The 144,179-nt window shown below is 43.2% G+C and overlaps 2 protein-coding genes across 4 annotated transcripts; both read right to left on the minus strand.

Moving 5' to 3' along the window:
* Positions 1-2,349: 2,349 nt before the first annotated feature.
* On the minus strand, positions 2,350-49,095 carry XPO1 (exportin 1). 3 transcript variants are annotated; one of them, XM_058667858.1, is made up of 25 exons: positions 48,334-49,095; positions 44,264-44,395; positions 40,316-40,417; positions 36,880-36,952; positions 26,897-26,958; positions 26,661-26,705; positions 25,830-26,011; positions 24,266-24,314; positions 23,771-23,890; positions 21,510-21,638; positions 20,854-21,012; positions 19,715-19,912; positions 19,148-19,286; positions 18,876-19,057; positions 18,638-18,794; positions 18,392-18,555; positions 17,727-17,861; positions 16,473-16,656; positions 16,149-16,255; positions 12,505-12,699; positions 11,697-11,865; positions 4,505-4,639; positions 4,250-4,409; positions 4,058-4,154; positions 2,350-3,408 (listed from the first exon to the last, which is right to left on the minus strand). In XM_058667858.1, the coding sequence occupies exons 2-25, from the start codon at positions 44,387-44,389 to the stop codon at positions 3,262-3,264; spliced, it is 3,216 nt and encodes a 1,071-aa protein (XP_058523841.1). In that variant the 5' UTR covers positions 44,390-44,395; positions 48,334-49,095; the 3' UTR covers positions 2,350-3,261. The 3 variants fall into 3 exon arrangements, with proteins under 3 accessions (XP_058523841.1, XP_058523843.1, XP_058523842.1); XM_058667860.1 differs by lacking the exons at positions 44,264-44,395; positions 48,334-49,095 and adding an exon at positions 39,161-39,224; XM_058667859.1 differs by lacking the exons at positions 44,264-44,395; positions 48,334-49,095 and adding an exon at positions 39,383-39,450.
* Positions 49,096-49,540: 445 nt separating this feature from the next.
* LOC131481063 (uncharacterized) lies at positions 49,541-64,294 on the minus strand. Its single transcript, XM_058668342.1, is given in 4 exon segments — positions 49,541-49,752; positions 58,019-58,214; positions 58,725-58,858; positions 59,080-64,294. Coding segments are annotated over 4 exon segments (5,757 nt in total).
* Positions 64,295-144,179: the final 79,885 nt, after the last annotated feature.

Consider the following 144,179-nt stretch of genomic DNA (forward strand, 5'->3'; position numbering starts at 1 on the left):
TCAACTGCTGCCATCCAGGTGCACTGGCAGCTGAGTCTTCAAAGGGGCAATCCTGCTGTGCAGTTGTCCAAAGTAGCTAAACAAATGTCCAGCCATCTAATGAATATTTCAAACTTGAGGGGTCCAAATTTGATTATTTTTTCCAAAACCTGCCTCTTCTCCATTCTATCCATTTTCACTAAGACAACGTTAGTGAGGCATGGTATCTCTCACCGCATCAACAATGCAACTCATACTGACTGGGCCAGCTTTCCAAATTCTCTCCAAACGTTGGCTACTGCCTTCCTTTAAAAATCAAATACTTCCTGCCTGGATTAGTAAATTGAACAATTGTATTCCTCAGACCAAATTCTCCAGTGGTCTTGATAAGAGTGACAAGAAGTAAATATAAAAGGAATCTTCCACCTACTGATTCACTTTCAACATATTAACAATAGCCATGAGTCAGGATACCCTATTATTCCATCTGCAGCTGCTTCTAAGACAAGCAGCACACCGTATGCAGTTGTAGACTTAACACCTACCATCCCTGAATCTTCCTAAACTTTCTCTGCAACAATTATATTCAAGATTCATATTGTGATCCTGATTCACTTTTAAAATTTTTATTGGAAAGGTAAGGGAAATCAGCTTTTCAGAGTAAAGGACACAGAGCTTTCATCTGCTGGTTCTCTCTCCAAATTGACACAACAGCTGGAGCTTCCTTCTACTGCTCTGCCAGACCATAGGCAGAGCACTGGATGGAAAGTGGAGCACTCACAACACCAACCAGCGCCCATATGCAACCCTGATGACTGCATGGTGAAGAATCAGCCACTGAGCCTGCACATGAGGCCGTGACAGGCTTTCCACATTCAAAGCACAGGACTGTTAACCGACTGGGTTGGAATTAACAGCAACAGTCTGCCTTTTGAAAGGGAAGTTTTGAAAATAATCCTATACTATAAACGGGAATTGTGCATGGGCATTGTTAAACATTCAACCGATTAGAAAGATTTCCAATGAATGGAAATAACAAAGGGGACACATGTGATTGAACAGCATGTTCAATTGTTGCTTGAGACGCCTGTATCACAAGAGTGTGGATCTGAGTATTGGTTGTCCATTATCCCTCCCCCTCTCCCCCGCCCTGCCCCATCCATTCTCTACTGAGGACAGGAACAAGCTTCAGTCTTCAATATGAAAGACTGAAGCATCATCCAAGAAATAAGGGAAGGTCAATACACGGTGACAAGTGCAATGTCCACTGAAGTCTAAAAGACAGGATGACGACTAACCTTTTGTGGAGACAGAATGATACAGGAAATGAATGACAGCTCATGTCAAAGAGGTAGGTGAGGAAGAGGGACCTAAAAGAGCACCCTTAATTGGAGGTGAACCAGCGGACACAAGATATTTCTGTTACTCTTCCTTTTGAAAGTTGAAAACAGGTATTTGGGGCAGATACAGTGGCTCAACCAACTCATCTTCCACCTGCAAGCTCCAGCATGACATAGGGGGTCAGTTTGTATCCCTGTTGCTCCATTTCTGAGACAGTTCTCTGCTGATGGCCTGGGAAAGCAGTAGAGCATGGCCCTGGCCCAAAGCACTGGGATCCTCTACTCCATTACAACACAGGGAAGACTCTCCTGGCCCTAATTCAGCTCCTTTCTCTCTGTAAATCTGCCTTTCCAATAAAAATTTGTAAATTTTGGGCCTGGGTGACGGCTCAGCGCCTGCATCTTTGTTTTGCATCTGCTGTGCTTCTAATCAGCCCAGTTCATGTGCCAGATGCTCCACATCCCAACCAGCTCCCGTTTGTCTCCTAGGAGGGAGGTGGGGAATGGCCTGGGGGATAGGGACCCTGCACCCCACTGGGAGAATTGAGGAAGCTCCTGCTTTGGACAGGCTTGGCTCTGACCATTGTAGTCACTTGCGGAATGAGCCAGTTGTGTGTATCCTATCAACGTAAAGGCATAATCAGAGTACCATGTTGAGAATCAGTTATCTAGCTAATCTAATTTTGGCAAATAGCAAGTGATAAACTAAAAAGCTCACTTATCTGCAATCAGTTTTTTATACTCATGCTCACATTTTAAAGGTAGTTTTACTGTTACATGTAGACCTTAATGAGAGTCAGACAAGCCCTAATCCCAAATAAAGGTAAAGTGAGTCAAAGCGTCAGAGTAGGGATCAGGTTTCTAGGGAACAGAAACTATCAGAAGTAATCATTTACAAACCCACAGTCCCTTACCTTAGTACTCACACTTTAGGTCAGATATCAAGGATAATTTTAAAATGTTACTTGGATGCTTAAACACAACCATTTTGATTAATACAGGAATAATCTTTGAGCCAATAAAGGAAAAATAAATGTAAACCAAGTTTATTTCACGTTTTAAGTAGTGTTCTGAAAGCACTACAGCCTGGTAAACAATGTAAATTAGTATAAGTCATCTCAAAAGCCAGAATTTTGTTTTGTTTGTTTTTTAATGAGTTGTTAAAAAGATGCAGGCTATTCTAACAGGATAAATATTTTTAACCATTTCACTTCGAGTTAATGAAGGCTCACAAATGAGCAACACTCCTCATTGAGGAAAACAAAAAGCTGTTGTCGACAAGCGACAGCACACACACACAAAAACAAAAGAACTGTGTAAAAATAACTAACTGTGTTCCCATACTTTTAAGTCGCTTTACAATGGGATGATATGCACATGATCTTGCTGCAGACTTGCCATACAGACTTGTAGTACACGTAGTCTAGACAAACGATTCAGTCCAAGAGGTGCTAGCTTCAGACAATGCAGCACTATAATCCTTTAACAACGCAATTTGTTTACTCACTTTTCTTCTAGGCTGAAATACAGGCTAGAAAGAAAATGTTCCCTAATTAAAAATTGGTATTGTTTACAGGAAAAATTGTATAATTTTGCATCAGAATTTACAAGTGTATCCTCAAACTGAATTTGCCTAAATTTGCCTCCTCCCCCCAACCCAGCCACAAAATGGGCATGAAGTAAAATCTTTAAAAATGCCTTAATTTGGAACTTCATGCAAACTAAAGATGACCAAAACAAAAGCTTGAACAATGGAAGGATATTTCACAGAAAATTTCTTATACAAAAAACACATAAGAAAAAGGGCCACTAGGTGACATTTTAATTTACAAATTAGCATCATTTTGGTCAACAAATATCCAGATGCTGTTTTATACTGCCAACAAGAGTTGCAGCAGAAGGGGAAAAAAAAAGATAAAGAAAAACAGCACGATTTCAGATTTTAATCACACATTTCTTCTGGAATTTCGTGTGGATTAAGGATGCCAGGGACAGACATCTGAAGTTTATGTTTCTCTTCCTGAGCCTGTCGTAGGGCTGTTTCTCTTTCTTCCAAAAACAGATCAGATGTGTCTTCACCGGCAAACTCCTGTGGATAGATAGTCAAAATGTCAACTAAATAAACTTTAACCTGCCTTTAGAAAAAGGAAATTCTTAGGGCTGACATTGTAGCATAATTGCCTAAGCCACCACCTAGGTGGCTTTCAGCCCAAGCTGCTGGACATCTGCTCTAGTTTTTTGTGCCTAGAAAAGCAAAACTTGGTCTGAGTACCTGTGCCCAGGCACCCATATGGGAGATGCACACAAACCTCCTGCCAAACTCAATCTGAGGAATGTACCAGGAAATAAAAGATATCAATCCTCTTTCATATAAAGGAATTATCTTGTTTTTAAAAAATAATTCCAGGGAGGACACAGTAACTTAGAGTTTAGATGGCTTCTCATCAGCATCACATTCTTAATTTTGCACCTCACTTTTAAGATCGTTGGGGCCTGAATTATGTTACTACAAACTAAAATACCATCTGTGACCATCTGGGATGCCGGCATCGCAGATGGTAGTGGCCCAATGTATGAATCTTTTGATTCTGTAAAGAATCTGAGTTCATCTATAAGAATGTACAGTATTTTAATTATCTATTCACTTTGTATTACAAATTAGGTGACTCATTCTCTCATGTGACAATTCGTTAATGTTATCTAGCTGAACATTTGTGTAACAGAAAATAAATACATACCTTTATCTGTACTAGAAAATCCCTTAGATGTTCCTTGAAAGCAGGGATATCCTGATTTAAACTGAAAAGTCCAGTCACAAACAATTTCACTTGAGCACTAGAAGCAAAAACACAATGATTAAACAATCACCTCTGTTTACTTTGAAAAGATAATTTTAACAATTTAAAATAGTATATGAAAAACTTGTTTACTCTTGTAAATGAGGGAATGCAGATTTAAGAAGATTAGCCACATATTCCTGAATAAACATCTGGTTGTTAACTGGGTTTCCAGGATTTAGTGGTGTACTTATTTTTCCTTCTTCAACCAAATTAAACATATATGCAAGAATTGATGCATGCATTGTTAAACCTGTTGATAAGAAAGCAATTATTAATATTTCTTATGGTTGATAATGCTTATATCACAACAGGAACAGTAATATTTCAATTTCTTGAAACTCTTACCAGCAGTATGAGAGGTGTCCGTCACAACAGAGAAGATATGTTGAAGTATGTCACAAAAGTAAGTTTGATAGAAACTCTGAGCCGCCGCTTCCTCTTGTGCAACATTTTGTAAAAGTGTAAAAAGGATTTGTAACCCTGAAAGATATAGACGACCAATATGTATTAAATACAGGCCATGAAATATTTCTAGCGGCTTAAAAACCTCTTTTCCTGTTTCTTATGACTGGTAACTACTCATTTAACTTACCTTGAATCAGTAGAGAAGTAAAACTACAATCAATACTGGTTTGCTTATACCTATGGTTTAATGCTGTTTCTAAAAAGCTTAACTAAAATTCACATCCATTCAACAAAGAAATTTATCTTACACAGACAAATTGTTACTTAAACATAAATGCCTGTTACCACAATATTCATTCTCATCAGATTACTTGCAGAGATACAGAGGAAAAACAACCAGGTAAGTAAAAGGAATAATCTTTTTTGTGAGCATGAGTAATTATGATATCCCCCCCTTTAAACTTAAGACACTCTTGCCATAGGTTCAACTCTGCTGACATGGTTCAAGAAAACTTACTTAAACTGCTTTTAGGACACAGAATGTGTATTATGAAAACTGTACAATAATTTCAGAGTTTCGTTGCAAAACAAACAAACAAACAAAAAAACATGACAACCTATTACAACATGTCTTAGCAGGATCTAATGTGGTTAAGATATTCATTTGAGGGGCCAGTGCAGTAGTCTAGCAGCAAAAGTCCTCGCCTTATGCGCGCCAGTTCTAATTCAGACAGCTCTGCTTCCCTTCCAGCTTCCTGGTTGTGGCCTGGGAAAGCAGCTGGGGATGACCCAAAGCCTTGGAACCCTGCGCCGCATGAGACCCAGAAGAGGCTCCAAGCTCCTGCCTCCTGGCTTCAGATCAACTCAGCTTTGGCTGATGTGGCCACTTAGAGAGTAAATCAGCAGATGGAGAACTTCCTCAGTCTCTCCTCTCTTGTATTTTCTGAATTTTAATAAAAACAAGTAAATCATTTTATTGTTTTTTTTTTTAAGATTTATTTATTTTCATTACAAAGTCAGATATACAGAGAGGAGGAGAGATAGAGAGGATCTTCCATCCGATCATTCATTTCCCAGGTGACTGCAACGGCCAGTGCTGCGCCGACCTGAAGCCAGGAGCTTCCTCCAAGTCTCCTACATGGGTGCAGGGTCCCAAAGTCTTGGGCCGTCCTCAACTGCATTCCCAGGCCACAAGCAGGGAGCTGCATGGGAAGTAGGGCCGCCAGGATTAGAAACAGTGCCCATATGGGATCCTGGCACCTTCAAGGTGAGGTCCTTAAACACTACGCTATCGCACCTGGCCCAAAGCAAGTAAATCGTAAAACAAGAGACACTCATTTGAAAGTGTTCCAACAGAACAAGGGGGATTCTGTTAAAATTGAAGAGAAACAAATACCACATTTCTTGACAACCCAATGCAAATACAATGAGATAAGATTCTGCAAGAATTGTCCCTAAGAAACCAGCTTGCAAACCAATAACTCAATCTTTGCCTGCATTAACTTTTTCTGGGGAGAAAACTTAAGATTTCATCTAACGCAAGTATTGTGGAAGTTGAGTGTGACTTGTAATGCTGTTTTCCCATACCTTACTGCCAAAATTCCCAGTTCTCCCTTTGAAATGATGACCTAAGTTTCTGAAGAACCCAAGAACAACTGACTTGCTGACCAGGACACAGCGCCTAGCTCCAGTGGTCATTTGCGAACTTCACCAGTAGATGGAAAACCCATTCCCACTCTCCTGACAATCTATTTTGCTCTTCCAAATAAATCTGGGATGGAAATTTTACATTACTTTGCTTCCAAAGAAAATACCAGAAAATACATTCCAACTATCTACCATGCGAAAAGCTTTTAAAAACTAACAGGGGCCAACACAATAGCCTAGTGGCTAAATGCTCGCCTTATATGTGCCAGGAATCCATATATCCCAGCTGCTCCACTTCCCATCCAGTTTCTTCCTTATGGCCTAGGACCCTGCACCCATGTTGGAGACCCGGAGGAAGCTCCTGATTGGCTTAGCTCAGGCTGTTGTGGCTGCTGAGAGAGCGAACCAGCACACAGGAGATCTTTCTCTGCTTCTCCTTCTCTCTATAAAAAAGTTAAGAAAAAAAAAACAAAACTGGCTGAAAGGGGCCATTGCAGTGGCACTGCAAGCTAACCTTCTGCATACAAACACTGGCATGACATAAGGACACTGCTTCTTGTCCTGGCGGCTATGTCATATGCAGCTGTTTATTGCCAAACAGTGGGGGATGCTTCACGTCCCTGAGCTGCCGACGCCAGACTGGCTCAGCTTTAGCCATTGTGGACATCTGTATTGTAGACCACCCTGCTTTCTAAGGATGTATCAAATGGCTGTCATCTTTGCTTATGAAAGCCACGCAGAACTTGATAGATGCTCAGGGTTGTAGATAAATTTCTGCCTAATAAAAACAAATGTATCATTGAGAAAAAAAGACTAGCTAACGGGGGACAAGAGATGCAGAAGTACATATCTGTAGCTCCAACAGTTGGCTAATGTGCAAACTGGTAATGGAACAGGATGTACTGGGAAGGACTGAGCAAACCTTAGCCTACAAGCTAAACTAGAAGCCAGGATGGAGCACAGGTCATGCCGAGCTTGGCTCTTGTACCTATTGCTCTACGCCAGTCAAGGACACTAAGCCACGGTGTCTAAGGCAGAGGCCAGGACAAGTGAGGGACTGAACCAAGTTGAGTCAGAACAACCACTGGCATGCGTGTGATCTATGGCTGGGAACAGGCCCAGTTGGGGAGCTAAGGGGACACCCTAACTGGGTTGAGGTTCCCACCAAGGGGACACCCTAACTGGGTTGAGGTTCCCACCAAGGGGTGCTGGAATGGGGGCTGCGTTCCACTAGGAAACAGTTGTGGGACAGACTAGGCTAGGTCTCAGCCCCTACTGAGCCATATGTGGTGTATGTGGGTATGGACGAGCTGTGGCTGGGCTGAAACATCCAACAACAAGAACCAGAATGGGTTGAAATCCAGCCAAGAAAAGCCACTGTTCCTGCTAGGACAGGAGGTAAACTGAGTAGGGCTGGCTCATAGACCCCCTGGTATGCGCAAAATCTGGCACTGGGAGGGGTTATGATGGAGGAGCCTAGGCAACTCCTTTGGCAGGACATAGTCCCTGCAGGTAAGCACAAGAAGCATGATAGGAAACAGCCCAGAATAGGCCATGGAAAGTTTCTCACTGGCATACATTTGGCATGGGTCGGGGGCAGACCAGGCTGAATCAGTTCATGCCATCCACTGGCAAATCTGAACACCAGAACAGAGTGTGAGTTGAGCCAGGTTTGGTTGCAACAAAAACCAGTGCACAATATGGAATGCCAGGGTGAGGTTGCCTGTACTGGATGTGACTGCAGCACCCAACCAGCACACGTGAGAACCAGGAAGAGAGGGGGCAGAGCCGGCAGTGGGATTAAGGGGGTGGTCCACTTGCCAGACAGCTACTCCCACTGGAGAGCGTGGGCTGGGATGAGGACAGACCAACACCTGTGTGCCGCATGTGGACTAGATCAGGGAAAAGTCAGGCTGGGCTGATTATTCCTGCTGGTGCAAGCATAAATTAGAGTGGGTAAGGGTTGTTTGGGCTTAGCCACAGCATCAGCTGGCAGAAGCTGGCACTGGGGGCTAATTTTGTCAAGTCAAACCACAGAACCACCTGAAGAGTGCATAAACCGGGATTCAGAGAGACCCGGGAGGGATATAGTGGGCTTCTCCCCTCTTGGGTTACCAATCCCACGGGACGGCATGAAAACTAGGACGGGGGTGGGGTGGCTAGACAGAGAAGCACTCAACAACATCCGTGAGGGCTGGAGAGTTGAACTGATTAGATGGAACTAAGCGTCAATACCCATTGACATGTACCAGAGCCAAATGGGATATGGGACAGACTGGACTAGTCTGCTGCACATGCTGGCAAACCAGGGTAGGGGGTAGGCCTGGTGGGGGTTGGGTTATTGTGGGTCACTCCAACTAGGATGCAGCTTCCAATGGTTGCTGTGAGGGCTGAGTGTGTGCTGGGCAGAACCGGGCTGGACTGCAACACCCACTGGTTCCACTGGAAGAAGACAGGCCTGGAAACAGAACCGACCCAGCAATTGCAACCACCAGCTGATCGTGCCGATGGACTGTGCCGGGCCCTGTACTTGCTAGTACATACAAGAATCTGGTTTGGGAATAACTCAAAGTTTTTTGGGGGATCTCCCCAATCGAAATGCTGGACTCAGAACCCTAACCAAGAAAAGACAGAGGACAGAACAAGTCAATCAGCCACCTCAGCTGTATGCTGGCAGCAAAATACTGGGCAAATGGACTATGTCAATCAGTGGATTCTTCAACGCCTCAATCGTGCTTGGAGTGGCGAGACTAGCAGTGATTCATAACTGGTGAACTATTAAAGCCACTTGAGCAAGTATCTCAGAGCATGCCCCACATCCGGTTGGGGTGGGTGGAAAACAGGGTGGGGCTTCTCCCTCAATGTCCCCCTTTACCTCAGATACAAGAAGGAAACAATATGGAAATAATAGTCTTACCCACCTCCCTATAGCACCTGAACCTTTTTACCTTAATTCACTATGTAAAGATAGTCAACAATATAATTAAAAAAAGGAGAAGTACATATCTGTATCTTTGACTTTCATATACTTTTTCTTAAAAGTAAACTTGTAGCTAATTTTGCCTACCGTTAGCTAACATTTTCATTGCATATGCAGGTTTTTACAGAAGATGAGGCTGAGATTGGAGCTACTGTACCTATTATTTTTCTTAAAATGTATTTGTTTATTTGAAAGTTGTGGGGTTCAGGTGGTTGGATAAGATTTATTCCATCTGCTGGTTCTCCTGAAACGTTCCTCTGGCCAAATGGCCAGGGTAGAGCGAGGCCAATGCCATGAGCCTCATCCTAGCCACTCACGTAGGTTAACAGGGACCACGTACATCGGTCACTCCTTTTTGCTTTTCCTAACCCATTAGAGTAAAAAGAAAAGTGAAACAGTTGGGGCAAAACTGGAATCCAGCCTGGAACCTGGTGTCAAAAATCAGTGGCTTTAAAAAAAAAAAAAGATTTAATATTAGGGAGGGAGGTCAGATATAGAGAGGCGCAGAGACAGCGAAAAAGACCTTCCATCCACTTATTCACTCTCCAAGTGAACGTTGGCAATGGCCGGTGCTGTGGCGATCCGAAGCAAGGAGCCAGGAGCTTCTTCTGGGTCTCCCACACGGGTGCAGGGTCCCAAAGCCTCAGGTCATCCTCAACTGCTTTCCCAGGCCACAAGCATGGAGTGGGATGGGAAGCAGGGCCTCCAGGATTAGAACCGGCACCCAAATTGAACCACGGCACATGCAAGGCGAAGATGTTAGCCACTAGGCTACCGCATTGGGCCCAAAACAGTGGTTTTAACAGGTATCCTAACCAAAAATACTAATTTATTGCTCATCTAGGTCACCTTCATTTCTGTAAAGCTAATATGAAAATTTACCTTCAAGATAATTCTATACTGAATTATGATTTTCCCATTAGCACACACTTATTTTATTTGAACTTCTGCTATGTACACTTAAGGAAATACTGACAACAATTTACAAATTTCCTACCTAGCAGCTATAGAATTGAATTTCTTCAAGTAATATACTTTACATTCATTCATTAAAGCAGGTGGACATAATATCTTCCCTAACCTCAATTTCTGACATCTTATATGAGTAACATTAAATTCAAATCATTTGATCCTAGACTAAAATCCCTTTTATTCCACTCATTCTAACTAATTATTCAATATAGAAACCACTGTCATAACTGTCTTACGTCATAATATTCCTTCTTCGGGGTCCGGCATGATAGCATAGTGCTTAAAGTCCTCGCCTTGAAAGCGCCAGGATCCCATATGGGCGCTGGTTCTAATCCCGGCAGCTCCACTTCCCATCCAGCTCCCTGTTTGTGGCCTGGGAAAGCAGTGGAGGATGGCTCAGACTTTGGGACCCTGCACCCGCATGGGAGACGTGTAAGAGCTCCTAGCTCCTGGCTTCGGATCGGTACAGCTCCAGCCGTTTCTGCCGCTTGGGGAGTGAATCATCGGATGAAAGATCTTCCTCTCTGTCTCTCCTCCTCTCTGTATATCTGACTTTGTAATAAAAAGAAATAAACCTTTAAAAAAAAATCTCTGCCTAATAAAAAAATTCATTAAGAAAAAGAAACAAAAAAAAAAGGGAGTAGCTAAAGCGGGCCAACACAGTGTTGTGGCAGGTAAAGTCATCACTGGTAGTGCCAACATCGAATATGGTTGCAACGCTTCTGATTCAGTTCTTTGGCAATATGCCTGGCAAAGCAGAGTAAGGTGCAAGAGCTTAGGTCCCTGTAGCTATCTGACATACCCAGCTTTCAGCTCTAGCCACCGTGACCACTGGGGAAATGAATGAGTAGATGGAAGACCTTATATCTCATCTGAACCCTTTAATTCTGCTTTCCAAATAAATAAAGAAATCGAGAAAAACAATAGCTAACAAAGCTGGAATCCAACTCAATCCTCTAAATGAGAATTTCCAAGGATCCTAGCGGCTGATACAAATAATACCAAAACCCTGTAGTTACCACCATTAAGACTGCTATACTTTGTAGCCATTATTAAATAAATGGTTCAATAAACAGGATGAATGCAATGATCCAAGAACAGAACTATCAAGCGATAAATGGGTTGGTAGTTCATGTAGTCTGGAGATGTTCGAATAAAAGAGATCTTCTGTTTATTGAATAGGATGGTAATTATTTTAAGACTTAGTGTGCCAATGTAAACCCTTTATTTCTGGAAAAAATCAGGTGAATCACATTACAGTATTTATCGACTACAATTAATTAAACAACAGCAAAATAAAAATGGCAAGGAATGAAACATAGTGGCATGGTGAGTTAAGCTAGCCTCTCGTCTGATGGCTAGCTCAAGCAATTCTGATACAGCATCCTGCAAAGAGTCTAGAAGAAGTAAAAGCTCAAAAGCCTAGAACCCTGTTACCCAGATTGAAACCTGGACGCTCCTAGCTGGCCGTTGCAGCCATATAAAACAGTAGCAAGTAGATGAATAATAGGAAAATATTTGCTATTTATTTACCTGTATCTGCGACATTCCTCATAGTATGTTTGAAAGCCCAAATAATGGAATCCAAAACAAGCTTAAACTGTGCAGGTGGAATAGCCAGGAATGCTGGGAAACAATGAGAATTGACAGCCTGAAGTAGTAAGAAAAAGTTTGTTCTATGTTCAGGATATTCCTCAAAGTCCTAAAAATAAACAATGGGAACAAAACATCTCATTACCTTAGCTATGTGAAATGGGAAGAAATAAACAAACCTTAAAAGAAGAATCCATTATGTTTACAGTTGTTCTCTTACATTATACTGAATCTCATAAAGTAACCACCCGTTACACCCTTTAGTTATCAAGTTCAAAGTCACCTCACTAATAAAAGCATCAGAAATCGCATAAATAGCACCAAAAGAGACTCTTCTTTAACTTTGTGATCACTACAAAAAATTAAGCAAATATGTAAACTGGTACACATATCATCACCATGTTATTTTCAATTTCTTATCAATTTCTTATATTTGTTTTAGAACTGGAAAACGAAATACTTTCTTTGAATTTATTTAAATCTATCACAAAATTAAATCCTTAAAAAAAGAGAAAGACTACAATGTTCCAGTTTAACACATGCTAGGTATGGTTGTTAATCTCTTCTATATTCATCGCTTCAAAAAGTTTGTGTAGCAAATGGTTAAAATATAATGAAATCCTTTCCTGATCTAGAAGCTTAAATACTCTAGGGAATTAAGATTATAAATCTCAGATAAAAATGAACCTTTACAATTAAGAATATCCAGTAGCACTTTTCACTATAAAATTAAGTTAATATTACATACCTTATTTATCATATTCAATGTGCATTCAAAAACAGCATCAAATATTTGAGGTATTTCAGCTGTTATATGTCCCCCTAACTTGTTGACAATAATAGCCATTGTACTAAGTACTTCTGGTTCTCTAGCAGCTGGGACATTCCTTTGATAATCAATCAGAACTGCATCCAACAAAGGAGGGACAAAATTTTCAGCTACCTATTGGGGAAGAAAAAGGTTTAATCTGGTTACTTGACTATCACCAAGTTATTCTTAGAGTTCTAACTATCTATAAAAATTGGCAATAGGGGCTGAATGGTGTAGTCATAATGCTGGCAACCTTATAGGCAGCTTCTCAACTTCTCATCCAACTCCTGCTCATGTAGCTGGGAAGGCAACAGAGGATGGCCGAAGTCCTTGGGCCCTGACCCATGTGAAAGGCCCTAAGTTTTAAGACAGCTCAGGATCAGCCACTGCAGCCATTTGTGGAGTGTTAGCAGACACCTGACCTCTCAGTTTCCCGATACTTTCCCCTTCTTTCCCTCTCTGTAATAACCATCAATGGGTCACTGTTCTGGCACATAAGGTCAAGCCATTGCCTGCAATGACAATATATCATATCTGAGCACCATCCTGGCTGCTTGGTTTCTGATCTAGCCACCACCATCTACAGCTGCAAAAGCAGGAGACAACCCAAGCACTTGGGCTCACATAGGAGACCGGCATGAAGCTCCTGCTTTGGCTATTCTGAGAACCAAATGACCAAGTATCAGATCACTCCTTAACTCGAGTTTCAAATACATGAATAGTTTAACAAACAAAACACTTTGTTTTATAAAGATATATGAAGAATATAATCCCCATCTTGCTAAAGGAGTGATCAACAGTAACACTAGCCACTTGGTGTCCGGAAAACTAGAACCAACTCTCATTTCAACTAGTAACACTGACACTCCCTACAAAACACACTGGTTTTTTAACATAAATCTTTGAATCCAGTCACTAAAACATCAACAGACTTACCTGCTTCCTTATGTTTTCCTTAATATTTGGGCAACCCACCATGGATTCAAAAAACTTGAAAATTCCTTCAAATCATCCCATCTTGATTTTCGATTTATTTTAGTTTTTTTTTAAAATTTTATTTATTTTTATTACAAAGTCAGATATACAGAGAGGAGAGACAGAGAGGAAGATCTTCTGTCCGATGATTCTCTCCTCAAGTGAGCCACAACGGCTGGTGCTGCACCGATCCGAAGCTGGGAACCCGGAACCTCTTCCGGGTCTCCGCGCAGGTACAGGATGCCAAAGCTTTGGGCCGTCCTTGACTGCTTTCCCAGGTCACAAGCAGGGAGCTGGATGGGAATTGGAACTGCCAGGATTAGAACCGGCGCCCATATGGGATCCCTGCTTGTTCAAAGCGAGGACTTTAGCGGTTAGGCCATGGCGCCGGGCCCTATTTTAGTTTAATTGGAAAGTCAGATAGATATACAGAGAAGAGAGACAGAGAGGAAGATCTTCTGTCCACTGATTCACTTCCCAAGCAGCCACAATAGCCCGAGCTAAACTGATCCAAAGCCAAGAGCCTCCTCCAGGTCTCCCACACGGGTGCAGGGTGCCAAGGCTTTGGGCCGTCCTTGACTTTCGCAGGCCACAAGCAAGGAGCTGGATGAGAAGTGGGGCTGCCAGGACTAGAACTAGCACCTACATGGGATCCTGGCACATGCAAGGTAAGGATTTTAGGTGCTATGCCATAGTATTGGGCCCCCTAAAAAACATTTCCTAATCAAGAAGCACTATGAAAAGTTTAGGGTATGTATTCGGTCTGAGAATTAAGACCCAACTTGGGAAGCTGAAATGCCACAAGGTATTCAGGTATCTAATTCAAATTTACCTAAAGCATAAGATAACAGAAATAATTGTATCCCTGCTAACAATGAGTTTCACACCCTCTGTTTCCACATTCCAAACAGTTTGGCAGTGAACCAGTGAATTAAAGGTCTTTCTATTTCAATATAAATTAAAAAAATGTTAAAGATTTACTTATTTTGGGGACTAGTCAAAGGATTAAACAGCTAATGCCCCACGAGCAAGCACCAGCATCCCACACGCATGTTGATTTATGTCCCACAACTACATCTCCCATAAAGTTCTGTGCTTATGGTCTAGGAAAGCCATTTTGGGAGAGAACCAGCAGGTGAAAGACCTCTTTCTCTATGTAAATCTGCCTTTCCAAAAAAAAAAAAAAGAAAAAAAAATGAAGTCTTAAAGAAACAAGCAAAGCTATTTAATTTTATTGGAAAGGCAGATTATACAGAGAAGAGAGAAAAGATCTTTCATGACCTACTTCACTATCCAAATGGCTGCAACGGCAGAGCTGGGTCACTCCAAACCAAGGAGCTCCTAGATCTCAACTGGGTACAGAGTCCCGTGGATTTCAGCCATACTCCAAAGTTTTCTCAGGTTATAAAAGGGAGCTGCATCAGGACACAAACCAGCACCAATATGGGATTCCAGCAACCCAGGCAGAGGATTAGTCCTCAATATCAACACAGAAGCCCCAATATGGATGAAAAGTTCAGAAGGTCAGTAATGTAGCTTCAAGAACCCCATCCCGGGCCCGGCGCTATGGCCTAGAGGCTAAAGTCCTCGCCTTGAACGTGCCAGGATCCCATATGGGCGCCAGGTCTAATCCTGGCAGCTCCACTTCCCATCCAGCTCCATGTTTGTGACCTGGGAAAGCAGTCAAGGACAGCCCAAGTCTTTGGGCCCCTGCACCAGTGTGGAAGACCCGGAAGAGGTTCCGGGCTCCTGGCTCCTGGCTTTGGATCGGCGCAGCACCAGCCTTTGCGGCTCATTTGGGGAGTGAATCATCGGACGGAGGATCTTCCTCTCTGTCTCTCCTCCTCTCTGTATATCTGACTTTCCAATAAAAATAAATAATTCTTAAAAAAAAAAAGAACCCACATCCTTATTGAAATGCCTGGTTCAAGATACTAAAGCTTCACATTTGTTAGTTTCCTTTAGTGCTCATCCAGAGACAGACTACCAGGTCAACTTGGCACAGTCACAAATGCTTTGTGGACTTACAAGCTTTGAAAAAAAAAAAAAAAAATCAGAAAACCACTACCTCTGTTATTCTACTTATCAAATAAACATTAAAAATAAAAATATACAAAATTTTACTTTTAAGATTAGCTAATGTATTCAGGCCTGGCGTGGTAGCCTAGTGGTCTAAGTCCTTGCCTTGCATCCTCCAGGACCCCATATGCTCGCCTGTTCATGTCCTAGCAGCCCTGCTTCCCATCAAGCTCCCTGTCCTGCCTGTGCCTGGTAAAGCAGTTGAGGACATCCCAAAGCCTTGGCACCCTGTACCCATGTGGGAGACACAAACTCCAGGTTATGGATTGGCTCTACTCCAGCCATTATACCCACTTTGGAAGTGAATCAATGCACAGACCTTTCTCTCTGTGTATCTTATGTTCCAATTAAAATAAATAAATCTTAAAAAGATCTAAAGAAATATTAAAGAGCTGTTTTTGTTCTTAGCTTAGTAGCTATAAAAGTAATTATGGAACAGTTACTTACATTGCCTTCAAATTAGACTAAATGCACAACTACAACACATTATGGAGAATGAGGTGCTATATTAAAAACAAAAAACTTACCATTTGTGGATCATTGGACCGGCTTACCCAACCAGATATCAACTTCAAAGTTTCTCTTTTTACTGTTCGCATACTTCTAATCAATGGTTGCTTTGTAACCATTTCACCTGAAACATAATCAAGAAAATAAACTCTAACCAGCCTAATAAAATCCCCAGCGACACTTAAACCATTTACTACCATAAATTTAAAGCCAAGGATATAAAATGTTTAAAGGATGGCTATGGCTATTTTAAAACCAAAAAGTCATCTAGTACGTGAGAAAACTGAAAGTAAGTAAGTTTGTACATTTACAGCACCTTGTAAAAATTCAAAATAACCTACCATTAGCCTGAATTGCTGCAGAAATATTTTCACTGAGGCACTTGTATACATTAAGCATATCTAAGTAAATTCTCCCAAGCTGTATTACAAAAGGGTGTCCAACAGCTTTACAAGCTCTCACATTTGTTTTCAATATGCTACCAAGCTGTTTGACTGTTTCAGGGTCTTTCAATATATCCACATTCTGCAAAGACAAAAACAAACAGCATCACATTACAATGATGGGTGTGAGTCCTCAACTGAAACCCAACAAATAGCATTCTGACTCAAAACCTTACAGTCCTACAAGCAAAAACTTGCAGATTTATTACCACATCAAACCAAAGAACGGAGTAAAACACCCTGTTTATTTTTTAAGATTTATTTTTATAAGAAATGCTAATTTAGAGAAAAGGAAAGAGTACAGGGTCCCAAGGACTTGAGCTATAACCTGCTGCAGAAGTGTAGCAGCCACAACATGAACTGATGCCCATATGGCATTCTGCTGCTCAAAGGCAGAGGACTGGTCTGGTCAACCACAGTGCCATCCGCTTGCCATTTTCATATAAAAAGTTAAAAATACTTAGAAGGAATGTTGAGCATTACACTCTGCTATGGGTTGCATGCATCTTGTATCAGAATAACAGGCTTGAGTCCTGGCTCATTCATTCCGATTCCCCTGTTTGCTAACACACACAAATAGGCACCAGGAGTTACGCACTGCATTGCCTGCCACAGGAGGAAGACTGAGGTCCTGTTTCTACTGTACCTGGTCAACCAAGCCTTCGATGCTGCAGAGTGAGTCACACATGGAATTTTTCTGCCTGTATGCCTGTCTCTGCTTTCTAGTAAGCATCAATTAAAAAATTATGGGGCCAGTACACTCTAATCCTCCACTCTCTGGTGGCAGCACCCTATATGGGATGTCCAGCTACTATTACTTCTGGTCTATTTATCTGCTTATGGCCTCAAAAACTAGCAGAAGACTGCCAACGTTGTTAGGGCTCCGCACCCACATGAGATCCAGATGATGCTAATGTCTCCTGGTTTCAGATCATCTCAGCTCTGGACAGTCCAGCCATCTAGGAACTGAATGGAAGACCTGTCTGTCTCTCTGCTGTGTAAAGCCTACTTCTCAGATAAAAAGAAATCTTTTCTAAAACTGGTTATATACCAGGGATATGAATATACAGTGCATTTCAAAAGCCTGAACATCATTATTGCAAATAGTCTTAACTCTATTAGAACTCAAATAACTAACAATGTCAAACTTACTTTGGTTGCTTGTTGGATTATACTATCCCACACTTGATTAGGAAGTAGCATATATTTTTCAATCAGATGTTCTTGAACTGTTTGGTCTGTTTGTGCACCAATCATATAGCCCACAGCTTCATAAAACGTATGAACCTATTTAAAAGTTGAAAGCCCTTAGTTTACATATCTTATAAAGAAAATTTAAAAATGCATTGAATCTAGTTATACTACACCATTTGGCCATCTAATAAACCAACTACAAAATTTGTTTCCTACGAAAGTCAATTATTTGAAATCAATGTAAATGTTAAGATTTTATTTCTATTATGATCGTATGGGCTCCGCACAATAACCTAGTAGCTAAAATTCTAGCTCGCCAGATCCTCTATGGGCACTGGTTTGTATCCCGTTTGTTCCATTACGCATCCAGCTCCCTGCTTGTGGCCAGGGAAGGCAGCAGAGAATAGCTGAAAGCCATGGGAACGTGCACCCATGTGGAAAACCCACAAGAGGCTCCTGGCTTTGGATCGGCTCAGTTCTGGCCACTGTGGCCACTTGGGAGTGAATGAGCAGGCAGATCTTTCTCTCTGAAAAGATGCCTTTCCGGAAAAACAAATTTTACAAAATAAATATTTTATTGAAGCTACGGTCACTTTCTACAAAATCCCTACTATTTTTCATACCTGTTGAGGTTGAAGATCACAAATTATAGTATTAATGTTATTCAAAATTTCATCAATAAATGGCATTACTTCTCCAACCTGGACCTGAACGAAATGCCTGCGGCATTTTTGAGCTATTTTAATGAAAGTATCACAAGCCATGTCTTGAACTCCATCATGGGTCTCTAACAAGATAAAAAGATGCATTTATATTACTAAATTAAAAATAACAATAAAAAAAAATGATTTGAGCATATTGAGACTTACCATGCATGAACTCAAACAGTTTGTTAACGACAGTCTTCAAAAATTTCCAGTGAGCTCTCAAAAACCTTGGATATTGACCTACTATGTACATGATATTTGATGCAATAATAGCTTTATTGTCTTTCCCTCTTTTCTGTTCACATAATCCTAATAGGTCCTGTAAAATGGTAAAATGTGACAGGTTTAAGTAATTTATCTAAAAGTTACCTAATGATTCCAGTACATATTCCTTGCTTACCTTTATAACAGTAACAAGAAATCGTTTTTCATCCTCTTCATGCATTGCTCCACTAATAGAGCCTATTGCCCAACACAATGTATTTAAATTTTTCCATGACCATTCTGTCCCGTTCACTTGATTGTGAAGCTTTTCAGTCATTATTCTTTCTGTATCTACATAATCCAGATGAGTAAGATAAACTGCAAGGAAAAAAATCTTGTATGTCTCAATTACAAAGCACAATGAGCAGACTTTTTACATCCACCTAATAAACAGGCTCACTAACTTACCTAATGTTTCTCTCATATTCTTATACAAATTTATGGAATCTGTATCCTTCATGAATTCTCTCACAACTTCTCCCTGATCATTTTCTACAACCAATACTTCCTCTGGTTTTGCCATACGACTGACCATCAATAAACGAACCTACGCAATAAGAAATCAATCAAGAAAGATGTTAGCTGCATGCTGTTAGCATAGTAAAAGTACAAATACAGTGTGGAAACAAGACTGGTACACACGAAACTAACACATCGCTGCATGAGTTACAAAACACCTAATGGTATTGTTCGAACACATTTTAATGTCAAACAGAACAAGAAAAATGGCAACAGTTTCTCTCCGAGATTTGGATTCAGCAAAACAGTAAAAGGTCAATGAATGTGCATGTCTAACAAAAATGCTGATGCTGGGAAAAACTATTTTGAGGTTTTACTTTTCATCCTTCATGCACACGTTTTTGGAACCTTTTGCATAATTACTAATTTAGACAAATTAGCCAAGGATTGCATTAAGTATCTGCATTTAGCTCTTAAAACTAGAAAACTAGGGTAAGCATCAAGAAGAGCACTTACCTTGGATAATACAGGCAGATACAATTGTCTCCTTGGAGGAACATCAAAATGTTGACTTCCTGATAGCAATGGAGAAGCAGATGTAGAGAACGGGCTCTCTCGATAGAGTTCAGCCGCCAAGTGATTCCAATATTCAAGACAAATCTTAAAGATTTCTGTTTCTTCTACTTCTGATACCAACAACATGTAATGAAGGGCCTATACATTAAGATCAAAATGTTAACACAAGTCTTATTAGCCAGTCTTAAAACTACCTATCACTTGTGACTTTCACTGGAAACTCATGGTTCACATCATTTTATCACTGATTTCATAACACATTACCCAGTTCACTGAACTCTAAATGAATGACACCTCTTCTGCCATGTGCCATACTTCACAAACCTCTTAAAAACACATACTGTTTATAAAATGCCTTTGGTGATAGTAAAGTATAAAACAATGGAAATGTCCACAAAGATACAGAATGTTATGCTCATATGAACTCTAATAAGCTAAGAATCATCTAATGATTCTAATAATCATCTAATGAACTCTAGTCATCTAAGACTAAGAGATTTTGAAAACACTGTACTGACAGTAGTCATACACAAAGGTCACTAATTTATTCAAAATACTGAATAAACAGAACAGGCAGTCCACTAGCAAAAAACCAAGTGAATGGTTTACAGTGACTAAGAGAAACAAGGGAGGTTATGACTGGCTTCATGTGTTCATAGCCTCCTTTATTATCTTTTTTCAAAGCCTCCTTTAAAGGTGGATGAAAATGTTTTGAAATAGAAATTAATACCTGAAGAAAATGATACAACTACATACTTCTAAGTGGATACATTTAAGCTATGTGATTATCTCCATTATTTACAAAATATTTTTGGACATTTTACCTTGGAAGTTACATGTGGAATTATTGTTTAGGAATTTAATTTTTCGTTAAACTTTTAGCCACAGCTTTGTAGATAACAAAAACTAGACTCAGATTGTCAACCATATTTGAGAACTGACATTATGCATTCATAACGCACAGAAAAACAAGAAATCATTAAAGATAAAAAAAGTGCAAGTTAAATAAAAAAGCACACACTTTGAACTGTTTTTGAACTGAAAACATTTTCAGGAGACAAATATTCCAAAAGGCCTACCTCCATGAGTGTTTCCCTGAGATTTAATCTTTTTTCTATAAGTTGACCATGTTCCTTAAGAAAGGTGCAGAGAAACAAACTGAGGTTTTGAATAAAATTCTGTTCATCATCTTTTCCATTTGAGTATGCTAATCGAATATTGGTATTTAAAGGAAGCATCTGTAAGTTTAAAAATGGAATGTTAGTTTGCATTTAATATAATAACCAACAAACTCTATTATATGCCTATTTCCCTGTGACCTAGGTTTCATTTTTCTCCAAACAAAAATGTTGCAAATAAACTACCTATCAGACTTTTCCCTCCTTAGTGACAGTGAAAATGAAAATATGCAATTCCTTCACTCAGATCACAAACACTGAGTAAACTAGGATTTATGATTAACATTCTAGATCACTTCAAAGATACCTAATTAAGCCAGTTAGAAAAATATTCTTTTGACATGCATGATTTTCACAGTAAATTCAAGCTTACAAATTCTATAGGAATACATTGTTATGACTGTCCTAAAACCTTTAGTTCCCACAAAAAAAAAGCCTAGCTTACCACTGATTTTCATAAAACAAATATAGTATTCTCAATACAATCTATCTCAAACACAGAGATATAAGAAAATGAATCCAACACTTTCTAAGGCACTAAAACTGCACATCATTACCTGTTTTAGCTGCATCATTGTCAGTGTAAATAGTGTTACAAATTGTTCCTCATACTGGCTTACACTCACACCAGCAATCTCAGTGAGGCACTTCAGAGAGACATTTCGAAACATTGGAACATTAAGGAACTATTTTTTTAAAAAGAAAAAAAATAAATAGAACAAAGCACATGTTACTGAAGATTAACATTTCAAGCATTTAACAATCAGATAGTCATGTGTCATGTGTCAAACAGGTAAGTAAAAAATGCTTATTTTGCAAATCTATATTGGCTCTCTCTTAATAGTTAGCATTAAAATGAACGCACGGAAAGCATCTTTATTCTCCTGCTGAGAAGGCACACAAGTGGCATAGGCAGCAATCAGAGAATGGCAGTTTGGTAATTACTAAAAGCCTTAACACATTACGTTCCACTTTCATGTATACGGGACATGAAACTGACTGAAATCCAGAGGCCACTTTTATAGCATAATGGACTGAGTCATCACGAGGGTCTTATATGGCAGTCCTGGTTATTGACTTGAGATCCATCTCTCTGTTGATGTGCTTGGAAGGGTATAAGTGAACGGGTTGGGATCTTACACCCAAAGACTTTAACTGGAAGAAGTCCCCAGCTGCAGGGTGCCCTCCCATGACTATTGTGCTGATCTGGGGAGTAAACCCATTGATTAAAGATTTCTCTTTCTCCCTTGATTTCTACCTCTGCTTTTTTTTTTTAAAGATTTATTTATTTTATTACAAAGTCAGATACACAGAGAGGAGGAGAGACAGAGAGGAAGATCTTCCATCCGATGATTCACTCCCCAAGTGAGCCACAACGGGCCGGTGCTGTGCCGATCCGAAGCTGGGAACCAGGAACCTCTTCTCCAGGTCTCCCACGTGGGTGCAGTGGCCCAATGCATCGGGCCGTCCTCAACTGCTTTCCCAGGCCACAAGCAGGGAGCTGGATGGGAAGTGGAGCTGCCGGGATTAAAACCGGTGCCCATATGGGATCCCGGGGCGTTCAAGGCGAGGACTTTAGCTGCTAGGCCATAGCGCCGGGCCCTCTACCTCTGCTTTTAAATATAGTTTTTAACTTAAGAAAAAACACTTAAATTGAGCAGTAACACCACCACTTAAAAAAAATTTAAAGTATTGTCTTGGAAGGATTTGCAGAATTAACACAAAAAGGATAGATTCAGGCAACAAATATCTGCTAAAACTTCTTGTGTTTATAATCCTAACTCTTTGCTTTTGCACACAATAAAACAATTAAAAGTGGTCACAGTATTGGTGGTGGGGGGGGGGGCCTTGTCACCATGTTAAAGACCAGGATGGAGTTCTAAGTTGCTGGCTTTGCCCTGGCCCAGTCCTTGCCTGTTAGTCATTTATGGAATGATCCAACGGATAGAAGAAATCTCTGTCCTTTTATATAAATACTAAAAGAAAAAGAAAAAATGTACTTGTTGATGTGATAATTCTCCTTGTGCAGATTTATAGAAAGCAAATAACTGTGGCATGTTAAACATCCCATATTCTCAAGAATGTTACTGAGAGTGAACAGATGATTGGCCAAATGACTGAGAAGTTACAATGTACACATTCCTTATTAGGTGTCACGATTTTATCACTTCCTTAGATTCCAGCTTCACTAGGAAGTGGTAAATTCCTGGAATTGGGTTCCAATTACCACATGGAAAGCTTTTATATTCTGGGCCCTTATGGGAATTTGAGGAATGAACCACCAGAGGGAAGATGATCTCTCCTTCCACCCCAACTTCTCAACTGAAAAACAAAACAGGTGACCAAACATAACCAAACCTGTTCATTAAGCTGCATTCATGAGGCTGGCACCATGACATAGCAGGTTAGCTTCCTGCTAAGGCCCCATTCTGATCCAGCTGCCCAATACTATGCTTCAGAAGCCACAGGAATGGGCCCTGAGTGCTTAAGTCAGGCCCACCTCCAGCCAAAGTGGCCACTGGGGAACGAACGGGCAGGTGGAAGTGTATCTCTATCTCGACAGGGTTATCTATCTCTACAACTCTCTGCCATTTCAAAACAAAAGTTTAAAAAATTTAATAAACTAAATTCATGAAATTACAGAAGTGCAGTAATAAAATCACAACATTTTGAAAAATTACAAGCAAAAATCATAGTAAGATCTTATTGTACATCCTTACCTCAGAAACTACATTGAATATGGAGAAAGAACTCTATATCTAAAAAGAATATACACAATTAAGCATTGATAAATATAACTTACATGTATTCACTTTACCTTATAAATTAATGTGCTAATCAACTTGGTCTCAAAAATATATCCCAGTGGAATCCAGTTTAGAAACCTGAGCAATGTTTCTAAGGTTGCATGTACAAGTGGAGCATTTTGAGAATTCTCCTGTAACAGAAACATACCTGTAAGTAATTTTTTTCTGTGATTCATTTTTCAAAATTAAATTAAGGGCAGGCGTTTGGCCTAGCAGACTCTTGTAACCCACAGTGAAATGCATGGGTTTAATTCGTAACTTCAGCCACATACACCACCTTCGTAAATAAGGCAGATCCTGTTAGGCAGCAGTAGAGGCTAAAAATTGGATTCCTGACAACAAAATAAAAGGTCCAGATAGAATTTGGAATTCCTGGTTTCGGCCTTGGCCAAACCTCAGCTGCTGAAAGCCTAAAGGGAGTGATCCAGCAGCTAGTAACCTTTACCTGCCTCTTGGCTCTAGGGTCTCAAATATAAACAAAAAAGTAAATAAATAAAAGCACTTACCATCACAAACTGACATAGTTGAAATATCTGTGAGAACTCATTGCACATGCTTAAAAAAAAAAAAGAATTTAATTTATACAACATATAAAAATACCAATTATTTATCTGCTAATGATTAAAGACAATCAATCTGGTTATTGAAAGACTGGATTGGCTTCTATTTAAATATATTTAAGGTATTAATCAAAAACAAGCTGCCAAAACTATAAGCACTGCAGACAATGTTCTGGCACAGTGAGTTAAAAACACCACCTACAGTATTAGCATCCCATTCATGTCCTGGCTGCTCCCTTCTAACGCACCTGGAAAAGCAGAGAAACATGCCACAAGCGCTTGGGCCCCTGGGATGTATATCGAAGATCTAGGAGAAACTAGAAGCTCCTAGCACTAGACTATCCCAGCCTGGAGCACTCGAGCAACTACGGGAGTAAATAGATCAAGTATAATTTTCTGGAATTCTTTCAAATAATTTTTAAAAAGCCAAACAAAAACAAAACCCCCGAAACCAATCTATATGCACCAGAGACAGGATTGTGGCACGGTGGCCCCAGCCTGCAATACTGGCATTCCAAATAGCACTGGTTGAGTACTGGTTGCGCAAATTCCAATCCAGCTCCCTACTACTGCACTTAGGAGGGCATCCGAACATGGGTAAGTGCTAGTGTCCCCAGCATCCAGGAGGGGAAACCAGATGGAGTTATAGGCTCCTGCCTTTGGCTTGGCCATTGAGTCAATTTGAGGACTGAAAAAGTAGTTAGATGAAACATCACTATGTCTCTACCTCTCTTGCTGTGACTCTGCCTTTCAAAGAAATGAATCCTAAAACTACAACAAAACAATCAAAAAATCTCAGGCCCAGCACAATGGCTTCATGGCTAAATTCTCGCGTTGCAGGAGCCAGGATATCATGAGGGCACTAGTTCGCAACCTGGCTGCTCCACTTCCCATTATGTCTGTGAAAACAGAATAGGGTGGCACAAAACACTGGGACCCTGCATCCATGTAGAAGATTCAGGGAAAGTTCCTGGCTCCTGATTGGATTGGCTATTGCAGAACTGACAAAACAAAACACAGACAAATGAAGAGTTCTGTTGGAGCCAGTGTTGCAGAGTAGTTGATCAATTTCCAGCTTCCAATACTGGCATCCCATAGCTTCTCGGCCTTTTGGCTAAGATCAAGTGCAATACTGGCATCCTATATGGTGCTCTACCTCAATCCAGCTTCTTAATGGCCTGGGAAATGCAGCAAAAGATGCCCCCAAATATCTGGGCCCCTAGCACCATGTGGAAGACCCAAAAGAAGCGCCTGGCTTCAGCCTGGCCCATCAAACATCTCTCTCCAACTATATAAATCTAAAACAGAAATTTCAGATGATACATGGTTGTAAGTGACTTCTTTAAAAGCTGTGACTATAAAGTCACCACGTAAATCAATACTGAATAACTTAGCAGTTGTCAAAAAAACACAATTAAAAAAATCATCCAAAGTTCTATAAAGATTTACCATTTATTTTAAAATGCTTAAAATAGCGTAATTATTTAAACCACTGAACAAAATTACTTGCCTGTCTTTTAAATGCTTAGCTTTCACTTGAGTTATCTGTCCGCTAGAGAAATCAAATACTTCTTCACTCAGGAGCTTAAGAATCACCATATTATTTTGACAAAGACTTTCACTGGTCCTACTTGCTCCAACAATGTCACTGATAAAAGTTGGCCAATGCTTGGGCCACTCTTGTTTCAGTATCTAAAATACAGACATTAAGTGTTAATTTCAATCAACTTCTCAGAGGCAAGTAAAGCAACCCTCAAATAAACATATAAAACTATAAAATCTGTAGTAAATACCAACACTTCATTTTCTCCTATTAAGACAGGGAATGTGGCAACTTCTATAACAAATGTGGTTGTCTGCCAAATACACCAAATAGCTTTGCTCAGTTATTCTAAATGGTATTACTTGGCTTTACTAAGTGTGTGTGTATACATATAACGCAAATCATTATTTAGCTGACAGGTGTTAAAATACATAAATGATGAGACATTCAAATCACAAAGTAAGGGGAACTGCAAATAGGGATTTTCTTTAACAAAAGCTATTGCAAGTCAGGACTGTGTAAGTTGTATGCTAAGGATCTTTCGGGTATTTCCAAATAAGACATTTTAACATATAATCAGTAGTTATCTTGGTGAACAAAAAATTCTATATAAAAATTATAAAAAATGGTTGAAGTTTCAATGGAGTTTCATTCACATTATTGTCTGATGATTCCTATCATGGTTGAATGTACATGATATTCATCTCCTTTATTTATGTAAACTTTAACATTTGTTTCAAACAGTAAGCATAAACAAAGTATTTACTTATTCTATAAACACAATAAATTAAAGCTCACCTGAACAAGAATCATATTCAATTTTCCAATGTACACCTTTTCCTTCTGAGAAAAAAAAAAAGTCAGATGAAATAAGAGACTACTGTAATTTGTAACAGCATAAACACAACAGTTCCTTTTGGAACACAAGATTATATTCAGTAGTATAAATATACACATTTCTATATCTATTTAAAAAAGGAGTTAACCTTCAGGTGGTGCAGCACACCCACAACAAAGTTACCAAAGAAACTTACCTCTACACAAGTTGGATCAGAGGATGTCTTGATAATGAGGCCGACAACATATTTTTTTATTCCTATTTATAAACAAGGAATAGGAGGAAGAACAATGTGGATTAAAAAGAGATCTAATGATTTCCTAAGACACTACAATTCTCAGAATGTGGTGGGAAGTGCAGACAAATCAGGTAACAGATAACTTGCATTTTAAAAAAAAAAACCCTCCAACTTTTAGAAATTCATCGGTGAATTTACTCTGGCTGTTACTCCTATTTTAGAAGTCTTGTTTCTTCACTAACTTTCAAAAGATGCCACAGGAGCTGGTATTGTGGCATAGCAAGTTTAGCCATGAACTGCAGATTGTCCTAGCTGCAATACTCCAGAGCTCCCTATGTGCCTGGGAAAGCCGAAGTTGGCTTGGGCCACTGATCCTATGGGGCTCATGGGCTTTTGCCTGGCTCAAACCCACCAGGTTTCTGACCCACATAGCCACACACATGCAGTTCTGGCTTTAGCCTAAATCATTCTCAATGTTGGCAAAATGAATTCTGGGGAATAAAGTTGCAGAGAAAAGATTCTGTCTGCATTTTGAATTAAAACAGCTTTTAAAAAATTTTTTTTAAATTATAGAAGCATTTTCTCAAACTGTGAAAGGAAAATAATAGTACAGTAACCTGTCACAAAAGTTAATGACAGGGGCCCGGCGGCGTGGCCTAGTGGCTAAAGTCCTCGCCTTGAAAGCCCCGGGATCCCATAGGGGCGCCGGTTCTAATCCCGGCAGCTCCACTTCCCATCCAGCTCCCTGCTCCTTGCTTGTGGCCTGGGAAAGCAGTTGAGGACGGCCCAATGCATTGGGACACTGCACCCGCGTGGGAAACCTGGAAGAGGTTCCAGGTTCCTGGCTTCGGACCGGCGCATCTGCCTGCTGCGGCTCACTTGGGGAGTGAATCATTGGATGGAAGATCTTCCTCTCTGTCTCTCCTCTCTGTATATCTGCCTTTGTAATAAAATGAATAAATCTTAAAAAAAAAAAAAAAAAAAGATAATGACAGGGGCCGGGCACCGTGGCCTAGCAGCTAAAGGGTATTAACACTAATGTAAACACTAATGTAAAAAGATATTTGGGCGTGGCCTAAAGGCTTAAGTCCTTGCCTTGAATGCGCCACGATCCCATATGGTCACTGATTCTATTCCTGGCAGCCCCTCTTCCCATCCAGCTCCCTGTTTGTGGCCTATAAAAGCAATCGAGGTCGGCCAAAAGCCTTGGGACTCTGCACCCACAAGGGAGACCTGGAAGAAGTTCCTGGATCCTGGCTTCGGATTGGCATAGCATTGGCCGTTGCGGCTCACTTTGGGAGTGAATCATGGACGGAGGATCTTCCTCTCTCTCTCTCCTCCTCTATGTATATCTGACTTTCCAATAAAAAAAAAATTGCAATGGGTCCCATTATTGGCTAAATCCTTGTACTGCATCCACCATGATCCCATGAGTGTTGGTCTGTGTCCTAGCCGTTCCACTTTCCATCTAGATCCTGGGAAAGCACTGAAGTACAGCCCAAAGCCTTGGGACCCTGCACCCAAGTGGGAGATCCAGAAGAAGCTCCTGGCTCCTGGCTTCGGATTGGCTCAGCTCCAGACACTGCGGCCGCTTGGGGAGCGAACCATTGGATCTTCCTCTCTGTCCCCCTCTCTGCATATCTTCTAATAAAAATAAATCTAAATATATATACATTCCTAAAAAAATACAGTGACAAATACACATTGCTATGTATGAGACTTGTTAAGGCCATTAATACTTTAGTAGTATTTTTGCTTAAGAAAAAAAAGTAGTTGTACCATAAAATTAAAAAAAAATTAAAAAGACAAAAAAAGAAAAAAGTAGAAATTCAGTAAATTGTAAAAAAAATGCAGAGAACCGAAAACAGAACTCAAAAGAACAAGAACAAATAGAACACTCCTTAGAGCATTCTGTTTGATGGAAACCCCCAATGCACTATCTTTGCAGCTTCTAGCTAAAAAGCACATCTAGGGAGGCAAGTACGGGGAGCTCACGTCCGTGGATCATTGCCAATCACGAGATCTATACTGAGTTGTAGACTCCCAGCTTCAGACCTGAGCTACCTGCAGCTAGAAGCATTAAGTGCATTACACAATCAAAGATCTCTCTCTGCCTTTCACAAAAGTGAGAATAAATTTTTAAAAATTTTAAGGTCATGGAAAATACATAAAACAGAACTTAGCAAAACAAGCTGTTTGTTAAATCGGAGGAATATAAAACAGCCCAGAGTAAAAGACTGAGACATGGGCCTGGCGCCGTGGCCTAGCAGCTAAAGTCTTCGCCTTGAATGCCCCGGGATCCCATATGGGCGCCAGTTCTAATCCCGGCAGCTCCACTTCCCATCCAGCTCCCTGCTTGTGGCCTGGGAAAGCAGTTGAGGACGGCCCAATGCATTGGGACCCTGCACCCGCGTGGGAGACCTGGAGCAGGTTCAAGGTTCTGGGCTTCGAATCGGCGCAGCACCGACTGTTGCGGCTCACTTGGGGAGTGAGACATCGGATGGAAGATATTCCTCTCTGTCTCTCCTCCTCCTCTCTGTATATTCGACTTTGTAATAAAAATAAATAAATCTTAAAAAATACTGAGACACGATAATTAAATATAGTGGAGAAAATAAAAAGAACATTAGAAAAATCGTGAAATTAAAGATCTGCAATTAATTTTAGAGCAATGTTAGTACTCTGCTTTAACAACTGCACCACAGTTAACTCCTGGGGCCAATGTGATGGAATTGTCAATGAGTCCCCACCTGGTACAACAAGCATCCCATATGGACACAGATTTCAGCCTTAGTTGCTCCCCTTAAAATAAAATTTTCACTTAAGGGTCTTGGCGCCAGGGCCTAGTGGCTAAAGCATTGCCCTGAATGCACCAGGATCCCATATGGCCGCTGGTTCTAATCCTGGCAGCTCCACTCCCATCCAGCTCCCTGCTTGTGGCCTGGAAAAGCAGTCAAGGACAGCCCAAAGTCTTGGGATCCTGCACCTGCATGGGAGACCTGGGGGAGGTTGCTGGATCCTGGCATCGGATCAGCACAGTACCAGCCGTTGTGCTCACATGGGGAGAGAAACATTAAACAGAAGATTTTCCTCTCTGTCTCTCCTCCTCTCTGTATATCTGACTTTCCAATAAAAATAAATAAATCTTTTAAAAAAAACTTTGAAAAAAATTTTGTTTGAGCTATAAGCAAAGACAGATATCTTCCATCCACTGGTACTCCTCACATGGCCAAAGTTGAGCTGATGTGAAACCAGGAGCTTCTTCCAGATATCCCACCTGGGTGCAGGGGCTCAAGAACTGGGCTTGTACAGTCTTCTGTTTTCCAAGACTACAAGCAGGGAGCTGGACTTTAGGTGGAGCAGCTGAAACTTGAATTGGCACTCATGTTAAGACACCAGCACTGCAGGTGGAGGATTAGATTGCAAGGCATTGTACCAGCCACAGCTGCTACACTTTTGCTCCAGCTCTATACTAATGCAACTGTGAAAGCAGTGGACAATGATCCCCAGCCCCCACATGCAGAGCCAGAGGAAGCTCCTACTACACCACACATCAAGATACAAGCTATTGCCTAGTGGCTAAATCCTGGCCTTGTACACGCTGGGATCCCATCTGAGTAGAAGCAATTGAAGTCCTACCTGCTCCACTTCCCATCCAGCTTCCTGCTTATGCCCTGGGTAAACTACTGTGGATGAGTCAAAACGTTGGGACCCTGCACCCATGTGGGAGACCTGGAATAAGCTCCTCACTCCTGGCTTCTGATGGGCTCAGCTCCAGCCATTGCGGCCGCTTGGGAAGTGAACCAGTGGACATAATGTGCATCTATCTGTCTTTCCAATAAAAATAAATAAATCTTTAAAACAAAATCTAAACTGGGCCTGGAGCAACAGCTTAATGGCTAAATCCTCACTTTGCACTGCCATTTAGGGAGTGAACCACAAATGAAAGTTCTATCGCGTCACAACTCCACAAATTTTATTTCCAATAAAAATAAATCGTGGGGCTCGGCAGCGTGGCCTGGTGGCTGAGGTCCTCGCCTTGATCCCATATGGCCGCTGGGTCTAATCCCGGCGGCTCCACTTCCTCTCTATCTCTCCTCCTCTCAGTACATCTGACTTTGTAATAAAAATAAATCTTTAGAAATTAATTAATTAATTGTGGGCCCGGCGGCGTGGCCTAGCAGCTAAAGTCCTCGCCTTGAACGCCCCGGGATCCCATATGGGCGCTGGTTCTAATCCCAGCAGCTCCACTTCCCATCCAGCTCCCTGCTTGTGGCCTGGGAAAGCAGTCGAGGATGGCCCGATGCATTGGGACCCTGCACCCGTGGGAGACCTGGAAGAGGTTCCAGGTTCCTGGCTTCGGATCGGCGCAGCACCGGCCCGTTGCAGCTCACTTGGGGAGTGAATCATCGGATGGAAGATCTTCCTCTCTGTCTCTCCTCTCTGTATGTCTGACTTTGTAATTAACTGAATAAATCTTTAAAAAAAAAAAAAAAATCAAAAAAAAAAAAAAAAAAAAAGATACCAAACCCAAGCTTTGTAGGCATTTGAAATATAAACCAGCATGGAAGATCTTACTCTGTCTTCTTCTCTAACTCTACTTTTCAAAAAAAAGAGGGGGGACCAGTGCAGTGGCCTAGTGGCTCAAAGTCCCCCCTTGAATACACCGGGATCACCTATGGGCAGCCCTGCTTCCCATCCAGCTCCCTGCTTGTGGCCTATAAAAGCAGTCGAGGACGGCCCAAAGCTTTGGGAGACCTGGAAGAGTTTCCTGTCTCCTGGCTTTGGATTGGCATAGCTCCGGCCGCTGCGCTCACTTGGGGAGTAAATCATGTCTCTCTTCCTCTATGTATATCTGACTTTGTAATTAAAAAAAAAAAAAAGGCATGTCAAAGGGAATATAGATTTGTTCCTGTACTTCATTTATTGTGAGAGCAAAGAGCAAAACAGACCAACCTATAGCAAAAGTTCTTGGTCCAGGACTCCCACAGATGGGCTAAAAGTTACCATTGTTACCTGCATAGTTGGTAAATAACAGGAATGGATCTGTGAAGCTTTCATTCTTTGAGAAGTAATTGTACAGTCGCCCGGTGCTATGGCCTACTGGCTAAAGTCCTCGCCTTGAATGACCCCAGATCCCATATGATTGCCGGTTCTAATCCTAGCAGCCCCACTTTCCATCCAGCTCCCTGCTTGTGGTCTGGGAAAGCAGTTGAGGACAGCCCAAAGCCTTGGGACTCTGCACCCGTGTGGGAGACCTGGAGGAAGTTCCTGGCGCCCGGCTTCAGATCGGTACAGTACAGGCCGTTGTGGCTCACTTGGGGAGTGGATCATCAGACAGAAGATCTTCCTTTCTGTCTCTCCTCCTCTCTGTACATCTGTCTTTCCAATAAAAATAAAATAAATTAAAAAAAAAAAAAAAGAAATAATTGTGCAGTGTAGCTTTGAATCTGGGCTACTCCACTTATAATGCAGTTCTCTGCTAATAAGCTGGAGAAGATGGCTTGAGTGCTTGGGTCTGTATCCCTGTTGGAGACCTGGATGATGTTTTTGCTTGGAATAGTCTGGACTATTGCAACTATTTAAGGAGTAAACCAGTGGATACAAGATCTGCCTTTCAATGATTGGATGCTTACAAAATAATTAAAAACACTAATCTGCTGTGTAATTCCCCAAATACTCCAATATAAAATGCCCAGGATTAGACTGCCAAAGCGGGGAGCCAGGACTGGCTGAACCAACCACTTCAGTCATCTGCTGTCTCTTGGGGTATGCCATGGCCAGGTAGCCAGAGTCAAGAGGCAAAAAATAAGCCCACGCACTAAAATGTGATGTAAGTACTTTGTACCTCCAACAAACAGTATGATATTATGCAGTATTTTAGAAATAATGTAGCTCTGATACATGTTATAACATACATGAACTTGGAAACCATAGTAGGCAAAATTATCCAGACATTATTATATGGCATCACTCAAATGAGATATGAAGAGCAGAGTTATTGAGAAAACATGGATTATTCATGCCTCATGAGCAATATTGCTATCAGTATGCACAGTTCCGATCTGAGCTTATAAAAAAAAATCCTGCGCCTGGCACTGCGACACTACAGTACTGGCATCCCATATCCACTTCTAATTCAACTCCCTGCTAATGCGCCTAGAAAGACAGTGGAGGATATCCCAAGTACTTAGGTCCCTGCATCCAAATTGGAGTCCCTGAATTAACTCTTGGCTCCATATCAACCCAGCTTGATTCTTTGCGGTCACCTAGGGAGTGAACCAGTAGATAGAACATCTCTGTCCCCTTTCCTCTGTAATTCTTTCAAATAAACAAATGAATCTTTAAATGCCTGCAAACAAACATTGGTAATGGTTACACAATACTATGAATGTGAAAGTATTTGACACATTAAATCATACACTCCTATTAAGCCCAGCTGTTCAGATGCTAGTCGAGAGTTCCACATCCCCTACCACAGTCTGATGCCAGCCTTTTCTCCTACAGCTTGTTTCCTGCATACAGAACCTAGCTGACAGTGATGACTTAAAGTAATTGGCTTCATCTCACTCACAGGCGATGCCTTCATGGGATTTCCAGCTCCTGGCTATTATGCAATAGTCAAAGAAGAGCTTGCTCTTTCTATTCAGGAAATAATGAAACAATGCATAGTTCTACATACTATCAACAAATAATCAGAAAACTGAGTAACAAAAACCAAATCTTTCTCCTAAATTGTTACATACTGCAAGAAAACTATAAGGAAAAGGCCCTCTAATATTCAAAGTGTTCTTGGATTGAATAGTTTTGTCAGGATGACAAGTCCAATGTCATAAACTGAAACTTTTATGAAATTTGTTATAATTTGTCAATTTAATCTAAAATCCTTATGCTTAGGTAAGCAACTAATAGCCCAAGTTTTGAAAGACAAGCCAGAAAACAGTGATTTCAAGACTTAATTCTGAAAGCAAAACAATAAATTGGCTTCAGAAAAAAAAGATTCAATTAAAAGAAAGCGACAAAGGAAGAGAAACAGATACAAGAGACCTACAAAAAAAAATCTGTAAAGCATATCATGGAAAAAACTACCTATGAATTTCTAGTTTTCACATAAAAATAAATTCTGTTTTCTGACAATTTTTAAAGTATGGTAGAGTCAACTATTTCACTAATGGGGAGAAAAATCGACAAGTGATGCCAATTACCACATGTAAAAATCAACCTAGAATCTTAACATCACATATAGAAATTAAATAAAACAGATTACACCTTAACGCAAAAGCCGAAACAAGAAAAAAAAAATCTTAATAACTTTAACAAATATCAACAAGAGGGGGAAAAAATTAAGTCAAGGTTTTTCTTCTTCAAAAGGCTCCATTTAAAAAACATAGGACAGGCCCGGCATGATAGCATAGTGGTTGGGGTCCTCGCCTTGAACACGCCAGGATCCCATATGGTCGCCGGTTCTAATCCTGGTGGCCCCGCTTCCCGTCTGGCTCTCTGCTTGTGGCCTGGGACAGCAGTTGGGGATGGCCCAGATCCTTGGGACCCTGCACCCATGTGGGAGACACAGAGGAGCTCCTGGCTTCAGATTGGCTCAGCTGTGGCCGTTGCGCTCACTTGGGGGGGTGAACCATCGGACAGAGGATCTTCCTCTATGTCTCTTCTCCTCTCTGTATATCTGCCTTTCCAATAAAAATTAAATCTTTAAAAAAAAAAAAGGACAGGAATTGCAGAGCATCAGGTTAAGCCATGCTGGCAGTGTTGGTTAGGGTTCAGACTATTGCTTCTGAAAGGCAGCATACAGGCCAGGTTTCTGCCACCTACATGGCAGACCCTGATGGAGTTCCTGGCTCTTGGTGTCCGACTGTCCTCAACTCAGCTGAACTAGTGAATGGAAGCTCTTCCTCTGTCTCAGTCTCTGTGGCAGTTTTCAAATAAATAATGGTTAAAAAAAAAAAAAAAAATCAAACCAGACAAAAATACTTCCAAACACATATACTGGAAAAATATCTGTTACAAATAACATTATGAATTCAACCAACAAGAAACCAGTCCAACAAAAAAAGGCACACTATCTGAACAGACATTTCACCAAAGAAGTACAACAAACAGCATTGCTCATCAGGGAAATTAAAGTTAAAACTACAAGGAGGTGCCATTATAATGGTAGTTTAAAGGCTAGAATTCAAAAACATGGCACATAGCAGTGTCAGGGAGCAATGTGAAACACATTCATATACTTCTAGTAAGAATGACCATTTTCAAAAACCTTGTCAATTAAACCTACACCAACCATATTAGCCATTTCACTTTATTTTTCCTTTTTAAGGAGAGGCAGAGAGATCTTCCGCCTGCTGGTTCACTCCTCAATTGGCCACAGGGATGGAAATGAGCCATTGCAAAATCAGAAGCTACTTCCAGGTCTTAAGCGGGTGCCAGGGCCCCAGCATTTGGGCCATCCGTTACTGCTTCTCTTGGGTACAAGCAGGGAGCCAGATTGGAAGTGGAGCACCTAGAAGATGAACTGGTACTTACATGGGATGCCAGCAGCTGCACCAGCCCCTTCTTTCTTAGTTTATAAGGTGAATGAGCAAAGGGATGGTGAATCAGAAGGCAATCACAGAAGCAAACCTTGATTATACTGGGTTTTTTTGAGTATATGCAGAAGACAAAACTCATGAAACTATAAATCTACACATGAGATTTTTCCTGCATGTCAACTGCACCTCATGAAGGCAAAAAAAATTTTTAAAGGCAGTAGTAATTAAAGGTGAACATAAAAAATTATTTGACCTTCTAAACAACAGGTATTAAGCCAGCATAAATAGATTAGTTCAGCATCTCAAAAGTATCACATAGGCGTTGTTGACGCCACCCTGGGCCAGAAGGCTGGGTTGAAATCCTGGCTCTGCCCTAGATCCTATCTTTCTGTTAAAAAAGGAGGCAGCAGGTGATGAAAGTTCAAGTGGCTGTAAGTTCCACCACCGACATGGGAAGCTAGGAGACAAACTGACGGTTGAGTTTGTGGCTCTCAAGTCAAACCAAGTTAAGCCCCATCTACTTGAATGAAGGAGCAGATCTGGGGAAGGTAAACAATTGCATTCCTAATTTACAACTTGTGGTGTATTAAAGGTATAGCCACTAAAATTCTTGTCTCACACCTCTCAATGTGCTAAAAAATGCCCAGGTTTTAAGTCAAACTGCCTGAGTAAAAATTCAGAACACTAATATACCATAAAAACAACATGAGAAAGGTGTTAAGGGACAACACTTTAAACAAATATAAAGGGCAGCATAAGACAATTCAAGGTATGTGCTAGAATTCCGAGAGGTTTAACACTACCCTCAAAGATTTATTTGAAGGCCAAAGTGAGACAGTGATCTTCCATATGTGAATTTATTCCCAAATGCACCTAACGGCCAAGGCTGAGCCAGGAATTCCATCCAAGTCCATCAGGTGGATGGCAGTGAGCCAAGCACTCATGCTATTATCTTCTGCCTCCCTGGCACATTAGCAGGAAGCTAGAATCAAAGTGGAGGTGGACATTGCAAATACGACATGAACAGCTCAAGCAGTGTCTTAATCCCTTGTGCTGTAACACCTGCCAGCTCACAATGCTCACTCCTCAGGCTTCTTATACTGGAACTATTTTCCAGGGACTAGTATTAGAAGTTGAGGTTTTCCTAATTTTAGCAATCAAACTAATAACACAGTCAAGGAAATAGAAAAAGTAAAAAGTCTTTTTCTATTTGGTTTCTACCATGCCATGCTGAATTTATATGTTATTAGCTATCAATTAAATAGTATGCAACCTTGCCACATTATGAAAACAGTAATCTCCATTAGGTAACAAAATAAACTACTGAAGATACATTTTCATCACCCACACACAGAATAGTAACATTCAGAGTTTTTAGCTCCTTAAATATTTTCCTACCTTCACACTGGTTTCTTGGAAGAATCTTCCACCTTGTTTTTATCACGTTTTCCAAAATTTGCAGACCATAATACTGAAAATTGGACAATAGAAGCATGTGAATATATTGCTATAGGACTGGAAACTCTCAGGATTCACAAATGGACAGACATTTACACATTCACATCTAAAGTTTCAAAAACATTACGCTACCAAGTTTAATTACAAATATTAAACAAGGATCTATTCACCCATATACTGAGTTTTCATGCATTTTCCTCATTTTACTGTTTACTACTCTATGTAAGGTCCTGCTGTATATACATGCTCACACCAGGAGAAAAAAACAAAAACAAAACAAAACAAAAAACCAAATAGAAAGCCCCTTAGCAGCCAAATGGGCTTATCTGTAGGAAAAAAAACAAAACAGCAGCCAGATATGAGTTCACAGCACAGATGACTGCTCATGAGCTCACGTACTTTTTAACACGACCAGGCTCCTAAAATTTAGCAGCTTGGATGCTATCAAGCTTCCTACCATCTTCAAGGAGTTGTAAGCTTTGGTCAAATATTCAAGTACTGTCACAGATACTTTCTATACAAAGTGTTTATAAGCATCACTGGTGTGTTATTTAAGGAGCAGCAAGACAACCCATGGATTTATTTTAATTTCGTTCCCACCCTTAAATAGTTGCTATTTCTACTTATTTAAAGATAAACTTTTGTGCACAGTCAAAATAATACATAAATCCATGTTGCAATCTGTTATCTACCTTTCAGGTATTCCTTCTTAAAAACAGAAGTTGTAACTAGAAGAGCAGGAAAGTTAAAAAATTAGATATACCACTTGCAAGCCATTTTGTCCCTCCTGCTGATTACTCACTCTAAAGAGTCAATAATGTTTACCAGGATTTGTAATACTATAGGTATCAGTACTTAAAAGTATTGCTATGACCAATTAGTGTGGATAGGCAGAAGGAAGAAAAGGGAAAAAAAACGTGGTAAACTTCTACTGTGACAAATAGGAAAGAATCGACTATAATACCTGAAAGGTAAACACTTTGATATATAGACATATAACCTCAGATTGCAAGTTTTGGCTGAGAATAAGAGTTCATCTTTAAAATGGTTAGTCATTACACAATAAAATAGGAGCATTAGTATTTCAACCAAAGGGATCATGTGAATGCTCATTTTATCCAAAGCACAATATAGACTGTCCCAAACTACATTGTGCTCAAACAGTGAATGTTTTTGCTGTTTTCTTTCATTTTAACATTTCATACTTTTCAGGAAAATTTTGCCATTTTAACTAAAATCCTACATTTGCAGAACATTCCTTAAGACTTCCCAAATAAAAATAAGGCCAAAGAAAAATTCTGAAATCACAAATTTGATGCCATTAAAAAGTCTCATAATCAGCAGTAAATAGAGAAGCTTTCTAGCTATAAATCTAAATTTAAAAAATCAAAACGCCAGTTTCTGTATCACTAAAATTATTTGATAGGCACAAAATCAGACTGTCAAAAGATTTAATGTCAAGCACTAAAAGATTACATTTTAATCTTTTCTCTCCCTAATATATAATCAAAGTAAAAAGACCCTGAAAATATTAACAGTTAGAAATTACAATCTAAGATAACTTCACAAACATTTGTTTACCTTTTAATCTGAATTCCTTCCTTCCTTTACTGTTAACTGTGGCATTTCTTTATTTCCTATTTACTAATTGATGGTTATTACAATTTCTAGGCTCTAGTCCTTTCTCCCAACTATAAAAAAGGATCATGAACTTGCTGAAGATACAAATCATTTCATCTTTCTGTCAAGGGGGTTGAGCAAGGGAACCCAGTAAAGCTCCACACAAATTAGATCAAAGAAATATCAACATCATAATACCCTAACACTCAACCTCTTGGACAAAAAGACTGCACACAAAACCAAGACATAAAAAAAAAGTATTTAGTTTCAAAAATCTGAAGTGACAGCCAAATCGGAATGTCAGTGATAAATGACTACTTTGGAAACATTCATAAATAGCCCAAAATACTCTAAAGGATCACACTTTTGTTTTACATCTAGGAACTTGAGAATCCACTGCTGAGTTATGAAGATGAGGGACAGATAACAGCAAAGACTAAATGAAAAATAAATGCATGAAATGATCCCTATGGTAGAAATTTCTACTGAGCCCTTAAAAATACTTATTTTATGCATTGAATTCCCCTTTCCCCTCCCACCACCCATGAAACAAAAACAATTGATGAACAGAATTCAGTTAAAGGGAATCAAAAGGGTAGACCTTGTGGAGGCCTGCCGTCAAAGCCTAGCTGTGTCAGTTGCACAGGAAGACACCCCTTTTCTTCCTATTACAAGCAATCAACATAATGGAACATTATGATTAATATCAGGTAGTGTTAACATCTTTAAAGAAAAAAAAATGATTGCATAAAAGCCAAATGTCATAGTGCATAAATTTAGCACCAAATCATTTGTAATTTATGTAAATTGAAGAATTCTTTACCTGTTGCTTTCTTTCTGTTCCTCTAATCATCTCATTTTTCACAAGACAAATTTGAGTTTTTAAAAATACTGTTGATAAATCAACTTAAACATTAGTAATGTCTGTCAGTATAAAAAGCAAAATTTACCAGGCAAGCAAACAGGCAAACACTGTTATGTTACTTAAGGTTAGCACTTTGAGGAAGTTCTGGACTGTATTTTTGCCCTAAAATTTACAAGATGTCAAAACTAATTAATATTTTTAAAACTGTTACTGAACACAGTCTGATTTCACAAACAGATGGGAACATGGCTATGTTCTGTTTTAACACAATGTATATCAAGTGGAAACCTTTTGTGTATTAAACAGAATGCCATGGTTATTTCCATTTTATTACTTCAAGGCAGTTTAAAGAGAAGCGTGAATCATCAAGCCTAAAACAGTCAAAACACATTTTGATCAACCCTTCTGTTCAAACTTAAGAAAAAAGGACCCAAATCATAACATTTTCAATTGCAAATAAAAACTGAGTGCCGTCCCATTAAAAACACTGGTACCATGGAGTAGTTTTAAGTTGTCCACACAACTTGATGTTGGAGGTGCCTAGCCTGTATTATATTGATTACTTGCCCAAAATAATTCCTCTGATATTATGTTTCATCTCTGAGTTACATTCAGAATTTATGCTAAGACTTGCAGACATACTATAAAAAGGAAAAAAATATATATAACCAACAACAAAAAGCCAACTTGCATACTAGTCCCAATCATAAAACTTCATTCATAATTCTTAGGACTATTTGCAAGAATTAATTCTATGTTTAAGATAAAATTTTGAAGTTAACAATACAAAATTATTTGAGATAACAAATTCTCATACTAAAAATGAGATACCTTCCTCAAAGTTTATGACTGGAAAAAAAATAATCGATTTTAAAACCACCACTTGCTTACTTTCGTGTTCATATTCTGTGAAAATTCCAAAATTGTGTCGACTCTTGTCCACGCATCTGGATGCTCCTTTAAATGTGTCAGTACTTCTTGAGCCATTCTTTGCTAAAATATTACACAAAAAGACTTTTTAAGCTAACCTGTTCTTTTGAGTGAAAGATATTAAGAAACAAGTCGTAATATAACATGATTCCACCAACTTTTGGAAGCAGTCAACAAATAATGGACCTTTGAAACAATAAAACTTTTTTCCAAATATAATAGTCTTTATGGATAAATCTGGTTTATTTAGTATTCTCAAATACAAATTCAAGTTCAACCAAAGCTAATGAAGTACTCTGAAGTAAACAAGGTCTCAGTGCTTGACAACCAAGCAAAGCAGTAAACTAGAATCCACAACTACTTGAGGTATACTCTAGTTTTACAAAAGACATCACCAATATGACTTCATCTTCAAAACTATCTCACAGAAAGACATGAAACCAAACCTAAATCCCAAAAATCTACAGAAATGTAAAGATCAACTTTCAAAAATACTCTATCAGACTTACTGCAACCATATTTTCCCATTCTGAAATTACATTAATTTTATAGTATTTCCTATTAGTGGTTTTCTAAGTAAGTTCCTTTTCCGCTCTCATATTTTTGAATGAAAATTTAGAAATAATATTAAGCCTGGGGTCAGTGCTGTGGCACAGTGTGTTAAGCTGGTATTCCATACTGTCAGGGCCAGTTGGGGCCCCTGGTGGGTCCCTGGTTGCTCCCCTTCTGATCTAGCTCTCTGTCAACCCATGTGGGAAGGAAGCAAAAGATGGCCACAAGTGCCTGGGCGCCTGCCACCTAAGCTGGATGGAGTTCCAAGCTCTGACCTTGGTATGGGCCAACACTAACATTTAAGCCATTTAGTAAGTGACTTAGTACTGATTTGGAAGATTCTTGTCTCTGTCTTCCAAATGATAAAAGAAAATTAAACTTAAGCACTTGCCATCTAAAATCAAATGCTAACATTTTTTTAAAAGTTACTTTTTTGGGGCCCGGCACGGTGGCCTAGTGGCTACAGGCCTCGCCTTGAACGCCCCGGGGATCCTATATGGGCGCCGGTTCTAAGGTTCTAATCCTGGCAGCTCCGTTTCCCATCCAGCTCTCTGCTTGTGGCCTGGGAAGGCAGTCAAGGATAGCCCAATGCTTTCGGATCTTGCACCTATGTCGGAGACCTGAAGGAGGTTCTTGGCTCCTGGCTCTGGGATCAGCACAGCACCCCCTGTTGCGGCTCACTTGGGGAGTGAATCATCAGACAGAAGATCCTCCTCTCTATCTCTCCTCCTCTGTGTATATCTGACTTTGTTCGGACTAGCATAGCACCGGCCGTTGCACTCACTTGAGGAGTGAGCCATCGGACGGAAGAACTTCCTGTCTCTTTCTCTCCACCTCTCTATATATCTGACTTTGTAAAATAAATAAATAAATCTTTTTTTTTTAAGGTCACTTTCTTGTGCCCGGCATGATAGCACAGTGGTTAAAGTCCTCGCCTTGCACGCGCCAGGATCCCATATGGTTGCCTGTTCTAATCCCGGCAGCCCTGCTTCCCATCCAGCTTCCTGCTTGTGGCCTGGGAAAGCAGTCGAGGACGGGCCAGATCCTTGGGACCCTGCACCTGCGTGGGAGACCTGGAGGAGCCCCTGGCTCCTGGCTTCGGATTGGCTCAGCTGTGGCCGTTGCAGTCACTTGGGGGAGTGAATCATCAGACGGAAGATCTTCCTCTCTGTCTCTCCTCCTCCCTGTATATCTGCCTTTCCAATTAAAAATAATAAATCTTTTTTAAAAAGTTACTTTTTAAATGTTTACATCCAAATGTCTTATTTTGGTCTAATCCAACCAAGCTTATATAACATTCTATTACTAAATTAAAAGTCCAGTGGCATCTAAAACAGATAACTAAACAGGTAGGAAAAAAACATCTCCTGAAAGATGGAAGTACTTCAGTTGCTAAGCAATAAGAATCTAAGACACCTTAGTAGAACACAATATTGAAGAAAACATCCAACTCTTCCCCTCTTTTTTCTGGCTGTCTACTTAACTAAAAATAGTGAAGCTTGGAACAGAAGAAGGTAGTCATCCCAAGGGTGCCAAATATCCCACTACACTACTCATGCTGGCAAAAATTCTGTATATAAATTAAAAGCTACCCTTTTAGTTCTTTTCCTTAAGGAAAAGTTTCCTACAGGTGACTTCAAAAGTTCAGTTAACATAATAAATTTCAGCTGTCCTTACCATATTAGATTAGCAACAATACAAATTTAAGAAATTATACCATGTATTAAAACTTATGCTTCTAAATGCTTTCCTTACACAGAATGTTTCCCCATGCATCAACCTCACTACTGCTCAGTCTATTGCAGGAAACATTTGCACACAAGATTCTAGAGCGATGACTGAAGAACGTTCCTACAATTAAACTTCCAACACTCATTTTGGTTCCCTTTTCCTCTGAAGTAAGATCTTCCTACCTACCTAACTTGATATAATCTGTGTAACGTGGTATAATCTGTTTCTTCAATTGACTGATTACTTTTATGCAACCGAATTGTCACATGATATATAATTAGACCCAAATCCCTTCAGGAAAACTGACCTATTGTTCTTAAAACAAACAAACAAACAAACAAACAAACAAAACCCTACATTTCGCTAAATCTACTTTTAAACAACCCATTAAGCTTCTTGATACTGTGAAACATTAAAAACTCACTATCTAGATTTCTGATGATAAATACATTCAAATCCAAACCCAACCTTCATGCTTTTCAACCTTATTTTTACACTTTCCTCCAGAAACAGCTGCTTTCCACGCATCCATGTGGGAAGAAATGAAGTTCAAAGTTCCATGCTGAACATACAACATAAGGGAACAACTACATGACACAAATACTCAAAGAATAGCTTACTCAGGAGCACTTGGAGAGAATAAACCTCAAGAGTATAAACCTGGCCTGAAAACCAGAACCACTACAGAATAACTCTTAAATACTTCTGCATCTCAAAGGGAGGAAAACAGACACCTCAACATTTATACATCATACATTTAGAATTATCTATACAAAAAGGTACTATATATACCTTTGAGGTTTCTAAAAGTTAAGATGTTGAATATGCACATAAATATCACGACAATGTAAATAACTTCCTATCTACTAGCTGTGTGTCATCTAACCAGTTCAAATGTTTTGCTCTAATTATTTCACCTTAAAAACAGATTTGATCCTACTGCAGAAACTTTTACTCAGAACTGAGTTTAGCTCATTAAAGAGTCAAGATTGCTCATTTCTTACAACTAAATCTTTAAAAACTGACACAGAAACCCAAAAGTCCTTGATCAAAACCTGGAATATGTATACTTCTCTACCTTAACAGTTATCACTTTTACAATGGCACAATATTCAAACATAAAAATACTTTCCATTACTGGATTTTTGAAAAACATTATCAAATATTTTTGTCATTCAGAAATGAAAGAATCACATAAAATCCAAACATCACATATATACACAGGTACATAATACAACCTACAATCACCCTGCAAAGCACTAGAAATTGGTTCTTTACGGCTAGCCAGAGTCAAAGTTTCTGAAATACAGAACACGATATGCCAAAAAGCATCCAACTCTAACTGCAGTTTTCTTCTTCAGACAAATCCTATTTAATTTTGAGAGGGATCTTCAAAAAGTCCAGGGGAAACAAATACTAGGAAAAACTAATGGATTTCAACTTTTTGCACCTCAACAAAATTTGTAATCCTCCCTTTCCACCAATGTTTGAGGTATCTCTGTATATTTCAAGTTCATGTAAAACAGAAGCTCTTTTTAAAAAGTGATAGCTTTAGATCTTATTCTAAACATGATACCTTTATCCCAGACTGTAGTGGTGTTAGTAAGTTTGGTTCAGCTACCTTACCTGGGCTCCTTCTCCATGGTATAAACAATTCACCACATTGTCTAAAAGGTTGATATCCAGTTTTTGGCTGAAATCGAGCAGCTGACGAGCTGCATGGTCTGCTAACATTGTCATAATTGCTGGCATAGATTACTGAAAATAAAGGAAAAAAAATAAGGCTGTCTATGAGGTTTTGTCAGTTACCTACACATTATTTCATGTCAATCATGTTTTTACAATGAAGATTACCTGCTTAATAACATTCTAAGAGCAAATAACAGAAACTACTTATCTACTCAACATTACTTTCCTAGTTTTTTTTAACATTTACCCCCACCAGTCCCTCCAAAGAATTATAAGAATCATATTTATAAACTACAACTATAGTTTAAGTGGATCCGTAATTAAGAATTTAGATCCAGTGCGATAATGTAGTGGTTAAAGTCCTCGCCTTGCATGCACTGGGTTCCCATATGGTCACCGGTTCCCATCTAGCTCCCTGCTTGTGGTCTGGGAGGGCAGTCGAGAACGGCCCAAAGCCTTGGGACCCTGCACCCGTGTGTGAGACCTAAAAGAGGCTCCTGGCTTCAGATTGGCTCAGCTCCAGCTATTGTGGCCACTTAGGGAGTTGGCCAGAGGATGGAAGATCTTCTTTGTCTCCCCTCCTCTCTGTATATCTGACTTTGCAATAAAAATAAATAAATCTTAAAAAAAAAATTTAGGGTTCTAAAACCTGACAGAGCTCAAAATCCTGACTGCAAACTCTTAAAAATAGTTTTAACACATGAATGTGGACTTTTTCCTTCTCCTTTAAGGTCATTTGGATGGTTCAGTAAATGTTTTCTATATTACCTTAATTTTTAATATAAGTTGGAAAGAAAACCAAGATATTAAATATGGGGTCAGTGTTAGGCAGGGGCCTAACCTTAATTAGGGCATCACTAAGGGCATTGGTTTAAGTCCTAGCTGCTCCACTGTCAATTCAGCTCTTTGCTACCTTGCCTTGGAACATGGGTAAGGCAGGCCTCAACTGGGCCCTGTACCAACAGGGGATACTAAGATAAGAGTTCCAGGTTCCTAGCCCATTCTAAGTTGTTGCAGCCACTTTGGGAGTGAACCAGCAGATGGAAACTCGCTAGCGCCCTCTCTCAGTCAAATCAATCTTTAAAAAGGTGGGGAAGGGGAAACATTTCCTACAATGTAATAGTACATATACTTGTCTTGAATAAATTCCCTAGAAAAATCGCTCAAATTGAAAATGTACTTATGGTAGCAATGTCAATCAAGATTCTTAAAAATTTCCAAATATCTGGTAAGGTAAATGCTTTGAAACGCTACTCATTCCCAAATAAAAACAAATACTGTTAAGTAAGCTTCTTTGAGAGATACTAAAATCTACTATTCGTATGCAGTGTTAGCCTAATGAGGATACCAGCATACTTCAGATCTTCAGTATTACAAAAACATTATCTCTGCTTTTTCTTCAAAGTTAAGGCCACTTACGTCTGAGGCCAAAATGTCTTAGAACAGAGAACATGAGAACTCTAGCCAAAGTTTAAAAACTCAGAATTTTGGGCCCAGCAGCGTGGCCTAGCGGCTAAAGTCCTGTCTTGAATGCCCCGGGAACCCACATGGTTCTAATCCCGGCAGCTCCACTTCCCATCCAGCTCACTGCTTGTGGCCTGGGAAAGCAGTCGAGGATGACCCAATGCATTGGGACACTGCACCCGCGTGGGAGACCCGGAAGAGGTTCCTGGTTCCTGGCATCGGATTGGCGCGCACCGGCCCGTTGCGGCTCACTTGCGGAGTGCATCAGCCAGAAGATCTTCCTCTCTGTTTCTCCTCCTCTCTGTATATCTGACTTTGTAATAAAATAAATAAATCTTTTTAAAAAAAACTCAGAATTTTGGGCACAATTAACGAGAATTCAAGAAAAACCTGAAAATCATTCATAAAACTCATGGGTTGATAAACAGTGAAGGTCACTGCCACTTCACCCCTTTTTGAGAAGCCTTCCAAGATCAGAAAAATGGTTGGACAAACTAGTTTAATGGAGAAAAAAAAAGGCATTATTTCATGGCCACTGCTTACAGCAGTTTAAAAAATGGTCTTAATACTGGAGCTAAACCCATGACAAACAATTTATCTTCAACACAATTTCAGCCACAACAAATTAAAGGTCCAAAAGATTGAGTCACTTAGGTTAAGTATAACTAAAAATTAAGGAAACTCCCGAGTATGAGGATTTAAAAAATTCCGCTTAAGTCTTTTGGTTGACTATTGGCAACTGAAAGTTTTCAAGATTTCAAGCAGTTAAGCTGCAGATATTGGACAAATATGTATTAAAATAGGATACTACATATAAACCAATCTGGGTTCAAATAAGTGCTTAAAAGAAGTGAAGCCTGCAATGTCAAGAAAACAGCACTATTTATACTTCAAAATTTGGGGGGAAGTTTGTTAAAAAACTTTTCTTCGATTCACTCCTAAAATGTTAAAGTCTAAACAGAGAACTAAAGTGTCTCTAAAAAGTTTATCTTTCAAGTACAGTTTCCTTATAGTTTAAAAAACATCAGGTTTAACACAGAAACAGTTAAGGGACAATATTTTGTCATCCTTAGAACTGCCGGCTACCTTCGAAATGACCTACCTATTCTTGAACTGTTCGTAATACAGAAATGGCGGCTTTTTGGTCAAACCCAAGCACATTCAGACGTTGTTCCCCCCCCCCCCCCAAATAAACAGCTTCCAAAGCATTCTTTCCACTAACAGCAGTGTAGTACACATTTAAGATACACAAGTCAGGCAGAGAGCAACCAATCATGGCGGGAGACGTAATCACAAATGCTGTTTCTACTTTGGGCGCCCCTGGATCCCAAAACTCATTCACTGGATAGCATACTAAAAATTACCAGCAATACTGTGACTTCAAGTAACTAACAAAATGTTTTCGCTGCCACCACAAACTGAACATACACAGATACCTACACAAGGCTAGCTCCCAAATCAAATCAAAACGGGGGGGAGGGGGATCACACTGGGTGCAAACAAAACAAAACAAAACAAAAAACCACAAGCCGCCCCAAGGCGAAAGACTGCTGCTGGGGTGTGTGTGCCACAGGCTGCTCCATTCAGTAGAAACACACCTCACTTGGGCCCGCCCTCCCCGGCCTCCCACCCGTGGCGACATGCAGCACTTCTAACTATAGCGCAGGGGAGCACGCACTCACCCCGCCCAGACCCGGAGGAGGCATTTAGGCCGGGCGCCTGAAGTTCACCGCCCCTTTCTCTCTGCAGCATGGCCTCTGCGTGATCTGAGGCGGGCTGGGCAGGGCAAGCACTGAATGCTTCCTCCACTATAACCACTTTCTCCAGGACCCCAAACTCAAGAAACGGTAGATTCAAGGAGAATCAGGGCACCATCCACAGCACGTTGCCAACAGTGAATGATTCCAGCAACTTAACATTCTCAAGCCACCGGAAAGAAACTACAACACCGAGAGCCTCACTTGCAGAGGCCTAACAAATTAATCTCATCTACTTCTTATCCTACCCTGGGAGGGTGGAGGTGGGGGGTGGGACCACACGGATTGCTTGCAGAGGAGGAGCGGGGACTCGGCAGCCCCTCCCTCCCCCATCCCAAGCTCTCCACCGCGGGGGCCACGTGATGCAGGCGGACGTTTCAATGCTGCTGCACTAAATATTTCTGGAAACTTCCACTCCTAATAATTTACGGAGCCGTTCCTGAAATCACCCCAACTTCTCCCTCAGCCCAACGGGCAGGGGAAGCCCTTCCACACCCGCGTGAGGGCCCGCTCCACCACCACGCTTGCTCGCCTTCCTCCACCGCCAGCCGCACACACCAATGACCCAGCAAGCGCTCCCCTCCCGCGGCCGCCTCCATCCACCCCCCTCGGGCGGCACAAGCGCCTCCATTCAATCTCGGGCTCCACCGTGGGCTCGCCGCGCCCCCGGCCCGCCAGCCACCGCCTCCCGGGCTCGCCTCCCGCCGCCGCCGCACCCCACGCCGGCCTCCTCCCGCCCGGCCGCGCCGCCGCCCGCCCCTGGCCCCGAAGACACAGTCGACTTACCCAGAAATTGAACCAACTGCTTCTTCCTTCCTTGTCGGGGATTAGGACGAGGGAATGTGGGGAGGGGGAAGAGGGGAGGAAATGAAGGTGGGTTTCAGTTTTCCCACCTTAAAAAAAAAATTGAAATTAAAAAAAGCGAGGAGGAACAGGGCAAAAAAAAAAAAGCTCAATAATATTTACTATTTCAGGGACAGCTCTCCCCTACAATTACACACACATACACACACACCTGCCCACCCCCTCCAGAAAAAGGGGAAATTGAATCTGTAGAATAAATGCCCCCGGCCCGAATGGGGAGAGGAAAGGGGGAGGGGAACGGGGTGAAGTCCCAAAGATTCAGCCCCAAGGGGACCCCCCCAGCCACAGGCGGAAGCAGGAGCGGCAGGAGTAAGGGGCGTAGAGTCCACACGGTCGGGGTACGCTCTGCTGCCAGCTGCAGTCCGACTTCCCCCTACCAAAACACGGCTCCCTCTCTCACGCGGCTCCGGCGCCGGCCCCCCCCCAACCCAGGCTCGCCTAAACTTTCCCCCTTCTCTTGCTCCTCAGCGACTGGTGGCTCCCCCCTCCCCCTCGGGGTGGTTGCACGGACTGCAGCAGCTAAGACTGGAACAGGCACCGCCGCCCGGGCTGTAGCTACAGTTGCTCTTGCGGATGCTGTAGCTCCCGCTGCTCCTGCCGCGGCCGCTGCAGCCGCTTCTCCCCCTCCTCCTAGTGCCTCAAACTCGGAACCGGTTGAAACCGGTTCAGACTGGGAGATTCCATCTCGGTTGAGTTTTCAGCCCATGGCGCCGCGGAGCGTTTGGAACCTGGGCCTCCGCCCCCAGGCCGCTCGCCGATTGGCCGACTCCGGCCACAGCCGCGCCGTCAGCCTATCTCTGATTGGCTCGGGCCCCCGTCCATTCCAGCTCAAGCGCCACCGGAGCCAGCCGCCTCGGCCCCCGCCCCTTTCCAGCCGCGATTTGCCCGCAGAGTGGGGGAGGGGAGGGGAGGCGGGCCGAAAAGCAGCGCGGAGGGTGGGGTGCAGGAGGAGGAGGTGGGACGAAGAGCAGAGCGGAGCTGAGCGGAGAACGAAGAGAAGCCGCACGCTGGATTGGCTCCTACCGGCTGTCAATCCAACGCAGCCCGCCCACGACTTCCCGTCCTCCTCCCGCCGCTCCCCCTCCCATGGCTTAGCTCGCAGGCCCGGCCTTCCCGGCCCGCTCATTGGCTAGGCGCCTTTGGTGACGCAGAGGGTGGGGCGCAGCGCGTGAGCTGGTGGCGGCGCGAGTTTGAGCGCGCCGCCCGGCCGCCTGTGTTCGCACTTCTTCCCCGGACTCGCGCTGGCCCGGTCCCGCTGGCTCCCGCCGCCTGAAGGGGCCTGTGCAGGCCCCACCCCGCGAAAGGGAGCTGCCCCCAGGGGGAGGGAGGGCTTCCTCCCGGCTGTTTAAATCGAGGAAGACTGGGAAAGACTGGCGAATGGAACGCGCGGGAGGCCCCAAGCGCCTCTGATCCATGTTGGAGACCTAGGTCTAGGGCCAGGGAGTTGAGGATGAGACTAGCCAGGAAAGAGGTTGGTGCAAAATGCGGGGCGTTCGCTTTTGGCGCCTCTGCTCCTGAATAGTGCTTCGGCAAGTCTCCCTCACATTTTGACGGTCTGGAAGAAGCTGAAATTTGGCTGCTGCTCCTAAAACCTAGACTAATCCCTGCAGTTGACTTAACAACACATATTATTCGTGGATAAACTTGTGTACCAAGTGTGTCCCACTTCGTGCCCTTCGTCTGCCACGCTCGTTTCCCTGCACATATTTCATCATCACCAAATTGCATTTTCTTATGAAAGCAGCACGCACATGGCTTTTCACCTCAGTATGTCTATTGTCCCTAAGCATCTCTAAATCAGGTGTACCGACTCTTCTTGCCCAAGAAATAGCAGATAATGGCTGGCACTGTGGCTCAGAAGCTGAAGCTCCCACCTGTGTCCCTGGCATCCCACGTGGGCATCTGTTGGAATCCCTGTGGCTTCACTCCCCCTCCAGCTCCCTACTAATACAATGTGACTGGAAAAGCACCTGAATCTAGCCCAGATGTTTTAGCCCCTGCAGCCCACGTGGGAGGCATACAAGAAGCCCCAGAATAGTTGCCCACCAACATTTACAAGGTGCATTATTGCTACTAAAGTTGGAGAAGTTGTTTATTACGACAATATGATTCTCTTGAGCAGATCTTCATTCACAATGCTAAGGCATAACTTTCTCCCACGCCTCCAATACAGAAAAATTCAATAACAGCACTGGTGACTCAAATATCTGGGGTTCTGCCACCTTCCTTTTAACTTTGGCCTAGGCCCACTCCAGCTGTTGTAGGGATTGGGGGAGATGTCCACCAGGTAACTAAGAATATATTAAATGTTTATTGAGCTCGTATGGGATCCCGGCACATAAAGTGAGGACTTTAGCCACTAGACTACCGCCTCAGGCCCTATAAACTTGTTTTGTTTATATATTCTTCCTCTCCTCTTTCTTCTCAGTCTGGGAAAATAATAAGAGAAAAGCAAAGCTCTTCAAATTAAAAAGTCTATAAGAATTCCCAATACTTTCTTTTTTTTTAATTTTTTAAAGATTTATTCACTTTATTACAGTCAGATATACAGAGAGGAGGAGAGACAGAGAGGAAGATCTTCCGTCCGATGATTCACTCCCCAAGTGAGCCACAACGGGCTGATGCGCGCCAATCCGAAGCCGGGAACCAGGAACCTCTTCCGGGTCTCCCACGGGTGCAGGGTCCCAATGCATTGGGCTGTCCTCGACTGCTTTCCCAGGTCACAAGCAGTGAGCTGGATGGGAAGTGGAGCTGCAGGGATTAGAACCAGCGCCCATATGGGATCCCGGGCAGTTCAAGGCGAGGACTTCAGCCGCTAGGCCACGCCGCCGGGGCCCTCAATACTTTCTAAAAAAAATTTGAAAAACGGTACTTCTTCAGAAAGTTTGGACATTTATGCTTTTTTTTCCCCTGGATGTACAAAGTAGTATTTTGAAAATCATGTATTAGTTGATTGTAAGAAAAGTCCCTAAGGAGGATGGTAACTAGGACCTGAACCAGGGTATACATGGGATGCCAGCATCACAGGCAGCAGCTTTATATACTGTGCCACAGCGGCAGTCTCACAAAACTTTTCTACCTGCCAATATCTATTCTAATGGACATTTAAAAAATATTTTAATGTTTTAATCTATTCTGAGACTCAATACGCTGAAACACTTGGAAATATGTCCAAAGTCCTATTTTGGCCAATTATATCAAAGGATGCACTAAAAACAGTTTGCCTAATAATTCAAGCACAGGTTTTCTATAGAACTCCAATATTATTTCTGTGTGCGTCACAAATGCACTGCACAACCTTTTGTTTCCAGGTAGTGTTTACACCATGACAAGCAACGCTTCTTTCACTTTACTGCATGGCAATAGAATTCTCCAATGAGGGTTTTGCAATGATTTGGGGGAGAGGAGGTGAGTAGAAGATGAGCAAACGGAATGAGCCCAGGGCTGAGGTTCAAGCACAGGGGCAAGTAACACAAGCAGCTAGGTTCCCATGGCTGATGAGGATCCCCATGGCTGATGGGGATGTGCAACCCCAGACTGAAAGGCCAGTATTTACTGGGACCATATGCTGTCCAGCAGGCTGAGTCAAAACAAACCTTCAGATGTGGCGGACTGGGGAAACAGAAAACAGTACCAGGTTGGCCCTCAGAGGAAGAGAAGTAGGAAACAAAGAAGATTGCAGACACTGTTACACATTATGTGACATCTGGATTCTACCAGGCAATGCATCATCTTTGTGATAGACCTACAGGCTCCTTGTACAGAAGTTAAAGAGAAGAAAAAGGCAGTGCTTTTGAGTGATGCTAATGTACACAGTTCCACTGTTTCCAGCTCACCAGGTTCAAAACTCCTGATCACGGGCCCGGTGCAATAGTGTAGCGGCTAAAGTCCTCACCTTGAATGCGCTGTGATCCCATATGGGCGCCGGTTTTAATTCCGGCAGTCCCGCTCCCCATCCAGCTCCCTGCTTGTGGCTTGGGAAAGCAGTTGAGGACAGCCCAAAGCCTTGGGACCCTGCACCCCCGTGGGAGACCTGGAGGAAGAGGCTCCTGACGTTGGATTGGATCAGCTCCAGCCATTGCTTGGGAGTGAACCACTGGATGGAAGACCTTCCTCTCTGTCTCTTCTCCTCTCTTGTATATCTGCCTTTTCATTAAAAATAAATAAATCTTATTTAAAAAAAACTGATCGGGCCTGGCGCCATGGCCTAGCAGCTAAAAGTTCTTGCCTTGAACACTCTGGGATACCATATGGGTGCCGGTTCTAGTCCCGGCAGCTCCACTTCCCATCCAGCTCACTGCTTGTGGCCTGGGAAAGCAGTCGAGGACGGCCCGAAGATTTGGGACCCTGCACCCGCGTGGGAGACCCAGAAGAGGTTCCAGGTTCCCGGCTTCGGATCAGCGCAGCACCGGCTGTTGCGGCTCACTTGGGGAGTGAATCATTGAATGGAAGATCTTCCTCTCTGTCTCTCCTTCTCTCTGTATATCTGACTTTGTAATAAAAATAAATAAATCTTTAAAAAAAATTTTAAAAAACTGATCACAAAACTCTGCTCTGCAGTAGAAGAGTGGTGGGTCAGGAGACCAATGTTAGATTCGCCACTGGCCAAATGCTAGATTCGCCGACCACCAGGGAAAGAATAAAAACCAAATATATGAAAAGAATTTAGATGGCCTTTATTTCAGGGAACCATGGTCATGGGCTTCCCTCCCCAAGGCAGCAGAAAGGACAGACGTGAAGGAGTGTGCTGCAGAGGAAGAACAGCATAGAAGAGACGGGGAAGGGGCCATTTAAACTCTCCTTGACATGGAAGCCGAAATGGGGGTCACCTCGGCCCTTATTGGTGGGGGGGATATGGGTCTGTGCCCCTCATTGGTGCAACGTTGGTCTCACTGCCTGAGGTGCCCGTCAGAATTCCGCCATCCGTTTAGGGTTTGGTTGGAGGCAAACTCCACCCTTCTCTGGCCATCGTGGTAGCCATCAACCACGAAACCTGTTCTACATGCAGCTTAGTCCAGGAGTGTAGAGCGGTCCCAGAGTACGGCACCTGTACCAGCCTTTTCCAAATCCACAGTGGTCCAGGACTGCCTCAGTTCTCTGAGGAGCATCCACATCGATTTTCTTGGCCAGAGAAGACTGGAGGCAAGTTGATGGAGCTCTGCACTCAGTCACAGCACAAGCATGTGTCCAGTCCCGTGGCTCCAGCTCTGGTGTGGGAGATAGATTCCTAGATAGAAATCCTGACCTTGAGGTCAGTAAGTCTTTGGTAGACCTCCAAGTGGCAGGTGGAAATTTACATACCTTCCCCTGGTCCTCATCAGAAGAGTTAACCTGGCTTCCTATACCTCACTGAGGATGTAGAATGGGCCTGTCTGGGTTTCAACCTCCAATGCCTGAGAAGTGAGTGTTCCTCCATACACTGGAACTGTAGTTCTCCCCAGAGGGCACCCAAAGGATGGGAGTCAGCACTAGGGCCATTGAGGGTGGCTCTCAGATCAATTAGCTTTGGGCCTATGCCCTCAGGGAGGCATGACTGAGATAAGGCAGGAGTTATTATTCCCCTCTGGTTCTTCTAGGAGACAAAGAATGCTTTTAGGCTTGTAACTTCGGTGGAAGTGACAGGTTTACAAACACACTTCTAGGGAGGTGAGGGTAGGAATTGGGAGGAAGGGTAGCTAAGAGAGAAGACCACTAAGGTGAGACTTAAGCAGATACAAAGAGGTCCCCAGAGGGGCGCCAGCTGCAGACAAGTTCTGCCTATCCTGGGATCTGGAGGGAAGAGGCAAGATCACATACAGGTCGTGGAAGGAAGCTGATAGAATGTCTGTCCCACTGAAGTTCTTGCTAAGTGGGCATTTAGAGAACCAGTTTTTCTTGGCCCCAGAAACACATGATCCCTGAGGTCTTGTGCAGAACATACAGGCCTTTGCTCCTTAATCGACACAACTCGCAAACACACAACTCACGCCATGAAAATAAATGGCGTACACGCAACACACAAGATTTGCTCAGGGGACAAGAACACCTTCGTTCATGAATTCCACAACTGCATTCCAAATTCTGCTCCCAGAGGAGATACATGATCCTCTCGTAACTCCACAGGTTCCACAAATATTCTCTTCATATATGCTATCACATTTTTAAAAATTAGAGTTGCAAAACAGAACAAGGAAAAAATGTTTGGAGTCAACTCTGGATTCTCCCTCCAGTTCTGTCTTTAATAGCTGGAGCTCTTTGCCATCTGTGGAGTAATCGCACTCCTGAGAGGCTGCCTTCTTGCCTGGTGACACTTCTCAGCTCGTGCACATTCCTTGCTCTTTGAAGATTAAAGCACAGTCAGAGAAAAGCTGACTTTTTTTTTTTTTCTCACTAGGAATTTTGTAACTATGTAGCTTAAGGAAGAATTCTCTATTTACTGAACTAATATATTGCGCTGTGTGCTATATGGAAATTGAAGATAGAGTGAGAAAAAACGTTTTACTATTATAAGCAGAAAAGAATCCAATGACAAAAATGTTTTCTTCAGACTTTTATCTATAATATATTTTCTTAATGGACTCAATTTTGTTTGTTGGTTGGTTTGTATCATAAAGGCAGGGAGAGAGACAGAAGTAGCTTCCATCCAAACAGCTACAAGAGTCAGGAACCCTGTGGCCTGCCGTGTGGGCATCAGTGGGTCAAGCACTTGGATCATCATTCAGTGCCTCTCAGGATGTGCATAAGCAGGGAGCTGGATAGAAAGCAGAGTAGCTGGGACTTAAACCAGGTGCTCCTCTGTAGGATGGACAAGTGGCAGTGTAACTTTTTTTTTAGAATTAGTTATTATTGGGGCCCCGGCGGCGTGGCCTAGCGGCTTAAGTCCTCGCCTTGAACGCCCTGGGATCCCATATGGGCACCGGTTCTAATCCCAGCAGCTCCACTTCCCACCCAGCTCCCTGCTTGTGGCCTGGGAAAGCAGTTGAGGACGGTCCAATGCATTGGGACACTGCACCCGTGGGAGACCCGGAAGAGGTTCCTGGTTCCCGGCTTCGGATTGGCGCGCACCGGCCGTTGTGGCTCACTTGGGGAGTGAATGATCGGACGGAAGATCTTCCTCTCTGTCTCTCCTCCTCTCTGTATATCTGACTGTAATAAAATGAATAAATCTTTAAAAAAAAAAAAAAGAAGCTACTGGCTCGTGGCTTCAGATCGACTCAGCTCTGGCCATTGTGATCACTTAGGGAGTAAGTCAGCGTACGGAAGATCTTCCTCTCTGTCTCTGCTCTCTATATATCTGACTTTCCAATAATAACTAATTCTTTTTTTTTAAAGATTTATTTATTTTTATTACAAAGTCAGATATACAGAGAGGAGGAGAGACAGAGAGGAAGATCTTCCATTCAGTGATTCACTCCGCAAGTGAGCCGCAACAGGCCGATGCGCGCTGATCCGAAGCCGGGAACCTGGAACCTCTTCTGGGTCTCCCACGCGGATGCAGGGTCCCAATGCATTGGGCATTGGGCCGTCCCCAACTGCTTTCCCAGGCCACAAGCAGGGAGCTGGATGGGAAGTGGAGCTGCCGGGATTAGAACCGGGGCCCATATGGAATCCCGGGGCTTTCAAGGTGAGGACTTTAGCCGCTAGGCCACGCCGCCAGGCCCGAGCCAGTAGCTTCTTCCAGGTCTTCCACGTGGGTACAGGGTCCCAAGGCTTTGTCTCTCCTCTCTGTCCCTCTTCCTCTCTGTGTATCTTACTTTCCAATAAAAATAAATAAATCTTGAAAAAAAAAAAAAAAAAGCCAAGCGCGAGAAGGTCTCCCGTATAGGTGCAGGATTCCCAGGATCCGAAGGCTTCAAGCCATCCTCTACTGCTTTCCCAGGTCAAAAGCAGGGAGCTTCATGGGAAATGGAGTAGCTGGGACACAAACTTGGATCTTGGAGCATGCAAGGTGAGGATTTGTCCCCTAGGCTATTGCACTGGGCCCTCAAGTTCTTTTTCTTTTTCATGCTTTTTAAAAAAGATGCACTATTTTTATTGGAGAGGCAGATCAGATTCATGAAGAGAAACAGAGACAGATAAAGATCTTCTGAAAGACCCCCGATATGGGTGTCCCTCCTTTGGAGAGGCCCCTCCCAAGGAACAACGAGACCACTTGTGCGGATGCAAACAGCAAGAGGTTTATTCAGATACACAGGTACCTGGGGCAACAAAGTCTCTTGGAAGACTTGCGCGCCCTAGGTTGGGGTCTGGGGGTTTTTATGGGGTTCAGGAGCAGAAGCGCAATTACAGAAGCAAGAAGCATAGTTACAGGACTCTGATTGGTGGACTCCTATAAGGCCAGGGTCATGATGATGGCAATTTTATTTTAGTACCGGGGATTTTTAATAATGACTAGTTTAGCCTTGAGTTGGTTCCCTATCCCTGATAACAGCTGAGTTGGCGCTGAGTTAGCTCTCTTTCCTAATATTTCTGCCTTATTTGGGGGCCAGATGTTTGGCCACGGATATGAGGCAAGCTTGCCCTGTCCTTGTCCGCTTCCTTTCCAGAGATCCTGTCATTCTTAGTTTTAAGCCTTGCAAAATGGCGTTGCTGCTGCTAAAGCTCATGCTTTTTGGTGAGGGTCTTTCATTCCCCCCTTTTTCTTCTAACTCCGAATGAAATCTTTCATTCGGCTAGATGGTAGTGGTTTCTATTTCTAGGATATCTGGATCATCTTGTTGGATTGTACGGTACCGGGATCGGGCGATCTGGTATGGTGCAGAATGTAAGGTTACTACTAAAGTCTGAATAAGTGCGAATCTGTTATTAACAAATGCAACTAATTTCTTGTAAATACAGGGTCCAAAAAACAAAATTAGGAGAAAAATAATTAGGGGTCCCATTATTGAGGTTACTAGGGTAGTGAACCAAGGTGACCGGTTGAACCAATTCTCGAACCAACCCCGTTCTGACTCTAGTAGGTGTTGTCTTTGTTTGAGCCTTTCTCTGAGTTTAGCCATGTTATCTCGCACTAATCCCGTATGATCTGCATAAAAGCAGCATTCTTCTTGGAGTGCCACACATAGTCCTCCCTGTTGTAAGAATAGAATATCTAATCCTCTTCTATTTTGCAGTACTACTTCTGAGAGAGAGGTTAAAGACTTTTCAAGGGCACTAACTGATTCTTCTAATGTTTTTATATCATTGTGCATAGCATTTTGGAGCTGTTTAAATTGACCAGTTTGTATGAGAGCGGTGGTTCCTGTCCCTATTCCTGTCGCAATCCCTCCTACAGTTATGCCTCCGAGTAACAAAGCCAGAGTGAGGGACACTGGTTCTCTCTTGGCTCGAAATCTATTCTCAAAATGGTCAAAAATATATTCGGAACCATGATAAATAATCTTAGGCCATAATTCTATTAAAACACAATAATCAGAAGTCAAATTAAGTATCACAGAAGAGATGCATGGAGTCAATCCAGTATTGCATGCCCAATAGGTTCCATTGGGAGCCATTAAATTATAATTTCCTTTAGTTAATGTTTTGATTTGACTGCATAATGCCTGATGTGTCGTGGGAATAGTTCCTATACAAAGACCTTGTCCGGATACTTCAGACAGAGTTAATTTATGTTGGGGAACAGTAGTACAATTGATGGGTGTAGAGGTGTGATTAGTATAATTTCCTATAATGGCGGTTTCTTCATAATAGGGAGGTCTAGAGATCAAACATAGCCAACAGTCTTGAGTCCGATCTGGGTCTGTGAGATTAAGGGTTGAATAGGCTCCTTGCAATAAATCGAATAATCTGTCCCCTGTTGTGGTTGTCACAACGCGGTTACTGATCTGCGGAGATAATGTGGTAACATTTTGGAACATATTACGAACTTGTGGGACTTGGGGTGCCAATAAAGAGGGTTTTCTCTGTCTAGGAAGGACAGGGTTGGGACCAATAGGTTTTGAGGGGCCCTGGTCCAGACGTAATCTGAGAGTGAAAATGAATCCTTGATCTGTTCCTGACATATAAAATCTCAGACCCCATGTCCTTCCCTTAATCCATTCTGGCAGATCACTTATTTTTCTTCCTTCAGGGGTAAAGGAAATGTTAAGTGGATTACAAGAGAAATCTTCACAATCTCCACCTTTCCACCATTTTTTTCCAGGGTTAAAGAAACAAGTACCGGGTCCTGAGCTGGTCGGAGTATGCTTACTCCGGCTGACTTGTATCCAATCCTTTTTGTTGGGTTTCCAATAGACTGTCCCAGATGTCTCACAACCCCATGCAGCACAAAAATAGGCATCTAGCCCCCCACAAGTGTGTATCTGCGTTTTATCTCTTCCAGTTCCTGGACATACATAAAATGGAAGTTTTTGCAGCTCTACTCGAAAGCGGGGATGGGAGCATCCTGGTATCTTATAAGGTGCCCGATGGCATGGACATAAGCCATACTTGGTCTTAGGGACACATTTAGGTCTTTCTTTTGCAGGATCTATTGAGGGGATGTCCCAATTATTAAGACCGGCAACTAAATCACACACATCAGGGGTTAAATCAGGCCACCAGGTCCCAGGGGGGGCTATTTGGGAGGTTGACCACACAACATCTCCAGTTTGAGAGAGAACTTCCCAAGCCATTGATCGGGAGATATGGGGACTGCTGTGAACTAAGCTAGAATTTAACATCACTCCTATAATAATCAGGGAGTCCCACGGGTTAATCTTATCTTTAGAGGATTTTGAGTGCGTTGGACTTTCCATGTTGTCGTGGCGTTGCTTTCTTCTTCTGAAGAGTGGGCAGCCTTGACGTGGGAGGCGTGGATCCAAGATGAGATGCCGTCTACTTTGAGTGCTGTTGGTGTGGTCAAAAGGACGGTGTAAGGACCCTTCCACCGAGGTTCCAGGTTCTTAGTCTGGTGTCTGCGGACCCACACAGAGTCTCCTATCTGGAAAGGGTGGGGTACCACTGGTTGATCCGTCTGGTCCTTGTAGGCAGCTGCAAGTGGTTTCCAGATTTCCCGCTGTACAAGTTGTAAGGCCTGTAAATGAGCTTTTAAAGAAGGATTATTGGCAAAATAAGGGATTAAATTTGAACTAGAAAGACTAACGGGGGACGGAGGTGCGCCGTACAAGATTTCAAAAGGAGTGAGACCATGTAGTCCTGGAGTATTTCTAATTCGGTAAAGGGCTACCGGAAGGAGGAGCACCCAGTCTCTAGAGCCAGTTGCAAGCGTGAATTTGGTCAAAGTCTCCTTGATGGTTCTATTCATTCGTTCTACCTGTCCTGAACTCTGGGGTCGGTAAGCACAATGTAATTTCCAATCAATCCCCAGTAACTTGGACACTGATTGACTTATCTGAGAAACAAAAGCAGGCCCATTATCTGTTCCTAATACCTGAGGCATACCATACCTTGGGAAGATTTCTTCTAACAGTTTCTTGGTCACAACGTTTGCAGTCTCGTGTTTAGTGGGGAAAGCCTCTACCCATCCTGAAAAGTTATCTACAAATACTAGAAGATATTTATAACCATATTGTCCAGGCTTTACCTCGGTGAAATCAATTTCCCAGTGAGTCCCAGGGCGGTGTCCTCGCACTCGAGTTCCTTGTCCTACTTTGGTTTTTCCCGCATTAACTTGTGCACACGCCGTACATTCATCCACTACAGTTTGTAAGATTTTATTTTTCCCTAGTAGGAAATAAGGACTCTCTTCTCTATTCAGAAGGATTTTCATTTTTCTACTGCTGAGATGGGTTAATTTATGTAAGCAGGTAATTAATTCACGAGTTTGCTTTTGGGGCATTACAGGTTTACCATGAAATACCCAATGTCCTTTTTCAGCATCATGTTGTGCCCCTAATTCTTGTAAGATTCTTATATCTCCAAAGCCATATTCAAAAGAGGTATCCAGGGTGGACCGCACTTCCTGGGTAGTTAGAGAAAGAGCTCGAGGCGGAGCTTTGTTCTCTAGAGCCACTTCCCGGGCAGCAGTGTCTGCCAGTCGATTGCCCCGAGCTTCTGGGCTCTGTCCTTTTTGGTGTCCTAAGCAATGGATGATACTCAATTTTCGAGGCAAAAACAGGGCCTTAAGTAAAGCCAAGATCTCAGACTTATTTTTAATGTCTTTGCCCTCTGAAGTCAGTAACCCTCGCCTTCGGTATATTTCTCCATGAATATGTGCCGTGGCGAAAGCATAACGGCTATCAGTATAAACGTTAAGCCTCTTACCTTTTGCCATTTGGAGCGCCTGGGTCAAGGCGATGAGTTCAGCCTTCTGGGCTGAAGTCCCGGATGGAAGGGCCTTAGCCCAGACTACCTCGGTCTCTGTGGTTACTGCTGCTCCGGCTTTTCGTTCTCCATTATCTATGAAGCTGCTCCCGTCCGTATACCAGGTGAAGTCCGCGTCCTGGAGGGGCTGATCCGTTAGGTCTGGTCGTGTCCCGTGTACTTCTGCGAGGATCTGTAGGCAGTCATGCTGTTCTATATCCTCCGGTTGGGGAAGCAGAGTTGCTGGGTTTAAGGCAACAACCGGTCCAAAGTGTATCCGGTCCGTGTCTAGGAGCATAGCTTGATAATGGGTCATACGGGCATTGGAGAGCCAGCGGTCTGGTGGTTGTTTGATTAGGGCCTCAACTGCATGAGGCGCCAAGATAGTCAATGATTGTCCCAAAGTTAATTTGCCAGCATCCTTAGTTAAAACGGCTATAGCTGCCACCATCCGCAAACAAGGTGGCCAGCCAGAGGCAACAGTATCCAGTTTCTTAGAGAGGTAGGCTACAGGTCGCCTCCAGGGCCCCAATCTTTGGGTCAGGACTCCCTTTGCGTAGCCCTGCTTTTCATCCACAAACAATTCAAAGGGCTTCGTGACATCGGGAAGGCCCAAAGCGGGAGAAGTCAGAAGAGCCTGCTTGATATCATCAAAGGCCTGTTGCTGCTCAGACCCCCAGTTAAACGTTGCTCCCTGCTTTGTAAGGGGGTAAAGAGGGGCTGCCATTTCAGCAAACCCAGGAATCCATAGGCGGCAGAAACCCGCGGTCCCCAGGAATTCTCGTAGTTGACGAGAATTCCTTGGGGCGGGAATGTTGGTCACCGCCTGCTTGCGGGCGGCAGTCAGCCACCTCTGTCCATCTTTTAACTGATATCCTAGATATGTGACCTGGGTTTGGCAGAGCTGTGCTTTCTTTGCAGAGGCTCTGTAGCCTAATTGTCCCAAAGTTTGTAACAGGGACTCAGTGCCCTGTCGACAATCTGTTTCGGTGGTTGCTGCCAATAGGAGGTCATCCACATACTGTAAAAGTATTAGAGTCGGATTCTGGACTCTGAAATCTGCGAGGTCCCGATGGAGAGCCTCATCAAACAATGTGGGACTATTTTTGAAGCCTTGAGGTAACCTGGTCCAGGTCAGTTGACCTGAGAGTCCCAAGTCCGGGTCCTTCCATTCAAAAGCAAACAAAGATTGGCTTTGGGGACTAAGTCTGAGACAAAAGAAGGCATCCTTCAAATCTAAAACTGTATACCAAATATGTGTAGGCGGAAGTGTGCTAAGTAAGTTATAGGGATTAGGCACAGTGGGATGAATATCTTCCACTCTCTTATTAACTTCCCTTAAATCTTGCACAGGTCTATAGTCCTCTGTTCCCGGCTTCTTTACTGGAAGAAGCGGGGTATTCCAAGGTGATCGGCAAGGAACTAAAATGCCTTGATCCAGAAGTCTCTTGATATGTGGTCTGATACCCTGATAAGCCTCTTGGGACATTGGGTACTGCTTTATAGAGACCGGAGTCGCAGTGGCTTTCAGTTCAATGATCAGAGGCGGCTGCCGGAGTGCAAGGCCTATCCCTCCGGTTTCCGCCCAAACCATAGGAAGTCTCTTTATCCAAGAATCTAAGTTTAAATTTTTTATCTCTGTATTATTTGGCCCCAGAATCTCATATAACCTGTATTCATCTTCTAATTGGAGGGTGAGGACCTGGAGAGGCGCTCCCTTTGGATCAGTTATTCGAATCCTATTACTCTCAAAATGTATATGCGCCCTTAATTTGGTAAGCAAATCCCGTCCCAATAATGGATAGGGGCAATCAGGAACATGTAGAAAAGAATGAGTCACTTTACCAGTCGCCAGCTGCACTCTTCGGTCAGTCGTCCAATGGTATCTTTTTCCTCCGGTCGCTCCTTGGACCCAAGCCGATCTGTCGCTCAAAGGTCCCGGCGCATGGGTCAACACCGAGTGCTGTGCCCCGGTATCCACCAGGAAGGTGACAGGTTGCCCCCCAACGTTAAGAGTTATCCTGGGCTCAGGGGGGGGCTCCTGGCCCTGACCTCTCTAATCTTCTAGAGTCAGTATGGAAGCCGGGTGCCCTGGTCTTTTAAATCTCTTTAGGTTCTTAGGGCAATCTCTGGCCCAATGTCCTCTTTCCTTGCAATAGGCACATTGATCTTTATCTACTTGGGGGCTCCTCCGATCCCCTCCTCGTCTCTCCTGAGTTTGTCCTGTCACTATGGTGGCTAATAGCCTACTTATTTCCTTGTTTCTTTTGCGATCTCTGACATTCTCTCTCTCTTCAGCTTCACGTCTCAACCTTTCATCACGTTCTTCTGCTTCCTTTTTAAGTCTCTCATCTCTTTCTTCCTGAGTTTCACGCTTATTAAAGATACGTTCTGCCTCTTTAAGTAAATCCTGAATAGAGCTTTCTCTGAGATTATCAAGTCTCTCAAGTTTCTTTCTAATGTCTGGAGCTGATTGCCAGATGAAGGACATGGCCACATTGGTGGCTTGCCCTGGATCTTCTGGGTTATATGGGGTGTATATACGGTAGGCCTCTTTTAGCCGCTCAAGAAATGCCGAGGGAGTTTCCTCGGACCCCTGTACTACCTGCTTGATCTGAGCCAGATTGGTGGGGCGCCGTGCCGCCCCATGGAGACCCGCTATGAGCAACTGGCGATAGAGACGCAGGTGGTTCCTACCTTCATCCGTAGTAAAATCCCAATTGGGCCGCTCCAAAGGAAAGGCTGCATCAATCTCATTGGGTAATTGGGTGGGGCGGCCATTGTCTCCTAGAACATTTTTCCTGGCCTCCAGGAAAACCCGTTGTTTTTCCTCGGTCGTCAATAATGTCTGTAGTAACTGTTGACAATCATCCCAAGTGGGTTGGTGTGTCACTAAAATAGACTCAATCAAAGAGGTTAGCATAGAGGGATCCTTGCTAAAGGGGGGATTGTTATGTTTCCAATTGTATAAATCAGAGGCAGAAAACGGCCAGTACTGGAGCCGATCATTGGGACCGGCCCGCAGAGGGAGGGCACGGGAAGTGGAGTCAGGAGGTTGTTCCCGACGCCCTCGTAGCCGCCCTGCCATCGGGGAAGGTGCAGGAGCGGCGGCTGGGGTCTCTTCCGGTTCAGCTTCTGCCGCTTGTTGATCTCGATATGGTGGGGGTTCCTCAGCCAGCAGGTCCATTACTAGATCTTCTCCTGGGGGTAAGACCTTAACTTTGGGTGATTTTTCCTTTGCATTTTGAATCTGTGTGGGTTTGACAAGGGTTGGGTAGAGTGAAGACTGAGAGGGGCGCCCAAGGGTTGGAAGGGGAGGAGGAGCAGAGGGGATGGGGGTAGAGGGTGGTTTAAGAGTAATAAAAGGCCTGACCCACAGAGGTGGAGCATGAATGAGGGCCTCCCAGGTAATTATATAGGCCACTTGGTCTGGATGACCATGGGGACCAGGATTCATCACTTTGTGTTTGACCTGTGAAATAATGTTAGGATTAAAGGTTCCATCTCTTGGCCAGCCAACGTTGAAGGTTGGCCACTCTGAGGAGCAAAGGGTAATCCATTTTTTCTTGCGGACATCTACTGACTGATTGTTAGCCATGTCCTGGACATCTCGCCAATGCTGTAAAGTAAGACTAAGTGGGGTGGTAATAGATTGTCCCATTATCTCGACAGACAAAACACTGAACACAAAAACCACAAACAATAGGCCGGCACTGAAACAAAACAACTTCGCAGCGCGGCTTCGGTGCCAAACCGAAAGCAAAAACTCAAATGGAGATCGTGATGAGAGTCCGGATCTCTCGTCTCCCAAACGAACCGTGTACCCTTCAGACAGTGGGGGAGCCCCAAAGAGTCCTATTCGGGTCAGGTTCACAAAATTCAAATGAGCCAGAAACCTGACTCCAAATGTCCCCGGAACGTCTTCCAGGGTTGCGGTCGGGAGTCCGAGCCCGTCGGCTCCTCCACGGGTCCGCCAAGTACAAAGCGACACGGCCGGGTCGTACAAACGCAAGCGCGAAATTTCAACACAAACACAAAGACAAGGACATGAACAAATTTCAAGCGCTGGCCAGCTTACCTCCCGGAGGTGGGTCGGTGGTCCTTGGGCAGGGGTCTCTGATCCCGGACGAGCCCCCAAATGAAAGACCCCCGAAATGGGTGTCCCTCCTTTGGAGAGGCCCCTCCCAAGGAACAACGAGACCACTTGTGCGGATGCAAACAGCAAGAGGTTTATTCAGATACACAGGTACCTGGGGCAACAAAGTCTCTTGGAAGACTTGCGCGCCCTAGGTTGGGGTCTGGGGGTTTTTATGGGGTTCAGGAGCAGAAGCGCAATTACAGAAGCAAGAAGCATAGTTACAGGACTCTGATTGGTGGACTCCTATAAGGCCAGGGTCATGATGATGGCAATTTTATTTTAGTACCGGGGATTTTTAATAATGACTAGTTTAGCCTTGAGTTGGTTCCCTATCCCTGATAACAGCTGAGTTGGCGCTGAGTTAGCTCTCTTTCCTAATATTTCTGCCTTATTTGGGGGCCAGATGTTTGGCCACGGATATGAGGCAAGCTTGCCCTGTCCTTGTCCGCTTCCTTTCCAGAGATCCTGTCATTCTTAGTTTTAAGCCTTGCAAAATGGCGTTGCTGCTGCTAAAGCTCATGCTTTTTGGTGAGGGTCTTTCACTTCCATCTGCTGATTCATTCCCCCAAGTAACTGCAATGGCTGGAGACAAGCTAATCCGATGCCAGAAGTCAGAAGTAGCTCTCCCACCTGGGTTCAGGGTCCCAAGGCTTTGGGCTGTCCCCTCCTGCTTTCCCAGGCTATAGGCAGAGACTTGGATGGGAAGTGGAGCAACTGTGACACGAACGAGCACCCATACGGGATCCTGGCACATGCAAGGTTAGGATTTAGCCATTGAGCCATTGCACCAGGCCCAATTTTCAAATTCTTCACAGGATGTAAAACTGAATGAAAGTAATTACAGGGTCTTCACTACTGTATCATAACTGTTACAGCTATTTTAGTAAGACAAACAAAATCTGTTGCAATATCATCTCAATTCTATTAAATTTGGCTAAGTATGCTGAGCAGCTATTGTTGGAATGGAGACTTCCTAGTGATATTACAATAGCACCACTTTAACAGCTGTTGCTTGAATTGATTTCTAGATGGTTAAGGCAGCCAAACAGAAATCACACTAATTACAATAAAAATAGGCTGCACTTTGATATATAGCTTCCATATTTACTTTTGCTCTTCTGCCAGAACTACAACTTGTTTGTTTTGTGATAGCTAAGCAAGGAGTGAGGGGGAAAGTGGGGAGGAACAGCTGAACTGGAGTGGAAAGAAGCATGTGTACCTGGGGCTGGCACTGTGGTATGGAGGGGAACAAGTGCCTGTTAGAATCCTGGCTGTTCCGCTTCCAGATCAGCTCCCTGCTAATGCACCTGGGAAAGCAGCGGAACATGGCCCAAACGACTGGACCTCTGCTACTCACATGGGAGGCCCCTGGATGCTTTGGCCTGGCTGTTGTGACCATTCAGAAAGTGAAACATGAGATTAAAGTACTTCTTGCAGATAAATAAATACATTTTTAAAAGATTTATTTTTCTTGGGAATTCAGATTTACAGAGAGAAGGAGAGACAAAGATCTTCCATATTCTGGTTCACTCCCCAAGTAGTTGCAATGCCAGAAGCCGAGCCAATAAAAAGCCAGGAACCAAGAGGTTTCTCTGGGTCTCCTTCATGGGTGCAGGGTCCCAAGGCTTTGGGCTATCTTCTACTGCTTTCCCAGGCCACAAGGAGAGAGCTGGATGGGAAGTGGAGCAGCCAGGACATGAACTAGTGCCTATAAGGGGTTGTGGGCACTGGCAAAGCAAGAAGCTGATATTCCTCTAGAGAAACATTCTATCAACAGCTAGTAGGACGTCACCATAGAGGCAATCTCCTTAACAAATGTTTAGGGCAGCTCCATGGTTATAAGAAATTCTTACATTCTTTCTTCTGCCTCTGATGGGTCATTCTCACACCCCAAACATTTCTACAGAAACCCACCCACTGTTTGTACCAAGCCCACCCTTGTTGATGTTTCATCACATCTGCAGATCCTCAGGGCCCTGGGTGTTCCCCGCCCAGGGGCTACTCAGAGAAACAAAAGCCTTTTCTTACGGGGCAGTTTATAGTCTTGACTAAAGTAACTTGAATGATCTTCAGTTCTCACTTGAAAAACCACTTCAGTGGAGAGGCGGACTTGGACTCCCTGTAGGGTTTCTCTGTACTTTCTGTACCATTTTTTCTTTTCCCTCACCTTCTTGTCATCAATACCTGTTTAATGTCTGTCTCTTCTGCTAAATTACCAACATGGGTCACAGGCCTGGTCTGAGCAGTAGGTAGAGCACTTGGCTGCATAGTAGGTGCTCAAAAGACCCTTTTAAAAAAAAAATTCATTTATTTTTATTGCAAAGTCAGATATACAGAGAGAGGAGGAGAGACAGAGAGGAAGATCTTACATCTGTTGATTTACTCCCCAAGTGACCACAACAGCCGGTGCTGAGCCGATCCGAAGCCAGGAGCCAGGAACTTCTTCCACGTCTCCCACACAGGTGCACGGTCCCAAGGCTTTGGGCTGTCCTCGACTGCTTTCCCAGGCCACAAGCAGGGAGCTGGATGGGAGGTGGGGCCGCCAGGCTCAGAATCAGCACTCATATGGGATCCCAGTGCGTTCAAGGTGAGGACTTTAGCCACTAGGCCACTGCACCAGGCCTCTCAACAGACCTTTGTGGAGTGACTGAACACCATAGCCTCCTCATGCCAGGCGAAGGTGCTGGGCACGGAGGAAACAGAAGATCAAGGAATGGTGTTTGCCTTCACAGGCTTCAGACTTTTAAGCAAACTAGGTTCACAGTACACAGGGGTTCAAAAATCAGATGGCCACCTGGTGCCTGGGAGAAGGGCGGAGCAAGGGCCAAATGTCAGTAGACATGAAAACAAGCATTCCCACTTAACCCTGAGCCAGGTACTGAACTAAAATCTAGGTGACATTATCTTCTAGATGCAGTGACAACTCCTTGTGATTGGTATTCTTTTAGGAGTGGTGACAGTTAAGCTTATCCAGGCCACAATCAGCTTACCCAGGTCTGGTGGCTCCAAGCAGACACAGTGAGTTAGTTTTGAGGAATTTGTGCACAGCCATTTTCCTGTGCCTGTCAACAGAAGGAGCACATAATTGGCAATGTAACCACTTTTACCACCACCCCCCAATTAAAAAAAATAGACAATACATTCTCATGGTTGAAACATTAAAAAAAATTAAGATGCAGTTACTTATTTCCCACTCAAGCCTCCATGGTCTCAGACTGAGATTCCCAAAGGTAAATCCTTGTTATATGTTCCTGATGCATTATTTTGGATTTTTCTGTGAATATACAAAAAAAACCCCATTTTTTAATTTACCGCATTTTCACCCACAAAAGGTTGCATACCATACATATTCTTAAGCTGCTGCTTTAAAGAATGATTTACTCATTTGAAAGGCAGAGTTGCAGAGGGAAAGAAAGAGAGGCAGAGCGAAAATGAGAGGGAGAAGAAGAGGGAAACAGAGAAAGGTATCTTCTATCCATTGGTACATTTGCCAAATAGCCCTAGTAGCTGAGACTTGACCAGGCTAACCAGCAATTCAAACAGAATCTCCGATGTGGATGGCAGGGACCCAGTGCCTGGGTCTTCCACTACCTTCCCAGGTATGTTAGCAGGGAACTAGATTAGAGGTGAAGCAGCTGTGATTTTTTTTTTTTTACAATCTTTACATAGTGGATTAGGGTAAAAAGGTTCAAGGGGCTACAGAAAAGTGGGTAAGACTATTATTTCCATATTATTTCCTTCATATATCTGAGGTAAAGGGGGATATTGAGGGAGAAACCCCACCCAGTCTCCCACCCACCCCAGGTCCCGGATGTGGGGCATGCTCCGAGGGTCTTGACCAAGTGGTTTTGATAGTTCACCAGTTATGAATCGCTGCCAATCTTGCCACTCCAAGCACGATGAGGCCGTTGAAGAATCCACTGATTGACATAGTCCATCTTAGAGTCTCCATTTGCTCAGTTTTTCACTGCCAGCATATAGCTGAGGTGGTTGATTGACTTGGTTAGGGTTCTGAGTCCAGCATTTCGATTGGGGAGATCACCAAAGAAACTTTGTCTGTGGTGTTCCCAGACCAGATTCTTGTATGTACTAGCAAGTACAGGGCCTGGCACAGTCCATTGCCCCAATCACCTGGTGGTTGCAATTGCTGGGTTGGTTCTGTTTCCAGCCCCGACTTCCACTGGAACCAATGGGTGTTGCAGTGCAGCCTGGTTCTGCCCAGCACATACTCAGCCCTCACATAAACCAGTGGGAGCTGCAGCCCAGTCGGAGCAACCCACAATGACCCCCACGAGGTCCGCCCCCTACCCTGGTTTGCTAGTGTGTGCATCAGACTAGTCCAGTCTGTCCCACATCCCATTTGGCTCTGGTACATGTCGATGGGTATTGAAGCTTAGTTCCGTCTAATCAGCTCAACTCTCCAGCCCTCACGGATGTTGTTGAGTGCTTCTCTGTCTAGCCACCCCAGCCCCTGTCCTGGTTTTCTTGCCCTCCCGTGGAAGTGGTAACCCAAGAAGGAGGAGCCCACTATTTCCCTCCCAGGCCTCTCCCACTCCTGGATTATGTACTCTCCAGGTAGTTCCGTGGTTTGACATGACAGAATTAACCCTCAGTGCCAGCTTCTGCCTGCTGATGGAACAGTTGTGATTTGAATCAGTGCTCATATGGCATGCTGGCATTACAGGTAAAAGCTTAACCAGCTAAGCCACAGTATTAGCCTCTATTGTTATTTTTGCTTAGTGATCTATATTTTTAAAAAGAATTATTGAATTTTTTTTATTGGAAAGGCAGGTATACAGAGAGGACAAGAGACAGAGAGAAAGATCTTCCTTCTGTTCATTCACTCCCCAAGTGGTCACAACGGCTGGAACTGAGCCAATCCAAAGCGAGGAGCCAGGAACTTCTTCTGGGTCTCCAATGCAGGTACAGGGTCCCAAGGCTTTGGGCCGTCCTCGACTGCTTTCCTAGGATACAAGCAGGGAGCTGGTTGGGAAGTAGGGCCTTCGGGATTAGAACCAGTGCCCATATGGGATCCTGGCACGTGCAAGGTGAGGAGTTTAGCCACTAGGCTACAGCGTTGGACCCTCAGTGATCTGTCTTGAAGCTCTTTCTTTTCCAGCACTTCATACCTTCTTCATGGCCTGGTGTTCCATCTAGTGGATATAGTGTAATTTATTTAGCTACTTCCCTATTAATGAACATCTGTACTGTTTCCAATTTTTTATTCTATTACAAATAATGCTGCAATAAATAACCTTGTCCATAGATCACAATTAGCATGTGCAAATATAGCTGCAGGACAAATTCCTAGGAGTGGCATTGCCAGGTCAAAGGGCATATGCATTTGTAATTTTGACAGCTATTGCCAAACTGCACTCTGTGGGGATTAGATCAATTTACATTCCCACCAGCGGGGGCATGGGAGCACCTGTTTTCCCACAGTCTCTCTGCAGAGCATTAACACACTTTTGGTGATTCGCCAATCTGATGGGTGAAAAATGGCAACACAGCATGTTTCTCATTGTAAATGTGGTTGAGCATTTTTTCCCTTACGTTTAAGAACTCAGATTTTCTTCCCTCTGAATTTTTTGGGTTTTTTTGTTTTGTTTTGTTTTTGGTTTTTCTCTTGGTTTAGTAGCAACTTTTTTCATATACGGGACATTTTGATCAATGCCTTAACATGTTATGTAAAGATATTCAAAAGGAGACAGTAATCTAGCATTACTTGAACATAGTTAATAATTGAATAGCTTTGAAAATGGATCCAGAGGGCAGCTGGCAGTGTGCTGTAAGTTAAGTAGTTGTCCATGATGCCTACATCCTGTATGAGCACCGTTCAAGTCCTGGTTACTCTGCTTCTAATCGGTTTCCTGCTAGTGGGCCTATGAAGGTAAGGAAAGATTATCCAAGTATTTGAGGCCGGGCCACTCACATGGGAGATCTGAAGGGAGTTTCTGGTTTTGGTGCAAACCAGTCCCAGCTGTGTGGTTATTTGGGGAATGAACCAGTAAATGTAACATGGGAATACCTATTTTTCTCTCTGTGTCTTTTCCTCTCTACCTCCCTTTAAAAGAACTATTTGTTTGAAAGACAGAGTTACTGAGAGAGAGAGAGAGCGAGGGAGAGAGAGAGAGATCTTTCATCCATTGGATCTTTCACTCCCCAAGTGACGGCAACAGCATCGCTGCATTAAGTCAAAGCCAGGAGCCAGGAGCATCTTCTGGGTCTTCCATGTGGGTGGAAGGGCCCAGGAACTTGAGTCTTCTTTCACTGATTTCCCTGGTGCACTAACAAGGAACTGGATCAGTAGTGGAGCAGAGCCAGGGCTCAAACTGGCACCCAGATGGGATGACAGTACTACAGGGCGCATATATACTACTGGCCCAGTGTTTCTTCCTATTTTTCTAATTCTGCTTTTCAAATACATGAAAATAAATCTTTTTTAAAAAGGGAAAAATGGACTCATTAATAAAATTCACTGAATTCTTCCAAATAAAGAAAATGAAAAATAGTGCAGGGACTACGGAAACAGCATGGAACTGGTCTTGTGACAGCAGCTGAAGACACAGCCTGTAATATGGGTATCCCCAGTGGGTGCTGGCTTATGTTCCAGCTGCTTCATTTCTGACCCAGCTCCATGCTAATGGCCTGGAAAAGCAGCAGAAGATGGCCCAAGTGTTTGTTCCTGCTACTCATATGGCAGACCCACAAGAAGCATCGGTTTCCTGGCTAAAATCTGGCCCAATTGTGGCCATGGTGGCCATCTGTAAACCAGCAGATAGGAAGATCTCTCTCCCTCTCTCTTCCCATTTCTCCTGCAATTCTTTCAAGTAAATAAAAGATACATATTTAAAAAAAACAATAGAATAAAATATATACTTTGAGATTATTTCTATGTATGAGGGTAGTGCAAAAGAATTAAAAGGTAACGTGTTTTAGTGCAAAAAAGTTTGAAACTCATGCACAGTTCTTTCATAATGCACATTTCGATTAATTGTGATGATCCATTACATGTATGGATTTCATTCAATGAAATTTGTTGAGTATCCACTACTGGTCAAGAGCATAATGAAAAAAAAATTGTTACGTTTAGGGTTGTAGGAAGCTGCCTAACCTGCACTGTAGCTAAGCAGGTGTTATATTGCTGGGAGAAAAGCAGCCAATAGCTGGCAGGCATTCTGGGCCTGGTTAAGGCCAAATTTGTACTATACCAGTGTGTCAGTATAGCTGCCTATATTTTTGTAAATATGTGTGTGAAAAAAATAGATACGTGTAAAGAGGCTGGCAGACTCTGCTAGAAGATGACCCCAGGACAAGTGCCATCAGGGCATTGATTTTGCACTGGTTGGCACACACAAGAGTCAAGTCTGAGGTTACTCTAGGTGAGGTTTCCTGGGGGATTCCCTAGAATTAAACCTCAGTCACAGGGAAAATTATAATGCATACGGTCCAACCTTGGAGTGCCTGTATCAGGACTAGGCCTCCTCAGCTGGGGATGTCTGTGTGCCCAGATGTACACAGGGAACATGACAACCAGTTCTTTTAGGACAATAGAGGATGTCGAGCGCCTCATCAGAGGATGAAAAGCAGAACAGGTTGGACCACTCTTCTGGCCAAGCTTTGCAACATGGGTCTGGGCCTATGGTTGCACTGAGGTGAACTTGGTCAGCCAAAAGATCTTGGAGAGATTTTCCTAACCCTGGTGCAATGAAGCCCACGACATCTCAGAACAATAAAAACCATTCAAGTAACACCCTTGGAACACTTTTCTGCACATCAGGGTATCTAAAGCATCATCAAAAGATTGTCCCCCATCTCCAAGCGCTGATGTAGTTTGACAGGAAGGAGAAAACCCCTCCCCTTGCCCTCAGAAGACACAGGTAAACAAAATTGAAACATTTATCTTACCTACCCTCTCTACCCTTATTGGAGACCCATATGGGCATGCATCCCTCTTAACTATGTAAGCAATATTACAAATACAATTTTAAAAAAGAACTGAAAAGATAAATCTAAAGCAGCTTCAATGATGTCTAACTTATAGTAAGAGTTGATTGTTAATTATTATTAATTAATCAAATGCATAATGCCTTTATATAAAATTTATTTTAAAAACAAATTTATTTTTATTGGAAAGTTAGAGTTACATAGAGAGAGAAGAAACAGAGAGGAATATCTTCCATCCACTGGTTCACTCCCCAAATGACTGCAACAACTGGAGCTGGACTCATCCAAAGCCATGAGCCGGGAGCTTCTTCCAGTTCTCCACTTGGGTGCAGGGGCACAAGCACTTAAGCCATCTTCTGCTGCTTTCCCACGTCTTTAGCAATGAGCTGGATCAAAAATGAAGCAGCCAGGACACAAACAGGTGCCCATGTGGGATGCTGGCACCACAGGCGGAAACTATCCTGATAAGTCATGACACTGTCCCCTATGAAAAAGTTTTTAATCTAGATATATGCATGTGTTATACACACACGTATGTATATATGTGTATAGGAGCAGAAAGTAAATGTATCAAACTACAGCAGTTACTGACTGAGTTATCTGGTTGTAAACTGCATGTTTCAGACTTACTATAGATTTTAAAAAATGTTTAAAGTTAGAATGACAATGAACATAAGAATGTGTATCTTAAATTATTTTATTGGTGTTACTAGATTTTTTTGAAGACTATTGTATGGGGGTAGGCAATGTGGTAGATTATCATGCTAATCCTCCAGCTATAGTGCCAACATCCCATAATGGTGCTGGTTTGTGTTCCAGCTGCTCCACTTCCCAATTCAGCTTCCTGTTTGTGGCCTGGAAGGGGAATGGAGCTTGGCTCAAGTCCTTGGGCCCCTGCATACACATGGGAGACCAAGAGGTATCTCTTGGTTCCTGGCATCAGATTGGCTCAACTTTGGCTATTACAGCCATTTGGAAAGTAGAAGCAGTAGATGGAAGATCTTTCTCTTTCTCTCCTATCCATAAATCTAATCTGCCTTTCCAATAAAAACAAACAAGTCTTTTTAAAAAATAGATTTAAAAAATTATTTGAGGGCCTGACAGGCTCCTTCACTACCTGCTCTTCTCTCTCTCTCTCTAATACTACCTTTCAAACAAATGTGTTTTTTTTTTTTTTAAAGATGTATTTATTTTGTTACAAAGTCAGATATACAGAGAGGAGGAGAGACAGAGAGGAAGATCTTCCATCCGATGATTCACTCCCCAAGTGAGCTGCAACGGGCTGGTACGTGCGAATCCGATGCCGGGACATGGAACTTCTTCCGGGTCTCCCACACGGGTGCAGGGTCCCAAAACATTGGGCCGTGCTCTCCTGCTTTCCCAGGCCACAAGCAGGGAGCTGGATGGGAAGTGGAGCTGCCGGGATTAGAACCGGCACCCATATAGGATCCCAGCCGCTAGGCCACCCCGCTGGGCCCAAATGTGTGTTTCTTTTTTTTTTTTTTTTTAAAGATTTATTCATCTTTTTTTAATTACAACCAGATATACAGAGAGGAGGAGAGCCAGAGAAGAAGATCTTCCATCCGATGATTCACTCCCCAAGTGAGCCGCAACGGGCCGGTGCTGCGCCGATCCGAAGCCGGGAACCTGGAGCCTCCTCCGGGTCTCCCACACGGGTACAGGGTCCCAATGCATTGGGCCGTCCTCAACTGCTTTCCCAGGCCACAAGCAGCCAGCTGGATGGGAAGTGGAGCTGTTGGGATTAGAACCGGCGCCCATATGGGATCCCGGTGTGTTCAAGGCGAGGACTTTTAGCCGCTAGGCCACGCCGCCGGGCCCCAAATGTGTGTTTCTTAAAAAACTGAAATACATTTAGGGGGCCTATACCATGGCATGGCAGGCTATGCCTTCACTTGCAGTGCTAGCATCCCATTTGGGGGCTGTTTGTGTCCAGCTGCTCCACTTCCCATCCAATTCCCTGAATGTAGTCTGGGAAAACAATGGAGGATAGTCCAAAGCCTTGGGAACCTACACATGCTTGGGAGACCTGAAAGAAGCTCTTGGCTTCAAATCGGCTCAGCTCAGGCTGTTGTGGCCACTTAAAGAGTGAACCAGTGAATGGAAGCTCGTTCTGTCTCTTCTGTCTGCAAATCTGATCTGCCTTTCCAATAAAAACAAATAAATCTTAAAAGAAAATCTAAAGAACAAATGAAAATATCTGAAGCTTTTTTGGCCTTTACCTTGTCTAAGTTCCTTGGTTTAAATTGCCTTATCAACAAACCATTCATATATATTTTTTCAGCCTCTTCCTTTTATGTGCACTTATGATTTGTCTTTATAAGTATTCCTTCACACTCCTGTATTAAGCAATGGCAGAAAGGATACCTTTTTGATAATGAAATACAGTTCTGCCAAACACCTTTGTTTAGTTAAGATTTAATCTTTTACCCTTAGTTCTATAGAAGGTGATTGTAAGAAATGCCCTTTTAAAGAAATAGCTCCTATATCTTTGGCAAAGTCAAATCAAAGACATTCATTTATCCATTCATTTGACAAATATTTATTGAATCTGTACTCAAGTCAGTCTGGGGATACAAACATGAATGAAACCCAGTTCCTGTCCTGAAAGAGACCAGAACTTGGTGAGAGACAGACACAGAAATAAATGTAATCCAGTGTTAGAGTGTCTATAATCAAAGGCATGAATAAAGTACAATGGAAACAAAAGGGAGGGAGAAATCCTGCCTCAGGGTGAAGAATTTCCAGGGCAGTCACAAAAGGTGGGGGTTTGAAAACTGGGAGGTCTCACCTCAACTAGAGGGGAGGGGGAGAAAGCATTCCAGAATAAAGATGCCTAAGTGAGAATAGCCACAGAGAATAGCCACAGAAAATCGCCACAGGATAGAAAGCAGGCACTGAGGGATGGGTGTGGTGGCACAGTGATTTAAGACAACATTTGGGGAAACCTGTATCCCATTTTGGAGAGCCAGCTGAAGTTCTGGCTACTCTGCTTCTGATTCAGCTTCTTGTCAATGTGTTTGGGAGGCAGCCAATAATGGCTTTCCTGTTATCCACATGGGAGACATGGGTAGAGTTCCAGGTTCCTGGCTTAAGCCTGGCACAATTCTGGCAATCGTGGCCATTTGAGATGTAAACCAGGAGATGGATGTCTCCCTCCCTCATTCTGCTATTGTAATAAGTAAGGCTCAAGAAAGTTAAGTTGGAAAAATAAAGAAAGGAGGAAAGAAAAAGAAAGAAAGAAAGAAAGAAACAAAGAAAGAAAGAAAGAAACAAAGAAAGAAAGAAAGAAAGAAAGTTGGGTTCTATGCAATGGCTAATCCTCCACCTCCAAGCATGCCCCATGTGGGTGCTGGTTCAAAGCTGCTCCATTTTCCATCCAGATCCCTACTTGTGGCCTGGGAAAGCAGTGGAGAATGACCCAAAGTCTTGGGACCCTGTACCTATTGGAACATCTTGAGGGGGTTTGTGGCTCCTGGCTCTTGGCAACAGCTCCAGCTGTTGTGGCTATCTGGGGGAATAAACTAGTGTATGGAAGATCTTTCTCTCTGTTAACTCCAGCTTTCTGTAAATTTGCTTTCCCAATAAAAATAAATAAAAATTTATTCAAAAATAAATAAACAAAGCTAACCTTAAAAAAACCTTTCTCTCCTTCTCTTTTTCACTTTCTCTCTCTTTAAGGCTTACCTATTTGAAAGAATGAATGAAAGAACAAAAGAATGAAAGAAAGAAATAGAGAAGAAAGAAAGATGGACACTAAGAAATACTAGAAATAAGCCCACGAAAATTGAACAAGGGCTGACTTTAATTTAGAGCCTTCAGTGTAGTGGATAACATTTATAGGAGTGAGGCTTTCCTGTGTAACTTCTTCACCATTTATTCGCTGTGAAATCTTGAGAAACAATGTTCTAATCTTCTTTTTCCATCTGTAACAGAGGAATGTGTTTATCCAGAAGTATTCATTGAGCACTTACTATAGCACAAACACACAATGTAAATAATGCTGTCTTAGAGGATTGCCTTAAAGTGAACACCTAGTGTGGTAGGGTAAGCAGCTAGTTCAGGATCATGGGCATGGAAGCCACCCCCCCTGACCACCACTTAGTTGTTCCCTCCTGCCCAACTGCGCTGCTCACCTATCATCACCTGGAACCTCGGAGGGGGCAGTATTGTATTGTTGTGTAACCACGCCCCTCAGAAGCCATTATAAAGGCCCATGACCTGGAGGGGCTTGCTCTGTTGGTTGTGTGCCTCCATTGCTCAGGCACTCTTGACTCTCGGCCTTCCCAGTAACTGCTTGCTCTCTGGCTTCCCAAGGACAGACTGAGGACAGGTATCCCCTGAGCATGGCCTCTAAATAGCTATATTCCTCAGTCTCTGTTCACTGCTTGAGTGAAACAGTAAAGATAGCAATGCTAAGATGCTTTGTATTTCTAATTTGTGTACTATTGGGAGTTCCAGGAGAGGTGGGGTCTAGCAGTAGTGGAATGTGGGCAGGGAAAGATGAATGTCTGCAGTTTTGTGTGTCTAGGTTATTCATTGCTTGTTTCTTAGGATAACTTACATTGCTGGGGAAGCTGAGACATAGGTCTTCAGTTTAACGGATGAACTTCAGAGTAATAACCATTTATTCCTCTTGGGGTTTCGATTGACTGGACTGTCCTATGGACTTGTGATTTGCTATTTCTGGTGGCCCTTGTTTTTATCAATCTTGGTTAAGAAAGACTCCTTAACAAACCTTAGACTTATTCGGCATGATCTCACTCACACTCTGCAGCACTAGAATATCTTTTTTTAAAAAAAAGATTTATTTTTATTGGAAAGTCAGATATAAAGAATAGGAGAGTCAGATATAAAGAATAGGAGAGACAGAGAGGAAGATCTTCACTCCCCAAGCAAATGCAATGGTCAGAGTTGTGCCAATCCAAAGCCAGGAGCCAGGAGACTCTTCCAGGTCTCCCTCGCAGGTGCAGGGTCCCAAACTGCTTTCCCAGGCCACAAGCAGGGAGCTGGATGGGAAGCTGGGCCATTGGGATTAGAACATGGGATCCCAGGTGCGTGCAAGGCAAGCACTTTAGTCACTAGGCTACCGTGCTGGGCCTAGAACATCTTGAATTGTCTTTGATCAACAGTGAACCAGCAGATTCAAAATTTTTCTCTTCTTCTCTATTACTCTGCCTTCAAAAAAAATGAGTAAATCTAAAACCAAAGCATTTATAGGCAAAAAATAGGGCTGGATTTCATTTAGAAAAGATCAGCAACTGCTGTGTGGCCTTTACTGTGGATGTTCAGAGACCACTCAGAAAGCCATCATCCTATAAAAGACTGATTTCTGTTATGCTTCCAAACCAACTTACTGCTGATGTGCATGTTGGGAGTAATGAAGTGATGGCCAACTACTTGGGTCCCTGCCAACCATATGGGAGACCCAGATAGAATTCCAAAGCCTTGGCTTAGCCTGGATGAGCCCTAGTTTCTGTAGGCACTATAGGAAAAGACCAATAGCTGGGAAACCTCTGTGTCTCTTTCAAATAAAATAAAACAGATCATTGACTGCAGAAGAGGAGAGAGGGGGAATAATGGAGAAAAGAATAGGGGCTGTCACAATGGCTCAATGGCTAAACTCACCTTGCAAGCACCAGGATCCCATATGAGCATAGGTTTGTGTTCCAGCTGCTCCACTTCCCATCCAGCTGCCTGTTTATGACCTGGGAAAGCAGTAAAGAATGGTCCAAAGCCTTGGGACCCTGACCTGTGTGGGAGACCTGGAAGAAGTTTCTGGCTCCTAGCTTCAAATCAGCTTAGCTCTGATCATTGCAGCCGTCTGGTGAGTGAACTAGTGGATGGAAGGTCTTTCTGTCTGTCTCTCCTTCTCTCTTTAAATCTGATCCACCTTCCAATGAAAACAAGTAAATATTTTAAAACAGATATAATTAGGAAGTGATTCCAACAGCCTGAGACTAAGGGTCTAACATGTCTGGTGATGGGGTTGGCAGTGAAGGTCAAGGACTCAGGCATGCTTGATGACAAATATTGTGTTGCAGATGGCGATGAGAAAGCAACCATGACTCGCAAATATTTAATTCTGGTGACAGTTTTAATGGTGTCATTAAGTAAGATATTACAAGAAATGGATGTGGGCAGAGGTGGGAGCAAAAATGATGATGATGTGCCTATCCTTGAACAATAAAAGGAAATAATAACTGTAATGATTTTAATTTGGTATAAGTGTTGCCTTTAACACAGAGACAGGAAGAAGTAAACAGAACAAAACATGAGTCTGGACTTCTAGAAGAAACTGGAGAGTCAGTGATGTAAGAGGTGCTGTGGTGCATATGGGAGCTGAATCATGGAATGAATGAAGTCTCACCAACACCACCCTGTGGAACACTAACATTCAGGGGGGTGAGCTGAAAAGAGGCAAGAAAGAGTCCTCAAAGGAGGAGTCCTCAAAGGAGGAAGAATTAAGGCTAGGAAAGTGTAGTTGAGATGTGAAAAGAGTTTCAAATAAGAGGAAGCAGGAGTGGGCCTTTAGCCTACCATACAATATTAAGATACTCAAGTCTGACAAGGGAATACCTGAGTTTTGTTACCAGCTGTGGCTCTTGACTCCAGTTTCTTGTCAACACAGACCCTAGGAGGCAGCATGGTAGCTCAAGAAACTGGGCTCCCACCACTTATGTGGGAGTTCTGGATGGTGTTTCTGTCCCTTTTGCACGTACCGGGATCCCATATGGGCGCCGGCCTGGCTTCCCATCCAGCTCCCTGCCTGTGGCCTGGGAAAGCAGTCAAGGATGGCCCAAAGCCTTGGGACTCTGCAGCTGTGTGGGAGACCCAGAAGAAACTCTTTGCTCCTGACTTCAGACCAGCTTGGCTCTGACCATTGCAGCCATTTGGGAATTGAGCCACAGATTGGTAGATCTTTCTGTCTCTCCTCTTTGTGAATCTGCCTTTTCAATAAAAACAAATTTTCCATAGATACACACACACACCTATCTGTAGACCTAAAAAAAACCCCATACTTCCAGAGGCATAAATCTTTCCACAAAAACAGTATACATTCATGCCCAAAACAATTACTTCAAGAACTTTCTTAGCTTTGCACTTACACCCAAGAGCAACTTTAGTTGTATCAATGGTCATAAAACGCAGAAATAACTGGTTTATACTGAGGAAACTAAGGAAAAAACTCACCACCACAGAAAATATAGAAAGAACAGACCATCAAGTCCCTTAATCTGTAGAGCAGTCCTATCTTAGAACAGCTATTGTCATACGACTTTAAGGGAACATAGGAAAATCAGGGGATGTCCATTGAAATTATGGACTGCCTTCCAAGAAGCACACTTGCTATTCCAACATTTCACCGATTAGGGAGAATTTTCCATGGTCTAAGAGGTTTCCCCAGGGAGGTGATCCGCATCTCTGGGCTATAGTTGGGGAGCCCATACCTTTCCTGGCTTTTTTCTAAGAATCCACCAAACTCCCTCAAGCTGACCTTCACAATGTAGCCCATTGCGTCACTCCAAGCAAAACAAGGCAAGAAGCTGGAGCAGCACCTGTGGGCTGATGAAGTGCAGACTGTGGGGTGGCACTCCACATCTACTGACTCAGAATCCACATTTTCAGTGGTCCCTGGCTGGCTTGAAGATACTGTAAAGTTTGGGAAGGGCTGGTTGGCCAGAAGGCAGGAGCCACCATAGCTGAAAACTGGCCAGGCCTGGGTTTGAAGAAACACTTCTGCTTTTTCACTGCACAAAGAGAAAAGTTATACTGGCCGCTTTAGCTAACAGGACTTGAGTCTCTGAGGGGCCACAGGCTTGAGAACTGTGGTACCTTTTCACTCCAGCAAGTAGGAGACTGGTTTCCCAGGCCCAGAAAAAAGAAGACAAAGTAGACCATTTACCCTGAAATACATCTAATGAAGGTCCAATCTGTTTTTTTTTTTCTTTTTTCCCCAAATGATCCATACAATTGATCCAACGCTCCACTTCATTTGGAGTATATAATTCAGTCTGGCAGTCTCACATTAACTAGATGGATTTTTGAGTCCCAGAATGGGAGAAATTGTTTGTGTTCACATACTCATTTCATAGATGAGACAAGTGAAATATTTCACAGTTAAGTGAGAGATCACACAGCGGACAGTGGTTGGATGAAGGTCCCAGCTTTTTATTGTTTCAATTAATTCAGGGCCCAGGTTAGGGACTTCCTATCTCTTTTGAATACATCTTCCAGCCTGAATTGGGTAAAATCAGAAATTATTAGGGGGGATAAACTAGTATTTTTGGAAAGCAACCAAATAATAATAATAATAATAATAATACCTGCACAGAGGCTCTGGTATGGTGGGTCAGTGGGTTAAGCTACTGCTTGAAACCCTCACAGTCCATATCAGAGTGCCTGGTTTGAGTGCCAGATATGCCATGCTTCTGGTAAAACTTTGCTAGTGTACCTGGGAGGCAGCAAGTTGATGGGCCAAGTATTTGCATTCCACTTTACATGAGACCCTGCAGGGAACTCCTGGTTCCTGCAATCAGTCTGTTCCAGTGTTGGCTGTTGTGTGCATTTGCGAAGTGAACCAGCAGATGAAAACTATTCTCTATATGTCATTCTGCCTTCCAAATAGATAAATATTTTCTTTTTTTTAAAGATTTATTATTTTTTTTAATTACAAAGGCAGATATACAGAGAGGAGAGACAGAGAGGAAGATCTTCCGTCTGATAATTCACTCCCCAAGCGAGCACAACGGCCGGTGCTGCGCCAATCCGAAGCCAGGAACCTGGAAACTCTGCTGGGTCTTCCACGCGGGTGCAGGGTCCCAAGTCTTTGGGCCGTCCTCGACTGCTTTCATAGGTCACAAGCAGGGAGCTGGATGGGAAGTGGAGCTGCCGGGATTAGAACCAGCGCCCATATGGGATCCCAGGGCATTCAAGGTGAGGACTTTAGCTGCTAGGCCACGGCGCCGGGCCCTCAAATAGATATTTTCGAAAAAGGAAAACATAGAAAGCCATTTTCAGAGTGAAGGGATTCTATAACACGTACCTGTTTTATTTCTGCAACAATTCTAAGGCAGTAGAGTTGTTTGAGTGCCATGGTCCTTAGTGCTCTTTTCTAAGTCCAGAGCCCTTGGAAAGTGTGGACCTGAGTCAGTATCTGAGAGCCTTTTTTTTGGCACAGTGTTTAAGATGCCACTTGTGATGTTCACATCCTGTACTGGATGCCTAGGTTCAGGTTCTTACTCCTCTTCCAACACTAGCTTCCTGCTAATGGGCACCCTGTGAAGCAAAAAGGTGATGTCAAATACTTAGAGCCCTGCCACCCATGTAGGAGACCAGGATGGACTTCAACTTGGCCCAGTTCTGGCTGTTGACAGGCACATGGGTTGTGAATCAGCAAATGGTCATCTTTGTTTCTTTGTCTCTCTGCCTTTCAAATAAATATGTAGATAAAAATATTTAACAGGGAACATCTGACAAAGATTCTTCCTACTCTTCTCCCTGAGGTTTGTCTTAAAATTAAGTTTCACTCTGTCCGTTTGAGTGAAGTTATTCCACACTTGTAGAGCGGCTCCACCTCTCCAGAGCAGAGCTGGAGCAGCCCTATTGTTCCCTGCTTCCTCTCTTTGTCCACATCCAGCCTCTGGGCAGTCACCTCAAGTCATCCTTCTCCTGCTCTGGGAGATCTAAAAAAATGTCTGGGGTTTTCCCTGTTGCTGGCTGGTTTATGACAAATACTGTTGCTCCCCTATTTTAAAACTTCCTTTCCCCCATAAGGAGCATTTCTGTGGCTACTAAGGACTTTTACAGCTAATAATAAACACAGTGATCCAAGCAGCTCCGAGAAATTTACATGTATTTTTTAATTTTTTTTAACGATAAAAGAATGATACAACTAAACAGCCAGCAACCGGTATGTCCTGGGAAGGAGGTAGGACTGGGTAGAGAAAGGTCAAGGGCACTTTTACTTTATCTTCATTGTTATTTTTGCAAAGAAAATAAGTATCCAATAAAAGTAAGTAATCATGGAACAACCTAGCATACAGGCTATGTTAATTTTAATCTATATACAGAAATGAACATTTCTTATTCATGATTGTCACCTTACTCCCAGAGGGCCCTGTGAACAAGACCTTGTATGTCTGTACATGTCTGTAACCTCATCTAAAGGTTCCCCTTCTGCCCAATAGGGTCATTAAAACCTGGTTCCAAATTTCATTTATTCACCCAACAATAGATTCTGATTATGATGACTCCAAGCATTGGGCCACATTCTTTTCTTTTAACTACTTGAAATTTTACAGTGATTTCAGGTTTACAGCAAAAATCAAGCAGACAATAACCAAGAGTTGGCACAGATTCCAGGTTTCCATGCAAGCACAGCCCTCATCGTTCTCCACAGAGCCCACCAGAGCAGCACGTTTGTTCCAATGGTTAGCCCACTGGGGATATAATCACCCAAAGCCCAGAGTGATGTCAATGTTGAGTTAAATGCCGAGCTGTGATGCCCTGTGAGTTTTGACAAGTGTAATGGGCTGTGTCCATTATTGTATCACACAGAAGAGTTTGACATTCCTAAAACCCTCTGCACCTCAGCTTCCATCCCTTTCTCTGGGCATAAGCCTTGCTGAATACTTATCTTCCTCCTGTCTCCACAGATGTGCCTTTCCAGCAGCTCCTATACTTGGGTCACACAGTATGTAGCCTTTTCAGACTTCTGTATTTCACTTGGTAATATGCATTGAAAGTTACTCCATGGTCCTTCATGGCTTTTTTTTTCCTCTTTTTTTTTTTATTCATTAATTGCATTGTATTATGTGTCACAGTTTCATAGGTACTGGGATTCTCCCCACCCCTCCCCAAACCCTCCCACCATGGTGGATTCCTCCACCTTGTTGCATAACCACAGTTCAAGTTCAGTTGAGATTCCCTCATTGCAAGCATATACCAAACATAGAGTCCATCATCTTATTGTCCAGTCAAGTTCAATAACTTCTTATGTATACCCTCTCTGGTTTGAAGACAGAGCCAGCAGAGTATCATCCCGATCAATTAAAAGCTCCAACATACCATCAGCAAAAATTTACATCATTATGGAATTAATTGACATAGTAATGAGTAGCCAATATGTTAAAAATAAATGCTAGTTCTTAACCACTTTCTGTGACCATCTCATTGACATTTCAATTTTAGTTTATACACAACATATAACATACATAACATAACATGTTATACATAACATCATATCATCTTAAATTAAGGCGAACATTTAACCTTTTGGGATTTATTTATTTATTTATTTGGGATTTATTTAACCTTTTGGGATTGGCTCATTTCCCTTAGCATTATGGTTTCCAGTTTGGCCCATTTGGCCACAAAGAACTGCATTTTGTTTTTTTTAATAGCTGAGTAGTATTCCATGGAGTAGGTGAACCATAGCTTTCTTATCCAATCCTCTGCTGATGGGCATTTTGGCTGCTTCCATGTTTTTGCAATTACTGATTGTGCTGCTATGAACATAGGAGTACATGTTGGTTTCTCATAAAACAAGTGTTCTGGATATATTCCTAGGAGTGCTATTGCTGGATCATACGGTATGTTGAATTTGAGTTGTTTGGATATTCTCCATACTGATTTCCATAGAGGCTGTACCAGCCTGCAGCCCCACCAGCAGTGGAGTAGGGTTCCCTTATCCCCGCAACCTCGCCAGCAAGTGTTGTTGGTGCTTTTATTCATGTGGGCCAGTCTTACTGGCGTCAGGTGGTACCTTCATGGCTTCTTTTTTTTTTTTTAAAGATTTATTTATTTTATTACAGCCAGATATACACAGAGGAGGAGAGACAGAGAGGAAGATCCTCCGTCCGATGATTCACTCCCCAAGTGAGCCGCAACGGGCCGATGCGCGCCGATCTGAAGCCGGGAACCAGGAACCTCCTCCGGGTCTCCCACGCGGGTGCAGTGTCCCAATGCATTGGGCCGTCCTCAACTGCTTTCCCAGGTCACAAGCAGGGAGCTGGATGGGAAGTGGAGCTGCCAGGATTAGAACCGGAGCCCACATGGGATCCCAGGGCTTTCAAGGCAAGGACTTTAGCCACTAGGCCACGCTGCCGGGCCCCCTTCATGGCTTCTTAAAAAATTATTTCTTGGAAACACAGAAGAGAGAGAGAGAGCTCATCTTGTAGTTCACACCCTAAGTACTTGAGCCATTACTACTGGCTTCCATGGTACACATTACTGGAATTGGAAGCAGAGCTTGGACTTGAATCTAGGCACTTGTGAATGGAATATAGGAATCCCAAGAAGCGCTTCAACAGCTGTGCCAAATGTCTGACCCCCTAACTCCACATATGTATACTTTTAAAAAAATGATTTATTTATTTTTATTGCAAAGTCAGATATACAGAGAAGAGGAGAGACAGAGAGGAAGATCTTCCGTCCAATGATTCACCCTCCAAGTGACGGCAACAGCCGGTGCTGCGCCGAAGCCAGGAGCCAGGAACTTCCTCCAGGTCTCCCACACGGGTGCAGGAAACCAAGGCTTTGGGCCATCTTTGACTGCTTTCCCAGACCACAGGCAGGGAACTGGATGGGAAGCATGGCTGCCGGGATTAGAACCCATATGGGATCCCAGTGCGTTCAGGGCGAGGACTTTAGCCTCTAGGCCATCATGCCAGGCCCAACCTATGTATACTTTTAAGTAAAGAAAAAAAAGCAGGGTATAGAACTGTTTGGAGGAGAAAAGCACTGTGGCATAGTGGGTTAGACCTTCACTTAGAACACCGGGATCCCATTTTGGAGTGTCTGCTTCTAGCTCTGGCAATTTCCCTTCAGATGTAGCTTCCTACTGCTGTGCCTGGGAAGACAGAAGATGATGGCTCAAGAACCAGGGCTCCAGCCTCCTAGGTGGGAGAAGGTTCAGGAATCTCTGGACTGGCTCAGCACTGGTTAGGGAGCGAAATAGGGAGTTGAAGAACTCTCTTTCTCTGTCATTCCAGCTTTCAAAAAAAGTGAATATTAAAAAAAAACTGTTTTAGGGTGATAAACTGCATAAAAATGAGAGAAAACTTGCTTTTATTGTAACAGCCCAGATAATAGAAAATGGTGACAGTAAGTCTAGGTGTTCTGGAACATTTCTAGGACATGTCCATAACCTGACCTTTGTCATAACCCTGGGTTCTCTGAAAGTTCCAAAGAGAGGGCAAAGAGTGCTTATTGCAAGGAAATATCTCATTTTGGGATGAGATCTTGCTTCAGTTTCTGTACATGGAAGCACTTGCGTGCCTGGTTTTGTTGTTGGCTGCTAGGAGGGATGTGACTTTTTTTAAAAAAAGATTTATTTATTTTTATTACAAAGTCTGATATACAGAGAGGAGGAGAGACAGAGAGGAAGATCTTCCATTCAGTGATTCACTCCCCAAGTGAGCACAAAGGCCGGGGCTGCGCCAATCCAAAGCCAGGAACCAGGAACCTCTTCCAGGTCTCCCACACGGGTGCAGGGTCCCAATGCATTGGGCCGTCCTCGACTGCTTTCCCAGGCCACAAGCAGGGAGCTGGAATGGAAGTGGAGCTGCCGGGATTAGAACCGGAGCCCATATGGGATCCTGGCACATTCAAGGTGAGGACTTTAGCTGCTAGGCCACGCCGCCGGGCCCGAGGGATGTGAATCTTACTGATTGGATTGTTTAGAGTGTACGATGTCTCAGGGGTCTTCTGTTCAGCACACCCAGAGACCACCAGGGGATGAGGCGACAGTGTTCCTTTGCAACAAACACTGCCAACAAACTGGTGGTGAAACATGTCAGGTTATTTAAAAGTCACAAGCTTATATAGGGTAGGAAAAAAGGGGCAGTCAGAATGGCAGTCCCAAAAGTACTTCCACCCAACAATGGCACTGTGATAGGCTAGTAGGTATATCTATCTCTTTGGACCCTCCAATAAAGTTAAAGGTCAAGAAGCACAGGAAGCTATGTCTCAGGGCAAATTCATCCTAGAGTTATTTACAAAGGAAGTCCTAGCACAGTTTGTTAAAGAGGCAGAGAAGAGAGAAGAGTAATGAGTGCAGTTCATTGCACTTGCTGCATGTCCAGTAAACAGGCCATGTTGGGGTCTCTGTGAGTTAAGACTCTTGTCAAGAGTTTCTCCCAGGGACACAGTGTGATGTGTACCTATGGCCTCCCATACGGCCTAGGCAGGTGGAGATCCAGGGGCAGTCACCCACAAAATGATTGGGTATCCGTGTTCTATGCCACTACAGTTGATTGGATAAATTGTGCTGTGCAGGGCTTGCCGCAGTAACATAGCAGCTAAAGTCCTCACCTTGAATGCACCAGGATCCCTTATGGGCACCGGTTCTAATTCTGGCAGCCCCGCTTCCCATCCAGCTGCTTGCTTGTGGCCTGGGAAAGCAGTTGAGGACGGCCCAAGGCCTTGGGACCCTGCACCCAGTGTGGGAGACCCTGCAACAGGTGGGAGACCCCGAAAAGGCTCCTGGCTCCTGGCTTTGGATCAGCCATTGCGGTCACTTGGGGAATGAATCATTGGATAGAAGATCTTCCTTTCTGTCTCTCCTCCTCTCTGTGTATCTGACTTTCTAACAATAATCTGACTTTTTGTGTTCCATGCCACTACAGTTGACTGGATAATTTGTATTGTGCACTGATGTGAGCATAGTTGATTGAATTATTTCTATCATACCAGTGCTCTTAGTTGATTGGATGATTGTTACTTAGAAACCCCTGAATACAGCTGGTCAGGACTGCTCTGCTCTTCTACATGTTGCAGTACAGGGCAGTCAACCAGCCAGTGAATAAAAACTCCTGGGGCCCAGCATAGTAGCCTAGTAGCTCAAGTCCTCACCTTGCATGCTCCAGGATCCCATATGGATACTGGTTCATGTCCTGGCTGCTCCACTTCCCATCTAGCTCCTTGCTTGTGGCCTGGGAAAGTAGTTAAGGACGGCCCAAAGTCTTGGGACCCTGCTTCCCATCCAGCTTCCTGTTTGTGGTCCCAGAAAGCAGTTGAGGATGGCCCAAAGCCTTGCGACCCTGTACCTGTGAGGGAAACCTGGAAGATGCTCCTGGCTCCTGGCTTCAGATCGGCGCTTCTCCAGCCATTCTGGCTGCTTGGAGAGTGAATCATTAGACAGAAGATCTTCCTCTCTGCCGCTCATCCTCTCTGTATATCTGCCATTCCAATAAAAATAAATAAATCTAAAAAGAAGAAAAGATACTGCCTAGGATACCTGCATTCAAGTTCTACCTCTATTTTTGATCCAGCTTCCTGCTAGTGCCTCCTGGGAAGCAGATGATGGCTTAAGTGTGTGGGCACCTGCCAATCACACAGGAGACCCAAACAAATTCCAGGCTCCAAGCGGCCGCAGCGGCTGGAGCTGAGCCAATCTGAAGCCAGGAGCCTCTTCCAGGGCCGTCCTTGACTGCTTTCCCAGGCCACAAGCAGAGAGCTGAATGGGAAGTGGAGCTGCTGGGATTAGAACTGGCACCAATGTGGGATCCCAGGCGTGCAAGGTGAGGACTTTAACCACTACACTATTGCACCGGGCCCAGCCTAGGCAGTATCTTAACCACTGCACCAAATACTTGCCCCATAAGGAAAAAATTTTTAAAATCTGTATATCTTTTTAAAAGTTGTTTATTGCATTTGAAAGGCAGAGAGACAAAGACACAGAGAGAGGTCTTTCATCCATGGCCCTTCACCCCTCAAGTGCTCAGGGCTGGGTCTGGCAGAATCCAGGAACATGAAATTCCATGTTGATCTCCAGGTGGGTGACAGACATCTAGGCACTTCGGCCATGGTCTGGTGCCCCCAGAGTACACACCAAGAAGAAGCTCAATTGGAAGTGGAGTAGTCTGGACTCAAACCAGTTACTGGGAAGTTGCTTACATATATGTATATTAATATGCTGTATTAGATAAAACACAAAAATTCTGCAAATACAAAATTGATAAGCAGAACATAAGAAAGGATTGCTGAGTTGGTGAAAAAGGTTTGGAACTGTGTTGTAATAACAGTGGTGGCACAACAACATTGTACTTAATACTGAAAATGGGGACTGGTGTCATGGCTTAGCAGGGTAAGCATCTACCTGTAGTGCCAGCATCCGACATGGGTGCCAGTTTCAGTACTGGTTGCTCATTTTGGACTCATCTCCAGCTAATGTGCCTGGGAAAACTACAGAGGATGGTCCAAGTCCTTGGGCCCCCACGCCCACATGGCAGATGGGAAGAAGCTCCAGGCTCCTGTTCTGGCCTTGGAGGCCATTTGGTGAATAAATCATGGATTGAAGTTCTGCTTCTGTCTCTCCTCTCTCTGTAAATTAGCCTTTCAAATAAAAAAATAAGAAAATATTTTAAAACTACTGAAAATGGGGCCCAGTGCGGTAGCACAGCGGCTGGAGTCCTCACCTTGCACATGCTGGGATCCCATATGGGCCCCAGTTTGTGTTCCTGCGGCCCTGTTTCCCATCCAGCTCCCTGGTTGTGGCCCCGGAAAGCAGTTGAGGATGGTCCAAAGCCTTGCGACCCTGTTCCTGTGAGGGAGACCTGGAAGATGCTCCTACTCCTGGCTCCTGGCTTCAGATCGGTGCACCCCCAGCCGTTGCGGTCACTTGGAGAGTGAATCACTGGACGGAAGATCTTCCTGTCTGTGTCTTCTCCTCTCTGTATTTCTGACTTTCCAGTAAAAATTTAAAAATAAACTTGTAAAAAATACCAAAAATGATAAACTCTCTATTGTGCATGTGTATTTTGCCATAATAGAATGAATACACAACACATGCATATGTTCACACACAAATAAAAGTTTGTTATTTTCATATAGAAGCATCTCATTTTGTTTTATAAGTATCTCTGTAATAGATTAGGGCATGTCCCCAAGTCTGCTAAAGAGTGAAGGTAGATTAAATGATTCCATATAGGATAAAGGGTAGTTTTCAAGGAAAATTTCAACATAAACAGAAGTACCATGGCTAAGAATTATCTTGAAAAACAGGCATGGGGACTGACATGGTGGTGTAGTGGATAAAGCTGTCATCTGTGATGAGGGATGCTGGTACAAATCCTGGATGCTCCACTTCCATCCAGCTCCCACCTAATGGGCCTAGGAAAGCAGCAGAAGATACACCAAGTGGTTGGGCCCCGAATCCACTTTGGAGACCTGGATGAAGCTCCTTCTTCAGCCTGGCTCATCCCCATTTATTGCATTCATTTGGGGAGTGAACCAGCAGATGGAAGATTTCTCTCTCTGTCTCGCTCTCTCTTGTTCTCTCTCTCTTGCTCTTACTTTCTCTCCCTCTGTCCATCAAATAAATAAATAATTAAATCTTTAATAATAAAAAGACCATGAAAGAGTCAGGGTTTACCAGTGCTTGTGCAGAACTATCTGCGAAAGGAGTCGGTAATGAAAGAAGTTGTTTAAATAGAAATACATCCTGCATACCCATGCACCAAAGTTGGTTCATCTTGATGTTAACTTATTAATTGTAGCAAAATGTTTTGCTACCTATGGTATTTCTCAGCCTTCACACCCCACCCCCTGCACACAAGTCTTTGTGGCCTGGTCTTTTGTAATTCCCTCCATAGGAATTTTGCAAGAGGAAAAAACAAAAGCAGCTTAAAGCCAAGTGCCCGTTAGGTCCTTTGCTAGAGAGGAAACCGGTGAAGAGGAGGAACATCTGCCTGTGAAGTCATTGGGAGCCACTGAGAGCAGGAGGAAAAGAGGAGGAGGAGAAGGAGCAAGGCTTGCATTTCAGGAACTCTATGATTACAGGGTTCACGGCCCTGGGAGGCAGAAAGATTTCAAAATGGATTGATCTGTGCCAAGTATAACTGGACCCCAAGGTGTCTGCCCACACGTGCACAGCAGAGCGCCACTGCACTCTTGGGCACCACATGGCCTGAGAACAAGATGTTCGTGGTGTTTCAGGCTGGAAATGCAGTCTTCTACCAGCACTTCAGACTCCACATAATGATTGAGAATTGTTTTCTCATTACCTTAGTGATGGGAGTCCAACCTCGGGAATAAAAGTAGTATTTTTCCCATTTCTTATTTAAGCTAAACTCATACCCAAAGTATTAGCTTCACAACAAACATTCTTTTGGGAAAAAAAATATTTTCCAGGTGCTATCAGTTATTTAATAAAATTCCTCCTAAGAAATATAGAGCACCAATTTATGAGGACAACTTCCATCCTCCAGAACAAAAAGAGGTCACAGATGACCCTAGGGCATGGGAACAGCTGTGGGTCTTGGTGAAATTTGAAAATCCATGATGTCATGATCTAGGTTGCACTGCTCCATCATCTCTCTCCATGTGAAGGTTCCCCTTGCTATTGCCTGCACTTCTGCGGCTGCTGCTTCCTGAAATGATCATCAGGGACATGGCTGGTGTCGTCACGTAGTGGACCAGGTGGCGATGACCCAAGTGCTGGTGTGTTCTTAGCAAAGGAACCCAACGGAGGTTTTCCAGGCACAAGCAGTGGGCCACAACTTGGCCTCAGCAGAAATACCCCTGCCAAACCCCATTTTCTGAGGCTGACTGGAGGGTTCCTTACTGGCTCCACAGCTGTCAAGTCTCATCTTTAGGAGTGGGAGCTGGGCTGACACCTGGCCATGTTGCAAAGCCCAGCCACCCTCGTGCCACCTTTCTTATCTCCACTCACTGGCCTTGATACAATAGCAAGAACCTTCTGCTTCTTTGTAATCCTGGATTTGGGGGGTCAAGCACAGCCTCTTGTACTTGGCCTTCCTGAAATAAAGCTAATCAGGAGTTTCTGCACATTGCTCATTAAGACAGCGTTTAGGCTGCAGAGCAGTGGGGCTTCCTCTTGTTGGGTTTTAATCCTTGAAATACTCTTTTGATTTTTGCTGCTGGCATCACCCACTCCCTGGGCTGGAGAATTACTATTTTTTTTTCTTAAATACAAAAGGCAGAGTTATAGAGAGATAGGGAAAGGCAGAGAGAATGAGAGAGAGTTCGAGAGAGAGTTCTTTCATCTTCTGATTCATTCCCTGAACAACTGCAAAGGTTGGGTCTAGGCCAGGCGCAAGTCAGGAGCCTGGAACTCCATTTGAGGCTTCAACATGAGTGGCACAGCCCCCAGGACTGAGGACTTTTTCCACGGAGTTTCCAGTGTGCATCCACAGGAACCTGGGTTTGAAATAGAGCATTCATGGCTTCAACTGGAACTCATATGGGATGTCAGTATTACAGGTGGTGGCTTAACCTAATGAGCCACAATGCTAGCCCCAGAAATTTCTTCTTAATATCTGACTTCAGAGCTGGTGCTTTTTCACCTGTTGTCTTGCAAGATGGGAAAAAGCCCCTTTTGGAAATGTGATTAGGTAGAACTTGGAAGGCAGAGTAATATTTTCCTAAAAGATATGCTAGCCCTTACAATCTCAAGATACTCTGTCTACATAATGAACACTATACAGATATGATTAAGAACCTTGATGGTCTGAGGGGCTGGGGTGGCTAGACAGAGAAGCACTCAACAACATCCGTGAGGGCTGGAGAGTTGAGCTGATTAGACGGAACTAAGCTTCAATACCCATCGACATGTACCAGAGCCAAATGGGATGTGGGACAGACTGGACTAGTCTGCTACACATACTAGCAAACCAGGGTAGGGGGCGGGCCTGGTGGGGGTCATTGTGGGTTGCTCCGACTGGGCTGCAGCTCCCACTGGTTTATGTGAGGGCTGAGTATGTGCTGGGCAGAACCAGACTGGACTGCAACACCAATTGGTTCCAGTGGAAGTCGGGGCTGGAAACAGAACCAACCCAGCAATTGCAACCACCAGCTGATTGGGGCAATGGACTGTGCCAGGCCCTGTACTTGCTAGTACATACAAGAATCTGGTCTGGGAATACCTCAGACAAAGTTTCTTTGGGGATCTCCCCAATCGAAATGCTGGACTCAGAACCCTAACCAAGAAAAGACAGAGGACAGAACAAGTCAAACAACCACCTCAGCTATATGTTGGCAGCAAAATACTGGGCAAATGGAGACTCTAAGATGGACTATGTCAATCAGTGGATTCTTCAACGACCTCATCGTGCTGGGAGTGGCGAGATTGGCAGCAATTCATAACTGATGAACTATCAAAACCACTTGAGCAAGTATCTCAGAGCATGCCCCACATCAGGGACCTGGGGTGGGAAACTGGTGGGGCTTCTTCCTCAATATCCCCCTTTACCTCAGATACATGAAGGAAACAATATGGACGTAATAGTCTTATCCACTTTCCTATAGCCCTTGAACCTTTTTACCCTAATTAACTATGTAAAGATTGTCAAAAATATAATAAAAAATGAAAAAAAAAAAAAAGAACCTTGATGGTCTTAACAGGGAGAAGTAGGTCAGGGTATATGTGGGATCATCGAGTCCAGGAATCTAATAAGCAGCATGAGAACTGCATTTAATAATATATATTGAAGATTTACCAAGAGAGTATAGATTATGTGTCCTTATTGCAAAAGGAAGGAAAGAAGGAAGGAAGGAAGGAAGGAAGGAAGGAAGGAAGGAATGAAGGAAGATAAAAGAAAGAAGAAAAGAAACTATGTGAGACAGTAGATGTATTAATTGACTTAGCTGTAGTAATCATTTTACAATGTATGTCAAAATATCATTAGGGCTGGCATTTTGGTGCCATATCATAGAATCTGTTGGAGTCCCAGTTCCTCAGCCTCTACACAGTTCCTGCTGATGCACCTGAGGAAGGCAGTAGAGGAAGGGCCTGGGTCACTGACACTCATATGGGAGACCCATGTGGAGTTATAGGCTCCTGGGTTCAGCCTGGACCAGCTCAAACTGTTGCAGTTATTTGGGGAGTGAGCCAAGAGATGGGAGTTCACTCTCTTCTTCTCTGTATCTCTGTTTCTCTGCTTTTCAAATAAATAATTCTTTTTAAAAAGTTGTACACCATCAATTTATACAACAAAAATAAATATTCCAGTGTCTAGGATAATAAAGAACAAATGTTGAAAAAAAAAAAACCTTGCATGGTAGGCATTGTGGCAAAGCAGGTAAACTGCTGCTTGGGATAGTCACATCGCACATATTCCTGGGGTGGTGCCTGGGGTGGAGTTCAGGCTCAATTTCCAGTCCAGCCTCCTGCTAATGCACCTGGGAGGCAGCAGATCATGGTCCAACTGGTAGGCTTCTTGCCACCCACTGGGGTATCTGGAGGAAATTTCATGCTCCTGGTTTTAGTATGACTCAATGTTGGCTACTGAGGGCAACTGAGGAGTAAAAACAGCCGTTGGAAGAACTATTTGTCTCTTTCCGTTGTTTAAATAATTTTTGTTTAAGGATGTTAATTTGGGTGACATCCTGTATTGTTTGGGTGAGTTCAGCATAATCATAAGAGACATATTATAGTCAAACTTTCAACAGTAAAAAAAAAAGATGAAAAGGTTAAAAAATGTACAGCATGAGAGAAATGTCAAATTACCTTTAGAAAATCTCCAATTAGACTGATAGCTGATTGCCATCAGAAACCCAACAGGCTAGGAGAACATGGAGAGACACAGTCCAAGTCTTCAGATAAAATAGCTCGCAACTCAGAAAAGTGTATCTAACAATAATTTAATGCATAAATGGAGATGAAATAAAGATCTTCCAAGGCAAACAGAAATAAAAAGAATTTGTCATCACTGCTCCAGCCTTACAAATGATACGTAAGGATGTGCACACAGAAACAGAGAAACACGAGCATCAATATGTAAGAATACAAAGACAGAAAATCTCTTAGTAAAAGTACAAAGGAAATTCAAAGCAAATATTAAGAATATTTATGTAAAAATGATAGGGTTTAGTCATTACTTCACAATAATTATCTTGAATGTAAATGGTCTATACCCTCCAATCAAAAGATACATGCTGGCTGAATGGATTAAAAAGAAGACTTGGGCCTGGCGCGGTAGCCTAGTGGCTAAAGTTCTCTCCTTGCATGCACCAGGATCCCGTATGGGTGCCAGTTCTAATCCTGGCAGCCCTGCTTCCCATCCTGCTCCCTACTTGTGACCTGAGAAAGCAGTCAAGGACAGCCCAAAGCCATGGGACCCTGCACCCATGTGGGAGACCTGTAAGAATCTCCTGGCTCCTGGCTTTGGATCAGCTCAGCTACAGCCGTTGTGACTCTTGGGGAGTGAACCATCGGATGGAAGACCTTCCTCTCTGTCTCTACTTGTCTCTGTATATCTGAGTTTCTAAAAAAACAAAAATGAAAACAAAAACCAAGACTCATCTATTTGCTGTCTACAAAAAATACACCTCACCAACAAAATACATAAAGTGAAAGGATGAAAAAAGATAATCCATGCTATCAGAAAGCAAAAATGATCAGATGTAACCATCCTAACATCAGACAAAAGAGACTTTAACACAAAACTTTAACACAAAAACTGTTGAGACAAAGAAGGGCATTATTACTATGTGGCCATAGTAAGAACCTGGAAGGTAGTAAATTGGTTTAGTGTCAGCCACTAGGGGTATATTAATTTATTACAGCAGCAGTAGAAAACCAATAATGGTTAGAGGGCCAAGTTATTATTATTTTTTTTTTCTGTGAAAAGCTTCCCATCTGTGCTTGGTTTTCATCAGAAAAAAAAAAAAAAGGCTGTATAAATGGCCACACCCACTTCAAAATAAGAACATATTTTAGTTAATATATTTATTTATTAAGGATTTATTTATTGGAAAGTCAGATATACAGAGAGGAGGAGAGACAGAGAGGAAGATCTTCCTTCTGTTGACTCACTCCCCAAGTGGCCACAACGACCAGAGCTCAGCCGATTCAAACACAGGAGCCAAGAGCTTCTTCCAGGTCTTCCACACAGCTGCAGGTCCCAAGGCCTTGGGCTGTCCCTGACTGCTTTCCCAGGCCACAAGCAGGGAGCTGGAATGGAAGTGGAACAAACAGGATACAAACTGGGGCTCATATGGGATTTTTGTGCACGTAAGGCGAAGATTTTTGCCACTAGGCTACCACGCTGGGTCCTCTACCACTATTGATTGTGGTCTGGTCACAGAATTTAACATAATTACAATCAGAATACAAATGATTTGATGTTCAATCATCTGAATTGAATTGGTTTGTACACACAATTTCATGTATTGAGATAAGATACATATTTTTTTACTTTAAATAGCTATGTAGGGACTCATGTTGTGGTTACACCAGCATCCCGTATGGGCACCAGTTCATGTCCAGCTGCTCCACTTCCTGGTCAGCTTCTTGCTAATGGTCAAGGCATTTGGGTTGCTGCCACCCACGGGGGAACTTGGATAAAACTCCTGGCTTCTACCTGACCCAGTGCTGACCAATGAGGCCATCTGAGGAATGAACCAGTAGATGGAAGATCTCTTGCTCTCTTTGTAACTCAGATTTTCAAATAAGCAAATAAATCTTCAAAAGTTAAATGATGGGGCCCGGCGTGGTAAAACCCAGCTGCTAAAGTCCTTGTTTCACAAGTGCCAGGATCCCATATGGGATCCAGATCATGTCCTGGTGGCCCTGCTTCCCATACAGCTCCACACCAGAGGATCTCTCTCTTTCTAACACAGTTTTTCAAATAAGTAGATAAATCTTTAAAAATACTTTTTGAGGGCAGTGATTTGGAAAATAAGACAAAATCATCTTTTGTTCTAATACAATAAATCCTCTTTTAATATTGCTTGAGGTGTGTATGTGCACATATCCTAGTTCTAGTTGCTGATGTAGATGAATGTTTTACCCGGATACTTCCTGCAGAACTGGAGGTCATCTTGGATTGCCACATTAATATTTAACAGGTCTGTGATTGATGGATTAATGATAGCAAAATGAATTCAATCCACCTAGTTTTCTGTTGCTAGAACAGTCTATTCTAGAGGTCAGGAACCAAGGGTTTCTGGGAGGAAGCAAACGAAAGCAGTTTGGACTTTAGCATCTGGAACCAGAGATAGGCTCCTCTGTTGCTTTTTCCTCACCCTTGTACTCAGACAGATTTGTCTTGGCCTGCTGTTGATGGGGTCAAAGTTGTTTCCATCACTTATTTGTAGTGAAAATCTTGAGTCTTCAGTAAATAAACAGACTTGAAGAAAAGAAAATGCCTTTTGCTTAGTCAGTACTATAGATTAGAAGCTCTGGTTTTAGACACAACGCTGAACAGGCACTGCAAGACAACTAGTCTTCCTTATTCGTGCATTGACCGAATATGGGACTGAACTTACTAGGTCAGTCTGTGCCATTCCCTAGCGACTAGGGCCACGACTCTCTTACCTGCTCACACCTGATTTCAGCAGAAACAAAGTAACCTGCAGCATTCTGTAGCAAGTGACTCTGTCATACATGAATCTCTTCTAGAAATATTTTTTTAAAAACACCTCTGGAATGTAGACCAAACCATTAGCTGTAACATAAGCCACCTGTGTTTAATTTTTCCATGAAGACAGTTCAAAACTTACTCCAATCACAGGGAGTAAATCATTAAAAACAGCAACAACAACACACACATAACTGCCTACCCTGACAAAGATCCTCCAGGACTTGCAGACCACTGAATTCATCTCTGTACACTGACGTCTCACTCTCGGCCAGGCACTTCCTCTGTGCATCACTTTAAGTCACACAGCAACCCTATGGGAAGGATCATTGTCAGAAATGAAGAATGCAGTCCCAGGTCACTGTTGAGCTTCCCACAGCCTCTTCCTGGGCTTAGCATCACTCTCCATCTCATCAGCTCCTTGCTTCCTCATTAAGCCCCTACGCTATCTCAGAGCCCTTACATTGGTTGTTCGCTCTGTCCCCAGAAACCCACTGCCTCACTGCCTTACTTACCATCTTCTTGGTCAGCATGGTCAGAATGGCCAGGCCAAGAGGGTCACCTACTGAAAGTTGGAGTCCCTGCTTCTAGCACCCTCTCTGTTTCTGTTTTTCTTGGTAGCATTCAGCTCCATTAAGATGACACATAGTTTGCTATTCATTTAGTTAATTGGTGGCCTCTTTCTGCTAGAATGCAAATTTTTTTCTCTTAAAAGTTTATTTATTTATTTGTAAGACAGAATTGGACAGAGGAAAAGGGTTCAGTCCCCAAATGGCTGCAACAGCTGCCTGTGGGGCTGGGCCAGGCTGAAGTCAGGATCCTGGAACTCTAACCTGGGACATCTTCTGTTGCTTTTTCCTAAGCTGCATTGGCAGGATTCGAAATGGAGACTCTGAGACTTGAATAGACCCTCATACAGATGCCAGTTTCACAGGTGGTGGCTTACTCTCCTGCACCAAAGTGCCAGTGCCTGCCCCTAGAATGCAAATTGCATGAATTAATTAAGTTCTCTGCCTAGGATACTACTGGCTAGGATACTACTGGCAAAGAGCAGGCTCAACAAATATTTGTTGAATAAACAAATGAAAAGCCTCTAAGTTATTCAACGGTAGAGAAGAAAATTCAAAGTCAGGTGTCCTGGTTTGAAACCTGGTTTTCTTTTTAATGTTATACCTGCCCTGGAATGGCGGGGGTCCGGTGGGGAAGACATTCGTGCAAAAACTAACACAGAAAAGTGTTCATGGGAGGGAATAGCCTAAACCTGATCAATCAATGATCTGCCAGTATTTGATATGTGTGGCACATAATAAAATTGAGAACAATTGGGCCCGGCACGATAGTCCAGTGGCTGAAGTCCTCGCCTTGCACGTACCAGGATCCCATATGGGCACTGGTTCACATCCCGGCAACCCCACTTCCCATCCAGCTCCCTGCTTGTGGGCTGGGAAAGCAGAGGAGAAGGGGCCCACAATCTGGGACCATGCACCTGCATGGGAGACCCAAAAGAGGCTCCTGGCTTCGGATCAGCTCAGTTCTGTCCACTGTGGCCACTTGGTAACTGAATTAGCAGATGGAAGATCTTCCTCTCTGTCTTTCCTCCTATCTGTATACCTGACTTTCCAATAATAAATAAATAAATCTTTAAAAAATTGAGAATAATTGAAAATCTGCTTTCTAAGAAAGCTAAACTTGTAACTGTTACTAAAGAGCTACACTATTGTGATAATTGGGGGGAAAATGGCAGGAGAAAAAGGAGAGGGAAGAACCCCTGTACCTACAAAACTATCATGGTAAATATGTACTTTAATAATAATAATAATAATAATAATAATAATAGGATGTTGATTTGGGGTAGGCTTTGTGGTGCATCAGGTTAAGCCTCCACCTGCAATCCTAGCACTCCAAAGAGGTACCAGTTTGAGTCCTGGTTGTTCCACTTCTAATCTGACTCCCTGCTAACGTGCCTGGGAAAGCAACAGAGGATCGCCCCCAAATACGTGGGCCCCTGCACCCAAGATAAATGGATTTTCTCTGTCTGTTCCTCTCTTTCTCTATAGCTCTGCCTTCCAACAAAATAAAAACTAAATGTGTATTTAAAAATAAGAATATTGATTAAAATGTGTGTGAACTTGAAAGGGTACAGAGTCTATATTAGGGGGAGATGAAAGCTAACACTAGCTTTCTACTAACTCATTTGTTCACCTACTTAAGAGTACTTGGAGAGTGTTTTCTGTGTGCCACTGAGGGTTCTAGAACTGTTTCTTTGGGCCTCCAGCAGAGAATGAGTACACTGACAGCCCATGTTCTCCTGAGATAAGCAGAGCCACGGATGCCGCCTTGGGATCCACCTGGTACCAGAGTGCTTCATGAGTGCCCTCTCCAGTCCCAATGCCTTGACTGTGTCACAGAGGGCACAATTTTGTTTGGTTTCTCAAGTTCATAAAACTCCAAATCCAAATGCATTTTAAAAAGTCTGTTCTATCCCTACTACCAGTTTTAAATAGCAGAAGTAACCAATTTTAGGAATATTTTGTTTGTTTCCAGAGAGTCTAGCAATATACAAACAAATAGGTATATACTTTCTTCCATTCCCTTTTGTCTCCTGACATACCACCCTCTACTTCTGTTTTAGTTACATAGCTACTTATGTTTTACACTTAATCTCACTGGCCCCTATCAATGATGTATAATAAAGCCTACCCATTCTTCAAAAATTCTATTTAAAAATGTAAAAAAATTGTGTCCATTCTATCCATTTGAAAATCAGATTTTCCATCATTTCCCAGATGTCTGCAACAGTCAGAGCCAAGGCAGGCAGAAGCCAGGAGCCTGGGATACATCTGCGTTTCCCACTAGGACCCAACTACTTCAGCCGTTACGACCACCTCCCAGGGCATTAGTAAGAAGCTGCAGTCAGGAGCCGGAGTTGATCTTTTAACTGCTAGCTTACTAATTTTTTTTTAAAGACTGACTGATTGATTTGAAAGGCAGAGCTCAGGCCTAGAGGCCTCGGTGGTCCAGCTTTCAGGCGTGGGAGCTCAGAGGAAGCTCAGGGATATTGCAGAGGAACACAGTGCATATGTAGAACTGAAATACCCTCTCTGGTGAGTGAATTCAAATACTGCAACAAATACAGATCAAAAACTCTCCTCATGCAATTCTGATTATCACAGAATCTTCATGACAGGTGCACTTGCAAAGAGCTGGCTCAGAAGTGGAGTAGCCAGGACCAGAACTGAACTTGTCAGTCATTACATTAACCCCGGGAATTTGGCTCTGAATCCTTAAAGTCTCTGAGGCCAGTCTGCAGGGGGAGGTGAGGGCGTGAGCCAGGTACATATTTGCAGGAAAGGACTTTCTGATGCTGAACAAGTCCAGAATCCCTGAGGAACAATCCTGGGCACTTGGGAATGGACAGCAATGTGCTAGGCAGTAGGATGTGCAGCTGCAGGATGACTACAACAGCTCACACAGGCCCATGGTGGGCTGGCTGAGTCTGCCCACCACAGATCATTTGTTCTGCTCATTGCTGGTACTGCCTGTTCTGATGTGGAAACGGTGTCCGGATTAAACCTGTGCTTCCTGGAAAAGAATAGGAGAGGCACATGTGGCAAGTGATGTTTCGATGTGGTCTGCTGGCATTGCAAGTGGCAGCTGAACCTACAACATCTGCCCTTCACCAGCGTTTCGCACCATCCTTGTCCTTGCCTCATTCCGTGCCTCTGCTGTGTTAATCCTAGCACCATCCTGAGCTGCTTCTTCAAGCACTTCTCAGAGAAACTTCTCTGCCAGGGGCTTGATCAGAGGCAAATCCAACATCAGGCAAAATCCAGCAGCTGTATTTTCATCCTGGAGTAGTGTCAGAAACCAAGGCGAAGTATGCTTCCCACTTGAGTGGATTTCCTGACTATGAACACCTTGCACAAACGGAACTTCACTGCACAGGTGCCATCTCATCTTCTGACTTCTTTTCCTGAGCATACTGGCTTCAGGTTGCTTCTTCATTGCCTCATGCATCTCCTGCCGTTCAGTCCTTTTGGTGGTTGGATGTATTCTGGGGTCTGGATGCACCCTGTTTGCTTATCCATTCATCTGTTCACAGATAGGCTGGGGGCAGGAGGGAGTGATGGCAGCAGCTCCATGGGGCTTTAGACTGCAGTGATGAAAACACTTTGTAACTGCACCAAAGTGGTGGACATACTATACACCTTTAAGTGGCTCACTAGTGGGATGACATTGTGGCACATGCGGGCACTGGAGCAGTCCCAGTTCTTCCACTTCTGGTCCAGCTCTCTGATAACACTCTTGGGAAAGTAGAGAAAGATGGCCCATGTCCTTAAGCCCTTGCCACCCATATAAAAGATCCAGATGTAATTCCAGGCTACCTGCATTTAATCTTTTGTTAGAACAACAGTCTAACAAAGGATAGGCTTGAAAACACATCCTTTTCCATATATTTGTATATCGGCAGGATAGATCTTTTGTTGTGTTGTTGTACCAAAAGGTATTTACATACATCTTTCTTTTTAATCTTTTTAAATTGTGGGGACAAAATACCATAAAATTGACTATCTCAATGTTTTAAGTGTACAGCTCAGTATTATTCACTACATTGTGGCAATTGTACATTGTAAACTTTGATCAATATCCCTAGTTAGGCCCCTGTGCGTTGCCCTCATCATACTTTCCCAAGTATTATATGAGAGAGAGTCTTCAGGGGCAGGACACTTGTCATTTACCGGGATGCAGACAGCAGAGGAGAAGGGGCCCACGATCTCGAATCTAATCCCGGTTGACTACCAGCAGTGCATGCTTGTCCATGACTTGGGTCTAGTTTCTCACATCTCAGAGTGGTGTAAAAACTCAAAAGACCCAGATTGCGGGTCAGACATGTGGTAGACGTGCAGTAAATCCATTTGTTATTATTATTACAAGCTGAGTCTTTCACCAATGAGTACTCTAATAACAAGTGCATCAGGGCCAGCATAATGGTGTGAAGGATTAAGCCGATGTTTGTGACATGACTCAAGTCCCAGCGGCTCTGCTTCCAATCCAGTTCTCTCCTCATGTGCCTGGAGAAGGCAGCAGAAGACACACCAATTCCTTGGGTCTCTGCACCTAAATTAGGAGTCCTAGATAAACCTTTTGGCTTCTGGCTTTGGCCTGGTTCAGCTCCAGCTGTTGTGGCCGTTTAGGAGGTGAACCAGTGGATGGAAGATCTCTCTCTCTCTCTCTCTGTTTTGCCATTTCTTTCTCTGTCCCTCTTTTTTTTTTTTTTTTTTTTTAGCTTTTTCTTTTCTTTTTTTTTCTAAGATTTATTTATTTTTATTGAAAGGCAGATATACAGAAACGAGAGACAGAGAGGAAGATCTTCCCTCTGATGGTTTACTCCTCAAGTGACTGCAACGACTGGAGCTGAGCCAATCTGAAGCCAGGTGCTCCTCCGGGTCTCCCACGCGGGTGCAGGAACCCAAGGCTCTGGGCCGTCCTCAACTGCTTTCCCAGGCCACAAGCAGGGAGCTGGATGGGAAGCAGGGCTGTCTGGAACACAAAGTGGTGACCCTATGGGATCCCAGCGCAAGTAAGGGAAGGATTTTAGCTACTAGGCTACTGCACCGGGCCCTCTTGTTATTGTTTTTTACATATCATCTCTTGGTCAAGGCTGTGAATAATATCCTTAGGCATTTAACCTCATCTTTAGATTTCAGCAGCATAACTTAGAAAAAATAAATTTAATGACACGGAAGTCTAGAGGTGACCAACAAGCTGGCCAGCTGAACTTGAGGCCTAGACTGCAGTATTCAAGATGAAAACCTTTGATTCTGAAGTTTTAGAAGTTAAGACCCAAGTATCTTCTTCATAAATCAAGGAAAATTGCCTATAAAACACTTGTACTTTGATTTTTTCCATATTTTTTCCTTATGTCCCTCTTAGTATTGTTAAAACATTGATGCTGGTATTTCTTTATTCTACCATTTGCTAAATTCTTTAGAATTTGCTAAGTTGCCCAAATCTGACTTCCCCTACAAACCTGGCCATTGGAGTGATGACTTCAGCTTCCCAGGTTGCCCCTCTGTGTTTCCTAAACCTCCAAAGAACATTCTGGTTCATCCTATCTGGACAGAGGCATGAACCCTGACAGAGACCTCACTACACTTACAAAGTCCCAACTGACTCTAAGTCTGGTTTGTAGCTAGCTAAAAATAAATGCTCCAAAAACAGTCAAAAGTAATTTGCTCATTGAAGAAAATTTGGAAAATGTGATCAAGAGGAAGCAGATTAAAACTGCCCATCATACTACCAAAGGTAAATGCTTTCAGTTTTACAACTGTACACAAGTTGATATCTTAATAAAATGTGATCTCACTGCTTTTTGAACCCATTTTTTTCAATATAATGAGAATATTTTTGTCTGCCAAAACTGTTCTTTCCCTGTCATTTCTTTCTTTCTTTTCTTTCTTTCTCTCCCTTTTCTTTTTCTCTCTTCTTCCTTCCTCCCTCCCTCCCTCCCTTCCTTCCCTCCTTCCCTCTCCTCTCTTTCCTTCTTCTTTTCCTTCCTTCTTCTTTCTTTATTTTTATTTGAAACCCAGATTTACTGAGAGAAGAAGAAACAGAGACAGATCTTCCATCCACTAGTTCATTCCCTAAATGGTTGCAACAGCCAATGCTGGGCCAATCGACAGCCAAGAGCCTCTTTTAGATTTCCTATGTGGGTGCAGTGTCCCAAGGACTTCAGCCATTCTCCACTGCCTTCCCAGGCCATAAGTAGGAGCTAGATTGGAAGTGTAGCAGCCAGGACACAGACTGTGCGCACATGGGATGCTGGTGTTTGAAGCTGGAGGATTGGCTTGTTGAACCACAGTGTTGCTCTTCTTTATCTTATTTCTAAAGGCTGCATACTATTCAATGTAATGAAATACTCATCTTAATTAGCCAACTGTGGAAGTGTGGGCTTTCTTTAAGTTGTCAATTTTATCAGTAATCCCTGTGGTGAAATCTTTTGGAACAGCAATGATTCTTTTTTTTTTCTTTAAGATTCATTTATTTTTATTACAAAGTCAGATATAGAGAGGAGGAGAGAAAGAGAGGAAGATCCTCCGTCCGATAATTCACTCCCCAAGTGACCGCAACAGCTGGTGCTGTGCCGATCTGGAGCCAGGAGCCAGGAACCTGGGGGAGGTTCCTGCAGATACAGGGTCCCAAGACTTTGGGCCGTCCTCAACTGTTTTCCCAGGCCACATGCAGGGAGCTGGATGGGAAGAAGGGCCACTGGGATCAGAACCAGCGACCATATGGGATCCCGGAGCATGCAAGCTTAGGACCTTAACCACTATGCTATCGCACTGAGCCCAATTATTTTCTTAAGGTAAATCTCTGTCTTTTTTTTTTTTTAAGATTTCTTTTTTTTTTTTAATTGGAAAGATGGATATACAGAGAAGAGCAGAGACAGACAGAGAGGAAGATCTTCTGTCCTATGATTCACTCCCAAGCTGCCACAATGGCTGGAGCTGAGCCAATCCGAACCCAGGAGCCAGGAGCTTCTTCCGGGTCTCCCAGACAGATGCAGGGTCCCAAAGCCTTGGGCTGTCTTCAACTGCATTCCCAGGCCACAAGCAGGGAGCAGGATGGAAAGCGGGGCTGCTGGGATATGAACCGGTGCCCTTATGGGATCCTGATGCATTCCCTTAGCCAGTAAGCCACACTGCCGGGCCCCCTTGCGTTTCTTTATGTTTGGCATTTACCAGCCCCTTACTTCCAGTTTCCAATTTGTTGAGTTCACAGCTGTATTTCATCAATGTTTTAATTTTTATTTTGAAAATCAGACAACTTTTTTGAATTTAGGGATTTTTGACTTTTATATTTCTTCCCTAACATACTGCCTGTTTATTTTCTTTGTACATTTTCCCCTCATGCTAGTCATTTTCTGATATATTCATAAGAAGTGTTTGAAACAGTTTTTGAGTCTTGCTCCCGTGAGTTGATTGCAGTGAAAACTTCTGGACTGATGTTGTAGTTAATTTACAGCAGATGAAATCTTGGCCCTTGCATGAAGTTCACAGATGCTGGGTGCTAGTTTAATTCCAGATGGCCCTTCAGGAAATATAATTTACAATATGCTAATGGCCTCTTGGGGTTTAAGAAGACTTGAAGACTAGTCCTGGAGTTTCAAGCAACATCCCACATTTTTTATGTTTCTTACATCATTTACGGTGGCTATTGTACCGTCCTCTTCCCCTCCCCACTTGCAGCATACATTTGTAAAATGAGTCATGTATTCTTCATCTCTTCATCTTCTCTCCTTTTGCTTTTTGGAAAGGCAGTTTGAGAAACACACACACACACACACACACCCCTTTCATTCACTGTTTTACTGCCCAGATGGCAGCAATGACCAATGTTGAACTGTTCATGTTCTAGCTGCTCTACTTCCCATCCAGTGCCCTGCTGGATGGCCTGGGGACCTGTGCCTATGTAGGAGGCCTGGAGAAGCTCCTGGCTCCTAGCTTCAGATTGGTTCAGCTCCAGCTGTTGCAACCACTTGGAAGGTGAACCAGCATTTGGAAAATCTTCCTGTCTCTGTAAACGTGGCTTTCCAATATAAATAAATCCACAAAGGAAGAGAGAGAGAATAGAGACAAAGGTCTTTTATCCATTGATTTACTCTCCAAAAGTGGCTGAGCTTACTGAAGCCTGAAGCCAGGAGCTTTCTTTGGGTCTCCATATGGGTGCAGGAACCCAAGTACTTCAGTTATCCTTTATTGGTTTCCAAGACACACTAGCAGGGAGCTGGACACATACACACATATGTGCACTTCTAAATACTAAGTTTACTCACACACTGCTCTGCAAGCCATTCCTCACTTTTATTCTTGCTCTGTTTTTTAGGAAATTTCACTCATCTGCTGGGCTTCCTTCCTAGCTGACTTCCTGGGAGACTTGGCCAGGAGGACACACTAGAGAAAGGAAGAAGCCCAGATGTTTCTTTCTTGTTGCCTCTGCCTCAGAAGGCTTTTCTTTCAAGGCTCTGGCTCAACAACCCTCCTGTTGTGGACTCCAGTATTGATAGCTCTAGCTACTGGACCCTGTGGCCCACCTCTTCTCGTTTCTCAAACTCAAAGTGTAATGGCAGTTTTGTGTCTAGCTAATCTCTAGGTTGATTCACTTCTGTTTGCTTGGCTTCCTGGGCCTTCTATTGCCTATTAACTCATTCCTAGTATTCAGTTCCCTCTTTCTGAAGTACCTGTAGTAGTTTCTGCTTTCTTGTTTTAACCTTGGCTGATGATTTTGAGTAAAATTTTCTTTGAAAATGTCCTTGCTCAAACTTTATAACTGCCACTCATGATTGCCTCAATTCTTCACTTTTACTCTGTGATGTTTTTTCATTTGATGGTATGCTATATATTGAGCTCCAACTAGGCAGCATGTATTAAGTGCTAAGCATTCAAAGAAAAACATGGGGCTGGCTTTGTGGTGCAGCTGGTTAAGTTGCTTTTTGTAACTGCAGCATTTCATCTCTAAGTGCCCGTTTCAGTTACAGCTGCTTCACTTCTAATCCAGCTTCCTGAGCATGTACTTGCAAAAGTAATAGAAGCTAGCCCAAGTACTTGGGCCCTTACCACCCATGTGGGAGACCTGGATGAAGTTCCAGGATCCTGACTCCAGTCTGGCCCAGGCCAGGCTACATGGTCATTTGAGTAGTGAACCAACAGATGAAAAATATTTCTCCATCTCCCTCAATCACTTTCTTAAGCAAATAAAAGAATCTTTTAAAAAAGAAAAATATAACTGTAAAAACAATGTTCAACATTTCCTAAATGTTCATCATCTGTATTTTAAGAGGTTTTATGGTATCATATTGTATTAATTATCAATTGCTTGCTTCAGAATTGCCTAAAGATGTTTTTCTGAACATTTTCTAAAAAAAAAAAAAAAAAGATTTATTTTATTTATTTGAAAGGCAGAGTTGCAAAGAAAGAGAGACAGAGAGATTTTCCACTGGCTGGTTCATTAATCAAAAGGCTGCAATAGCTTGGGTTGTGCTAGGCTGAAACCAAACTCCATCCAGGTTTCTCACATGGTGGTAGCGGCCCAAGTACTTGGACCATCTTTCACCACTTCCCCAGGTTCATTAACAGGGAGCTGTATTAGGAGAGGAACAGCTGGAACTTCACCTGGCTTTCAACTGAGGTACTGACATCACAGGCAGAGGTTTAACTCACTGTGACACAGAGCTCTTTTCCTGAACATTTTTAAGTATTTTCTTTCTTTCTCTTTCTTTCCTTCTTTCTTTCTTTTGTTCTTTCTTTCTTTCTTTTGTTCTTCCTTTCTTTCTTTTCCTTCTTTCTTTTTATTTGAAAGTCAGATTTTACAGAGAGAGAAGGAGAGAGAGAAACAGGTTTTTCATCTGCTGGTTCACTCTTCACATGGCTGCAATGGCCAGAGCTCAGCTGATCCAAAGCTGGAGCCAGGAGCTTTTGTGGGTCTCCCACATGGGTGCAGGATCTCAAGAACTTAGGCCATCCTCTGCTGCTTTCCAAAGCTATAAGCAGGGAGCTGAATGGAAAGTGCAGGAGCCAGGATATAAATTTGTACCCATATGGAATGTTGGCACTAGCAGATAAAAGATTAGCCTGCCATGCTGCCCCATATTTAAACTATGTTCTAAATGTAATGATTCTTGAAAGCTGTTTTTATTTGGCAAGGGAAGGGTGTGTGTATAGAATCATGGAAATTACTTTGATCAAAGAAGTAATTTTTTAATGAATGAGCTGAGTCAGAATCTTCTTTGAAGCCAAATGTCTTATTATTATTATTTTGTTAAGATTCATTTATTTTTATTACAAAGTCAGATATATATGGAGGAGGAGAGATAGAGAGGAAGATTTTCTGTCCGATGATTCACTCCCCAAGTGAGCGCAACGGCCAGTGCTGTGCCGATCCGAAGCCAGGAGCCAGGAACTTCCTCCAGGTCTCCCACACGGGTGTAGGATCCCAAAGACTTGGGCCGTCCTCTACTGCTTTCCCAGACCACAAGCAGTGAGCTGGATGGGAAGTGGAGCTGCTGGGATTAGAACCGGCGCCCATATGGGATCCCAGCTCATTCAAGGTGAGGACTCTAGCCACTAGGCCATGCCGCCGGGCCCTATTATTATTATTTTTTGAAGAAGTCTCTTAGTGGGACCGGCCAATGGCTCAATGGGATAATCCTCCACATTCAGATATATACTCTGATTCCTAGTTCATTCCTCAAATGTCCACAATAGCCAAAATCGGACCAGACTGAAGTCAGGATCCTGGAACTCAATCTGTGTCTTCCATTGTAGGTGTCATTTATTTAAGCCGTCACTTGCTACTTCCCGGGGTAGCATTAACAGAAAACTGGACTGTGAAGTGTGGGGCGGGAAGGGAGGGGTGTTGCAGAGAGCAAGTTATACCACCACCATAAGAGCGACAGTTTGAGTTCTGGCTGCTCCACTTCCAATCCAGTTCGTTGCTCACGTGCTAGGTAAAGTAGTGGAAGAAGACCCAAGTGCTTGGGCCCCTGCACCTAGTTGGGAGACCTGGATGAAATTTTTGGCTCCTGGCTTCAATGTGGTGATTAATGTGGCCATTTTGGCGTGAACCAGTAAATGGTTCTCTCTCTTTCTTGCTCTCTATCTTTCTCTCTCTCTTCTCACCTCTACCCTTCTCTTTCCCTCTCCAACTCTACCTTTCAAGTAAGTAAAATAAATCTTTAAAGGGAAAAAGAAAAGCAGGGCTGAGACTCAAACCTAGGCACTCTGGTGTGGGATGCAGATGTCTCTGAGTCTTGCTTACTGGCTCCAAACAGCTACATAGAGGACATCTTTTCATGGCCTCTTACTATTCCAGGTATCAGAAAGTGAAAACAAAATCTCACTAGAAAGCTAGTTGACAGGTGATTGAATAAACTAAATGCAGGTGAAAAGTAAAAGTCTTGCTTCATGTCTGACATTTTCTGAGTCTTTCTGAATGCTTTCTTCTCTCTCTAGCCCATGCGGAGGTCCATGAAACCATTCTACTCCCCAAATCAAGAGTGCAAGGAAAGAACTGTCTTATTGCTGATTGCTCTTGGTGGGAAGGTTGCTGGCTTTCTTCCAGGCTGCAGTCTCCTGCAGAGCTGGTGCAAGTATCACTTTTTTTGTTTGTTTGAGTGAAGCAATGCAGTATCACTTAGTTTTAAACATTCACATCCTCTCACAGCACCTTACACAAACTGGTTGTAAAAAACTATTTGCTACATCAAATTGGAGTATTTTTGATGTTTACAAAGTTTAATTGTGGCAGCTGGTCCAACTGGTGAGGCACAGGACCTTGTATCTCAAAGGAAGGCCATGGTGTCTGTTGAATACCTACTAGCCAACTATGGTAAAATGAGTATGAATTAAGAAATAATAATCTGTGACCCATACCTGAGAAAACATTCAAAATATACATTTTTGATGGCCTCAGAGAAGCAACCTCTTCTTAAAACTAGTAGACTTCTTCTTCCTGTTTTTTAAAAGATTTATTTATTTTTATTGGAGACAGAGGAAGATCCTCCAGCTGATGATTTACTCTTCAAGTGGCTGCAATGGCTGCAGCTGAACAGATGCAAAGCCAGGAACCTGGAGCTTTTGGGTCTCCCACACAGGTGCAGGGTCCCAATGCTTTAGGCCATCCTCAACTGCTTTTCCAAGGCCACAAGCAGGGAGCTATACGGGAAACAGAGCTGCTGGGATACAAACCAGCAGCCATATGGGATCCTGGTGCATACAAGGTGAGGACTTCAGCTGCTAGGCTACCACACCAGGGCCAAAACTATCAGCCTTATAACTGGTCTCCAGCTTCCCATCTTAATCCTCATCATACTAATTTTCTGTTCATTCATCTATATGTGGATGACGTGTCATTCCCTTGGTAACAATGGCTGCAGTGTGAAAACCTATAAGGCCTGGCACAAGTTGGTCTCTGTATATCCCTTTCCAAGTCCTTTCTGCCTTGGATATCTGCCATGCTGTTCTCTCTACCTGGAGCTCTTTCCCCAGTCTCTTTGGATGGTGGGTTTTCTCATAGCCTCTAGGTCTCAGCTTTGATGTTGCTTCTCAGAAACACCTCCCTGAACAGTTCTGTGTTTTCTTTGCTTGTACATTTATCTATTTAGCATCTATTAATCCCAGGGCCAAACTAAATACCAAAGTTGTTTTCATCTCATCTGTGATCATTTTAGAAATCCTCCAGCTAATCCCAAATCCATAGCCTCAACCACCTCCTTCATCTAATTTTCATACAATATTTCACATGCCCCAAACCAGCCCAGGGTCAGGATGGACAGCCAGAGACCAATTGATAGCCCAGAGCCTGGCCTCCCATTCATTTACCTCGAAAAGCACTTACTAAAGTCTCTGGCCCATGCTTTCCCCAAGTTCCTGTTCTCTCTCTCTCTTTCTCTCTCTCTCTCTCTCTCTGACTTTGCCCCTCCCTCTCTCCCAGTGGCCCTCAGTGCATGACATGTCTCTCTCTCCAGGATCTGTAAGTAGTAAGTCATCATTCCTTCAATGCCATTAGCTTCTTCTCATCTTGTCACTCAGTCACCTTTATAAATTAAGACCTGGGCACAAATTGACTGCACTATTAAACCGATCACTCTTAGTTACTCAGTATCCCTGCTTTTTTTTCCCTTTAGAAAATTTTCCTCAGTGGGACATTATTTTTTTTACATGTTTATACTCTGTGTTCCTGACACCAAGTGTAAATGCCATTAAGGCAAGAACCTCATCTGGTCTATTTCCATCATTCTCGTATCTTCAAATACAGAGTACACAGTACATACTCAGCCTGCATTTTACTAAATGATTGAATAAATATTTAGTAAAAGGAAGAATAAAATGCTATAGGTAAAATCATGGCCACAGATTACAGAACAGAATATTTTTTTAAAAAGCCCTGTATAAGTAATCTCAACCTCTTGTGCTAATAACATTCCTCCAGGGGCTTGGAATATTATTTTTCTATATTCCTGTCTTCTCATTTTTAAATAGTTCTATGAAGTAGAGGCAAGGGATAAATACAATGATATTTATTTTGGATGCGTAGACATGAAAATTACTTTTATTTCACATGCTGAGAATAGACATATGACCCCAGTGCAATGCAAGGTTTGCAATAAAGTTGCAAATGGACCACACTGACATTTTCATCTGTTGTAACTGGACCAGAACTTCAATCACCAGCTGAAAAAACAAACACAGGGACAGCAGGCATTTGCTCTATACCCTGGGTACATTCCAAAGTGAAAACCACATGCAAATAACCTAAACAGCTAATGCCTCCTGATTTAGAAGTATTATAGATCAGAGTGGCTGTGGCAGTACAGCCTAGAAAATCAAGCCCATTGGGAGAGAATGATTCACAGGACAGGGAAACAGCATATGGGTCAAAAGAAATTGCAAAATCTTCTACTTCTTCCTTTCCAGTGATCAAATAATGGGGTCTTGAGCAGACAGACAGTGCTGCTACAAGGGGAGGAGAACAGCCCAGTCCCAGCACTTGCAGCAGTTGCCTCATTTTCATAAAGAGCAGAACAGGGCTGTGCCGGGCTTAGAAGCTGCTGGCATGCTGCTCAGGCTAAAGTTACAGCTGCACTGGCTGGGTCTTGTTTTGTAATGAAACTTGATGTGAAGCAAAGCCCGGCTGGACCAGAGCTCCCAGTGTGCATCTCTACAACACACAGGAGAGATGGAAAGTGAGTGACATACTCTGCGGGTGCAGCAGTTATATGGAGGTGTCAGCCACATGGCCTCAAGTTGCCCAACTACTTCTGTGTTAGATGCTCTCTATTTTTGCTCTTTAAATCTTATTTTTGATTTCTGATGGCAGAGAACAACAGAGAAGGTGACTTCAAGTGCACAGTCATGGCCCATACTACCTCCTTTTGTCCTCTGAATGTATCTGATTCCTAATTTGACTTTTATTGTTCTGCATAAAACTACTCTCTATATCTAGTGGCATTGGAAAAAAAAACTATCTTGTTATACTCCAACTGTGAGGGCTGGGAGTCTGTATGACACAGAGAAGAAGTCTTTGTCTCATGGTGTAGTGACTGGGACTTCAGCAGGAAAAACTCAAATGCTGGAGGAGAGTGGGTAGGCTGGGAGCAGCAAAAACTGGAACCCTTCATGCTGGTGTCTAGGTTGGTATGCCCAAGGGTTGGCTGCAGTTGGGACTGTTGACTAGGGCACTTACTTGAGGCCTCCCTGTGTGGCTTGGGTTTCTCAGGGGCACAGTGTCAGATTTCCAAAGGGAGCAGCCTGGGAGCAAGCATTCCATGGAATAAAGTACAAGCCAGAAACAACAACCCTGCCATATTTTCAAATGATCATTTTTTTGCATTTTAAAATATTTACTTATTTATTTAAAAGGCAAGGACACACACACACACACACACACACACACACACCAGATAACCCCCATTCACTGGGTCACAAAAGTTAGGGCTGGACCAGGCTGAAGCCAGAACTCCAGCCAGATTTCTCCTGAGGGTGGCTGGGACTCAAGTACTTAAATCATCATCTGCTGCCTCTAGACACACAAACAGTAAGCTGAATAGGAAGTTGGAGACAGGGCTCAATCCCATGCATTCCAATATGGGATGTCCTAGGGGTTGGCTTAATCTGTCATGGCACAAGGCCTCCCTCTACCTCTGCCATATTCTACAGATTACAAGAGATATTTGGGCACCTTGGATTCACAGGAATAGGAATTCACTTCTTCCCCTTGGCGGAGTGATAGCAGTTACACGGCAAAAGCCTGTATCTTGGAACCCAGTTTGGCTGCTGAGGGACAACACCCAGTATATTGCTAAAAGCCACTTTACAGGGAGATTCTAAGAGCCACATCTTAAGTTTAATTTTTTTAATTTTTATTATTTTTCAAAGATTTATTTTTATTACGAAGTCAGATATACAGAGAGGAGGAGAGACAGAGAGGAAGATCTTCCGTCTGATGATTCACTCCCCAAGTGACTGCAACGGCCGGTGCTGCACTGATCTGAAGCCGGGAACCAGGAACTTCTTCCGGGTCTCCCACACGGGTGCAGGGTCCCAAAGCTTTGGGCCATCCTCTACTGCTTTCACAGGCCTCAAGCAGGGAGCTGGATGGGAAGTGGAGCTGCCAGGATTAGAACCCGCGGCGCCCATATGGGATCCCGGTGCGTTCAAGGTGAGGACTTTAGCCACTAGGTCACGCTGCTGGGCCCGGGAGTAACTTTTTAAAAATAGTTTTATTGTAATATAATACACATGCCATTGAGTTCACTCATTTCAAGCACACAATTCAAAGGCTTTAGCATATTCATAGAGTTGTATAGTCAACCATAACCAACTTAAAATGTTTCATCATTCCCAAAAGAAACTCTGCACTTTGTATCACTCCCCACCAATGTAATCAACACTCAACCAATTCTAGGCAGCCATGACTCTACTTTCTGTCTCTATAGAGGTTTTTTTTTTTTTTTAAAAAAACACATTTATTTATTTGTTTGAAAGGGTTATAGAGAGAGGGACACACACACACACACACACACACACACACAAGGCAAGAGGAGGGAGGGAGGGATAGAGAGAGATTTTCTATCTTCTAGTTCGCCACCTAAATGGCCAAAATGGTCAGGGATGGACCAGGCCAAAGCAGGAGCTGCTTCGAGATCTCCCATGTGGGTGACAAAGGCCCAAACACTTGGGCCATCTTCTACTATTTTTCCCAGGTATATTATCAGGGAGCTTGATCAGATATGGAGCAGCTGAGACTCAAACCCGTGTGATGTGGAATGCCAGTATTGTAGGCAAAGGTTTTGACTGCTATACCACAGTGCCAGTCCCTACATGTGTTGATTCTACACATTACATAAAAATGGAACCATCCAAGATGTGGTGCTCTGTGATGGCCTTCTCTTACTTAGCATGTTTTGAAGGTCCATCCGTGTTTACTCCCCTATCATCCCTACTGGAATTGCCAAGCCCTTTTCCTCACATCAACATTCATACATGTGATGGAGACTATAGGTCGGCTCAGGCAGTCAGCAGCCACCACAACCTCCTTGCAGTGTGCCTTGCTCCAAGACAAAAGCTCAAATACTAAACGAGAATAAATAAAACTAAAACACACACACACATGATCAGTGAATTAAAGAGCTGGTTTTTGAAAAAAATAAACAGAATCAATATACCACTAATCCAACTAACCAAAAAAAGAAAGAAAGAAAGGAAAAAGGAGAGGACACAAATTAATGAAATAGGAGGTAAGGAAATATCACAATGGATGCCAAGATACATATAGAAGCATTAGGAATTACTACAAGCTTATGCCAACAAATTGGAAGATCCAGAAGAAATAGATTTAGGGACACATACACTCTACCTAAACGAAGCCAAGCTGATACAGAAAACCTAAATAGAACAACTAAGATGGAGATTAAATAAAAAAATTAATACTCTCCTAGGAAATAAAATTCCAGGACTGAAAGAATAACTTCACTGCTGAATTCTACCGAACTTTTCAAGAAGAACTAATTCTAATTCTTCTTAAACTACTTAAAACAATTAAAAGGGAGGGAATCCTCCCAAATTCCTAAAAGAATCACCTTCGTTGCCAAAGCAGAAAGATAGAATAAAGAAAAACTGCAGACCAATGTCATTGATTACCATAGATGCAAAAATCCTTCACAAAACGCTAGCTAATCAAATCCAACTACATATCAGAAAGCTCATAAGCTCATTCACTCAGACCAAGTGGGATTTATCCCTGGTATACAGTGATGGTTTAACATACACAAATCAAAAACTGTGGTACACTACTACTGAAGAATAAAAACCACTGGATCGAGCCCTGCGGCGTGGCCTAGCGGCTAAAGTCCTTGCCTTGAACGCGCAGGGTCACATATGGGTGCTGGATCTAATCTCGGCAGCTCCACTTCCCATCCAACTCCCTGCTTGTGGCCTGGGAAAGCAGTTGAGGACGGCCCAAAGCCTTGGGACCCTGCACCCGTGTGGGAGACCTGGAGGAAAGTTCCTGGCTCCTGGTTTCGGATCAGCGCAGCACTGGCTGTTGCGGCTCACTTGGGGAGTGAATCAGCGGATAGATCTTCCTCTCTGTCTCCTCTCCTGTCTGTAATATCTGACTTTGCAATAAAAATAAATAGTAGTAGTACTCAAAACAGCCTGGCATAAGCACAAAAATAGAACTGTAGGTCAAAGGAACAGAATGGAAATCTCAGAAATTAATCCACATATCTACTACACTCAATTATTGCTGGACAAGTGAACTGAAATTAATTCAGGGAGAAATGACAGACTCTTTGATAAATGGTGCTGGGAAAATGGGATCTATGTATATAGAAGTACCAAAGTTAACTGCACATTTAGCAAAAACCAACTCTGAAATAAAAGCAATATACAAGATAATTATTTTTACCTCTGTTTTAAATGATTTATTTATTTATTTTATTTGAAAGGCAGATTTACAGAGTGAAGGACAGACACAAAAGAAAGATCTTCTATCTTCTGGTTCACTCCTCAAATGGTTGCAACAGCTGGAGCTGGGCTGATTTAAAGTCAGGAGCCTGGAACTTCTTCTGGGTCTCCCATGCAGGTATAGTGTCCCAAAACTTTGGGTCATCCTTCCCTGCTTTCCCAGGCCATAAATGGAGAGCTGGATGGGAAGTGGAACTGTTGGGACACGAACCAGTGCCCAAATGGGATGCTGGCATTTGCAAGCAGAGGATTAACCATTTGAACCATTACACTAGCTCCCCTCCTTGTTAAAGTTTCATTTCATTTTGGTTTATTTATGCTCTATCTTTATATATATATATATATATATATATATATATATATATATATATATATATATATTTAAAGTTTTACATATTTATTTGAAAGGTAGAATTACATAGAGGTCAAGACAGATCTGTCTACAGGTTCACTATCCAAATGCCCACAACAGTTAGGACCTGGCCAAACTGAAGGATGAAGCTAGGAGATAGGAACTCCATTCATGTCTACCTTATTGTTGCCAGAACCCAAGAACTCAAGCCATTATCTGCTGCCTCCCGTATGCACTATCAGGAAGCTGAATTGAATGCAAGGGTGGAATTGGGGGTGCTGTGGCATGGTTACACATACATACCACATGGGCACTTGTTCAAGTCCCAGCTGCCCCTGTTACTGACTGCTCTTGCTGACTCTAGCTTGTCCTTTAGTTTCAGCTGACAAGTGGCTCCCTCAGAGCCCTTTCTGAGCATGTCCCACTCCCAGGTGATTTTGACTCTCCTTGGGTTATTCCTGCTCTCCACAGCTCACGCTTCTCCACATTGATACTGGCATCAAGTAGATATTCATGCACTATTTGTTTCATGTCTTCTTCCCTACCAGCCTACAATCTCCATGAAGTCAGGAAACTCATCTTATTGCTTTATGTATGCATCTCCAGCCAATGGCATGATCCCAGGCAGTAGTAGCCATTTTAAGAGATTTTCCATCTTCTGGTTCACTCCCTAAATGTCTACTATGGCTGGAGCTGAGCCAACCTGAACCTAGGAGCCAGGAGCCTCCCCTGGGTCTCCCACATAGGTGCAGAGTCCCAAGGGCTTTGGATCATCTTCCACTATTTCTCAGGCCATAAACAGAGACCTGGATCAGGAAGTGAATCAGCCGAGACTAGAACTGGCACCCACATCGGATGCTGCCACTTGCAGGTTGAAGATTAGCCTGTTGAACTACCATGCCAGCCTCTATAACATGTTTGTTTCTGTTTTTAACAAAAACAACAGCCTAGCCTTACCTCCTTTCATTGTGACTGTATTCCAGTTACTATTTGGCCTATTTGTGCAAGCCAAGGTTTGTTAGCCCGCAACACAGTAGCATGTCTCTCTTGGGTAATGGCTTTCACTATCCCTTTCTGGCCAACCTGAGGAAGGGAACAAGCTTGCAGGTAGCGATGCCTCACCAGCCAGCTGTCTGTGCAGTCTATGCAGCAAGGCAGGCCAGGCAGTAATACAGATGGTGTGGTTGGCAGGCAGGAAGTGGAGAAAACCGTGGGGGCTCTCTGCACAGAGATGGATGCTTTCTATAATCCAACCCATTGCCTGATTCAGACACTCTTTTTTTTTTTTTTTAAAGATTTATTCATTTTATTACAGCCAGATATACACAGAGGAGGAGAGACAGAGAGGAAGATCTTCCATCCGATGATTCACTCCCCAAGTGAGCTGCAACGGGCTGGTGCAAGCGGATCTGATGCCGGGAACCAGGAACCTCTTCTGGGTCTCCCGCGCGGGTGCAGTGGCCCAACGCACTGGGCCATTCTCGACTGCTCTCCCAGGCCACAAGCAGGGAGCTGGATGGGAAGTGGAGCTGCCAGGATTAGAACCCGCGGCGCCCATATGGGATCCCGGTGCGTTCAAGGCGAGGACTTTAGCCGCTAGGCCACGCCGCCGGGCCCGATTCAGACACTCTTTAAGGGAAACGGGTTTTGAGTGCTTACACAGATGTATATGTTTTTATATACACATGTGTGACATTTGCACTCAAAATTTAAGTTCGTTCAAGTAAAGATTGCAGAAGAAAAATCAAAGGAGGGTCTGGTGGCATGGCCTAATGGCTAAGGTCCTTGCCTTGAATGCACCAGGATCCCATATGGTCGCCGGTTCTAATCCTGGCAGCTCCACTTCCTCTCTATCTCTCCTCCTCTCTGTATATCTGACTTTGTAATAAAAATAAAATAAATCTTTTAAAAAAAGAAGAAAAGAAAAATCAAAGGAAAAAAAAGCTTTAGAAGAGTGATTTTTGATGTCTTTTGAATATGAAAATACCAGAACATGTTGATTTTATTTATAAGTTCCAAAGTTAATAAGTTTATTTTAAAAAGGTTTATGCACTATGGACAAACATTCATTCAGAAAGTATTTATTTCACACCTGCTACGTATAATACCCTAGATAAGGAGTACACACTTGGCCTAATGGTGCTACTAGGGATGCTGCTATCCCATACCAGAGTGCTGATGCAGACTCCTGGCGCTGCTCCTGAGCCTACCTCACACTGAGATGCACTTGGGGAGACCACAGATGATAGCTCAAGAGTGTGGGTCCATTTTACCCACGTCAGATTGAGGACTGGGCCCTCAGCTTCAGCCTGGCTCAGTCACAGCTGTTATAGACATTTGGGGAGTGAAACAACAGATGAGAAGTTTCTTCCTCTCTTTATGTTTCTCTGCCTTTCAAACATATATTTTTTAAGATCCTAGACTAGACAGCAAAGACACAACGGTGAGCATAAACAGATGAGCTCCCACAAATCCACCTTCCAGAGAAAGAATTGCTAATATTTCAGTGCAGTTTGTTCTATCTTCACACATGTCTGACCCTCTTACTAAGCATTCTAGGTCAAGGATTACTGTTCTCTGGGTCACAGATGAAATGTCTGGCTTTATAGCAGCTTTGTACAACACACTACAGGTCTATCCTTGACCAAAGTTTATCCTTCCAATTAAACTCAATGCCAGCATTTACTACAGAATTCCTTCTTTGTTATGAGTAGTTTTTTTGATGGGATTCATTTTTGTGGAAGCAGGTGCAAGAGCAAGTTAAGATAAATATTGCCTGTCATCCTTTACATCAGGTGAATAGGTGAAAGATATTTCAGACACAAGGCAACCAGCAGGCATTTGGCCAGGAAGTGTGTTAGAGCCTTAATATCCACTAAAGTCAGAATGTTTAAAATCATTTTAATATTTGAAAGGAAGGGAGGTTTCATGTTGTTCTTACCAAGGAATTCACTGGAGCAGATCCACACTCACAAAGCTCTGTGGAAGTCTCTGATGTCAGCACACTCCTCCCACGTCAGAGATGCTTGTGGGAGTGTGCTGGGTGGAGCATATGGCTCAGCTGCCTCTCGTTTACCTTGTCTTGTGTGTTTCACTTTAATGATAGGTCTGGACACATAGTTTACTATGTAGCTTTGGATTGGTATCTGTGAGGTTAATCTCCCTTATAATTTTAATTTTTGTACTGAATAACAAAGTTAAACAGTCTTGAGTAATACTTTAGTTGGGAATTTTGATCTACATATTCAAGAAGGATTAGGACTGTGGTGCAGGTGGTTAGGCCGCCTCCTGCTCCCAGAATCCCACATCTGAGAGGCAGTTTGAATCTGGCTCCTCTGCTTCTGATACAGCTTCCTGCCAGAGCACCTGGGAAGGCAGTGGATGATAGTTCAAATGCTTGACTTCCTGTCACCCATGTGGGAAACCAAAATGGAGCTGATGGCTCCTGGTTTCAGCCTGGCCCAGTCTTGTTTGTTGAAGCCCTTTAGGGAGTGAACCAGCAGATGGAAGATCTCTTTGTCACTATATCTTTCAAGCATATCTTGAAAAAAAAATTTAACTTTAAAAATTGTTCCAGGATTTTCTTTCTTCATGAAAGGAAGATCAAAGAAGGTACGTTTTACAAAGAGTAGCTAGCTTTTTTTGCTTGTTAGTTTTTCTTTAAAATTAAAAAAAAAATACGATAGTTCTATAGGTTCAGAGATTTTCTGTCCTACCCTCCCCATTTCCCCTCCTCCCCACTGATTTCCGCTATATTATTACAGTAGTATAGTCTTTCAATAAAAGTCACAAGTCCATCATTCTGCTATTTAAGTGCATCCTGACATTTTAGGTATAGACAATGGTAGAAACTCCAGCATCTTATTGTCAAGATATATTTAACAGTTTCATTGGCAATTCATCTTTTATTCAGGAGTAGATATGCATATTGCAATGCATCTTCACTTTTCAGTACGTTAGTTTCCGTTATACAGTTCCTCCAGATAAATAGATGTACATACATGTTTACCTATGTACATATATTGATCTTGTATTTTACATGAAGGTTGCCTTATATCAGAGAAAACATGATATCTGTACTTTCTAAAAAAGATTTTATTTTTTATTGGAAAGTCAGATATACAGAGAAGAGAGACAGAGAAGAAGATCTTCCATCTGCGGATTCACTCCCAAGTGACCACCATGGCTGGAGCTGAGTTGATCCAAAGCTAGGAGCCAAGAGGTTCTTTCAGGTCTCCCACATGGGTGCAGGGTCCCAAAGCCTCAGGTCATCCTCAACTGCTTTCCCAGGCTACAAGCAGGGAGCTGGATGGAAAGCAGGGTTGCCAAGATTAGAACTGGTGCCCATAAGAGATCCCAGCATGCAAGGCAGGGACTTTAGCCACTAGGCTACTGTGCTGGGCCCAATACCTATCCTTTTGGGATTGGCTTATTTCATTGATTATATAAAGGTCTCTATATGGGACCACTTTGTTGCAACTGGTTTTGATTAAGCTGGTTTTACTTTGTCATTATTAAAATTTCTTACATTAACTTACATTTGTGAGGAGTGATTCAAACATGCCATCTTGGACCCAGCGCCATTTCCTGCTTCCCCTTCCCCACAGCTTGTGAAATTCACGGTTATCTACCAATCAGATGTAACCTGGCATCTTACCTGATAACTCCACTTCCCAATTTCTGGTGCCTCCCCCTAGTCTCCATCCACCTTCCTGTGGCTCAGATAATCTCAGTCACCTGTGCCAAGGGCCAGCACACATTCCACACAGCCCTTCCCTTCTCCTTCCCCCCTTACGAAGCCCCCCATCTCAATGGCAGGAAACGTGTTCCTTCCAGTTTTCTCCACGTCCACCCCTGCTCCCATTCCTACCCTGCTAGAATAAAGGACCTACTAAGAACCTTGCTGCATCTGGGATTTTGGCTTGCGGTAAACTAATCGTGAAAAGAGGACTTGGCTGCAGCAATTGGCTGCGGGTAACAATGTAAGAACTTTAGGAACTTTAAATACGCTGAAAACCTAACAATATTTGAGCTCTACACATATGTGTTCACAATAATCCTTCAATCAAATCTATACTTGATTTATAAGTAATGCAATGTATTCTAGAATTTGATTCCAACCCATATCTTCTCCTTTTAAATCTTGTTCTCGTTTTATTTGATTGGCAGAGACAGATAGGCAGTGATCTTCTATGTCCACAATAGCCAAGGCTGAGCCAGGGTAAAGTCAGGTGCCCAGAACTCCATCCAGGTCTCCCTTGTGGGTGGCAGGGACTCAAAGACTGAAGCCATTATCTGTGGCTTCCCAAAGTTCACATTAGCCAGAAGTGGGAGCTGGGACTCCAACCAGGCACTCAGCTATGGCATATTCACAGGGGATCTTAAGGGTGACTTTATAAACACTATACCAAACATTTGCTCTGCCTCATTTTCTGCTTTTAAAATTTCCCTTGTCCAAGGCCCACTTTTAAAAGATATTTATATATTAGTTAGGTGAGAATTGTTATTCTGTAGTCTAGACTGAGGCTCCTAAACAGTGTATATTTTGGACTTCAAAGCCTCTATGAATATCAAAAAAGCAGATGGTCGTGGTGCATACTGAAGTTTGTCATCTCTAGAAGTGTGAAATAGCTTTGGCTAAAAAATCCATTAACTGACTCTTCCTGGAAAGAAAATTTGTAAGAAAGGTAGCAGAATCATTTCATCTGTTTCAAGGCTCCTTTCCCATCTGCAGCCTCCACCTTCTCTTGTATGTAATCAGAGGGGAGGAATTCTCCATGCAACCCAGGACTAGTGTTTTGCATTTCATTTGTATACATGTCTGAGGACTGTGGGAGATTAATGAGGAACAAAATGAGGGGCTAAGAGAGCCTCCCAACTGAACTTTGAGTGAAGCTAACAGTTGTTTCATTATAAAGGAAAGTATGTTAATGGAAGCAGCTAAGTCTTAAAATAAAGATTTTTTATAACAAATCCAATGCCCAAAGTTATCTTCACATTTTGGTGAAGATCTTTTCCACTTAGCTACACAATTCTTAAAACAAAACAAAACAAACTGGGATAGCACCTTCCCTCTAGTTTTTTAAATTTGCAAATTACATATTTGATTTTTTTATTCCCTGTAGAGTTTTGCAACTTTTAACATAGTGTAGTTATGTCTTCGTTGGACCATTCTTCTAACAGATAGCACACAGAGTGCCGTTTCCTATAGCACTTGTGGACTTGGAACTAGCCCTAGTTTATGGTTCCTTAGTGTGTGACCTTTTTTTTGAACATTTTTTTCAGGTGGTCCAATCCACTTTATACTGTCATTTGGCAGCTTGCAACCTCCTCCCCCATTCTCATCTTGGAGTGCATAGCGGGAAGGGGGAGAAAGGGATGGACAGCTGGCTGGCTGAGCCAGCACTAATGCAGTTTCCTGAAGAGAGTGCCAATCTTTTGTTTTCCTGCAGTATTTTTTTCAATTATTTTTTAAAAATTTTGATGATTTTGGGCCCGGCGGCGTGGTCTAGTGGCTAAAGTCCTTGCCTTGAAAGCCCCGGGATCCCATATGGGCGCTGGTTCTAATCCCGGCAGCTCCACTTCCCATCCAGCTCCCTGCTTGTGGCCTGGGAAAGCAGTCGAGGACGGCCCAATGCATTGGGACCCTGCATCTGCGTGGGAGACCTGGAGGAGGTTCCTGGTTCCTGGCTTCGGATCGGTGTGCACCGGCTGTTGCGGCTCACTTGGGGAGTGAATCATTGGACGGAGGATCTTCCTCTCTGTCTCTCCTCCTCTGTGTATATCTGGCTGTAATAAAATGAATAAATCTTTTTTTTTTTTCTCCATTAATTACAATGTATTACGTGACACAATTCATAGGTACTGGGATTCTCCCCCCTTCACCCCCAACCCTCCCCCCCCCCGTGGATTCTTCCATCCTGTTGCATAGCCACAGCTCAAGTTGTTCTGGGATTCCCTCATTGCAAGCATACACCATACATAGAGTCCAGCGTCCCATTGACCAAATTCAACGACCTCTTAGGGAGGCCCTCTCAGGTCCGAGGGCAGAGCCAGCAGAGCATCACCTCGATCAATTAGAAGCTCCAACATATCATCAGCAACAATCCAGGTACGATGAGACTGGTGCAGAGTCCACTGATTGACATAGTCCATCTTAGAGTTTCCCCTTATCCAGTTTTCCGCTGCAAACATATAGCTGAGGTGGTTGATTGATCTACTCCATCTTCCATCTTTTCTTGGTTAATGTTTTGATTCCTCCATTTTGTTCAGGGGAATCCCCAAAGAAACTCTGAGGTGTTCCCAGTCCAGGCTCCTACATGCACTACTAGTAAGCACAGTGCCCACCACAGTCCATCACCCCGATCGGCTGGTGGTTGCAACTGCTGGGTTGGTTCTATTCTCAGCCCCGACCTCCACTGGAACCAATGAGTACTGCAGCCCATCCTGGTTCTGGCCATCACACACTCATGCTTCACTTAAACCAATAGGAGGTGTGCTGGTTGGATGCTGCATTCTTGACCGGCACAGGCAGCCTTGCCTTGGCATTTTGTATTGTATACCTTTTTTTTTTTTTTTTTAATCGCAACCGAACCTGGCCAGACCCCCGCACAGCTCCAGCGCACAGACTTGCCAGTGGATAACGCAAGCTAACTCAGCCCGGTTCGCCCCAACCCTGAGCCAATATATGTAAGTGGGTTACTTTCCAACGCCTCTTCTGGGTTGTTAACCTCCTTGCTTCCTGCGTTTATTTGTAGGGTCAGTGTCCTGTCAGAGAAACTTTTCAGGTTCCTCCACCAGACCCGTTCCTGGTGTCAGGCTTCACGCATATCAGCAGTTCCTTGGGCCAGCTCCGCTCTTCAACCCATTCTGGTTCCTGCTGTTGGAAGTTGGAGCCCAGCCACAGCTCGTTCATACCCACATATAGCTCTTACATGGCTCAGTTGAGGTTGAAACCTAGCTGAGTCCGTCCCACGTCTGCCTTGGTCCTCCAGAGTACCAAACAGTGCTGCGGTCTAAGCTGGCACAGTGCGTCAAGTCCCAATCCATATTTATGCCAAAGGACTACAACTGTGACCCGATCAGAATTCAGCCCCCATCTAGTTCCTGCATTCCATAGTGATAGACTCCACCCAGCCAAGGCCTCCCCCAAGCTCCACAACCAGGCGTGTTCCCAGCCAATATTAAGTATACCAGTAGTTGCTCTGCATCAGCTCAGCGCGCCCCATAGACTGTTATACCTCCTGCATTGTCTCCACCGGCCCTCCTAAACCATCCAGTGGGGTCAGAATTTCCACAGGGACTGGCCCACACAGCCCGACACATTCTAACCCAGGGTATGGACTCGAATGCCAGTCAGCGTTATGGTCTTGCCTACTGTGACCCCTCTGCTAATTCATCGTCCTATTAGGCAATGGGAACATCCTGCTGGACAAGCTCGTAATTTTGCCTTTAATTGAACTGCTGATTGGCAATCTGCACTATAAAATGAGTACAGGATCGTCAGAGGAAGATTTACTGCCATTGAGAATCTATAGGATTGATACACGTCCCCAGAGCACTGTGGGTTCAGCCTGGAACCATTCCTGCAGTATATCAAAGAACCCAAATTCCAAAACTCCCTGGCCGGGTGGCCATCAGGCAAAGCCTGGCGCCAAATGGCGCACTGGCCGCCCGGGGGTCGCTCAGCCCATGTACCTGGGTGTGCCTTGCTGGAGATGGGGCGACCGAGCCCCGAGCAGCATGGCTGCCCGGGGTGAGGTCGAATAAATCTTTAAAAAAATTTTTTGATGATTTTTACATAGGCAATTAGGGTACAAAGGATCAAGGGCTATAGGAAGGTGGGTGAGACCATTATTTCCACATTCTTTTTTTTTTCTTTCTTTCTTTCTGTATCTGGGGGAAGAGGATTCCAACCCTTAAGAGAAGAAGCCACACTCAGGCTCCCAAATACCTCTGCACCCTGGGATGGAGGACAGCCACCTGACACCATTGCAGGCCATCCCGATGTGGGGCATATGCTAAGGGTCCTGCTTAAGAGGTTTTGATAGTTCAACAGTTCTGAATTACTGCCGATCTTGCCATTCCAAGCACAAGAAAATCTCTCCAGAATACACTGGCTGACATAGTCCACCTTCGAGTCTCCGTTTGCCCAGGTATTCACTGCCAACATTTGGCTGGCATAGTTGATCGATTTGTTCTGTCCTCTGTCTTCTATTACAGTCTGAGGGTCCTCTGCAGGCTCCAATGTACTGCCATATCCTCCATGTGCATCTGGATATGCTGTCCACCGCTCCATATAAGCCACTGAGAAGACCAACCTCTGACACATGCACTCCACAGTCAGATGATGGAAACTGGAATTTCCTCCATGGCTGAAGTTCTACATTTGATCTTAGCCAAAAGGCTGAGAAGTGATCATCGTTAAAGTTCTGAGTCTGGCAGTTCAGTTGGAGAGATCCCCAAAGAAACTTGATCTGAGATGATCCCAGACCTGATTCTTGTGTGTGCTTGCCAATACAGGTCTGGCATAGTCTGACACCCCAGTCAGCTTATGCACATGCTGGTGGTTGCAATTGCTGGGTGAGTTCTGTCTCCAGCCCTGTCTTATACACAAACTAATGGGTGTTGTAGTCCAGTCCTGCCCACTACACACTCGGCCCTCACACAAACCAGTGGGAGCTAAAGCCTGGTCAGAGTGACCCATAGTAACCCTCACCAGGCCTGCCCCCTGCCCTGGTTCCCATGCTTTCCAGGATGTACAGTAAACTGGTCCAGTCTGTCCCACATCCCATTCAGCTCTAATACAAGTCAATGGGCATTGAAGCCTGGTTAAACCCATCCAGCCCTACTATCCAGCCCACACATGCTGGCAGGTGGAAAGTGGCAATCTTTTAAAATGGCAATAAAGGCCCATTTTAAATTGCTGGCTGGTCACAAACATGTAAAAAATAAGGATGAAGATTTGTAATATTTTAACTGATGGGCGCAGCGGCGTGGCCTAGAGGCTAAAGTCCTCGCCTTGAACGCCCCGGGATCCCATATGGGCACCGGTTCTAATCCCGGCAGCTCTACTTCCCATCCAGCTCCCTGCTTGTGGCCTGGGAAAGCAGTCAAGTAAGGCCCAAAGCTTTGGGACCCTGTACCTGTGTGGGAGACCTGGAGGAAGCTCCTGGCTCCTGGTTCCGGATTGGCACAGCATCGGCTGTTGCAGTCATTTGGGGAGTGTACCATTGGATGGAAGATCTTCCTCTCTGTATCTCCTCTCTGTATATATGACTTTGTAATAAAAAAAAAAATCTTTAAAAAAAAAAGATTTGTAATATTTTAACCGAGAGATTCAGAGAATAGTTGTTCTGTCCAAATGACAGAGTAAAAAATAAGTGCATTTTCTTTTTATTTTCCACTTCACCTTTGAGAGACAAGGAGAGAGAAAGAAAGATTATAAAAGAGAGAGAGAAACCCTTTCACTGGCTATGCCAATGACAGCCAAGACTTTGGCAGGAGCCATCACTGCTGCTTCCCACGTACTGCATTAGTAGGTAAGTAGGAATCAGGCACAAAGCGAGTAATTGAACCCAGGCACTCTGATGCAGATACAGGTATCCCATCCATTGTCTTAACTGTTGGGGCAAAAGCTTACCCCAAAACAAAATGGGACAGTTACGCAGCTAGCTGGCTTAGGTTTATTCATTGGAAGTCACACTCTCCCTGATCTTTGTAAATCTATCAATCAAATGATTCCTCTCCAGGACATGCTCCCCATCACCTGGGAACCATTGCCCTTCCCAAGATCACACGAAGACTGGCAATGCAGAGAGTCAAGCTTTCTATTCCCCCAGAATGGAAGCCAGAAACATCTTCCTCTTTCCCACTTTTCCCCTCCCATCCCACCCCACCCCACCCTAGCCCACCCCCAAACATGACCCATGTGTATCCGTGATCATCTCACCTCTTAAAAACAATATTTAAAAAAACCACATTCCAACCTTTTCTGCTTACACAGAGTGAGTAGATTTCATATTGTTCACAATAGAGATTTAGAAGCATGGGGGCCATTCCTTTCGTCTCCCCATTACAATTCTTTTTGAGTCTGTAAACTTGCATACCAGAACTGAGATGCAGCCCAGTCACATGTAGCACAGCTCCAGAGGATCCATTTGCATAGACTAAAATATTGATGGTGCACCTCTGGCTGGCACAGCAGGGCAGCCCTTTGCAGATAGCAGTGCACAGATGAAGGGTTCAAACAGATTAACAGGAACAAGTTAGACATCTGCCACCTCCTCCCCTGGCTGGCTATAATCTGAGGTACATGCCTATAGTAATGGTACTTTCTTATTTAGGGTGAGTTTTCTCCATAATGCAACAGGTTTTCTGAGGCAGGTGGTTTACATTTCTGGGTGGAGTTGGGGAGTCTACACTGCCCTTAGTTTGGGGACTTTTCCAATGTTCTGGGGTGATCATCTTCAATTATTCTTTGAATATCCTTCCCAATATAGTTAGTACATATACAAATGTCTAGTTATGTATACAGCCACCCCACTTTTTTTTTTAACACTTAAAGAAGTACATTTATGGAGTTGTATCATTCCTTGCCTTTTCATTTAGTAACATGTCTTGGTGACTATGCTATATAAGTGGCATCTTGGGCTACCTCCTCCTTTCTCACAGCTGAATGGTATTCCTCTGTGAGTGCTTAAGACTCTTCATACAATCAAATGGAACTACTTCAAAGACAAGCAGTTTGCTCCTAGAGGACATCTCCAGGGTCTCGAAAAGGGAAAGGGGTACCAACTTTATAAAAGGATTATACGGACAGCAGAAAGAAACAAACTCACCCTGAAGGCAAGCAGGGGTCTTCCTTTGACTTGTAACCACAGAGGAGATCTAAAAAAGGAGAAAACAAATCCCAGGAAAATATGTGTGAGGCAGGGAAAGACTCTGGTTGGTGGTTCCTGGGAGAACTGTGAATCGCAGTAGTTAGATGACTGCTTAGGAAAGTTTTGGGTGGGGGAGGAAGCTGGAATGATCAACTCATACAGCTAAAGCTGGAACTCCCTACACATGCTCAGTGAGCAGTGCTGGGTCCCTGAGTGGGAGGACATGGAGGTTAAGACAACTCTTAGGACACCACTATCACACATTAGTGTACTTGGCTTTGAGTCTCGGTTCTGCCCCCAATTCCAGCTTCCTGCTAATGTGCATCCTGGGAAGCATCAGATGATGGCTGAAGAAATTGTCTCGCTGCAACCTGAGTGAGAGACCTGAATGGAAGTCTGGGATCTTGGCTTACTCTTGGGCATTTGAAGAGTGAATCAACATTGGGAGATCTCTTTCTCTCTCTGCCCTTTTGAACTAACTAACTAACTAACTAACTAAATACATAAATAAGATTTTATAAAAAAAAAAAAAAGATAGTTCTAGGAGAAGATAGAGGGCAATGAAAAACACAAGTCCTGGTGAAGACAGGCAGGAAGTTGGCTCCACAACACTGAGAAAGATTATTCCCTGCAGACATGGCAAACGACTGAATGACAGTATTAATTTTTCCCCTTCACCTGACTTTCCAGCCCTGGCAGTATTAACTAGACACCCAGAAATTAGATCCTGCTCCTTGGTTTTGGGAGAAAACAGAATCCATGTGCTATGGAATAATGGGAACCAAGACTGTTAAGTCATGGACAAGAATTTCTTCAGTGTTCAGCTGATCAGCTAAGGCATGAGAGAAAAACAGCGCTTAAAAGACACTTCGCTCTCAACCTGGAAAGCAGGAAAATGATATTATTAGAAATAATCAAGAAGGTTTCAGCGCAGTAGCCTAGTGGCTAAAATCTTCATCTTGCATCTGCCAGGATCCCATATGTGCACCGGTTTGTGCCCTGGCTCTTCCACTTCCCATCCAGCTTCCTGCTTGTGGCCTGGGAAAGCAGTCGAGGACGGCCCAAAGCCTTGGGATCCTGCACCTGTATGGGAGACCCAGAAGAAGCTCCTGGATGCTTGCTTCTGGCTTCGGATCAGCTCCGCTTCAACCATTGAAGCGGCTTGGGGAGTGGACCAGAGGACGGATCTTTTTCTCTGCATTTCTTTCTCTATGCACATCTGGTTTTCCAATAAAAAAAAAAAATAATAATTTTTTTTAAAAAGAAAGAAATGAAAGAAGCAAGAGGATTTGGAAAGCATGCTAGGGTAAATTATGATCTAGACATTTAAATTCCAAAATTAGGAATGTGAAGAAGAATCAATTTGCTAAATAAGTCAGGCTTTAAGGTGTCACTCAACAGTGAAGGTACAGGCTGAGCCAACATAATAGAGGCTTCACATTTGGGGGCTTAAATTCCAGTAGAAGGACCCAGCTGAGAGTTCCAATGGTCAACATCTTAGCCCTTGGCTAATGAAAGCCTCAGTCTGGAAAAGGAAACCAGGATGCGCCACAGCATTCACTGCTTGCCCCATGTTCCTGTTGGGCCTTTTCCTGGGGACATGTCACAGAGGGATATTGGGAAGGACACAACTCTCAGCATGCTACTGATCTCCAGGCTGTAACACCAGCCTCTCTCTTCGATTTTCTAGATTCCCATGACTTTGGTCAGCACCATGTTGGTCTAAGTGCTTTACTTGGTGCCGACCCAGATCCTCATTCTGATCTTTTAGTCTTTCCTCTTCAACCCTTGACCAACCTGCTAAGCTACTTGTGGATGATCACATTCTGGCAGTTGAGCCTCTTATTTGATTGTGACTGCTGTATCTGTGTGTTCACCTTCAAAACTGAACAAAGCATTACCAAGAAACACCTGCAATAGGTCACCTGCACACACACATATGGCCATAGGTGTGTACTGGTACTGAGTCACTGCAGTTGTGATGTGACACAGAGGTTTGCAGTACCTACTCCTGCAATCTTCTCATGCCTTCTGACCCTACTCTCACCTGATCCTGGCTGTGCCATGTCCTGTGAGCCACTGATCACTGAAAAACAGAAACCATTTTATAGTGGCAGTTTTGGCCACAGAGTTATAATCCTTTCTTCTGTCTACCAGAATTTGGAAGCATGCTTGGTGCTACTTTTTAAAGACTTATGTATTTATTTGTGAAGTCAAAGTTAGAGAAGGAAGAGTAAAGAGAAACACAGAGAGATCGATCTTCCACCTGGTGACTCACTTCCCTAAAAGCCACAATGGCTGGGCCAGGCTTGAAGCTAGGAGCTAGAAACCTCATAAGATTCTCCCATGTCAAAGATCCAAGTATTTGGGCCACCTCGTGCTGCTTTGCCTAGGCCATTAGCCTGGAGTTGGATCGGAAGTGCAGCAGCCAAGACCTGAACCGGTGATAATATGGGCAGCTGGCATTTCTAGTATTGACTTTACCTGCTATGCCACAGGGCTGGGTGGCCCCTGGTGTTTTCACATGCTATAAAATCCTTCATGGGAGGTGGGATGCATAACTTTGCTACAGTTCCCTGAGAGTCTACATTATTATTTTCTTATTGGCACTTGCTATAAGTGCCACATGACATCTTTTCCCACCACTGTTATTTAAAAAAAAAGAAGTTGTTTATTTACTCTACTTGATAAGGCAGAGTTAAAGGGAGTAGGGGATGAGAGAGACACTTCCCAAATGGCTACAACAGACAGGAATGGGGCAGGCTGAAGGACTCTGGAACTCCACCTAAGCCTCCTATGTGAGTAATAGGAGCCTAGATATTCACACATGTTTCCTCTAATTTCCCGGGTACATTAGCATGGAAGGGGATCTGAGGTGGAACAGCCAAGACTCAAACCAGCACTCATATGGAGATGCTGATGTCACAGTGTGCCACTGCACCACAATGCCAACCTCACACTGGGACTTCTGATATCTTCAATACATTCATGATATTTAGAATAATCTGATACCATAATCCTATGATTAATACTTCTCTCAGCCTCTCAAAAAATCTTACCTATTGTGCTATTGGACATTCCCTTCCACTAGCATTCCATCCAAGTTCCCATTTAGAGAAAGTTCTTTGTTTCAAAATTTAGTTGTTTATTTGGAAATTGAAGATCAGGGGGAGTGAGAGAGATAAGCAGAGAGGGTAGAGAGACAAAGATCTTCCATCTTCTAATTCACTGCCCAAATGACCTCAAAGCTGGGGCAGGGCCAGGCCAAAGCCAGGAGTCAGGAGCACCTTCTAGGTCTTTCATGTGGGTAAAGGACTTGATGGAATAGGTGTCCATTCTCCACTACTTTCTCAGATCATTAGCCAGGAGTTCAACTGGAATTGGGGCACCCAAAGCTTGAAACATGGTCATATTGGATGCTGGAATTGCAGATAGTGGCATAAGCCACTACTCCATCGTGTGTGTGTGTGTGTGTGTGTGTGTGTGTGTGTGTGTGTGTATGTGTGTGTGTGTGAGGGGGGAATGTAGTGACAGTTCAGCAGCTTGGGGGGTGAGAGGGAGAAGAGCCTCAGTACAGAAGGGATATCAGGAAAACATACCTTTATCCACCTCAGGGATAGGAATTAATGATGCAAGAGGGGATTAAAGAGAAGGAGAGGCAGCTAGTTCATGAAAGAGACCTCTTTCATTCACAAAAATGGACAGAGAAGGAAATGCCAAAAAAAACAAAAGAAGAAGAAGAACAGAGAGTCAGAAGGCACAGGAAGCAGATGGGAATCCACAGGACACTCAGAGGTGATAAGCCTAATCTGCTTATGGTTATTCAATTTTCATTCTTTGAAAATGCAGAGATAGAGACATGGAGAGGCCGACCACCTACTGGTTTTCTTCCCAAATGTCCCCAACAGCAAACTGAAGCCAGGAGAGTGGCAGAGACGCAAGTACTTGAGCCATCACTTGCTGCCTCCCAGAATGTGCATTAGCAGGAAGACGGAATCTGAAGTGGAGCTCAGAGCTTCCTGACCAGGCCTTGGAAAAAAGGAAGACAGAATATGTTTCAAGCATTTGCACCCCTGCCACCCTTGCCAGAAACCCAGAAGAAGCTCCTGACTCCTGACTCCAGCCTGGCTCATTCCTGGCTGGTTCCACCAAATGGAGAGTGAACCAGTGAACAGAAAAGCTCTCTACCTCTGTCTGTCCCCTTCTCTCTCTGTCACTGACTTTTGAATAATAATAATAGCAATAATAATAATAATTAGAATTAAGAATCAAGTTAGGTCCTCTGATACAGGATGTAGGTGTCCCAAGCAGTGTCTTAATTGCCTTGACCAACACCTGTACCACCCCCACCTCCAGTCTCATAACTTCAAAGATGAGGAATTCCAGGGTGCTGATTGCTGCTCCCTTATCAGCAGTACCTGAGGTCACATCCCTACTCTAGTTTTGGTTTCCAGCTTCCAGCTTCCAGCAATGTAGACAATTGGTGGTATCAGTGATGACTAACAGAACTGGGTTTCTGCCACTTGCATGGGACCATTGGATTGAGTTATTGGGCCCTTGCTTTGGCCTTGGTCCAAATTTGGCCTGCTCCAGCCTCTCTGGCCTTTGCAGACATTTGGGGAAGTGAGCCAAAAAATGAGAATCCTCTGTCTCTCTTGCTTTTCTTTTTAAAAAAGATTTATTTATTTTTATTGTGCAGTCAGCTTTACAGAGAAAAGAACAGAGAGTTGTGACCATTTGAGGAGTAAACCAGCAGACAGAAGATCTTTATTTGTGTCTCCTCACTGTAAATTTGCCTTTCAAACCAAAATAAAGAAGTCTTTTAAAAAGAAAAAAAATATATTATTCTAAAAAAAAAAAAAAAAAAAAAAAAGAACAGAGAGGAAGACTTTCTGCCTGCTGGTTCACTCGCCAAGTGGCTGCAAAGGCCGGAGCTGAGCTGCTCTGAAGCCCAGAGCCAGAAACTTTTCCTGGGTTTCCCATGCCGGTGCAGGGTCCCATGGATTTGGGCTTTCCCAGGCCGCAGGAAGTGAGCTGGATGGGAAGGGGAGCAGCCAGGACACAAACCGGCACCCATTTGGGATTCTGGCACATGCAAAGCATGGATTTAGCCACTAGGCCATCACTCCAGGCCCAATCCTCTCTCTCTCTAAAATAATTTTCTACATGCCAGCAAGAAAATAAAAAAGAAGACGAGTGACTTCTACTCCAGAGCAGAACTGAGTGGTTTAATTCAACTCACTCGACAAATCAGTGACAATGCCCAGGCAGCCTCCAGGCTTTCTGCCTTCTGCTCTAGTGTTCTTGCCCTGTATTCTGTGCAGGTGGTGTCTTCTCTATTTCCCTTGCAGCAGATTAGACTGCGGTGTTCTGCTCATGGTAACTTCATTCCCCACCCTGCCCCCATTTCCTTGGTTTATAGAAACCATTACATGCCACAGACATTATTGAAGGAGAAGGGCATTTGCTGATAAGCCAACAAATCACTTTAAGAAAAATAAAATACTGCCACTTGGGTTGTCACATCCTCCTTCCAATCCAGCTTCCTGCTGAAGTGCCAGGAGACAGCAGAGGATGCACAGGGACTCCCACATAGGAGTCCCTGCTGGCGATCACAGCTCCTGACGGTATTTGCTGGAAGAGAACAGCAGATGGGAGATCTCTCTCTTTTCCTCTCTCCATCTGTCTCTGTCACTCTGCCTTTCAAACAAACTTAAAAAAAATACTATGAGGAATTTCAAGAAGAATTTTTCCCATGAGCAAATTGCCTCCATACCTTCGCACATGACAGAAACAGGGACATTTCTCTCATACCCCTGCTTTAAGCAGAAAACCCAAGTGGGGACCGCTCCTTTTATTCTCTTCCATAAAACTTATCTTGGTATTCCAAGAATGTGTAGTTAAAAACACCAGATAAGAAAAGCTGACTTATCTCTGGGATGTTGTACATTGACACAGTCAATTTAGTCTTGTGGTTCCTGACTTGCCATTATTTTATGACAAAAGTTATCTGGTGGGGAGGGGACCTTTCTGATTGAGTGATATGAAGTAGGATTTGTTTCTGAGGCCTGGTGCTTAGGCCCCTGAATAGCTGTAGAATTTGTATCTGCAAGGTCCCTGGCCTAGTTTGGCCCATGAGTCCTACAGGGGTACATTAAGATGACATCAAAAATTAGGACTGGAAATTTCCAGATAGTCTTGCAGGGGAAAGTTTATTAGTACCTGATGACTCAGAAGTTGATCCTATTGTCTCTGTACCCTCCTTCCTGCAGTTACACAAGGGCAGTGGCTCCTGGAAGGATAGGGTTTCTCTTCCTACTCCTGTTCCTCTCTGCCTTGGCGACATTTTGTTTTCTGTTTCTTCCTCTCCTTCTCCTACTCTTAAACAAACAAACAAAAACTCCACACCTAATTTATTTAAAAGGTTGAGTGATAAACAGTGCTCTTCCACTCAGTTTTGCTCTCCAAATAGCCACAACATGAAAACCATGCAGGTCTCCTACATGGGTGGCAGGGTCACATGTACTTGAGCCACCATCTGCTGCCTTGTACATTAGCAGGAGACTGGATTGGAAGGAGGCAGGACTCAATCCCAGGTGCTCTGGTATGGGATGTGGGCCACACAGGCTTCACCTGCTGCATTGCAACACCTGCTCCTGAAGGTCACTTTTCATTTGTTTGCTTTGTGATCCTGAGGACATTTTATTTTAATCATCAGCAATTTTTATTCAGATATTGCAATTATGATACTTAGTGGCATATTAAATATATTCTGGGCCCACAATTTGCTCATATACCATCTAAAGTCTCTAAACAATTCAATTTTGTTCAGGATCAGACCTTTGGGTCTTGATTCCCAAAAGGTACAAATGCACTAACCATTTAACCTGTTAAGCTCAGAGATAAATTCCATACTTCTTCTCAAAATACACTGGCATTTAAATATATTATGTCTAATTTACTTGAGGAGAAAAGTAACCTCCAAGAGGACAAATGATTCAGAAACACAGGGCATTCATTCATGTCTCACAGCTAAAACTAACATATGGGTGCAGATATTTGGACATTTGAAAATATCTGGAATATTGAGATGTTCAAATTTTCAATTAAGATCTTTTTCACTGTGCATAGAGAATATTAAGACGTAGCTTGGTCTCTCAGGCGGGAACTCACATTGGTTGGGCTCATCAGGCTGATGTGTAAAAGCTGAATTCCAATACATCGGTCCCTGATGAAAACAAGATTGTAGCTCAGTCCTGGGACCTTGCACTGGCATACTAATGACTGCATGTTTTCAGTAAGGTGCACTATAAATCTAACCATTTTCTGGATCATAAAAGAAGTCTCAATAAATTTAAAAAGAAGCAAGTCATACACAGTGTTTTCTCAGTCCAAAATACAATCAAACTACAAATAAATAATAGAAATGTCTCTGGAAAATTCCTAAAACACACACACACACACACATAACTTGTGGGTCTAAGAAAGAAAAGGGAAATTAGGGCCCGGCGGCGTGGCCTAGCGGCTAAAGTCCTCACCTTGAAAGCCCCGGGATCCCATATGGGAGCCGGTTCTAATCCCGGCAGCTCCACTTCCCATCCAGCTCCCTGCTTGTGGCCTGCGGGGGTAGTCGAGGACGGCCCAATGCATTGGGACACTGCATCCGTGTGGGAGACCTGGAAGAGGTTCCTGTTTCCTGGCTTCGGATCGGCGCGCACCGGCCATTGCTGCTCACTTGGGGAGTGAATCATCGGATAGAAGATCTTCCTCTCTGTATCTCCTCTCTGTATATCTGACTTTGTAATTAAAATAAATAAATAAATAAATAAATAAATAAATAAATAAATAAATAAGAAAGAATGCCTAAGTTTAATATCCTACTCCAGCTGCTGATTCCTGTTTTTTCCTAAAGGTAACTCTGGCAGGCAGTAGTGATTGCTCAAGTACCTGGGTCCTTGCCTATCTCTGTGGGGAAATGGGCTGAGTTCCTGGGTCCCAAGTTTGGCCCTCATCCCAACTTGAGCTTGATATAGGCGTTTAGGAAATGACCTAGTGGATGGGACATTATGTTTCTCTCTGCCTCTCAAACTAAAATAAAAGGGAAAAAAAAGCAGATTAGATGATTAGATGCTAAGTACTACTCCTACTGTTCCATCATTGAAAGGAAGAGTATGTGTGTGAGATTTGAATACTTAATCCAAAAAGACCTATAGATGACAAATATGGTCATGAAAAAATATTCAACATTTAGTCATCAGAGAAATGCAAATTAAAGCCTTAATGAAATACCACCACACACCAGTGGCAGATCCAAAATACTAAAATAATTAGCCTCCGTACTAGACATGTACAGATTTTTTTCCTTTTGTCATTCCACTTTTTTAAAGATTTATTTTTATTGCAAAGTCAGATATACAGAGAGGAGGAGAGATGATTCACTCCCCAAGTGAGTGCAACGGCCAGTGCTGAATCAATCCGAAGCCAGGAGCCAGGACCTTCTTACGGGTCTCCCACACGGGTGCAGGGTCCCAAGAATTTGGGCTCTCCGACTGCTTTCCCGGGCCACAAGCAGGGGGCTAGATGGGAAGTGGAGCTGCTGGGATTAGAACCGGTGCCCATATGTGATCCCAGCACATTCAAGGTGAGGACTTTAGCCGCTAGGCCACCATATCGGGCCCTCTTTTGTCATTCCTAAATGGTACAGTATAACAAGCATTTTAGTGTTTTTTTTTTTTTTTTTAAGATTTATTTATTTACCTGCTAGTCAGAATTACACATAGAGATTTTTCATCTCCTGGTTCACTACTCAAATGGTCCCAACAGCTCAAGCTGGCCAGTTCACAGTCAGGAGCCAGGAGCTTATTCTAGTCTCCCATATGTGTTCAGGGGCCCAAGCACTTAGGCCACCTTTTGCTGCTTTCTTAGGCATAATAGCAGAGAACTGAATGAGAAGTGGAGCAGACAGGATTAGAACTGATGCCCATGTGGTGCCACAGGCATACCCACTATGCCACAGCACTGATCCTGTAAGTATTTTTATAGCATTTACATTGCATTAGGTAGTCTAAGAAATATACTAATGTCTTCAAGTATATGGAAGGATGTGTATAGTTTACATGTAAACACTGTATCATTTTCCATAAGGGACATGAACACTTTTGTGTTTTGCTAGTTGTACAGGTCCTGGAATCAATCCCCCAGGAACAACTTTATAAGTATTTTGGAAAACAACTAAGCAGTTTCCTACAAAATTAAATATATGTTTCCCAGATGACCTAGCAATTTCTCCCCCTGGTGTTAACTCAAGAGAAATAACAACAGATTCACAAAAAGACTTGTAAATAGATGTTTACAGCAGCTTAATTTTAACAGCTCAAACTGGAAACATCCTAAATATCCATCTTTGGTAAATGGGTAAATACACTGTGATGTATTTGCAGCAATATGTGGCAATATAATTAAAGAAACTACTTAAAGGAACGATAAAAGGAACAGATCTCAGAAGGTCAAATGCCAAAACAAATATGTCAGACATAAAAGGGGTATGCATTGTATTATTCTATTCATGTGGAAATCTACAAAGTACAAAATGACAGTGATAGAAAGTCAATCAGTAGTTTCTAGCTACCAGGGTTTGGGAATAAAGTATTAGCTACACAGGATGACCTTTTTTGAAATGCTGGAAATATTTTACATCATGGCATGGTGGAGAGTGATTGTACACTTGCATCAAAATCATCTGATCAAATGCTCATTAAGTTCTATTTAATAAAGTTAAAACTGTTTCTCAATAAAGAAGGTCCCTATCATCCTGACATTTCAGGACTGTCTGGGCGTCAGGGCAACATTCTGCTTCTCAATAGTAATGCTTGAATTTAGAAGGAAAATCCTTGAAAATTCTGAAGTTTTAAAGCCAGCTAATCTATTAGCAAAACTTGAGGGTAGAAAAAAAGATATTTTCAAACACATGAGAGAACTTCAAAAAGTGAGTGAAAAATAAAATTGAAAGACAAGTTTACTTTGGTACAAAAAAGAATGAAATTCTGGTCTAATTCTTCCATAACATGTATTTCTCCATGAAAATTTAAAAGATCCCTCATAGCGGCTGGCACAATAGCTCAACCGGCTAATCCTCTACCTTGCAGTGCTGACATCCCATATGGTCACTGATTCATACCCCACTCGTTTCACCCCATCCACCCGCCTGCTTATAGCCCAGGAAAGTAGTGGAGGATGGTTCAAAGCCTTGGAATCCTGCACCTGCATGGAAGACCCGTAGGAAGCCCCTGGCTTTCGACTGGTTCAGCTCCTGCCTGTGTGGTCACTTGGGGAGTGATCCAGAGGATGGAAGATCTTTTCTCTCTCTGGCTTTCCATAAATCCTGCCCTTTGCAATAAAAATAATCTTTCAAAAAAAAATCTATCAGATGCACAAATTTCAGAATTTTTGGCACCAAAATAAACTTCTCTTATTTCCATTTTCCAATAAGTTTTAAAGTACAGTATTTAATGTTGATAGCTCTGCATACATACCTGTTTTAATTCAAACAACAACACTGAATTAGCTTTAATCTTTGCCAAAATTATCATATTTACTAGGTGATGTGTACTTGGAAAACACTTACGTATATTAGTTTCTACTTTTCTGGGAAAAATGCTTAATTTATCTAAGCATTTATTTTAAGCCAAATCTTCCTAGAGGTACAAAAAAGGACAGTTGTTGAGGTTGAGAGTATTCTACAGCAAAAAAGAACACTTTCAGATACAAAAATCCAAACCTCCAAAGGCAAATATACATGCTTCACTTGGGACTGAAAACTAACAAGCTTTTTTACAGCTTAATGATAGATGCAAGAAGTGTCCCCAGAGAGGATGCAAAAGGTAGTTTCCCTTTCGAGATCCAAAGTTCATCCAAAAGACAGTCCAGGAAAGCAAAGATCTTCCTTGTTAATAAGGCAACAGAAGCTGAGACCATCAAGGCAAACTCCCCTGAAGGCTGCATTGTTTGGAAAAAGAGACACTTTGGGGATTGTAACTCCCAGCCACCTGGCCAGAGGCCTGCTTGTCATCTCCTACCCATCCCAGCTGGCTGAGACCACAGGGAAAATCCTCCCTAGTCACTAAGTCTGCCTCTCAAGACATAAAACTCCAGGAAAAGAGGATCTTACACTTTTTCCTTCTTATGACAAAGCACACAAAAGAGAATAGGAAGAAGAGGTCTATTCCTGGAAGGTGTGGATTAATAGCCAATGGGTACCCAGAACTCCATTTGTAAGTCACAGTTCCTAGAACCAATGCTTACACATGTTTTTCCTCTACCAATCCCAATGTAGAAAGATAGGACAAAGGTGAAACTTTTTGCATTCTTCTGTCAACCCAGGTCTGCAGTCACAAAACCAGGCAAGCTGACCATGGTCAGATTTTTTACCTTCTACTGGCTGTCAGGTCTCTCAGGATGCCGCAGACAGGACCTAGACTGAGTGGGATGTCCTAGCCTTTTAAGGTCTCAACTTTGCTGTCAGAAAAGTGCAGAGACAGCAAACAAAACAAAACAAAACAAAACAAAACAAAACAAAAACGCCACATCCATCCCCTTAGGGTCTGGCTGGATCTGAGAATTAAATGGTCAGGATACAGATGAGAAGGAGAAAAATCCAGTATCAACTTTACAGGACAGGGGACCCTCTCATAGAGAAATAAAAACCTCAAGGAAACAAATAAGCACAATCAGGTTTTTTATATATATTGAATTGAACTGAAAATGTGATAAGCTCAAGAGCTTCGGGCTAGGGTAGTTCACTCAGTGGTGGAAGTGGCTCCAAAGATAAAGATTTAAAAGGCTTGTTTGTACATAATTCTTTAGCCTCAACTTTCCTGTCCTTGATGATAAGGATGTTGCTTCTTTCTAGTACAAGGAGGGTATCTTTCCCGTGGGAATCTCATCTTCTGCTTTTAAGAAACAATTGTGAAGGTCACATTGACCTTCTTGTACCTTCTGTTTTTTTTTTTTTGAGTACTTCATTTAAATAATAAAGATGCCAGAACAAGATATTTTAAACTCTTCCATTAGAATATATGAAGAATAGTATGCCTACTTAAAAATATATTTATTTGAAAGAGTTACAGAGAGAGATATTTCATCTCTGACTCACTTCCTAAATGGCACCAACAACTGGTCTGGGATAGGACAAAGTCAAGAGTCAGGAACTCCCTCCTGGACTCCCACATGGGTACAGGAGCCCAAGCACTTGGACCATTCTTTAATTACTTGGCCAGGCACATTAGTAGGGAGTTGGATTAGAAGTGGAGTAGCTGGGGATTGGATTAACACTTCATACGGAATACCAGTGTCTCAATCTACAGCTTAACTCGCTCAGCCACCATAATAATTCCACTGCTTAAAATGTGATATAGTTTTTGTGATATCTATATTGACTTGCACAATTCCGTCCTCCCCTCTTTTTGCTTTTGTGACTATGGATTAAGTTGAGGCAGATTTAATATAATTCAATTTTCAAAAAATTAATCAACTTTTAAAAAAAGATTTATTTATTTTCATTGCAAAGTCAGATATACAGAGAGGAGGGGAGACAGAGAGGAAGATCCTCAGCCCAATGATATGGGCCTGGCACCGTGGCCTAGCGGCTAAAGTTCTTGCCTTGAACACACCAGGATCCTGTGTGGGCACCGGTTCTAATCCCAGCAGTTCCACTTCACATCTAGCCCCTGCTTGTGGCCCAAGAAAGCAGTCGAGGTCAGCCCAAAGCCTTGGGACCCTGCACCCGTGTGGGAGACCCGTAAGAAGGTCCTGGCTCCTGGCTTCGGATTGATTCAGCACTGGCTGTTGTGGTCACTCGGGGAGTGAATCATTGAACGGAAGATCTTCCTGTCTGTCTCTCTTCCTCTCTGTATATTTGACTTGGTAATGAAAATAAAATAAAAATCTTTAAAAAAGTGATAATCAACACATTGTTCTTTGTTACCTAATTTATAGTAATACAAATCATGTGTTATCAAATTATAACAAGAAATACTAACATATTTCAAATACAAATACCACAGATCCTTTAGCAAAATGCTACACATGCATATACATTATAGAATTCTTTGGTTAAACTTTTTAATTTTACTTATTTATTTGAAGGGTAAGGCTACAGAAACACAGAGAGAGAGAGACAGAGATGTCCCATCTGGTTCTCTCCCAAATGGCTACAACAGCATTCGTAGATCTGTGTCAGGTCAGGGAGCCAAAAACTCAATCTGGGTTTCCTGTGTGGGTGTTAGGATTCCAATTACTTGCACATCAGCACTGCTGCCTCCCAGGACCTGCATAAGCAGGAAGCTGAATCAGGAGCTAGAAGCAGAACCAGAACTCTAATCCAAGTAATATGATGAGGGACACAGGCCTCCTAAGGGGTGTCTTAATTACTATGCCAAATGACCACTCCCAAATTCAACTTTTGACAGAATATAAAGGTGAAAATCTGAAACAGAACCAGGGACTAGAGTGTTGGCTCAACTGACTAATCCTTCACCTCCAGGTGCAGCATTGTGTCCTAGCTGCTCCATTTCTCATTCAGCTCTCTGCTTATGCTCTGGGAAAATAGTTAAGAATGGCCCAATACCTTGGGACCTTGTACCTTCATGTGAGACCTGGAAAGAGCCCCTGGCTCCTGGCTTCGAATCGACTCAGCTCCAGCTGTTGTGGCCATTTGTGGAGTGAACCAGCAGATGGAAGATCTTTCTGTCTTTCGTTCTCTCTGTAAATCTAATAATAAAAAAAAAAGATTTATTTATTTATTATTGGTAAGTCAGATTTACAGAGAAAAGGAGAGACAAAGGCCTTTCATCTGCTGGTTCACTTCCCAAGTGGCTGCAATGGTCAGTGCTGAGCCAATCTGAAGCCAGGAGCCAGAAGCTTCTCCCAGGTCTCCCACACGGGTGCAGGATCCCAAGAATTTGGGCCGTGCTTGACTGATCTCCCAAGCCACAAACAGGGAGCTAGAAGAGAAGTGGGGCAGCTGGGATATGAACTGGCATCCATATGCGATCTTGGTGCATACAAGGTGAGGACTGTAGCCACTAGGCTACCATGCTGGGCCCATCTTAAAAAAATTTGAACCAGTAATTATATTAGACATGAGACTTTTCCCACAGATTTAATGACATGGAAAGTCAATAAAAGATAGGGAAATATTCCTTGTTAGTCATTGAAGAAGATTTCCTCCTTGTTTGATACCTCTGTGGATATTATTTTCCTGTGTTGACGTAAAGTCATACTGGGGTTGAATGAATAGGAATGCTTTTCTTTTTGAAAAGCTGCAGAAAGGCTACTGTGAATATGGGTACATTCCCAAGCAGGTTAGTTATAGCACAGAAGCTGAGGTTTGGATCCTTAAAGCTACCCATCACTGAGCACCTTCAAGTTGGAAAGCACCCTGTGCTCCTGCTGGCAAGCGAATTCCCAACTTGAAGACCACTAGGATAGACTCAAAAAGGCTCAGTGTGTCTTAAGAAAATATTGCCATCTAGTGGCAAGTACTCAAGTCGTAGACACGGGGACCTACAGGTTTCCTTGACCCTTTGAGGGGCACTTCTGTTGGGATGAGCCCCAGGCAGCCAAGTATCATGCGGTTTATATTACATGTTACATTTAACATGGTGCTTTCTACATATATCATGTTTTTTAATTATTCAAGCAAGCCCTTGGGGGGTGATGCTACTTCCTTCTACAGATGAAACCACTGAGATCAAGGAGGATGACTTATTCAAGATCTCACACCAAATTAATCATTCCACATTTGCTTGTCAGGCACTGTTGCATAAAGATCATTATCCTAAGCTAGGAGTAGTGGCATGGGTCAGGGGTGATCAAAGATGGCAAAGTCCCACATCCCTAAGTGATTCACAATCTAACAGGAACACAGAATCCTGAATGGTGGGATTAGGATTTGCAGGCAGGACTACCAATGTAGGTCAGCGTCCTCTCCACTGCATTGTGGAACAGGAAAGAGAGATGTCAGCAGGGTGCTGCGACGAGCCCTGGAGACCCTGGGCTATCAGATGAGGTTACTCCCGGAGGAGGATGCTTTCCAAGCAGGATGACTGAAAAAATGTCAACCAAGCACTTGGCCTGCCCCTGCCTCCCCTTCTAATCTGCTCTGGGCTTGGAAACCAGATAAGGACACTTATTGAAAGTATTGAAAGAGTATTGAATAGGAAAGTAAAGGATCTGAACAAAATTTTTGGAAGCTGGCTGAGGAGGGCTGTGCAGGAGACTTAGAGTTCAGACATTGGCTGTTCTTGGGGCTTTCTCAAGATGCCTCCCTCTGAGGAGAGGCTGAGTTAGGCTAGGAGTGAGAGTAAGCAGAGTTCCAGCAGGACAAGACTGTGCCACCGTGAGCATGGTGGGACAGTCCGGAGAGCCCACAACCTTCCCCTGCCACACCTGAATCTGCAGGTACTATGTAGGCATTTTAACATGGTTCACAGCACACATGGGCCTGCTTCCTGCTCTTGAGCATTCCATGTTACTGCCTAACCTGAACCTTTGTCAGATTTCTCCCTCTGCCTTGTTCTTCCCATGGCTAGCTCATGGTCTTGAAGGATTGAAGTTTAAATGTCTTCTCAGAAAGCTCTTCACTGATGGCTCTGCCCAATGCAGGGTCCTCCATCTTTACTACATTCTCTACAAACACCTCTTTTGTGTCCTAACAGTGTTCTGTAGACAGTTTTCTTTGCTAACTGAAACTTCAGCTTTCACTACCTTCTGATAAACACGACCTTATTTCCTATCTCTCTTCCCCTACTTGAATGTAAGCTTTGTGAGGGCAGCTGTTGTAGACACAGCTTGCCTCATGCCTGCATCCCTACCATCTAGAATTGGACTTGGTCCATGGAAGGAACTCAATAAATGCTTGTAAAATAGACTGAATGGAAGCACTTCCTCACATTGTCTCAGATGGCCACTCTTCATAAACACAGCCAGGCTGGCCTGGTTTCCAAAATAGTTGCTGACAATTATACTTGGCAGCTCTTAAAGCATCAGTGCTGTGTACCTTTGTTCTAGGAAATAAACTTTGGGTCACCTTTCTAGGGTCCAGACCATGGGACATGAAGTCAAATAGTGCATCAAATCTTGGCTTCCTTGGCCTGCAATGCCATGTCATTTGCTAACTACTGGGCAGCATACTAGGTAATAAGGTCAAGATGCTATTTGGATATCAAGTTAGCTTCCTTCTCAATCAGTTCACAAGTGAACTCCAAGAGAAGCTGGATCTCTGGCCTGTAGCCCACAGTCACCATGACCCTGAAGAAAGTGGAGCTTCCCTCACTTATCCCCTGCCCACTCCTGAAT

Source organism: Ochotona princeps, chromosome 8 (assembly GCF_030435755.1).
Source record: "Ochotona princeps isolate mOchPri1 chromosome 8, mOchPri1.hap1, whole genome shotgun sequence".
Taxonomy (NCBI): Eukaryota; Metazoa; Chordata; class Mammalia; order Lagomorpha; family Ochotonidae; genus Ochotona; species Ochotona princeps.

Excerpts from the sequence above, each read along its gene's own strand:
- XPO1 (XM_058667858.1), bottom strand. The coding sequence starts at position 44,389 with ATGCCAGCAATTATGACAATGTTAGCAGACCATGCAGCTCGTCAGCTG. Across the intron at positions 19,287-19,714 it reads ATCTGCCTGTATTATCCAAG|GTTCGTTTATTGATGGTCAG; the intron begins GTAAGTGCTCTT and ends CTTATTGCGTAG. Across the intron at positions 17,862-18,391 it reads GTGATCTTCAACCTCAACAG|GTTCATACGTTTTATGAAGC; the intron begins GTATGAAAAATA and ends ACTTTTAAATAG.